Genomic DNA, 142,672 nt, shown 5'->3' with positions numbered 1-142,672 from the left:
TTAAGACAGAAGGCATTAACAGAGAGTGAGATTCTAATAAAAGGCTTAATCTGCCAGGAAGACACACACTAACATGTTTATATAGTTATTAACCTAGCCTCAAAATGCATTAAGCGACACCAACCAAACTACTAAGTGAATAACGAATTCATAAAAGATAGAGAGATTTAAAGACACCTCCCGGCCCTGGCTGGTTGGCTCAGTGGTAGAGCGTCGGCCTGGCATGCGGAAGTCCCGGGTTCAATTCCCGGCCAGGGCACACAGGAGAGGCGCCCCATCTGCCTCTCCACCCCTCCCCCTCTCCTTCCTCTCTGTCTCTCTCTTCCCCTCCCGCAGCCGAGGCTCCATTGGAGCAAAAGATGGCCCGGGCACTGGGGATGGCTCCTTGGCCTCTGCCCCAGGTGCTAGAATGGCTCTGGTTGCGGCAGAGCGACGCCCCGGATGGGCAGAGCATCACCCCCTGGTGGGCGTGCCGGGTGGATCCCGGTCGGGCGCATGCAGGAGTCTGTCTGACTGCCTCCCTGTTTCCAGCTTCAGAAAAATACAAAAAAAAAAAAAAAAAAAGAGAAAGACACCTCCCTCCGAAACAGAATGTACAACAATCAGTAAAGATATAGAAAGTTTGAGTGCACGTCGTTACAAACCTGACCGCGTTGACATATTTTCAGCACCTGGCACGGCATGCTCTACTTACAAAAAAGGAGAAAATATGAACACCTGTCTTAATCCTGATAACATCAGGCATTTCCCAAGTCTGAAGCGAGAAGAGCTCCTTCCCCCCAAGAAAGTCATTGCTGAGTCTTGTCCCAGGTATTGGCTTTTGTTTTATTGGAGTAGATAAAGCCTCAAGATGTTGATCAATGAATGTGAGGGAGGGGGGGCTTTTCCTCCGATGAATGGTGTAGATCTGGCTGGTGGCTGAGGAAAGGGCCCACCTCCCCGAGGACTGATTTCCTAGACGTTCACAAGGAAGCAGTCATACGACACCCGACGCCCAGTAAGAACCCCAGCTTGTGTTTCTCCCCGTGCCTGAGTTGGCCGGGAACCTGGGAGGACCCAGAACAAGCAGCCCAGATTCAGAGGTCAGGCTGGCCCTGTGGACTTCACTCTGGGAGAAGAGAGAGAGAGGGTAAAGCATTGACTGTCCACAAGATAATAAAAGCCCGGGGGGAAATGCAGATTGAGTCTCATGGGTCAGATCGGGACATCGTGCTGCCAGTGTCCCCTCTGGCAGGGATGCTCCCCAGTAGAGAAGGACAAGCCAGGGCTTCGGAGGTGGACGGATCCATTCAGCTCTGCTACTTTCTAGCTCTGTGATCTCAGGGAAGTTCCTTGACCTCTCTGAACTTCTTTATATAGAAGATCATTGGAGGAAATCAAATCAGACGGTGATGTAAAAATTGCCCATCCCGTGACCAGTACACAGTAGTTGCCCAATAAATGCTGGCTATCTTCTCCTTACGTCTCAGGAAAGTCAGGGCTGAGCCTCGCCGAGAAGCCACGGCCCCCGCTAGGCCGCCTTCCAGGCTCAGGTGAGTCTCCAGGTAGCTCGGAGGCTGCCTCTCCACCAGGCACCCCTCCCACCACCTTTCTCCTGCTCTGCACCTTGCTTTCTCCTCCTTTTTTCTTCCATTCCCCCCTCCTCCCCAACCCTGTCCTATGTCCTCGTAAGAAAGAAAAATTGTTGCCTGTTTAAACTATAGCATGGCATCGATTGGAAGACTTACCCCAATTTCAGAGACAATAACTATGAAAAATGGACGTCTGAAAATCCACGAGGTATAACACCCACACATTGATTGGGTGCAGATGACCTGACACCGCCCCCGCCCCCCCTTGCGGAGAGGACCCCGTGAGATTTTCCACATCCTCCCCAGTGGGAGATAGTGAATGGCTACCAAGGACTTATTGGTCATGGTCATGGTCAGGGTCATCTTAAGCTACCATTTCTCTTGGAGCAAAATGGGGGAAATCCTACCTACCTAACAAATACAAAGGATTTTATAATAATAGTAATACAAATGTTTTTATTCCCAGTCATAAGAAACAGATTTAGTTCTGACACCTGCTTCTCAAATTGAGGCTCAGAAGCCGCCCTTAGACCCAAGTCATCCTCGCAGGGTTCCTGAGGGTATTAAGCCCACAGACCCCCTGTGAGATCCTGCAGAGGACCCCCCCCTCAGTCCACAGGCCCCTGAGACCTGATGGAGGAGCTCCATTGTTCCAAGGGACATTCAGTTCATGTAGTCTTTGTTAAATCAGGACTGTGAGCCCAGCACCAGGGAACATGATGAGAAGTAAAAAGGACTTTGACCACCCGACCCCTACCCTACTCTTCGTGGACATCCGACATGGCTTTTAACATGCAGTGAGGTCAGGGCATTCCTTGGAAAAGCCATCAGGATCCCACAGTCAACACGGGGGAGAGGACACACCTTCGGTTTAGTGAGTTCACCCACAATCTGGGCTCTGGGACCTGGACTTGTCAGTACAGCAAGGGCAGGCCCATGTCTCGGGGTCAGACTCACAGCAAACAGAAATCAGAATACAAGTTCATTCACGTACAAGAAGAATTATCAGTGCTCCATGGACTTGAGCCCCCCAGTCCCAGTGATCTGCCAACAGGAGACGCGAGGAACCGAACAGCTGGAGTCATGTGTGAGGCCGATGGCAGGGTGAGAGGAGGGCGACGGGCTGAGGTCACCCCGGGGGCACCCACCTCCATGGCGAGGGCCTTACCCGTGAGCCTGGAAATGTTCTACGGGCACTGGCTGCAGCCCTGAGCCAGGTGGTGCTGGGATGTGGCCCTTAGGGTTGGTTCGACTGCCAGGAGAGGAGACAGAGGGAAGGGGACGTGTCTGATATCACACAGCTAAGAAAGAGAGGAGAGGACGGGGCAGGAGGTCCCAGACTCCGAACCCATGCTCCCTGTTTCTGTAAGCAAGCTCTGACCTTGCCCTCTGGCTTGGGTTTCTGGGTTTGGTACCTGAAGGATTTCAGCATCCCTTTTTAGTCATCTGTGAGAGACCCACCGGAAGACACCAGAAAACAAGGCCTCAGGGGATCACTTCCAAGATCGTGTCCAGGGAACAGCGTCCACCAAAGAAAGACCCCTGATGACCAACGTGAGGAAAGACGGAGCATGTCCTCTGCCTGGAGAGTCACAGTGGGCTCTGGACCCTCTGCAGCACAGAGAGCACCGTGGTTTCAATAGAATCGTGCAAACCTGTCTACTTCCGTCTCCCGCATCTGCTTGGCCATCGCATCCTTGGTCCTCTGAGTCCCGTTCACAGCCCAACTGAGTGTCCGGAGGAGCTAGTTTGGAAATCCTACACGTGAGTGAGTCAGCAAGCCCCCACCACCTCCGGATTGCTCCATGACTTTGAATGTTATGCTTAAGCTCCCCTACACTTCTGCAAGCCCTACAGCCTCCATCCACAAGGGTTCTAGGGTTGTGCAGGGGACCTATGGGGACCCTGTGGAGCCCAGCAGTCAATGGTGAAAATTTGGAGCTTGGCTCCTGGTCCTGGCCTCAGAAAGAGAGGCCACCTGTCACTACATAATCTCCAGAGCCTTCTCTTTTATAGGAGTCCACTTGGGGCTTTTCCCATAGCAGACAAGAAAAATGGTCGCGTTTCTACGACGACTTCAGAAGCTAGCTGAGAAGGAGCCCTGGGGGTGGGGCCTGGGCAGAATGAAAGTGCAGGACCCCTCATTCTAAAAGGTGGAAGGGTGGAGTGTAGAGAAAAGCACAGAAGTAGAAGCTGTTTTCTTCAGAAATCTTATATTCCGCATAAACCACACAGGCAGGAGTGACACATAAATGAGTAACAATGCACATTTTTAAAAATGTACTATTTTGGCATCGCAATTTTACCTAACGAAATCAATAACCGTGCTTCATTCAGGTGATACCTTGATCAACGCTGAGATTTCTCTGGCTGGCTGTTCTGGAAACTCATTCATGAGGTTATCAAAATGTACACTTTCAGCAACGTCACTGTCAGCTGGTGTAACTGAAAGCAACATCTGTCTCGGAGAGTCTAAGATCACAAATAACTTTTTATCTCTGGGAGGCTCTTGCCGCTGGTATGGCAGGGACCAGCACTGTTGAGAGTTATTTCATAGGTTGTGACAACACTGAGATAAATTTCTGATCAACTTCAATGTAGACATTCCAGGGCCTTGAGAGTGGGAGATTCCAGCAAAGCTATTTTTCTTATAAAAAAACAAACATTTAGCCTTTTGCACCACTCGGTTTTGTGCGAGTCTGGATTTGCTTTTAACCATGAACTCACACGACAGTGTTTTTGGGTTTCCCCTGACTCTGTCCGTAATGTGCAAAGGGCACAAACGACCCCAGAGTGGCACCAGTTTGGATATCTCTCAAAACATCCATCTATGCGTGACACGGTGGCATCTTCAATGACTGGGGAAAATTCGTTTTATTTATTTATTTATTTATTTATTTTCCCTTTTTTTTAGTGAGAGGAGGGGAGGCAGACACAGACTCCCTCATGTGCCCTGACCAGGAGCCACCCGGCAGGCCCACCAGGGGGCGATGCTCTGCCCATCTGGGCTTCACTCTGTTGCAACCAGAGCCATTTTTTAGCACCTGAGGCAGAGGCCACGGAGCCATCCTCAGTACCTGGGCCAACTTGCTTGAGCCAATTGAGCCATGGCTGTGGGAGGGAAGGAGAAGAGAGAGAGAGAAAGAGAGAAGCAAGAGAAGGAGGGGTGGAGAAGCATATGGTCACCTCTCCTGTGTGCCCTGACCAGGAATCAAACTCAGGACTTCCACATGCCGGGCTGATGCTCCACGGCTGAGCCAATCAGCCAGGGCCAAAAATTCATTTTTAAACTGTCTTCATTGATAACTGGCTTGTCCCAAGTGTCACGTGAAAATGCTGTTCTTTCCCAGGTACCAGGAGGGTCTTTACACAGATGTCTGTTTCTAAGCCTGCGGCTGTTTGCTCTGCAATGTGTGCGCAGCTCTCAAACCCACAGATCTGAGAGTCTGTGGGGAATCGCAACTACCCTCTCATTTGCTCTACTGCAACATCCACACCGTGCAGTTTTATTCTGTAGTCATCTGCCGACGAGGTTCACTGCCTGTGCCCACAGCTCCTGTCCTGGCCTTCGGGCCGGACAGTTAATATCTGTGCAGATGGCCCAGGCGCGGGCTCCAGGGATGGACCAGCCAGCTGGCCTCCCCCCCACCCCCCACAGACACAGCCCTGGCCACTGTGGAACTCCCTGTCTCCATGGCCACATCTCCATCACCAGTCTGGCCCTAGGGCTGTGCCTGCAGTGCCCCGGTCACTCCAGACCTGTGTGCAGGAGGACCAGGCCAGCTGCGCAGCATACGCATTGCCCGCTGCCCGCTGCATCTGCAGGCCTGTCTGATCCTTGTGCCTGTGCCCCTGGAGTACCCCCCCCCAGCCCCCAGGTATGCTCTGTTGGGCTCTCTTACAAATCACAAGTTCAAGGATAAGGCTATTAATAATTTCAACATGGTGACGGCCAAGCATGAACCAGGAGCCTGGCTCCTCCTCTGACCACACAGGCCTCACAACCACACATCCTGCCTGGCCCGAAAGGCAGCAGCATACACACCCATCTCCCATTGTCCCAGAGCCCCTGTGACAGCCTTCAGCCTGACTCAGCAGCCCCGCACCTGTGAGTCGCCTGGCAGAACCCCGTGGAGACAAACAGCGTAGCCGAGGTGTCTTCCATCGGACCCTCCCCCTGCCATTGTGTTCTCCCTGCTGTGTTCTCCGGGACTGAACCTCAGCCCATCGTCCCTGGACTTCTCATGTCACCCCCTGCCCAGTGAACCACCATCCTTTCCTGTGGAAATTGCCCCTTGGACTCATGCCGCTGAGATCCCTCCTACCTCCTTCAGGTCCTGCTCACGTGGCTTTGCTGGGCTCCAGCTTGGTCTTGCCAGTGGCAGTGAGATCGCCTTTAAAAATAAACAAAAGGAATCCTATTGGGATGAGAAGTAGCCCAGGAGCGATGACTAACAGAGGTGGCAGTGGATGAGTGACTAAGCTGTCAGTGGGCCCAGTAGCTATTATGAGACAAGTCTCAGCTCAGATAAACAGAAAAGCACCCCACTCCGCTGACCCCTTGCCCACACCAGCCTCCTGGCTCTCCATGTCTCCTGAAATGCTGAATTTTAAACAGAAGAGGTGTCGTTTTTCTCCTCCCCCGGTCAGCTCCCAGGAACAAACCACAGAAGGATGGAGCCAACACGCTATGTCCCACCGTGCTGGGACCTTTATAAAATCCCGTTTACCCTTCATGACAACCTGGCCCATCGCCTGACCTCCCTCCAAGATAGGCCAAGGCCGGCACACTCTCCATGCTCTGGTGGCCTGGCTCACACAGTCCGAGGAGCCTTGTTAGATTCTGGGCCTGATTCTTTGAGATTGTCTGTCCTGAACTGCAGTGACAGGCTGGGTGGGGTAAAGTCACCGAATCCCACTGTGCTAGCCAAGAAAGCGGAGTTACCCAGCCAACAGGGGGGACAGCCCAAGGGACCCTCAAAGTGAGAACACGTGAAGAGGATGCTGACAAGTCAGCATTGGGCAGGCTGCCTGAGCCAGAAGGTGTGGCTGGACTCCCGTGGGGGCCACAGCTGCTGATACATGGGTGGGCAGGGCACCCACAGAGGTAAGGTCTTCGTCACCACCTCCTAGCTAAGAACAGGAAGACTGATAAAGGCAAATAGGTTGCCCCAGTTCCTACCAATAGAACCCGAAATCCAAACTGGACCTGGTACTGACCCTTCCACCATTAACTGGGTATGAGGCTGGAGCTCCTCTCCCCGTCTTGCCCACCCCTGGCAGCTGGAGGCTAGGAGAACGTGACCCTCTCCCTTGGTCTCACCAGCATGCCACATTCAACCAGCCGCCCAGCCAAGGTAAGAAAGAAATTGAAGTCCAAGTCATCCTATTTGCAGATGGGACAGATAAAAACAGACCAGCTCTAGCCGGTTGGCTCAGCAGTAGAGTGTCAGCCCAGTGTGTAGAAGTCTCAGGTTCAATTCTGGACTTCTACACACTGGGCTGACACTCCTCCCCCAGTCCAGGCATACAGGAGAAGCGCCCATCTGCTTCTCCACCCTTCCCCCTCTCCTTCCTCTCTCTCTCTCTCTTCCCCTCCTGCAGCCAAGGCTCCATTGGAGCAAAGTTGACCTGGGTGCTGAGGATGGCTCCATGGCCTCAGCCTCAGGCACTAGAATGGCTCCGGTTCGCAATGAAGCAATGTCCCAGATGGGCAGAGCATCGCCCCCTGGTGGGCATGTCAGGTGGATCCCGGTTGGGTGCATGCAGGAGTCTCTGCCTCCCTGCTTCTCACTTCAGAAAAATTTAAAAAAATTAAAAAAAAAAACAGGCCAGCTTTGTTGCTCTAGCTGCCAATGCACCTTATTTCTGTTGCAGACTTGACTCCATCTTTGAAACAAAATGCAATTTTGAAAGAAAACTGAGCAGGGACTCCTCTGTTGTGGCCTCATCAATCTTTCCCTGGAAACAATGATAACCATTGATCTAATGCAGGGGTTGGGAACCATTTTTGGCTGAGAGAGCCATGAGCGCCACATATTTTAAAATGTAATTCCATGAGAGCCATACAACGACCTGTGTACCTTATACATTATCCAATAAAAAGTTGGTGATGTCCCGGAGGACAGCTGTGATTGGCTCCAGCCACCCGCAACCATGAACATGAGTGGTAGGAAATGAATGGATTGTGATACATGAAAATGTTTTATATTTTTAACGTTATTATTTTTTTTATTAAAGATTTTTCTGCAAGCTAGATGAAGTCATCAAAAGAGCCACATCTGGTTCACATAGGTTCCCAATCCCTGATCTAATGGGTAAGTAGGAGCTAGGAACAAACAGGACTAACCATGAATGAAAAATAAATCAGGCCCTGGCCGGTTGGCTCAGCGGTAGAGCGTCGGCCTGGCATGCGGGGACCTGGGTTCAATTCCTGGCCAAGGCACATAGGAGAAGCGCCCATTTGCTTCTCAACCCCCCCCCTTCCTCTCTGTCTCTCTCTTCCTCTCCCGCAGCCAAGGCTCCATTGGAGCAAAGATGGCCCGGGCGCTGGGGATGGCTCCTTGGCCTCTGCCCCAGGCGCTAGAGTGGCTCTGGTCATGGCAGAGCAACGCCCCGGATGGGCAGAGCATCGCCCCCTGGTGGGCAGAGCGTCACCCATGGTGGGCGTGCCGGGTGGATCCCGGTCGGGCGCATGCGGGAGTCTGACTGTCTCTCCCCGTTTCCAGCTTCAGAAAAATACCAATAAATAAATAAATAAATAAATAAATAAATAAATAAATAAATCAGTTACTATTGCATGGGGGGAAGATCTCGTTCTATATCTATGGAGGACCCTCTGTCCACTGGGAAGTGACGGAGGGAGGTTGCCGGTGACGAAGGCAGACAAGTAAGGGGAAGGAACGATGAGATTGGACCAGCAGGAAAGGACGACATCTACTGGGGGGACATCTTGGGGATACCTCTTCCTGCTCCTGTTCTTTCTCCCTGTGTGGACTAGTGATGCCCCTGCCATCTCCCACCTGACCTGTCATTTCATGCACATTGCCAGCTCCTATGTGCTGTTTTGTCACACTTCCCTATTCCTCCTTCCCCAGTATAGCTAGACCCTCCCGCTGTCAACTTCTAATGTCAGCACTGTGCTCCGCACAGCACACACCAATCTCTACCTGCTTCCCCTTGATTTCCAGCTGAAAGCCACCTCCCTCCGGTGAGCAACTCTCTCGCTAAACACATTCTTGTCCACCCCCAAGCGACCTCAGTCGCTGAGTTAGGTGGTAGGCAGTCAGGATGCTCAGGACACGCCCACAGGGTCAGGAGTCCTGGGGGGGGGGGGCAGCAAGCCTGGCAAAGGTCCCTTCTCCAAAGACATTGGTTTTGTCCATGTCTCTAACAGGTGTAGCTACCTGTTTCCTACCTCCTGTCAATTGTGACAATTCAATCAGGATATCCCTAGAGCCCTAGAGTGCTCTATACCAAAGCTCCCTCCCACAGGTCTGCCTATCTTTCTCTGTCAAGTGCCCTGAACTACAGTAGCCTGTTAGTCCCCCTTTCATTCAGAACCACACCCTTCCCTCCACCTACATTCCCTTCATGCCCATTCCGATATCAAGCTATCTGCTACTCATCCGTCAGGACCATGAAGTCTTCCCCTGGCTCCACTGGACACTGACCTGGTCTCTTCCCTGTCCCCACATCATGCTACACATGACACGGGTATGTTTCTCCTGCGTTGCTGTGACTGTAGTTTGTAAACCTGTCCCCGCCAGGCCAGATGGCACTGAAGACCCCTTGCAGAAGGTCTCTGTGGTCCTCACCTTTGTAAAACCCCAAGGCCATGCCCGTGGGGGTCAGCCTACTGTTGCCATTCAAAAAATGACCGTTGAAATTAAATTAAGAAGCAGAAGTTGCTACTAATCTGCTTGACTTCAGCAAACAGGAAACTGCTGAGTTCAAGATCTGACCCTCATAATGAAACAGCTGACGTCTGTGTTTTTTTTTTTTTTTTTCCTGCTGCAAACTTGCCAAGGATGAAATCGGATCCTGGATCCCAGCAGCTCCTCCTGGGAAATATCTGTTCCTCCCCTCAACGACGACCTCCCTCCTGGACCCCCAGCCTGTCTCACCCCTCCCAAACCATCCCCCTGACACTACCAGAATGACCGACAAAGACAGAACCCAACCGTGCCAATTCCTACCATCCCTTCAACGTCCCCACCTCCCCTCTGCCTCTGCACACCCAAGGGTGACCGCTGTACCCTGCTGTGGGCTGGTGTCACTCCACACACACACCCCCAGCCGCACAGAGGCATTTAAAAACATTTAAACAACGTCCCAGCCTAACGTCGGAATGCAGGGCTGAGAGAAGATGCTGAGGTCATCTTGCAGGCTCCAAAAGGAGGCATTTTAACCGTATATCGGTTTTCCTTGCTGACCAAGTCTTTTTTGGGCTAGAAGCAAACAAATCAATCGCATCATTTTCACTTAATTAGCCCTGAAGCTGGCGGGGCAGTCTCCCTGCAGAGCCAGCATGGCCTGCCTGCCTCACTGCCCTTCGCATCCGTCAGCAGAAGGAGCCACCCCTCTGCAGTTCACCCCTCGTCCTGCAGCCTTGTCCCCCGGGGCTCCTGTGGCCCCTCTGGCACGCACATCTCTATGGGGGAGCCTCTCTCATCCTGATTCCTGGAGTAGGTACCTATCTCCCCACCAAGCTCTGCCTTCCCCCCACGATGCACACTCATCGTTTCTCCCCAGGATCTGTCTTGGAGCCGGAACCCAATTCGTTTTCAAGAAATGATGTCATATCCTGGAGTGAGGTTCCCAAGGGCCAGGCTTTGGAATGAAACATCCACCGCTGGTCCCACTCCAATGCCTGGAGAGGGGGCTCATGGGTCAAAGTGCAGGGCACTCTCTCTAGCTCTCCTCTTTGGGGAAGTTCAGGGCCCTCTGCGTCCAGCTGTCCGAAGTGAAAGCCGTGCGACAGCCTCTCCGGAGGGCCACATGGATAAACTCTTCCCTAGGTTTTGAAAAAAAGAAGGAACCAGAGAAGTACTTGCTGGTCCTGAAGGCATTCAGAGTCGAACAAAACCATGCTGTGTGTGGTAGAGGATGTGAGAGAGCTGTTTATGGGTCAGTGGTCCTTGGATGGTCCTCAGAGGAACGCAGCCCATGGCCCCGCCTTGGCCGCAGCCCCCTCGTGAACCCCTGCTGCCAGCAATAACTCTAGTGTGCTGCTAATCAGAGTCTGACCCCTCCATTTAGGCAGCGGGCCCCCTTCCCTCTACATCACTCCAGCAATTTTCCCTGTTCCCTCCTATGTCATTATAGTTTTCTCTCTTCACTGGGTAATTGCCATCATTCTACAAAAGCATTGTGAAATCTCCAAATTAAAAAAGAAAGAAAAGTCCTCCCTTGACTCTGTGTTCTTCCAACTGAATTGTTACCACAGAGCAAACTTGAAAGTTTTCTGGCCTCACTGCCTCTCACTCTTTCCTGATTGGGCTAACCCATGACGTCCCACCAAAACTCTGCCAATCAAAGTCACTCAAGGAAAAAAAAAATAGATTATCAAGAGAACTTCTCTGGGGACACTGGATTGTTTCACATCTAGAAACTCTGATTACATAATTCTTGATGGTAGCCGGTTCTGTTGATATTTTAAATAGGAACGGAAAAATATAAGGTCTACCGGAAAGTTCTGTCCGTTTCTATCACAACAAGTTTCGACACGTAAGCACATGTTTATTTGGCACATGTGTGCCTCTCTATTTTTATCACTTAATGTATACATACTGATGTAGCAAATTAACTAAAACAAAGTTGATTCACGTTAGTCTTATGTGTAAAGCGATAGTGTACCCATGGCTACTAATAAACTTCATTTACGCCACTGTATTTTATACAAATTTCAATAAGGAGGAAATGCTACAGAAGCATGTAGAAATTCATTGAAAGTGTTTGGTGAAGGTACAGTTTCTGATAAGACATGCAGAAGATGGTTCGAAAAATTCGAAACAGGTGATTTTCGAAACAGGTGATTTCAACCTTTCTGACAAGCCATGTTCTGGGCGACCATCTTCGATTGATGACGATGTTGTTATGACCATGTTGGAGCAAGATCCTTTTCTGACAACATGGGAGATCGCAGAAAGGCTTAATTCAGCTCAGCAAACCATTTCAGACCATATTTGGAAGATAGGATTGGTGTGGAAATATATTATTTAATAAAATTTATTGACGGTAAGAAAAATTTGTATTATGTTTTATTCCAAAAACGGACAGAACTTTCCGGTAGACCTTATATTTGGTGGGATTCACACAATCTTTAATCTACAAAAATTCTCAGCAAACTAAAATGAGGAACAAAAGAGAACTGTGTTCTTCTTCTTCAAAAACAAAATAGAGAGTGTCTACCAAAACTTTATAGTGCACATTGCACTAAGTTGTGAAATAATTGAAGAACTCTAATTAAAGTCGGGAACAAGACAAAAGTCACTGTTTTTGCTGCAAATCTAAGTAGTCCAGGTCTTAGTACAATAGACAAGAAAAAGAGAGAGGATTCGGAAAGTAAGAAACAAAATTGTCATTATTTAGTCACGACAATTTTCTATGCACAAAACCCAGAGAAGAGAGACTAATAAGATATGTATAGATATTTTAAATGCTTTTCTTTCACACATCCCTATAGTAAAAATAATTATTACCAAAAACAAAACAGTTTAAAATGATACAATCCTTAAAAGTAAAGCATCACCAAGATATTTGGGATATAATTATAAGGCCTAATTTCATGGCATAAAAGAAGACTGGAATAAATTGGGTGATGGATATCCCACAGGTGGAGGGTAATTTTGGCTTTATTAATGTGTGGGAAAATTCAACACCTTAGAGATGACTAATTCTCCCAAAATCAATCCATATACTCAAACACAGTCCAAATCAAAATTTCAACAAAACTTTTTGGCAAAACTTGATAAGTTAATGCACATTTATATAGAGAAACAAAAGCTCAAAATAACCAGGGTACTTTTGTAGATGAAAAATAAAGGGGGAGCTCACGTTGTTAGTTTTTTGTTACATGATAAAAATTAAGATAGTGCAGAAAGCGTGGAGGTTGCCTTCCCAGTACTCACTCCTCCTTGTTCCTCTTTAACAACATCCCAATTTTGTTTAGGGTGGAAGTGTAAAAACAGTTAAAATGACTCTCCTTCTCAGACTCTCTTGCAGCTATATGTCCATGTGACTCAGGTCTAACCAAAGAGTACAAGTTTACTGAGTGGAAAAGTTGTTACTTCTCTGAAAAGTAAAGGGCAGGCTTGGGGATGCATGCCTTTTCCCTCTACCTGTTTTATTTTTTTCTTCCTCCATGGAGTGAGGATGCTGTCTCCATGAAGCCACCTTGCGATCATGAGGAAGAAAGGCAGACAATGAGAGCGTATAGTTTCCACTTCCCTTTCCACCCATCTCACATTTTCGTTTTTGTTTTGTTTTTTCTTGTTTGTTTCTCTTTCTTTCTTTCTTCCTTTTTTTTTCTTTAGATGAGATAAGGGGAAACAGTGAGGCAGACTCCCGCATGCACTCTGACCAGGATCCACCCAGCAACCCCCTCTGGGAGCGATGCCTGAAAACCAAGCTATTATTTAGTGCCTGAGGCTGATGTACTTCAACTGAGCTATCCTCAGTACCTGGGGCCATGCTAAACCAATGCAGCCACTAGCTACAGAAGGGGAAGAGGGAGAGGAAGTGGGAGGAAAAGCAGATGGTCACTTCTTCCCTGTGCCCTGACCGGGAATCAAACCTGGAATATCCACATGCCTGGCTGACACTCTATCCACTGAGTCACTGACCAGGGCTCTTTTTCTTCCTTTCTTTCTTTTTTTTATTTCCATATTTTATTCCCTTCCTCTGGTCTTTTCTTTTTAAATTTGCTCCCCTTTTGAAACTTTCCTTTTCCTACTTCACTTTTATTAATTCCTCTTTCTCATTTCCCTTTATTATGTTTTCTTGCTTCCATTTTTTTTTCTGGGTTTTTCTTTTTCATTTCCCTTTTCTGGTTTCCCCCTCTCACTTCCCTACTTTGCTTACCATTTCTTTTTTTATTTTTTTATTTATTTATTTTTTTTTTTCATTTTTCTGAAGCTGGAAACAGGGAGAGACAGTCAGACAGACTCCCGCATGCGCCCGACCGGGATCCACCCGGCACGCCCACCATGGGGCGATGCTCTGCCCACCAGGGGGCGATGCTCTGCCCCTCCGGGGCGTCGCCATGTTGGCGACCAGAGCCACTCTAGCGCCTGAGGCAGAGGCCACAGAGCCATCCCCAGCGCCCGGGCCATCTTTGCTCCAGTGGAGCCTTGGCTGCGGGAGGGGAAGAGAGAGACAGAGAGGAAAGCGCGGCGGAGGGGTGGAGAAGCAGATGGGCGCTTCTCCTGTGTGCCCTGGCCGGGAATCGAACCCGGGTCCTCCGCACGCTAGGCCGACGCTCTACCGCTGAGCCAACCGGCCAGGGCTTGCTTACCATTTCTTGATCCATTTTTATGCTTCCATATATATATATATATATATATATATATATATATATATATATATATATATATATATATATATATATTTTTTTTTTTTTTTTTTTTTTTTTTTTTTTTTGCATTTTTCTGAAGCTGGAAACAGGGAGAGACAGTCAGACAGACTCCCGCATGCGCCCGACCGGGATCCACCTGGCACGCCCACCATGGGGCGATGCTCTGCCCACCAGGGGGCGATGCTCTGCCCATCCTGGGCGTCGCCATGCTGCGACCAGAGCCACTCTAGCGCCTGAGGCAGAGGCCACAGAGCCATCCCCAGCGCCCGGGCCATCTTTGCTCCAATGGAGCCTTGGCTGCGGGAGGGGAAGAGAGAGACAGAGAGAAAAGCGCGGCGGAGGGGTGGAGAAGCAAATGGGCGCTTCTCCTGTGTGCCCTGGCCGGGAATCGAACCCGGGTCCTCCGCACGCTAGGCCGACGCTCTACCGCTGAGCCAACCAGCCAGGGCTCCATATATATTTTTTTAATTCAATGAGAGGAAGGGAGGCAGAGACAGACTCCTGTATGCACCCTGACGGGGATCCACCCAGCAAGTCCACTAGGGGGCGATGCTCTGCCCATCTAGGCCCTAGATTCTAGGGCAGGCATCCCCAAACTACGGCCCGCAGGCCGCATGTGGCCCCTGAGGCCATTTATCTGGCCCCTGTTGCACTTTCGAAAGGGGCACCTCTTTCATTAGTGGTCAGTGAGAGGAGCACTGTATGTGGCAGCCTTCCAACAGTCTGAGGGACAGTTAACTGGCCCCCTGTATAAAAAGTTTGGGGACCCCTGTCTAGGGCATTGCTCCATTGTTCAGCAACTAAGCTCTTAGCACCTGAGGTGGAGGCCATGGAGAAAATCCTCAGGCCCAGGGCCTACTTGCTCCAATTGAGCCATGGCTGCAGGAGGGGAGGAGATGGGGGGGTGGAGAAACAGAAGGGCACTTCTCCTGTGTGCCCTGACCGGGAATCGAACCCGGGACATCCACACTCCAGGCCTACACTCTACCACTGAGCCAGCCAGCCAGGGCCACGCTTCTACTTTTTAATTCCCAAATTTCCATCCCTCTTCTGGCATCCAGTTGTTTTTATTTTCAACATCTCTGACATATAATTGATAAAACATGTGAGGTGAAGGTGTACAACATGGTGTTTGGCACACTTACAGATTGGAAACTGATGGCCCCCACAGCGTTACTGAACACTGCCATCACGTCACATAAGTACCACCTATTTATTTATTTACTTATTTTGTGGCGGAAACATTTCAGGTGTACTTCCTCAGCAACTTCTAAGTACAGAATACCATATAGCCAACGACAGTCACCTGTTAGGTCCCCAGCTCCTGGGCTCCGGCGTGGGGAGAGACACGGAGTCCAGCCCGGAGCCTCGAAGTGATGACTTAGAAGCTCTAAGGAGGAGACACCCACTGGGCTGTGATGACGAGACAGAGGCCGTTCAGGAGACTGGCCTGTTCCAGCGTTGGCAGGAGCCGGACCATAGCAGGACTCGCCACTCAACACCCATGACAACGGTCAGTCCTTGGAGATGTTCAAGCAAGAGGGTGATGGGCTCTGATTTATGCTTTGTGGCGGTTCTGACTTAAGCCACAAGAGTGAAGGCAGACAAGGTGTGGGGGCGGGGGAGGGGTGGGCACGTTAAAATATGATGAATGAGATTTGGTCCATTAAAAACTTATCTCCAGCCTGACCAGGCAGTGGCGCAGTGGATAGAGTGTTGGACTGGGATGCTGAGGACCCAGGTTTGAGACCCCGAGGTCGCCAGCTTGAGCACAGGCTCAGGTGGTTTGAGCAAAAGCTCACCAGCTTGGACCCAAGGTCGCTGGCTCCAACAAGGGGTTACTTGGTCTCCTGAAGGCCTGCGGTCTAGGCACATATGAGAAAGCAATCAATGAACAACTAAGGTGTCGCAATGTGTACAATGAAAAACTAATGATTGATGCTTCTCATCTCTCCGTTCCTGTCTGTCTGTCCCTATCCATCCCTCTCTCTGACTCTCTCTCTGTCTCTGTAATAAATAAATTTTTTTAAAAAACTTAAAAAAAAAAAAACCTCATCTCCAGGGACAAGGCAGAGCTTATCCCATCAGTATAAGGGCAGTTTGACACAAAGAAACCTATAAATATATACCATTATGAGTAATAAATGATAACAGCACATGATTATTTCAATAGGTATGAAAAGGGCGTGTCATGAAATTGGAACGTATTCCAAATAGACGACCTTGGAAGACGTGAGGCAAGACGGTTTGTTTCACAACACAATGAAGGGGTCCTATTTTCCACCGGCCTTGTTTTTGTGTGTAAAAACAAAAGTAGAGGCCCAACGTCGAGAGGCCTAGCACCGCCGTTCTGGTTTAGTACCATGGCTTATTAAGCTCAGGACAATTCAATAAGACATGGCACATAAATAGGAATCATTCATTTGAAAAGAAGGACACTATCCTGACTGATAAAGACTAGGATTTCTTTTCCTGCTGAGAATCTAACTCTTTGCTTGAGCCCACAGGGCGCCAGGTGCCTCTCATAGTCCATGTCCCCAAATCCCATGCCACGCCACACCACGCCGGGGGTGACGCCTCTCTCCTCATCTTAGAGATGAAGGGAAGGAACCATCCCAGCTACAGCTACAAAACAAGGAAGCTGAGATCTGAGCATAAATTTGTGATTGCAAGAGCTGTGTTCTTTTTTTTTTTTTTTTTTTTTTTGTATTTTTCTGAAGCTGGAAATGGGGAGAGACAGTCAGACAGACTCCCACATGCGCCCGACCGGGATCCACCCGGCACGCCCACCAGGGGGCGACACTCTGCCCACCAAGGGGCGATGCTCTGCCCCTCCGGGGCGTCGCTCTGTCGTGACCAGAGCCACTCTAGTGCCTGGGGCAGAGGCCAAGGAGCCATCCCCAGCGCCCGGCCATCTTTGCTCCAATGGAGCCTCACTGTGGGAGGGGAAGAGAGAGACAGAGAGGAAGGAGAGGGGGAGGGGTGGAGAAGCAGATGGGCGCTTCTCCTGTGTGCCCTGGCCAGGAATCAAACCCGGGACCTCTGCATGCCAGGCCAATGCTCTACCACTGAGCCAACCGGCCAGGGCTAAGAGCTGTGTTCTTATATCTTGTTGCCAAAGCAGGAAACACAAAACAAAATAAAACAAAGTCAGAAGCTGCCAGCCCATCCTCTTTCCAGAGGTCCCGGAGTTGGGGACACATCAACTGCCTCTGGACCTGGGTAGAGCTCCCGGGCACCTCCGAAGCCAGAGTGCCGAGGGAAGCCGTGCAGCTGGCTGCGGTCCCCTTCCCTGCATCCCGGGGGGCCATTCCACTGGAAGAGGGCTCAGAACCTTAGCTGCTCGGCACCAATGATGCTGAGGGAGTCTGCATGGGAGAGTGAGGCTTAGCCCTTCCAGGGAACATTTAAATGTTCAACGACGAACCTTTTGTACCCAGGTGAATGTGCAACGGGTTGAATTGTGCAAACACCGTATTAATGGTGGCAAGAGCGAGTGGGTCTTGTATTTCTCTCACCCCCTCCACACAGCTGCCATAGTTGCATCCCCCTCTGCTTAGAAGAGGGCTCTAACCTCGGCCTAAGAGCACTGACTCTGCCCAGAAGTCACACGTTGCTCCACAAAGTGACTTGAAGAAAGAGCTGGGGGGGAGCGGGACTGAGGTATGGCCGAACAACCTGACTGGTCTATTCAGATGCCGGGGAGGCCCAACCGCACCTCCATAGACGCCAAGACTTGCCCTGAAACAATAACTCTGCAACCGGAAGCTCCAAGTCCCCCCGGGACCATGGGACTTTCTGTTTCAAATGACATCAAAATAAAAGTCTCTCTCTTCCCATTTTCAAATGACATCTTCAGTTCAAGCAACTGAGACCTTCCCATTTCTCCAAGACAGTGGGGCTGAAAGTTCTCCATTTTCCTCAGACTCTTGAAACCCCAGAGATGTGGGCAATGGGCTCGTCACCAGCTGCCTCCCGCCCGCCTGAGCCCGGAGTTGGCAAGCCCAACCTGGCCTCTTCCCAGTTGCCAGTCCCCGTGAAGCTTTTCCCTCTCCTTTGGACGCTTGTTTCCTCCCGGTCTGAACCACACAGAACCCACCTGCAAGCAGCCACTGCACCCTGGCCCCTGGCCCCTCCTCAGCCCTCCAGCCAGAAGCAGGTGTGACATGTGCTTATTGGGAGGGGGACCTGAAGAAGGCAGAGAGGATGCCAACAGAAGACTGAATCCACGGGGTGGTGACATGTGGCACCAGCTCTGAGTCTCAGAAGCGCAGGTGCTGGGGGAACTTTCTCTGTCGTAGCCTGAAGCATCTGTCCCCTGCACCATGAGGGACAAGCTGTCCCCAGTTCTCAACTCATATCCTAGCCAAACAGCTGAGCATGGGGAGGCATGTGGCATCTCACCGCCCTGAAAGCTTAGACTGTCCACCCTCAGGGAGGCCTCCCACAACCTCCTGACCCAAGCTTGCCAAGTGAGCTCCCGGGAAGGGGGCCGGCACCAGCACCCTGGACAGCTCCTGCGGCCCCTCCATCCCGGCAGAAATGTCCCGCTGAACCAGGCAGTGGCCTCTCCCGGAATCCAGTAACATAACAATAAAGACAGACAAGACTTTAAAATTAAACTGGGGGTGGGGGCACCCAATGCACAGGCAGGGTTGGGCTTTCTACAGACACCAAGTCTCTCTCCACTCGGCTCCCACGTCCCCAGAGCTGCTCCGTTTATCACTTATGACAAGATGTTTATCAGCAGCAGAGCAGTACATGATGAGTGAATGTCTGAAAACGGGGCTATAAAACCCTGTGAATCACAGGGCATCTGTACCGCAGCCAGCAGCATGGGCCACCGCGACTTCCTGGCTCTGGAAGCCGCCCCGCACCTGCCCTGCTCGGGGGCTGCCTGGCCTCCCTGGGGAGGGCTTCCTCCTGGGGGACTCACTCGTCCCCTCTTCACTTGGCTTACAAGGTCCCTATATGTATCAGATGCTGCGCTCCATGCCAGGACCTGAAAATGTGCCCAGCCTTGCGGGAGCTCACAGCCCAAGGTGAGAGGCGGGGGAGAGGGGGCAATGCCACCAGGCATCCTTTCTTCTCTGTTTCCCTCCCCTTCACTATGCCTCCTAAGCTCAGATTTCTGATACGGGACCACATCACAGGGTGTTTCATCCATGTGGCCGCTGCTTCCTGACTCCCAGGTTGCTCCAGGCCATTCAGCCACAATGCTCCTCAGGTGCCCTGTGCCTTGTTCTGCTCAGCCCACCCTGCAGGCCCGCTGAGCCCTCCCAGCCCACCCTGCAGGCCCGCTGAGCCCCCTCAGCCCATGCACACACATCCCGGCTGGCCCACAGGGTCTGCTGCCAGCAAGGAGCAAGGGAGGGCATATGTGGGCTGGGCTCACGTCACCATCACCTACAGCATGGGAACTGGCTTCCCCAGCTGCTGCCCACAGGGGCCAGGTCACACCACCAGGAATACAAGGCAAGTAAGACCCCACTGGAGGGGAAAAGTCTGATAGACCAGAGCAGGAAGATAAGAGAGAGACAGCGGGCCAATTCTCCCTTCCTCTGCCCAGCAATGACCAGGCTGTTTCTGGCCTGTGGCTCCAGAGAACTCCCATGTGACTGGTCACTGCTATGCTTCTCTGGTCAACTGTAGCCAATGCGGTACCACGCTGCCTCCTCAGTGCAGCGGCTTTCCCTTTCCTGCCCCATTCCCCCCCCCTCCCCACTGCCCTGCAGTCCTTAGAGCTCGCAAGTTTTGCCTCAGGCTCCGTTTTCTAGGAAACTCAGGCCAAGACACCTCTCAACCATAAATGACCAGAAATAACTTCCTCACGGCCTTCTACTGGCCCTGTGCAGCTGGTCCCCCGAGGCCTGCTTCAGACCTGGCTGGAGAGCTAGCTCCCGCTTGTCGCGCTAGTGAAGGGGCAGGTTTTTTACTTTGAGTTTATGACACGGCGACGTCGCTTCTGTTGATTCTGTATGTGTTTACATTTTTCTATCTTCAAAAGCATTCGTAAAAGCTCCCGGTCACTCGGATCGATGATAATCGCTTCCCCCCTCTGAGCTTTCCAGAATCAGCAGCAGTCATGAATCCTGTCTGACTTTTTCTCTCCTGGTTTGAGAGGCTTTCACTCACTGCCCCCCTGTGGTTGTGGAGGTTAACGATCATCAGTGTCCCCCAGTCTCTAGGTGCCTCCTGTGCCTTGGTGTCAGCCAGCTCTGCTGGTTGGCCTGCAGCCCCCGGGAGCCCGGAGTTGAGGAGACATTGCCCAGAGCACAGGGACCATGACTTACTTAGTGGGTGTTGGGTCCCACCTTCCCATCCTCAGCATCCCTCCTGAGCATCCCTTCTGCATCTCTCCTGACCATCCATCCTGAATCCTTTCTGAGCATCCCTCCTGAGCATCCGTCCTGGGCATCTGTCCTGAGCATCCCTCCTGAGCATCCCTCCTGAGCATCCGTCCTGGGCATCTGTCCTGAGCATCCCTCCTGCATCCCTCCTGAGCATCCCTCCTGAGCATCCGTCCTGGGCATCTGTCCTGAGCATCCCTCCTGAGCATCCGTCCTGGGCATCCATCCTGAGCATCCCTCCTGCATCCCCTGCCTTTGTACCATCATCTCTCATGACAAGCAGCACAGAGACACGAGGAAATCACACTCAGACAAGCACGTGGACAAACAGGGTTTGCTACTGCTGCTGTTCTGTTTTATGTTTAATCAGTGTGGATGGAAATCACTCCCACTTCCCAGAGTTCCCCCCAGACCCAGGCAGGTGGGCTTCTCTCCTCATGAACACAAGGGCCACGTCCACGGCTAAGCAGCTGAATGCTTCCTCTGCATATCTCTCTCTCTCTCTCTCTCTCTCTCTCTTTCACTCTCTCTCCCTCCCTCTCTCTCTCTCTCTCTCTCTTAGGGGCCATCTCTGGTCACCTAGGGGAGACTCTGAGTAACATGCAGACCCTGGTGTAATTATTTTTCCCTAAAGCAGGTGGAGGTTGCACCTGGCGGCTGAGTGATGGGGGGAACCAGCCCCTCGTCACACCGCTCTGCACTCCTCCAGCCCAGGGTGTCCTTGGGGTTGTCAGAAATGGTGGCACGATGGCATCACAGTTGTACTTTTCACAGAATCACGGGGAATGTGAAGCTGCAACCGTTCATTTCCTTCTGTGCGGCTTCTTGGCCTCATCTCAGAACAGGGAGGTGGGCTGCGCTCCTTCTCCACAGTTCGCATTTTGTCTCCTAACTCTCCATATTACTCTACACGCTACTCTGTGTCCAAAAGAAACCCGTGTCTCCTCGCTGCCAGCAAATTAGATCCAACAGCTTTACAAGTCCAGAAGGGGTCCCTGATGCTCCTGGGCCGCCTCCCTGACTGTGCAGCCTCTGCCCGGAACCAGCCCTTGGACTTCTGCCTCGGGTCCAGCACCTGTGATTGCTCCACCCCTGCCGGCTCCAGAGCAGACCCGCTAATCACAGCATCCTCCCCCGCCCCCCCCCCAGACATAGGATGCTCATGTCATATCAGCCACGCCCTCTGTCACATGGTAAAATGGCCCTCAGGTTCAGATCCGGGTGATTCAGTGTGACTCACAGCTCATTGTTTTTTGCTTTTTGTTTTTGTGACAGAGACAGAGAGAGGGACAGATAGGGACAGACAGACAGGAAGGGAGAGAGATGAGAAGCATCAATTCTTCATTGCAGCTCCTTAGTTGTTCATTGATTGCTTTCTCATATGTGCCTTGACCCAGAGGCTACAGCAAAGCGAGTGACCCCTTGCTCAAGCCAGCGACCTTGGGCTCAGGCTGGTGACCCTTGCTCAAACCAGATGAGTCCACGTTCAAGCTGGTGACCTCCGGGTCGCGAACCTGGGTCCTCCATGTCCCAGTCTGACGCTCTCTCCACTGTGCCACTGTCTGGTCAGGCCCAGCTCTCTCATTGTTCACCATGTGGCCTCCCTTGGGACATGTCATCTCTAAACTTCAGGTGGCTCACCTGAGAAGGGGGGCAGGGAGCTCATCCCTGCCTGTCTCACAGAGCTGTTGTGAAGGTCACGTGAGATGATCCCCTTAGGAGACCGGTGAATAGCACTCCGGTCGTCCCCTGAGCTCAGAGCTCACCGAGGAAACGGGCAGGAATGAAACTGTGTGTCTGAGTCAGGTAACCGGGAAAGCCAAGCTAGAGAATGTGAGTTGGATTGTGGCCAGTGGGGGCTTCCAAGTTCGTCCCTCATGTGTCCATCCTGAACACGGGTGAGGGGTGAAAGGGACTCACCAGCAGCTCTCTGGGCAAGGGGTAGAGCATTCTCATCTCCAAGAATCACTCATGAGACCTGAGCCAGGTTGTGACTGTCACTTGTTATAAAAAGAGAAGACTGAGGCCCAGAGAGATCAGGCAACCTCTCTAAGCTCACACAGCAAGGAAGCTAGGACCCGAGACCATCAGTCGACTCCAAAGCCCAGGCTCTCCCCACTAGCCTGGGGCGAACCCAGGCCCAGCTCACAGGTGGGTCTCCAGCTGGGAGGATACTATCCCTTCCCAGGGTGGTTTCCTGTGCGTGACCTCGCTTCATTCATTCACCACTGCAGGACTCAGGGGAGGGGGGTTTACACAGAGGACAGCACCACGTCCCTGTGCACAGAAGCTTACATTCTACGAAGACACGGACCCGGAAGAATGACCCACAGAAGGAAAGATGGGTGGGTGGCAATGGACCTAGACAGACAAGCTCAATGGGCTGAGGGACAGGCAGAGTGGTCAGGGATATCCGCTCTGAGCGTCCCGTCCGGCACAGGCCCGAGTGATGAGAGTGTGACTAGCAGATCAGAAACGTTCTGGGCAGAGCGAACAGAGTTGCTTGCGGGAAGCTCCCAAGAGCAGAGTGGCAGGGGATGGTATACGAGCCTGCAGGGCAGGACATGTGGTGGCTGAAACCAGCAGAGAGGACACGGGTGGCAGCGAGGGCTCAGAGCTGGGTGGGCAGAGGGCGGGTGGAAGAGAGAGCCTTGTTCATCACAGCAGAGACTGGAGGTCCAGCCCTACGTGTGTCAGGACCTGGAGGGTTACTGAACAAGTGAGTGGCTCAGCATGGTTCACATTTTTAAATACGGTTATTGCTCTTGCGGGGAAATGGGAGGTAAAGGGCACAGTGGAGGCAGGGAGCCGTCCTGGTCTCAAGCCATGACAGCCTTTCACGTGACAGGAGGTGGTAGCATGCGCTGTGGCAAGCAGTGCAGATGTGAGCAGTGGTTGGACATGGGTCTATCTGAAGGTAAAATCAAGCTTCTTAAAGCGTCAACCTGGCACACTGAGGTCACCGGTTTGAAACCCTGGGCTTGCCTGGTCAAGGCACATATGGGAGTTGATGCTTCCTGCTCTGCCCCCTTCTCTCTCTCTCTCTCTCTCTCTTTCTCTCTCTCTCTTTCTCCCCCCCTCCTGCAAAGCCATGGCTTGATTGTTTCTAGCACATTGGTCCAGGGTGCTGAGGATGGTTTCATGGAGCCTTCGCCTCAGGCACTAAAAATAGCTGGGTTGCAAGCACGGCCCAGATGGGCAGAGCATTTCCCCCTGGTGGGCATGCCAGGTAGATTCTGGTCGGGGCACATGCAGGAGTCTGTCTCTCTATCTCCCCTCCTCTCACTTGGAAAAAGAACAAAAAAATATATACATGAACCTCAGCACCTGCTTGCCAGAGTGCTGCTAGGGTGCCAAGTCGTACCCCAGAGGGCACTGTGCTCTTAGCCCTTGGTGCGGACATGCTGCGGGGACACAGAGAGGGGCAAAGCATGAACCCAGGAGTGAGGAAAGGGGACAGGACAAGGTCTTCAAAGCATACCCTGATCAGGAACTTGGTGACAACAGGTGCGGAGGGGACAATCGAATAGGACAGTGTGTGGGTAGACACAGGAGTGTGAGAGGCATGGACGCAGAGCCGTCCGTGCACAGAGAGTCTAATGTGGCTTCAGCAAGAGGACCCACAGCGGAAACCACGAATGTTGGCTGAGCAGCGAGCCCAGCTGGCCCTACCCTCCGAGACAGAGACACTTGTCCACTTGGTCCCCACAGCTCTGTGGGGCAGCTTCACCACGGCCCCGTCATACAGGAGGACGATGGGACTGAGGCTCAGGGAACACAGGCGGCTCGACCACGTTCATACAATCAGTAGGAGCTGACATTTGGCTCTTTCTAAATAAACTTTTTAGTGGACTAGAACACACGGACAGAAACTATTACAAATCCTAAGCATACAGCTGGATAAATTCTCCCAAAGAGAACACATCCGATCACCACCACCCAGGTCATGAAATAGAATCTGACCTTCCTCTCCTGCTGCACGCCTGACCCCTCCCCACCCCCCTCCCCAAACATAAGCACTGCCTGACTTTGGAGTTGAGAGGCACACCCAGGGCTGTGGGCATCCTGAGACCAGGATTTGCAGTGGGGGTGGTAACAGGTGCATGGGCTGCTTCCCAACCACACCTCCTGGCCGTCTCCTTGGTGGCTTACCAGGAGACAGGGGACACCTCTCTGCGAGGGAGCTGCCCACATCCAGTCCAAGAGAGTCCCTCCGGAGGCACAGATACGCACTGGGCTGTAGGTCAGTGACCTTCCCCAACCCCATCCTCAGCAAAATGTGATTAAATGACACGGATGTCCGGAGAGAGAAAAATCAATAACCCCGAGCGGCGTCCTTGAATAGATGTAACCATATTCTCAAAACGAAGACACGCTGTCCCTTGCGAATTGTAGAGAAAGCTCTGTAGTCATTGCAGAGCAAAATCTAAAACTTCCAGTTTGTCAACTGGATAGTTAAGACTCACTGTCCACTGTCCCCTGTCTGTATCCTGTCTGGTCCAAACACAAACAAGAAGCGTAAACTGGGCTGAGCAAAGAAGGGACCAGCTTGAGTCCCTCTGTAGCCACGAGTCACACAAGCCCTAAGTCACCAGCTCCCTTCACCCTCGATCCTGTTTTAGCCTCAACGCAGAATTCAACAATCCAGCTCTCTTCTTGCGGCAAATCTTATTTTTCCCGCTTCCATTCACGCAGGACAAGACAAGACCCCTGAGTTTCTCGGGCAGCGTCCATCAGGCCCAGATGTCCCTCTCTGGAGGTCCGGGACGAGGGTTGGCTGGAAAGCAGCCTAAGGCAGTGATGTTCCCCTACAAGCAGCCGAGCATTCAGGGAGGGGCCCCCTGAAGGGAGAAATGGCCCCCACCAGGGCTGGTGGAAAGAATGTGGGCGCTTCCACAGAGTTGGAGAAGCCAGCGACGAAAGCTTTCAAGATACAGGTGTAAGTGACCCAGCCCCACATGGGGACATTACATGGGAATGTGAGGCCCCCGGTCAGGAGACGGGAGGCAGGGGTGATGGAGGTAGCCATCACCGGGTGAGCAGATGAGTGGAGAGCAGGGCCCGTGGAAGGAGGGTCAGGTGGGGGAGCCGCGAGGGGAACTCCATCTCCAGGAGTCACACCCTGGGGCCAGCTGGGAGTGAGGGGCGTGGGTTCAGCTTCACAGTCAGAAAAGCATGGGCTCAAACCCCAACTCCTCTGTGCACTCTAACTTGACACCCTTGACTTACCCTCTCCTGAGACTCAACTCCCTCTACAGCAAGGGAGATAATATAATGCACCTGCTAGGAGTCAAATGAGGTTTAAAGCAAAATACTGCCCCCACCCTGAACGCACAGCTGCTTGTAGGGGAACATCACTGCCGAGGCTGCCAGAGAAATGGCGGGTGAACTACGTGGGCAGGTGAATTAAGTTAGCAGGAGAGACTAGAGTCATGCCCCATACTGGGGGGCTTGAAGCCCAGCACATGGAAGAGCGAAGGGAACAACAGTCCCCTCGTATCCGCGAGGCATACCAGCCAAGACCCCCCTGGGTGCCTGAAACCGTGGGTAGTAAAGAACCCTGTACATAACTCTGTTTTTCTTACACACAAATGCCTGTGATTGTTTTTTGTTTTTTGTTTTTTGTTTTTTTACAGAGGCAGAGATAGACAGGGACAGACAGACAGGAACGGGGAGAGATGAGAAGCATCAATCATCAGTTTCTCGTTGCGCGTTGCGACTTCTTAGTTGTTCATTGATTGCTTTCTCACATGTGCCTTGACCGTGGGCCTTCAGCAGACCGAGTAACCCCCTGCTGGAGCCAGCGACCTTGGGTCCAAGCTGGTGAGCTCTTTGCTCAAGCCAGATGAGCCCACGCTCAAGCTGGCGACCTCGGGATCTCGAACCTGGGTCCTTCCGCATCCCAGTCCGACGATCTATCCACTGCGCCACCACCTGGTCAGGCGTGTGATTGTTTTTTAATTAATCAGACGCCATAAGAGATCAACAATAATAAAACAGAATAACGGTAGCAATAAACCATGACGTGGTCCCTTGCTGTGCCGCACTCACCTCCTTCTGGTGATGCTCTGAGCTGACAAGAGGCTCAGGTGGCGAGATGAAGGCAGGTAGGTGAGTGACGTGGTCCTGGGGACAGCGTTAGGTTGCCGCTGACCTTCTGACAACGAGGAACAAGCACTTTCCAGCTTCTCCTGGGCGCATCGGAACCGCCAGCATCCCTGCTTTGGCGTGAAGTTGGGGTGACGTGAGCAGGAGCCCTGTGACGCTGCCCGTGCAGTGCTCACAGGAGGCTAAGTCACCAGGGCTGGAGTGTCTGGAGCAGGAGACGCCACCAGAGGAGCCACGTCCCAAGTGGGACCCAGTGGGACTCGTGAGATTTCACCCCGGCGCTCAGCACCTGGCCAGTTAACACGTGTCAGGTGCTTACCTCTGCGGTTCTCCGTTCAATATTTCCAAACTACGGTTGACTGGGGTAACTGAGACCACAGGAAGTGGGACAGCAGAGAAGGGGGGACTAGGATTCAGGATGTGCCATGGCCAATACACACACACACACACACACACACACACACACACACACTGTACATAGAAATCTCACTTCAACTGAAGTTTTAAAAACACTGTTTGGGCCTGACCTGTAGTTGCACAGTGGGTAAAGCGTTGACCTGGAACACTGAGGTCACCAGTTCAGAACCCTGGGCCTGCCTGGTCAAGGCACATAGGGGAGTTGATGCTTCCTGCTCCTCCCCCCTTCTCTCTCTTCCTTTTTAAAATGAATTTTAAAAAAACCAAACACTGTTTGAGATCAAATTGATAAGAAGGGAGGTAGGTGAGGCTGAGAAGGTAGATGGCACAGGTGCTGTAGGCTTCCTTCCAGGAGGCCGGCCAACCTGAGTTCTCCAGCTAGGATGTCAACAGTTCCCCCTTCGTGAGATCCCCCCACCCCCATCTGAGAACTGAAATCACCCTTCCTTGTGCATGCTCCATTCTGCCCTGTACACAGTAGTGTCCCCTGGTCATTTATGAGGCTACCAAGGGCAGGGAGGGCTTCACACAGTACCTGGGACACAGTAAGGGCTCAGTGTTTTTGAATTGAGTGCCCCCAGCTGTTCTGAAGGTTCAGGTGGGACTTGCCTGTGCTATGTGTGTGGGTGTGTGGGTCCCTCCCGCCACCTAGTGGCCGATTCTAAGAACAACAGCCCACAGGTGGAGCTCAGTTTCCCAGCCTCCTGTGGGCTGCCACGTCTAGGCTGCAGTTCACGCTCCTGGTCAGGAGCAACTCAGACACAGATCCCATATTATAAGGTCTACCGGAAAGTTCTGTCTGTTTCTATCACAAGTTTTGACATGTAAGCACATGTTTATTTGGCACATGTGTGCTTCTCTATTTTTATCACTTAATGTATACATACTGACGTAGCAAATTAACTAAAACAAAGTTGATTCACATTAGTCTTATGTGTGAAGCCATAGTGTACCCATGGCTACTGATAAAGTTCATTTACGCCACTGTAATTTTTACGAATTTCAACAAGGAAGAAATGCTACAGAAGCACGTCTGTCGCATCCACCATATTCCCCGGACTTAGCACCCTCCAACTATCACTTGTTTTTGTCCTCACAAAATTTTTTGAAGGGCAAAAAATACAAAAATGAAGAAGATATCAAACAAGCACTGGTTCAATTTTTTGCATCAAAAGATAAAACATTTTTCAAAAATGGGATATACAAATTGCCCTCACGCTGGCAAGGAATCATTAATAATAATGGCAATTATATTATTTAATAAAGTTTATTGACTGTAAGACAAATTTGTATTTTGTTTTATTCCAAAAACAGACAGAACTTTCCGGTAGAACTTATATTTCAACATCTGTGCATCTTACACTAACACAGTGCCCGTCTCCAAAACCAAAGTCAAATAAGGACACGAGCTATTAAGCATTGAACTATGAAGCATCGATTATATGGACAAGGACTAGGCTGCAGCACCTTAAGATATCGGAGCAGCACCTTTCACGGTTCCTGAACTTAAGAGGCTACAGGTGACTCTGGAGTGAAAACACTCACAGCCCAGACGTCCCAGCACATGTCACATCCTTTGAGCAGTGGAAGTTTGAGAATTCAAAGGAACATTTGACCTTGTAGACAAAGCAAGGTTTTTTTCTAGAGAAACAAAAAAAAACGTTTGAGAAAACCCATGGGGTATATATATTTTTTTACTACCATGGCTCAGATAACCTGAAAACCCTCTTGCTGCAAAAATACCTAGAGGCCCTGGCTGGTTGGCTTAGTGGTAGAGTGTCGGCCTGGCGTGCAGGAGTCCCAGGTTCGATTCCCGGCCAGGGCACACAGGAGAAGTGCCCATCTGCTTCTCCACCCTCCCCTCTCCTTCCTCTCTGTCTCTCTCTTCCCCTCCCGCAGCCAAGGCTCCATTGGAGCAAAGTTGGCCTGGGCGCTGAGGATGGCTCTGTGGCCTCTGCCTCAGGCGCTAGAATGGCTCTGGATGCAACAGAGCAACGCCCCGGATGGGCAGAGCATCGCCCCCTGGTGGGCGTGCCAGGTGGATCCTGGTCGGGAGCATGCGGAAGTCTGTCTGACTGCCTTCCCATTTCCAACTTCAGAAAAATACAAAAAAAAACCAAAAAACCTAGAAATGCTAGATAAAATACCAACAACAACAAAAAAAAAAAAAAAGAGAGAGAGAGAGAGAAAGAGAGAAAAGAAAGCCCTGTTTAATGCATAGTTGAAAAAAATAAAGACATTTTACAGAATCAAGAATCCCGGTCGGGCGCATGCGGGAGTCTGTCTGACTTGCCTCCCCGTTTCCAGCTTCAGAAAAATACAAAAAACAAACAAACAAAAAAAGAATAGGAAATGAAAATAAAAGTGAGACGCCTAGGAAACCAATGAGGAGAGTTGTAACGGGATGAAATAGGGTTTCTTAAAGCTGAAAATATGGTCAATGAAATTTAAAAGGTGATGCATAAGCTTTCTTTGGACAGCAGACTAAACATGGCTGAAAAGACAGTAAGTGAAACTTTGCATAAATGTTGCCTTGAGGAGTCAAAATACAGAAAATGAAATGTGAAGGAAAAGCTTGGGGGAGAGGAGAGAACAGGGTGCTACATAGACGTACCCGCACCTCGAGAGGGAGAGAACAGGGTGCTACATAGACGTACCCGCACCTCGAGAGGGAGAGAACAGGGTGCTACATAGACATATTCACACCTCGAGAGGGAGAGAACAGGGTGCTACATAGACGTATCCACACCTCGAGAGGGAGAACAGGGTGCTACATAGACGTACCCGCACCTCGAGAGGGAGAGAACGGGGTGCTACATAGACGTACCCGCACCTCGAGAGGGAGAGAACGGGGTGCTACATAGACGTACCCGCACCTCGAGAGGGAGAGAACAGGGTGCTACATAGACGTACCCGCACCTCGAGAGGGAGAGAACAGGGTGCTACATAGACATATTCACACCTCGAGAGGGAGAGAACAGGGTGCTACATAGACGTATCCACACCTCGAGAGGGAGAACAGGGTGCTACATAGACGTACCCACACCTCGAGAGGGAGAGAACGGGGTGCTACATAGACGTACCCACACCTCGAGAGGGAGAGAACGGGGTGCTACATAGACGTACCCACACCTCGAGACGGAGAGAACGGGGTGCTACATAGACGTACCCGCCCCTCGAGAGGGAGAGAACGGGGTGCTACATAGACGTACCCGCCCCTCGAGAGGGAGAGAACGGGGTGCTACATAGACGTACCCACACCTCGAGAGGGAGAGAACGGGGTGCTACATAGACGTACCCGCACCTCGAGAGGGAGAGAACGGGGTGCTACATAGACGTACCCGCACCTCGAGAGGGAGAGAACGGGGTGCTACATAGACGTACCCGCACCTCGAGAGGGAGAACAGAGAGCAAGGTCGGGAGGCAACGTCAGAAAGGGGCATAGCTATGAATTTTCTAGACTTAGATGAAACACACAGACCCAGCCAGTCAGGAAGCACCTGTAAGATAATTAAAAATAAAGCCACGGCCTGACCTGTGGTGGCGCAGTGAATAATGCGTCAACCTGGAATGCTGAGGTTGCTGGTTCAAAACCCTGCACTTGTCTGGTCAAGGCACATATGGGAGTTGATGCTTCCTGCTCCTCCCCCTTTCTCTTTCTCTCTCTCTCTCTCTCCTCTCTAAAATGAATAAATTAAAAAAGAAATAAGAATGAAAATAATGCCACATCACAACATTCCATGGCAAACTGAAAAACACCAAAGACAAAGATAAGTATTTAAAAAAGAAAAAAGTAGGAGAAAGCAGAAAAAAATGTTAAAAATGTTGAAAGAATACACAACTAAATTATCATTCAAAAGCGAGGGTAAAATAAAGACTATTTAAAAAACAACAACAAAGACTGTACCACTAACGTCTACGGTGAGCCCCCCAGGGACTATGATGGCCGGCTTAGGGAGCTACTGCAATAGATTGCAGCAATAGAGGGTCAACTCCTACCCGTCCAAGTGAAGGCTTTAATAAAGATTTCCCAGGAAAACAACAAAAAAAGGAGATCGCAGCAGTAGTTAGATCTCCAAGGGCACTGACAGCTCTCCTAGAAACCCTGGTAACTAAGCCCAAAGACATCAGTCCCCCTACACACACACCCCGCAACTCTCCTGCTGAGACCCAAGCCCACCACTAGGGGGCAGACACACACCTTAGCCTCACTTCAGAAGCCTGCCCACATCCTAGTTTGGGGGGAGTCAATTCACTCCCTCCCCTGGTAATGCTGGAGTAACCGCATTCCTTGCATACTTCGCAGGGCTGCTTTAACGACCGACCGGAAGAGGCAACGGTGAACGTTGACTGACAGCTGGAAAAGTCTGACGCGAACATGGCAGAGAAAGTGGGAAATTTCAGGAACTGAAAACAGGAATCTTGAAACATCTGGGATTGTAATTGCCTTGCATGAGAATTCCAGGCTTTTCAGGAGGAAACCTCGCCATAAGGTTTATATATTATTGACTTCATTGGGGGTCATGACATCGGTCAATAAAATGCCACAGGTCTCAGGCGCAGTTCTACAACACGCCATCTGTAGGGTGCATTGTGTGTGTTCGCCACCCCAAGTCGAGTCTCCCTGTCACCACCAGCTCACCGTGAGCTTTGATGGCGAGGCCTCTGGCCCGGCACAGCCGGCACTGGGCAAACACTGCCCTGGACTCCAGGCCTTTTCATCCTGGCCCGCCTAGGACCACTGACCTGGCCCAAACAGGTCCCCACCTAAACGGGGAGGGTGTGCAAAGTGTGTTTGGGTGGAATCTTAGGCTATCTGGTGTTATTTTAGTTCAGTTTCGTGGGAAAAATAAAGAACATATAAGTGTATGTATAGTAGGTATAATAGCCCAAGAGTTAGCAAGCAGGTGGGTGATTTTCTTTTGTCATTGTGTATTTTTAAAAAAATCTTAATTACCGTTTACATTCAATATTATTTTGTGTTAGCTTCAGGTGCACAGCAGAATGGTTATTAAACAGTCAAGTCCGTTACAGTGTTTCCCAGACAACACCAGTACCCGGCAAGTGGGTTCTCTTCCTTCTGGGTTTTAGAAAATGACCTGTTTCAACGCTGCTTTAAATGGAAATTAAACACCTCCTCAGTGCCAGGTGATTGAAACCCGTCTCCCCGCCCCTTCCTTACAGGGTGGCTTTCCCACATCCCAGGCCCCTGCGTCTCCTCCTCCTCTGCAAATCCTGGGCGGGTCCCAGTGGGTCCCCTCGCTTCCAGCAGATGCAGCAGCAGCAGCAGGCAGGCCCCTCCCAGCTGGGGAGCAGACACTGGCTCTGCGCATGGGCCGGTAGGACGGGGAAGACCAAGGGCCTCACGGGCCTGCACTTTGTCCCCCAATTACAAGGGAGCAGAATGGAGTTCTGAGCAATGAGCAGAGTTCCCGGCAAAGCCTCCAACTCCAGAGGTGGTCAGAGGACAGGGGTGGCCCAGGAGAGAAGAAAGCAGAGCAGAGGGGAGCCTGGATCAGCTCAACCAGCCGGCACAACTACCACCTCTGTGACACCACGCAAGCCACTTCCTCCCTGACTCATCACCCGCCTGAAGGTGACAGGCCGACTGGAACCAGCTCGGCAGTGGCCTCTCAGCAGCCCAGGGGGCCCTCTCCTAGCTGGGTCCGCAGGTCAGGCACACATGGTGTGAAGAACTGCATCCCTGCAGTGAGGGTCATCAGGTGCCTGAGAGGCAGGGCAGAGTGGGTGGTGACTCACAGACAGGGACATGGGGATGTCGCGGGACTGCTCCACGGGCAGCAGTGACACAGATGCACCCCCCTTTGGATAATGACACGTGCATGCCTTCACCTGGAGTGGCTCACAGGTACAATAAAGGTCAACTGTAATTGAGGTTCCATTTTGGTGGTAGCTGTGGACACTGAGGAAGGGGTAATGACAGGCCCAGGGAAGGTGGTGACGCCTGAGGATACGGCCTCAACGGAGTGACCTCCAGGGGAGGTTGGGGCCAGATGTCCAGGGAACAGGAGCCCCCGGAGACCTCAGCCCGGTTTTCAGGGGTGAAGGAGAAATGCCCACGTGCCCTCACCCCACAGGGTCCAGGCGGGGACTGCAAGGCCGAGCTAGGACGTGTGGAGCCACATCCACCTGGCCTCAGCCAGGCGCTGCCCTGCCCTGGTCCCTGCCACCCGCGCCCTCCCGTCACCTCGGCCCCCCACACGCCCAAGCACCACAGGAAGGCAGGGGTGGCTTTGTTCGCTCTTTATTTACAGTGAAGTACAGAGCACGTGGTCATTTCTGTAACTGTGGACAATCAAGACCAGGCAGGTGGTAGAAGGCAGGGGGGAGGGGCAAGCGACTCCAAAAAAAAGAAAAAGAAAAAAAGGCCCAGAGTCCTGATCCAGCAGCCCAACCCCGCCCCCCAGGCTGGACGGGCTATGCTCCCGCCACCTGTAAAAGCAGCAAGGAGGCGGAGGCCCCCAGACAAGAGATCAGAGGGGCTCCGAACTCCCAACCCCCTCCTGCCTATTCTCTCCCTGGCTCTATCCCTACTCTGCCCAGAGTACAAAGACGAGGGGAAGGATACAGCCTGCCCTTGCTGCCCAGCCCGCACGCAGGTGACAGCCCCCACCCGCTGACCCAGTGGCCTAGCGAGACCCGGCACCCAGCCTGGCCCCCAGACGAGAGCCCAGAAGAGGCGGGAAGCCAGGGTGCCTGGACCGCTGCCGAACAGCCAGGACCAGAGCAGAGCAATAGGGGGACGATTGTTTCTGAAGGGTGCACGGCAGTCCCTGCCCTGTCACCCCTCCCTTGGCCTGCCCCTCAGAGATCCTGCTGTCCAACCACCACCTGAGGGCCCACCCCATCCGCTCCAAATCCAAGGATGTCCGAGGTCACACCACTTGCGTCGTCCCTGTACCCACGACTCCCATCTCGCTCCTACTGGTCTCAGGCAGCCCCAGAATGAGATGCCCCGTTAGCCTGGTGGGGTGCAGGGCCTGGCCTTCCCACGACACAAAGCGTCCGTGCCTGTGGCCTGCACAGCTGACCTGTGGCCTGCACACCCGGGAGGGGAGGTAGGGAGGGAGAAGCCAGCCCCGTGGGCAGCTCTGCAGGAGACCCCGTGAGCATGACCACTGCAGGCTCAGCTCCGGCCGCCGGCCCCCGATGGCACGACACCCAGGTGACTCGGGTCAACACCCAGATGACTCGGTCGTGGTTTACGGCCTGATGACTCTCCAGGGGAACCAGAGATCCTGGTGGCTCTTAAATACCAAGCCCAGGGCTTGTCATACAGAAAGCTCCAGCTTGGCCCCTTGGTTAGCTAAACGCTGGGCTCGCCAAGGAGGATCAGAGTTTCCCCACCCCTTCCTGGCCCCGGACACGGGGTGTCCCATGACCAGGGGCATCATCATCAGCACTGCCCAGGAAGGGCGGCCCCAGACAAGCCACCAACAGTCGGTGATGGTTTTACCAGGAGGCAAGGCAACCTGAGCGCCGCTTCCCAGCTGGACCGGGCCGCTGGGAGACGCTGCGGCTTGGTCCCAACACCACAGGTGGATGAGGCGGGGCCGGGTTAAGTCAAGGCTCAGAGATGAAAAGAACGCACCTTCCAAGGCAGTGGGGCAGACAGCCAAGGCACTAAATGGTTTGGCACCTGGGAGCTTCAAGTAAAGTGGTGTGCTGTCCACTGATGGACAGGGACGGGCTGCCCCTGAGCACACGGGCCCACCAGAGCGTGAGGACCCTGCCTCAGGCCTGCCATCCACCCTCCGTCTCAGAGCCGCCCGTGGAGGACAGGAAAACCAGTGACTATGGATTCTGAAACACACACTCAGAGCCTCCGTCCAGAGAGCACCGGCTTTCAGAGCAGGCCCCGCCGAGCCCCTGTGCTCCAACCAGGCGGCCGCGGCCGTCGGGGGCTCCCTCCGGGGCCCGGGGCCTGGTCTCCCTGATGTCTCAGGGGTGGCAAAGCTCTGTCAGGAATTAGGTTTGACTTTCTGAAAGAGCTAAACAGCGTTACAAGTCAAATCGAGTCCAGAAAAAGGGTGGTGCTGAGTCACAGGGGACGGAGGGGGGGCTGGACAGCTGACAGGGACAGATGGCCTGCACAGCCCGAGCGGGCAGGGACAGCATCAACAGGGGAAGGGCCCCACCAACCTCTGAAAGGCATCAGGCGGGCAGCTGCAGTGGACATGCTGAGGGCGAGCCACTGGCCATCGGGCAGTTAGTTACAAGCTGGGGCATGGGACTCCGTCATCAGACCACAGCTTTGCCTCGCCCCCTGCCCCAAAGTCCTGCACCCACCCCTCCTCTAGCAAGACTCTTCAGGAGTCTGTGCTTCTTCCAAAGAAGCAAGCTTTTGCCAACAGGGAGACCCCCTGGGAAAGCTGAAATTCTCCACCCCAAGTGTTTTCAACCCAAGACTCCAGTTCATGATCTAAATTCTCCTATTTCCTGGTCTCCCCTCCACGCAAAGCGCTGCCACACCCGGAAGACAGCCTTCCCATGACCTTGCTGCCGAAGGGGCTTGCCACCCCCTCCCTCATCTAACAGCACACCCCCCACGTCTTAGAAACCAGAGCTGCCGTCCCCTGCGCGGGCAGAGCTCCGCTGTCACCCCGTGAGGGGCTGCCAGCTGTCCTGCCAGCGGAAGTCCTCCCCCAACACCGGACTGCAAGGGACCACTGTGCACTCCTCGGGGAGCCCAGCCCACGACTTCCCGGGAGTCACACGTCCCGGCCAGGGACCAGGGACAGGCAGCTCTGGCTTTGGAGAGAGCGAGACCAGGTGAGTAAGGAAGGAGTTGTCGAGCGCCCACCCGGAACACAGCCAGGGGCAGGCGGGCGTAGGGGGGCCACCATGGCGAGAATGCTGAAGATGCGCTCTCCTGAGGGCGGCAGGAGAAGGTGGCCCTTCCCTGAGTTTGGTTTTTCAGTTGAGGTCTTGCCTAATTTCAACTTAATAAAAAATTAAACATAAAAAGGTCAAGGAGAAAAAACGAGAGTCTTCTCATCGACATATCATGAAGCTCCATCTCCAAAGGCCCATCCCGCAGGCACTCAGAGCATGAGACAGGAGCACCCTGCGTTCCAGCCTCCCAGGAGGTGCCAGCCGCCCCCCCCCCCGAACACGGAGGGCCACTCCCCCCCCCCCCCCCGGGAAAAACTCCAGCTCCAGCCCTCAAACATCAATGGCAGGCCTTCCTGCACAATGCTAACAGCTTTACAGTATTTGTACATTTCACAAAAATAGATCCTTTTATATATATATAATATATATATATATATGCATGTATTTATAACTGGTTACACGTTGGCTTCATAATTAGGCATCACCAGTAGTAGTAATAGAAGTAGTAGTTGGCACAGTTCGTCACGTAAGCTCGGGTCTCAAGGTCAAAGGCATCTCATCATCTCCGTTGCTGTGTTCTTAAATAAGCAGAGTGTCACGGGAAACCGTATGTACAGACGGCCAGAGTCCCCTGCCGCCGCCGCCTCCCGTCCCCTGGAACGGGGCCCGGGGTCCGAGGGAGACGCGGGGTCAATGCGGCCGGCTGCTGGACTCCGAGGCCTGCCTCTTGCGCGCAGGGGTGTAGCCGTTGAGATAGCCGTTGGTCTGCCGCTTTGACGGCCCCCCGTTCAGGATGTCCTGGATGTGCTGAACGATGAGGTTGATGGCCACTGCGGGGCAGAGACAGGCAGGGTGTCAGGGGGGCGGCCATGGGGCAGGCTCGCTGTGTGTCTGCACGAGTGGGGGCTAACTCCACCTCACATGGCCTCCCTCACTGCAACGCTCCCAGAGTAACCAACGACAGGCAAATGCCTGGGACACACAAAGCCCTCCATAGACGGGCTTCTTACCAGGCAACCCCAATCACAGAGGCGTGAAAGCAACCAGCTGAAACCCTGCAGGTGTGAGCGCCGGCCCGTCAGTGAGCTGTGACCCCGTACAACTGGGAAACCTCCCAGCTCCCCAGCCCAACCGGAGCCACCCCATGGAAGATGCTCTCCTCCAAAGATAATCTAACACGGGACTCTCCTTCCTTACCATTAGCAACAAATTATGCAAATGATTAATTAACATCACCCAGAATGGACAGAGACATCCACTGCTTTCTGGGGCGATGCACCAAAATAAACAACAACAACAAAACGTGTCTTCTGGGTGTTGTCCAGACTGTACAAACTCAACCCAATTGCGGGGACACAAAGAGAAACCCAACCGGAGGGCCATTCTACAAAACACCCACCGTCATGAAAAAGGAGATCGTATTGATACTGTTTCTAGAAGGTGATGCTGACATTGGGCTGTGAATAAAAATGTCCTTGTCTTTATGAAATAAGACAATAAAGTAGTCACCGTGGTGACTAACTCCCAAATGGTTCGGCAGAAATAGAAATGTTTTAAAAAGGGAGAAAGGTTAAAAGAAATTACAGTATAATTATAAAAAAGAATGAGAGAGTCTTTCCAACACCTGATTTCAGGCAGAGAGGAACAGCCCACGTGTGTGCCCAGTACACACACACACACACACACACATACGCACAGGGGCCTGTGCAGGTTGGAAATTCCCATCTGTCACGACAGCAGCCTACTGGGGGGGGTCAGTCACCGTATGGAGCCATGTTTGGTCACCACCACAATCTGCCCCCAGGTAGAACGCCCATGGGGACTTACCCAGATTGTCTACACCTCTAGGAATGATCACGTCCGCGTATTTCTTTGTCTGCAGAGAAAAGATATTTACAACGCGTTAAAGAGGAGGTTGAGAGAGAGAGAGAGAGACCAGCCCGAACCCCTCTCCCAGAACAGGGGAAGGGCCAGCAGCTTTGGACTTCAAACATAGTAATTTTTTTTTGCCCCCTTTATCTAAAATATTATAAATCGGCTTTTCCTTGAGTTCTTGTTATCACCGCTCAGTTCAGAGCCTGCCCAGAGAACATGGTCTTCGAGACCAGACCAGCTTCTCCACCATAAGGAAAAGTATGAGTTAGTAAAACCCACACTGAATGGGGGACGTGGTCCACCTTGGGGTCCTCCCCAAAGGTCTGGCCAGCACAAGGGTTAACCCAGAAGAGGTCATCCCCATGAGAGACCACAGCCCTGGCTCTGTGATGACACTATTTTTCTTAAAGGGTATACAGCTAACACAATCCTTTTTTTTTTTAAATTTACTGAGATGTTGTGGACCTTTTTCCAAAGGACTTGTGTCAAGGTAGGTGTATAGCCTAGGTTTACGGTAAGATCACATAAGCAATGTGCTGAAAAAGGCACACCTTTAACTCTGCGCAGTGTCCCGACTAGAACGGCTGAAATACAACTGTGTCAGGGTCCCCATCGCAACCCGACCTGGGCAGACAATAGACAATGAGGTCCGAGCTCCTGGCTTACACGGGAGGAACCCGATCTTCCCCGAGTACACTTGTGGGAACAAGCAGATAACACCCCTAGAAAATGTGCAGAACCCTGAGCTCCATCACAACCAAGGGAAACGGCGGAAAACGGGCAGTTCACTCTAACTGACGTCCGAGAACAAATCTACTTTGTGTTTTGATGGTGACGTCGGCGAGCGCAGAAGCGTTCCTCGGGTCGGCGGACGGACAGACGGATAGAATTTCATGGCCCCGCACGGCTGCACTGCCCTCTTCCCAGAAACCTAAGCCTGTAACCCAATCCCGAAGGTTACTTACTCATGCTGACTCAGAGGCCACCTAACCCTGATCGGAAACAAAAGTCAAGTCTGTTCTGACGCAAGACCCGCTCACAGGCTTCAAGAAACAAAGACAGCTTGGGAGCGTGTTTTTCCAGGAAAGGAGACAGGAAGAAGCAGAGAAATAAACGCGGACCTTGGCCCCACTCTACACCTCATCTCCACGTTCTCAGGGACCCCAGCCCCCCGATGGACATCACCCCGAGCGGGCAGAGTCCTGCACTCTCCCCTTCTCGAAGCTCAATGATAAGCCTTTAGGGGGTCAGACCAGAGTTTGGTCAACCTGGGAAAGACACAAGAGATGGGTGTGGGAGCCCCATCCCTCCACTGCAGGCTGACCCCCGACACCTCGTCCCTGGTGGTCTCCCCTCAATATTCACTGCCTTTAAACCCCAGGAAGCTGAGGGTGCTTCCTGGGCTCAGAGCTGTTCTGAAGAAGCTGAGAACTGCTCCCATCCCCCGACCTCCCTTCTCTGAAAGCCCCATCACTCGCGTCTCAGCTGCCAGATCGGAGAGGTCCGTGCCAGGGCGGAAGCACAGAAGCTTATCCCAGGCATGGCTCCCTTCCCGACGGGCATGCGTCCAGGCCAACACAAGCTCCTGGCGAGCAGGGCCTGGCCACAGTGACAGGGGAGGGTCAGAGGGAAGACCCCAGCAGCTGAGGCCCGGGGACCCACCCGTCCACCCAACCACGGGCCTTTCCCAGATCCAGACGGCCAAGATACCTAAGACGAGATGAGATACCCCTTCAACAAAGGGCTCACCCCCAGAAGACCAGCAACGAGAAGCAGAGCTTGCTGGGACTGATTAGAACAAACCCAAGTCCCCTCTCCCCCAGAAATGAGAGGCAGGACAGAGCCGGAAGACACCAGGGGAGGAGGGACAGCAACAGAGCCCCCCGTGCCCTCCCCCCCCCCCCCCCCCCGTCCTCAGGATGGAGGGTTGACACTTAAGAGACCCGTGAGCAGCCCTGGCCGGTTGGCTCAGTGGTACAGCATTGGCCTGGCGTGCGGGAGTCCCCGGTTCGATTCCCGGCCAGGGCACACAGGAGAAGTGCCCATCTGCTTCTCCACCCCTCCCCCTCTCCTTCCTCTCTGTCTCTCTCTTCCCCTCCTGCAGCCAAGGCTCCATTGGAGCAAAGATAGCCCGGGTGCTGGGGATGGCTCTGTGGCCTCTGCCTCAGGCGCTAGAATGGCTCTGGATGCAACAGAGCGACACCCCAAGATGGGCAGAGCATCGCCCCCTGGTGGGCGTGCCGGGTGGATCCCGGTCGGGCGCATGCAGGAGTCTGTCTGACTGTCTCCCCGTTTCCAGCTTCAGAAAAATACAAAACAGAAAAAAAAAAAGAGACCTGTGAGCTTCGAACCACGTACAGATCTTTGTGTGTGTGACGAAATTTTAAATTCCACATTCAACAACAACAAACCAAGAACGCAGCTCACCGGCAAGCAGAACTCCTCAAAGGCGGGCTTAACAAACGTGATGTACTGAGAAAGGATCTGCTCCAGGTCCCTGCCTCTCTCGCTGATGTCCCTTAGCACTGGAAGAGAAGGAAAAACCGGAGTCAGAGATCATGCTGGAGCCAACACATGTTCGCCTTCACACGAGGCCAGAGGGGCCCCACGCTGGGTCCTGAGACGTGACCAAGAGCAGCTCCCGGTAGCAGCTTTTAGGGAAAAATCAGTCCCGTTTCTATGACATGCAGCAGTATAGTCTGGCCACGACATGATGCTCTCTGAGGCAGAGACTGTCCATTGGGCTTCCTGGGTCAAGCAGCGTTTGACCCCACCCAGTAAGCTGCAGTGTGAACCATTATGGGGCCAGCTAGTGCGAGAGAGCTCACAGCAGTCGGCAGGCTGGCCCACAAGGTGGCGGGGCTTCCTGGAGAAGCAGGCATGTTGCCGGGACTGTCCCCTGTACCTGTGCACAGTCCCAGGACCCTCTGCTGAAGTGCCTGCCCACCTGTTCTCACCCTGCTCCACCCCCCACTCCAGGCCCTGCAGAGGAGAAGCAGGTGGGCCATGCCCGCTTGGCTCATATGCGGAGGAGGTTTGCAAACAGAAAACCATGGTGTCGGGAATGACGGGCTGGCCCCGGGGAGCAGCCCAGATGGAGCCAGAGTCCCCGCGTTGCACTTCCTCCTGGGCCGTGTTATTCAGGAACATTCCAACACCTTTTTAAACAGCGTCTTTTATCCAAAATGGAAAAGGGTCTGGCCACCTAAGGGACCAGAATCCTGGGTCCACCACGGTTCCCTGGTCTCCCCAAGCCACTGCATCCCCAAACTCAGCAGTGGGCATGGAGGGTGAGTCTATCAAAGCAGCCCCTCCCTGCAGACGTCACTGTAAACCTTAGTAGCACAAGCTGTGAAATCTTTCACCTCATCCCACCCATACCCCAAACTGGCATCCCATCCATCCCCCTTTCGGCGGCCCCTGGAGCCTCCCAACCGTTCTCAGGTTACAGACTCAAGTGTGGGGTGAGACCCACACAGACTCAAGTGTGGGGGTGAGACCCACATCAACAAACACAGGGGGCCCTGGCCAGTTGGCTCAGCGGTAGAGTGTCGGCCTGGCATGTGGGGGACCCGGGTTTGATTCCCAGCCAGGGCACACAGGAGAAGCGCCCATCTGCTTCTCCACCCCTCCCCCTCTCCTTCCTCTCTGTCTCTCTCTTCCCCTCCCGCAGCCGAGGCTCCATTGGAGCAAAGATGGCCCAGGCGCTGGGGATGGCTCCTTGGCCTCTGCCCCAGGCACTAGAGTGGCTCTGGTCCCGGCAGAGCGACGCCCCAGAGGGGCAGAGCATCGCCCCCTGGTGGGCGTGCCAGGTGGATCCCGGTCGGGCGCATGCGGGAGTCTGTCTGACTGTCTCTCTCCGTTTCCAGCTTCAGAAAAATACAAAAAAAAAACCCCAAACAAACACAGAGAATACTTGTGAGTGGATTTCTGGAAAGCCATGACAGGACAATCCTGTTCACGCACACACATGCGAGCGTGAGCAGGGGCAGGAGAGCAGGTGTGTATCGTAGCAGTGACCCAGGCTGGCCCAGGGCCAGTGATACCAGGTGGCTCAAGTGTGGTCAGGACCACAGTCCAGGCAGGAACCGCCACTGCCATCCCCGACTTTCCCCAGCTCCTCAGTTTACCAAGAGCCCTTCCCACATGAGCTCCGCAGATCCACAGTTAGTTGGTCCCTAATGGCCAGGACTTGCCTCACAACCCCTCGGACTGCCCACCCAGCCCAGCACGGGCTGTCCCCAGCCAGGAAATGACCTGTGCCTTGAGGCATTATAAAAAGTTTTTTTAAAAGATTTTATTTATTCATTTTAGAGATAAGAGAGAGAGAGGGAAGGGGGAGAAGCAGGTCGCATCAACTCCCATATGTGCCTTCACCAGGCAGGCCCAGGGTTTTGAACCGGTGACCTCCACGTTCCAGGTCGACACTTTATCCACTGCGCCACCACAGGTCAGGCATTTTGACCCCGGCTCTGCCCTGGCCACCCCAGCTGTCCCACAGGGCTCCATGCCACCGGTTCTCAGAGCTCTGGCACGAGCGGTCACCAATCCTTCACACGTCTCCAGATAAAGGCCACACAGGAGAGGAAGCCGGAGCAAAAGGCTATCTGAGCAGGGACAAAACAAACACACCTGCTCCCGGCAGCTCCGCTGACAGCCCTGCGGGAGCCGACACCCAGGCGTTTCACAAGACCTGCTCTCACCACCACGGACGCGCTGGCCCTCAGGGACCTCCGTCCTCGCCCAGCGTGCGCTCACACTGCCATCTGCCCACGCCTGCAGCCCCCGGGGACTTGCACACTTGACAGCTCTTCCTGTCACACGCTGGAGGGCGGAGCAGGCAGGGACAAGGCAGGGAGGTCACCCTGACTCTGCGCAGAACCCCAGACGCAGCTTTTCTTGCTCTACCATCCAGAGCAACGGGGGCAAAACCGCTCCGGAGTTAAGTCCTGACCCCCCCCACCCCCAACAATGGGCTCTGCGGCCTCAGACAAGCGTACCCCACCTCTGTGACGCTCACATCTCCTCACCGCAGGACAGATGGACAGTGGTGGCCCCTTCCGCACACAGCTGTTGCTGAGGGATGCAAGGTGATGGGCACAAAGCTCTCTGGCACAGTGGCTGGCACAGAGCTCGTGCACAACAAGCCTGCGCTCCTGTGATGACAATGGCGACAGCAGAGGCGGGGAGCTTCAGGACTGGGGGGCCCAGCTGAGAGCCAGGAGCTGCACAGCAGCTAGAAAGGTGGGGGTTGGGTGCAGTGCAGGAGGGGTCAGCAGAAGACACACACACACACACACACACACACACACACACACACACACGGAGGACGGGAAGACTCATCCTACCATTTCTACCCTGGAACAGGAAACAGGAAAGGGTCAGAATGTCACCCAGACACTGGGAACACAGAACATCTAAAGGCACATCCACGTCCTCTGCCCAGCGTCCTTCCATGGGGCTGTCACCATGACCAGGCTGGGAGCCTCCCCCATCCAGGATGGCAGCACAGGCCAGCAGGTCACAGCTTCCTCCTCGGCCGTCAGGACACAGGGCCAAACCAAGGACAGAGTCTGAACAAGCCCTTGGCACGTAGCACAAACTCCAGGGACTCCACGCTGGCAGCTGTCACCATGACCCAGCATGACTGTGCCAGGACAGGCCCAGGCAGAGGCGGGTCAAGGGCAGGACACCGCACGCCCACCTACCTTCCCAGCGTGGCGTCCACCTCGGCCCTTCCAATGCCACCGCGCTACTTCTGCTCAGCCAAAGCCACGGGCACGACGCGAAAGGACCCAGAATAAACACAGAATGTTGAGTCAACTAACTCACTTTAAGACTCAGTGGAGGCCCTGGCCGGTTGGCTCAGCGGTAGAGTGTCGGCCTGGCGTGCGGGGGACCCGGGTTCAATTCCCGGCCAGGGCACATAGGAGAAGCGCCCATCTGCTTCTCCACCCCTCCCCTTCTCCTTCCTCTCTGTCTCTCTCTTCCCCTCCCGCAGCCAAGGCTCCATTGGAGCAAAGATGGCCAGGGCGCTGGGGATGGCTCCTTGGCCTCTGCCCCAGGCGCTAGAGTGGCTCTGGTCGTGGCAGAGCGACGCCCCGGAGGGGCAGAGTGTCGCCCCTGGTGGGCCTGCTGGGTGGATCCCGGTTGGGCGCATGTGGGAGTCTGACTGTCTCTCCCCATTTCCGGCTTCAGAAAAAAAAAAAAAAAAAGACTCAATGAAGGAAATGGGTTACTCAAGCCAAAGACCAGAGCATCAAGGCCGCTGCGCCCTGACTCTATGGGAACTGGGCACAGAGTAACAGCAGGAGAGACAACAAGGTGGTGTCGCAGGTCCCTATCTGGGTTCTTTCTGGTCCTCAGATCCACAGCGGGTGAGACTGAGTAACAGGAGGACCCCATGGGCGGACAGGAGGCCGCGCGACTCAAAAGCAGGCTCCCCTCCCACACGAGACTGTGGCACACAGACAGATAAAACTAGGGAGCTAAGTCTGCAGGAATGTCCTCGTGCCCAACAGCTGCTCCTGACTAACCCCCCACCCCCACCTCGTTACCATGCACACTCCCAACCAGAGCACATGCCAGGCATGCCCAGATTCCTACGTGGACGGAGAATGAATGTGCAGAAACAGCGGGTGGAAAAGTCCCGTAAGACCGCCAGGGAAGGGACTTGCCGGTGGGTGACACAAGCCAGCATCGGGAAGGCGGGGCTGGGGAGCCCATGGAACCCCCAGGGGGCCACCATCCCCACCTTTCACCCACTTCACAAAAGGGAGGATTTTGTCTTCATCCTCCACCACAACTATCTGCTCGGATGCAAAGCAGAGATTTACCTGATTCCCAAGGACAAAACCACGACAGCCCTTGTCCCCCTCCTCCGGCACTTCCATGCCACCTGCGGGACTCACGGTGGCACCAACCCTGAGAACCCATCCCCACAGAACAACATCTACCACCTCGGGCCAAGTGATTTCCAGTCAGCACCACCAACAGTCCTCGACCAACGGCTGCGCCGGGCATTTTACCCGCATTACGCCTCCCGTGTCACGTCTGTCCCGGGAGGACCAACCGCCACCATATGACCAACAGGAAAACAAAGTGCAGAGAAGTTAAAGTGGAGTCTGCCCGAGGTCACCCAGCTACTGAACGGTGGAACCAGGACTTGAGTGAGTCCTCTCCTCTCGTGCCTCATGCTGTGCTGTGTCCTTAACGTGCACGCTAACACAGCCCCGAGACAGAGCCAACACAGGCAGGACCCAGGTTTGGGATCTAAGGTGGTAAGCCGGGCACTAGGGCAGATGCATGAGGGACTGTCGGGCTGGGCCTCAATCAAAAAAGGCCACCAAACTCCTCCTAGACAGAGTCGCGACCCTAACAACCTGTCTTCTAGCAAGCATCCAGAAAGGAACCGCACCTGGGAGGTCACGAGAGCCGCCCGTGTCGCAAAGCCTGCTGGATGTCTGCGGAGACAGAATGCAGACCCCCAGCCTTCTCCATCAGAGAGCTCTGTCCTCCCAGACCCCTACATCCCAGTCCCAGCCCACCCACCCCCCGCCGGAGCAGAAGTCAAACGCCAACCAACAGCAGGGCTCCCGGGAGTACTTGGGAGGCAAAGCCCAGGGCTCGCTTCTCCCCACTCTGCCAGTTCCACAAGGAGTTTTCGCAATCAGACTATGGAACTGAACTGGCTGCGGGTTTGCTTCATGAACCAGGCACGTTTCCCAGACGCTGAGGTCAGGAGGCTCTGAGCTGGAAAACTCACCAAATCTGATCTGCCAGGGGCTGCTCCGTGATAGGGGAGCCGACCTTGTCATTTCCTGCATCTCCACGCAAAGCCCGAGTCAGCTGTTCACGCCTCACCCACTGTGAGGACAATGACAGGCCCGCCTGTAGTCCAGATAGTGAAACAAACTTCACACAACCCCCTCCTGTGTGTGTGTGTGTGTGTGTGTGTGTGTGCGCGCGTGCAAGTTTGCACTGCGCACCTCTGTGGGTTGCCTCTTTTATCACAGCCACTACATCCGAGTTCCAGCCACCTCCTCCATGCAGCCTCCCATGCTCTCTGCTAAGTGCCCTATAGAGCTAAATTCAGGCTCAGCTCCCAATCCATGGGTAGCTGTGTCTATAGGACGCCGGACTACACTCAGGGAGGCCCACCTTGAGGGAACTACCAGCTTTGCTCTGGAGTCAGCAGGACAGTGACAAAACCTAAAGCTTTCTGGAAACAAAGGGACCAGAGAAAGCTGGGGGGTGCTGCCGCCTCAAGTGTCCTACCCACAGTTCCCGTCTTGACTATGATGCCTGTGACACCCTCACACAAGGATCTGAGCATCGACCAACCAGACATTTTCCCGGCAAACCCAGAACATTCATGTCTTATTTCATCTCCGTGAGTTCACAGGCTCTTTTGTTGACACATTAAGTGATTGATACTTTCTCAAATGTCACCAAATATTTGGGCATCAGGACATCCTGGGACCGAACTGATGCAGCTGGATCACATGGCCGGCCACAGGGCCATCTCAAGAAGGGCAATGGCTTCAGACCCAGGGAGGAGTGGGGGGCCGGGTCCTGTCACAAGCCACGACAGGGCCACCGGAGGCTTCACACACACACCTCTGCGGGAGAGCCGGGTGTCCGCGTCGGTGTCCACGAACAGCTTCATCTGGAACAGGTCTCGCACCTCCTGGGAGTAGAAGGCCAGGATGCCCTCAAAGAGCACCACGTCCGCGGGGTAGACAGTGACCGTCTCCTCCTTCCTGCAAGCACAGAGCAGGGGATGGGCTGAGCAGACGGGCGCAGCGAGGAACAGGAGTCAGCAGCAACGGCAGAGCGCCTGGGGGATCCCCCTTCTCAGACTTAACACAGGGCTGACGCAACCCGACACAGCCCTCAGACCCCAGTGAGGACCCAGCAAAGGGGGGGCAGGGTGACAGCCAGGGTGAGGGTCTCCTCTGCCTGGTCTGAGCCATCACCATGAAGCAGAAACAGAGGACAGACGTCCTTATCCTTGGAACAAAAACACCTGCTGCTACATGGAGAATGGGACAGACAAAAACAGGCCCTCGTCGGGAAGACGCCTGCAGGGATTGTTCCCAGGCCTGGCATCCTGGGAACTCTCCAACACGGGCTCACGGTTTCCTCTCAACCACCTCGTTCCTCCCCCAGCCCTGTGGCCATGGAAGGGAAGGAGGAAGGGCCGGAGGGAGGGAGGGCCGGAGGGAAGTTCCAGCTACCCCTTCATGAACCACCCCTTTCAGGTAACTTGTCTAAACTATTCCAAGAAGTGCCCAGGTGATGCCCCGAGCCGTGTACACCCAGAGGCACCCTGGCTGCTGTCACCGTCCTTCCCGGAGGGCTGGCTGTGGGCAGGGGCGAAGGGAGGACAGTGACTGGGAACCCGCGGAGCAGGGATGCCACGAAAAACTCACTCACCGAGAATGAGAGACAAAGTCATACACGGGAATCTGCACGGTTTTCCCTTCGGTGATTTCTTTGAGAGTTTTGAAGATGAGTTCGTTGTCAAAGGCATCTGAAGGAAACCAAACCACTGAAATGTTTCTTCCCTTTGAAATGATTCCCGCCCCCCCTACCCACGCACAGGGCATACCTACAAACCTGTATCTCACACCCTGGAGAAGCAGACCTCCCTTTACACACACCCCCCAACAAGTAAACAAATTTCCACCCAAAGCAGAATGCAAACCAATGTCTCAGAACGTATGAAGGAGGCTCTGACAAGTGGATTTCTTTCCTCCTTGCATGACCGTCCTTCCCTGGCCCAGAGCACCCCCTCCACCCTCTCAGCCCAGCGGCTGTCCTGGACACGGGTCCGTGTCAACCCAGAAAGCTGCTCATAACCTGGGGGCGGAGGGAGCAGGCACCATGCCCACAAGATCCGGTTCCAACAGTTAAAGAACCCGCAGTCGAAGGGGCAAGGGTCGTTCAGGCGGCCACCCCGGGCCCATCTCCCTTCTGCTTATCCGTGAGCTTAACACCCACCCACGTGTGTCCGCACAATGTGGGGTGGCGGGGACCACGAGACAGGCTACTTTAGGGCCAAGAAGACAGGACAGCCAGGGTCGGTCGGTGTGGCCGGTCTCAAGTAATGGGCTCCCAAAGTCACCCTCGTTCAGGACATATCTCCCCCCAGAATTTAGTTGTGATGTTGCAAAAACACTCCTTCCACAGGAGCCCCTCCCTCAGAGCCCTGCAAGGCACCCAATCCAGCCCCAGATGGGAGACTAGGCAGCTCCTCCGTCAGCCCACGTCACGCCTTTGACTCCCCAAGTCACCTGGGTGATCGAAATTGAACTGGCCCTTCAGGGCCTTGGCCTTCTGCTCCGAGGTGAGGACGCGGTAGAAGCTGTCCTGACTCAGGATGACCACCTGCTTCTGGCGGTAGTCCACCTCGTTCTGCCCCAGGAGCTGCACGATCTTCGCACAAACGGAGGACTGTGAGGGGAGGAGAGAACCGAGGAGTGGAGGGATGCCCAGCCCCACTGCGCAGAGGCACGTCCTCTGCAGCCAAAGCTTCTGGAGGAAGAGCCAGAGCTGGCCACTGTGTACGATGGACGAGAGGGCGCACCTGCCGAGAGGGAGTCGGGGGTCCCCATACACAACACAACCTGCTACTCTAGGGTCATGACGTGAGTAGGCATCCACGGGACATCACGCACCTCCCTCCCCGCCCTCCACCCCAATCTCTCTTATAGCAACAAAACCAGCAAGCACAGCACCAAGCTCAGCTGATTCTCAAGCGATTCACAGGAAAGCCAAGTCTTGGCTGCTATCCCACCCCTGTGGCCCCCTCAGGCTCCAGCCCACAAACCCTGGACCCCCTCTACCCTCACGGTGAACTGGGCAGCCTGCTCACACACGTGGAGCCGGAGGGACCTGGGACATGAACGTCACCAATGCCTACAGCAACTTCAGGGTGTCCCAACTGAGAGTAGGGAAGCTATTCCCAATTGAACTCGATCCTCGGGGGTTTTGTTTAAAATGGGCCAGAAAAGTCTAGGTCACCACCAAATCGGGAAATCAGGCACCCAGAGCCACTGGTGTGTGCACGTTTGAATGTTCACCCAATCCGAGGAAGGGGGGGGCACTGAGCCCCCACACTCTGCCACAGATGAGTGGTCATTTCCTGACTTAATGCCCTCCGTCGCCAGCTATGTCTCTTTCACTTCCCCCTAGGTGTCTTCTTCAAACGGAGGAAAAGGTGCTTCGAGGTGCCCTGCTTCCGTAAGAAAGGAAATGAGCCCTGGCCGGCTGGCTCAGTGGTAGAGCATTGGCCCGGCCTGTAGAAGTCCCGGGTTCAATTCCCGGCCAGGGTACACAGGAGAAGCGCCATCTGCTTCTCCACCCTTCCCCCTCTCCTTTCTCTCTATCTCTCTCTTCCCCTCCCGCAGCCAAGGCTCCATTGGAGCAAAGTTGGCCCGGGCACTGGGGATGGCTCTATGGCCTCTGCCTCAGGTGCTAGAGTGGCTCTGGTTGCAACAGAGCGACGCCCCAGATGGGCAGAGCATCGCCCCCTGGTGGGCATGCCGGGTGGATCCCAGTCGGGCACATGCGGGAGTCTGTCTCTCTGCCTCCCCATTTCTCACTTCAGAAAAATACAAAAATTAAATAAAAACAAGAAAAAAAAAGGAAACGATTCATGAATGACTAGGGTTTAAGTAGGCAGTCGTGAGCGTCCAGGATGCTACAGCAGAGAGAGGGAAGACTGAACCTAATTATAGTCACAACAAGAAAAATACCAGAGGATCCCCCTTATATGTATGGCGTCTTGATCCGTCAAAGTCACAGAAACAAAATGTGGAGTTAGAGGGTTCCGGGGGGGCCTCGGGGACGGGGGTGATGAAGAGATGTGCAATGGACATGGTTTCACTTTTACATGGTCTCATGCTAGGGCTCGGAACCCAAAGCTACTGAAAGGTACACCCGAATATATGGTTCAGGCGGTAAATTTTGTTACGTACATCTGGCCACAATTAAAAATTAGGATAATCATTGTATCACGAGAGTCCACGTGCCACAAGCAGTTTCTTAGGCCAGGTATTGGGCCCCTCAACATTTTTAAAAGGTCTCGTTTACTTATAACCACCTCATATGATAGAAATTATTATGATGCCCATTCTACAGATGGCGGAGACCAAGGTGAAGGAGAGGTTAAATAAATCACTCATCTGAGACAAGGGTCAGTGGAGCCAGGGTTCAGACCCAAATGGTCAGATACACACATAACTCACCTCCCGGGCAAACTGACCAGAGCTTAGTTTTGCGTAGTAGTCTCCATATGCAGTGCAATGTGTATCCCAAATATAGCCTGTTCGTGCCCCTCGAACACATTATCTCTTTTTGTTTTGTTTTGCTTTTTTGTACTTTTCTGAAGTTAGAAGCGGGGAGGCAAACTCCCACATGCGCCAGACCAGGATCCACCCAGCATGCCCACCAGGGTGCGATGCTCTGCCCATCTGGGGTGTTGCTCCGTTGCAGCCGGAGCCATTGTAGTGCCTAAGGCAAAGGCCATGGAGCCATCCTCAGCGCCCGGGGCTAACTTTGCTCCTATGGAGCCTTGGCTGTAGAAGGAGAAGAGTGAAATAGAGAGGAAGGAGAGGGGGAGGGGTGGAGAAGCAGATGGGCACTTCTCCTATGTGCCCTGGCCGGTAAGTGAACCCGAGACTTCCACACACTGGGCTGATGCTCTACCGCTGAGCCAACTGGCCAAGGCCCGAACACATTACCTTACGGGGGGCAGCTGGGAAGAAGTGTTGATAAGGCAGCTAGCACTGTGGGCTGCTGTCTGAATATGCAGTGAAGACCAGGTCAATATCAGGTTATCTTCAGAAAAGGAAAAATCACATGAAAACTTCCATAAAGGGAATACATAATTTCTTCATCTGTGATACGGTGTTTTGAAGACCCGACCTCATTTAATGCCACTACAACAAGATGTTATTAAGCTATATTTTTTTAGTGAGGAAACAAACTTAGAGAATCAATCAAGTTCAATGACTGGCTCAAGATCCCACAAACGAAATCTCAAACCAGAGGTCTAACTTCCAAATGCACCATTCCCGTCACTATTCCAGAACTGAAGCCCCAATATTTTCCATCAATTTATTCCACACCTAGAGAACATGGACGGGGTGAGGAAGACAGAACAGGGAAGGAATTAGACATAGGGTGCTATGCTGTCCTATTCCATCATTAAAGTCAACGTGTATGTGAAATTTCATAGAATTTCACATAACCGAAGCCGGGCAAATAATTTCTATATTAAAAGGCTAAAAGAGAACCCTCGCCATGTAACTGGGTTAAGAGCATTGTCCCTATACTCAACGGTTGAGGATTCAATTCCTGGTCAGGGCACACCCAAGTCGACCAATAAACAAACGCATAAGTAAGTAGAATAACAAATCGACGCTTCTCTCTCTCTCTCTCTCTTCCTCCCTTCTTCTCTCTCTTAAATATAAAAATAAATTCTCAAAAAAAAAAAAGCCCACACTACCTGTTCCAGGTATTTGAAACCTAATTTTGAATTATATTCAAAAGAACCCAGCTGTTAAAAGCCCAGTAACTATGGGCCCAAAGAACTCTTTGCCATTCAGAGAACAGGCCAACAGTCTGCTTTGTAATCAGCCCGGTCCCCAGAAGGGCTGAGGAATGTCCTGGACCCCTCCTCTTCCTCAGACGCTTCCCATTTGGAAACCCCGGGAGCAGTCAACAGGCCGTCCTGCAGGTCATTCCCAGCAGGACAGCTGTTGAGCCCGCACAGGTTCCCACACCGCCCCGGGAAGTATGTTTCTCTGAGAACGATTCTCATGTAGGCAGCAGCTCCGACCGCCCGACACCAGCCACTGTGCCTCTCCAGCGTGTGCATTCCAGGATCTCAATCCTTAAGACCCTTGCATCCCTTCCGACATGACTGAATGAACGGAACAGACCGCAAACAGGGCGGTGAGCCCCAGCAAGCCTCTTGGGAAGAGCCTTCCACTCCAGATCTCACCACAGACACCTGGCCGAACCCAGCTGGACAGCTGGGAGCAGCGCAGCGCAGCCCGCCTGTGTCCCCAGGGAGAGGCAACCTTACGTATGTGGCCCGTGTCAGAACCCCACACCAAGCTGTCAGTCCTGCTGCGAGGGCTGCTTCAGAATCAGAGGGAGAAAAAAACCACACAGCCCAGGGTTTAAAAATAGCCAGCGGCCCCAGGTGAGGCATGCTGACTCAACCCTCCCCCCCTTCCTCCAACCCCTCCGGAACGGATGGTGAATGTCAGCGGACACCTGCCCTGAACTCACTGCCCTGCGGCGAACAGGGTAAGGAGGCCAGACACCTTGCGCAGAAAGACCCCACCCAGTTCCCACACTCTGGGACTACATACAAGTCGTCACTTCAATGACCCCTATTTCTCTTTCCCTGTCACCATCATTAAGAAACACACTCCTAACCTCTACAGTGTCCAGCATGGCCCCTGGGGCATGACATCACTCATTTGAGGACAGGAGTGGCCCCTCTATACAGCTCAAAAAGCTCTAATTTATATGCACCAAGGCCAGTCATTTGCCCTGGGGTTGGTGGAACAAAGCTCGAACCTGCAGGGTTCGATTCCCCAATCAACCCGGCTGACTGTGGCATCAATGGCAGAGGTTGTCAGCCAATGCTCCCCTGGGAAGATTCCAGCATCCAGTCTCAGGTCCCAAATAGCCCCAGAAACCACGCATTGCTAAGTGGGTGTCCTAACTACTGCCAACACATGGGGCACTTTCTTCGACATCCGTGCGTGCACACCATGTTTTCTTCTTCCCGAGGCGACACGTCACAAAATGCATCACTCCATTTTTATCATCGTTTCCGGAAGAATTCCCCCTGGTGCTGTTTCTCTGTTCACTCCCATCGCACACTATCGCCGGCTGGCACGCAGGCGTGTCCCCTTTATCAAATATCCTGGTTAATAATTGGCATGCAGGACACACAGACTCCACTGATTTTTAGAGACTTCTACTGGACCCAGAGACCTGGGCTTCACCTACTGTTTTCCAGGTGGAGAAGTTTCTAGAGCCCACAGTGTGCTCCAGGGTCTTCAAAGTGAGTAGCAAGTGTGCAAAGGTGCCATCCAAGAAAGGTTCTGCATTTTGACAGACATGCCCCATGAACTTCTGGGCAAGATAGATTTTTAAAAAAAGGAAAGAAAGACAGAGCCTGACCGGGCTGTGGTGCAGTGGATAAAGTGCTGACCTGGGACACTGAAGACCCAAGTTTGAAACCCCCCGAGGTCAAGGGCTTGAGTGTAGGCTCATCCGGCTTGAGCATGAGCTCACCAGCTTGAGCAAGGAGTCAGTCACCCGCTGGCTTGAGCCGTGACTTGAACCCAAGGTCGCTGACTTGAGCAACGGGTCATTGACTCAGCTGGAGTCCCCAGGTCAAGGCACATGAGAAAGCAATCAATGAACAACTGAAAGTGACACAACTGTGAGCTGACTTCTCATCTCCCTTCCTCTCTGTCCCTGCCTGTAGGTAGGTAGGTAGGTAGGAAGGAAGGAAGGAAGGAAGGAAGGAAGGAAGGAAGGAAGGAAGGGAAGAAAGGAAAAAAGGGACAAAAGCAAGATGAACAAAAACTACCCAACTGCCACAACGTTTTAAAAGACAAAGCGGGTTCTTCAGAATCAGGCTGCCACATAGGACCTGCCTTGGCTCCCAACGCTACCACGGCCACACCAGCCCCATCTCAGGCCACTCAACCCCTCGGGTAGTTACTGTCCTTTTCAACTGTGCGTAATGACAGATCTTCATTCCACAGATGGGCTAATTAATATACATAAGACCGTGCCTAGGCCCTGGCAGGTTGGCTCAGTGGTAGAGCATCAGCCCAGCGTGTCGAAGTCCCGGGTTTGATTCCCGGTTAGAACACACAGGAGAAGCACCCATCTGCTTCTCCACCCTTCCCCCTCTCCTTACTCTCTCTCTCTTCTCCTCCCACAGCCAAGGCTCCACTGGAGCAAAGTTGGCCCAGGAGCTGAGGATGGCTCCGTGGCCTCCGCCTCAGGCGCTAGAATCGCTCTGGTTGCAGCAGAGCAACGCTCCAGATGGCAGAGTATTGCCCCCTGGTGGGAATGCCGGGTGGATCCCCGGTCAAGCACAAGCGGGAGTCTGTCTGACTCCCTGCTTCTCAATTCGGGGGGAAAAAACCCCCACAAAAACCAACAACAACAAAAAGATTGTGCCTAACACAAGATCCATGTTCAAAACAAATAATGCTGTTCTCTAAGATGACTTACATCTCCATTCATAGAAATAGTTCCCGGATCCAGTCCCACTGGGGAGCTGTTTACCCTGCAACTCTGCCGAGGACTTCTTTGTGATCTGCACCCTTCCTTTTTATTTTTCCTTGCGCCTAGAAAACCGCGCAGAACGGCACACCCTCTCTCCAGCTCAGAATCCCGTGCTTTGGTTTCACTGTGACATTCTGGTGATCTGGACCCCAAGCTGAAATTCAGGTTTCTTAATTTTCATAGTTCCGACCTTCGTCTTTCAACTGACTTATTTCTATTACCCTTTTCAGGGCTGTTAGCTTTTCAAGAGGCACTATTGCCAACAGGGCATAAAACTGAAAAGGCACAGAGGACCAAGCCCATCTCTTTGTCACCCCGCATCCTATCTTTCTGGCTCCCTGGAGGACTCCGTGTCCAGCTCAGGCACACCCTCCTCTCAGAGGTGGTCGCCACATATAAAACACAAGAAGGCATACACATCTCTCACACAGACTCTAACACAATGCTGTCTGTGCCTCGGTTCACGCTAGTGCCCAAAGGTTACTCACTCCATCAGCACAGGTTAAGAGCCCTGTTTCCAGAACTGTTCAGTATTCCTCCTTCAAAGGAAACAGACTATCCTCCTCTGATGGGCTTTTAAACTGTGCCCAACATTTTTTAATACAAGATTTAGGCAAGGGTGTGTGTACAGATCTGGCAGATACACTTCTGGTAGTGGGTCTGTGAGAACAAAGCATCTACATTAAGATGTCCACACACACGGTCAGGGAGCTCCCATCATCAGTGGTTTCCATCCACCCAACTCATCGTACCCTTAATAATATCGGACTTAAGGCTGCCATCTGTTTGATTTGCCTATTTTAAGGAAGGATAAACATTTTCATATTCTACAAAGCTTTCTCCTTTTCTTCCTCTGCAACAAGTCTGTAGATACCCAATCCTCAGCTTTCTGTTATTGGTCTTTCTTATTGATTTATTTACACACACACACACACACACACACACACACACACACGTCAAGAAAACTGGCTGTTTCTCATTTGCATCACAATTTCCCCCCAGTTAACTGTCTTTTGTACTTTTTTTTTTTTTTTTTTTAGAGAGGAGAGAGAGACAGAGAGAGAAGGGGGGAGGAGCTGGAAGCATCAACTCCCATATGTGCCTTGACCAGGCAAGCCCAGGGTTTCGAACCGGCGACCTCAGCATTTCCAGGTCGACACTTTATCCACTGCGCCACCACAGGTCAGAACTGTCTTTTGTACTTTAATGTTTCCTGAAGAAAACTTTTATTGTTGTAGTTAAACGGATTAGTAGCCTTGTAATGCTTTTGTTACATTTAGAAAAAGACTTACGCAAGCAGAAATTTATAATACACTCCCCCTTTCGTCTCTGTCCCCCAGGGACCCCTCTCATCCTCTCTGCTGTGTCGCTGCCCAAGACCCCGGCCAGATCAAAGGAGGGCCAGCAGAGGGCACCCATCCAGCAGCTGCTGCCCCTACCCACGGGGCCTGACACCCGGGAGCTCAGAGAGCAGCAACGGAACGGAAATGAGATCTAACGAAGTGGGCTGGACTGAGCTTCCTGTGCACACACACAAAGGATCACAGACAGACCCGCAGCTGCTCCCTCTGGAGTTCATCCGGAAGGAGGCAGGATGCACTTGCAACCCTCTCAGTCCCAGAGCAGCACCGTGCAAGGAATTGGGCTCGTGGCACCGGTGTGAGAACAGGAACCTGTGGGCCCCTGAGGAGCACGCCGCCAGTGATGGCCATGTGCAAAGTCACATTTCTTTGAAACAGCCCAGGCAGGGTGTTCTGTGAGTGGTGTGAAAAGGAAATCTTGGTCACTCTCTCAACCGTGACCAATAGCTAAAATAAGCGCACACATATACCAAAAGCACCACAAACTGAAGACTCATGGGAAATGTCAGCCCAAGCAAGCCTTCCCTCGACCTCAACCTGAAACAGCTCCTGCATAGATTTCTAGGAAACAGGGCATATAAGGTTCTGCTCGGGAAGGTTCCTGTGGGGCTGTCTGTCTGTCTATCCACAGTGCAGAAGAGGATAGGGGCCTCTTCCTCCTGCACCAGCCAGACAGCACCATCGTGCCAGGGACTGCAGCTCAGGAACTCCTGTGGGTAGCCGCTAAACATTGCCTTTGGTATAGTAAAATTACCTTTAACAACTCCGTTCTGGGAAAACTGGATAGCCACAAGTTTCCCTCCCCCCTCAAAAAAAATTAAAAAGTGAAGCTGGAACTGTAAATCTGACCCAGTGTATAAAAATTAACTCAAAATGGATCAGAGGCCTAAACCTAAGAGCTGAAACTATGAGACTTAGACGAAAACAGAGGAGGAAAGCATCGTGTCATTGGACTTGGCAGTGATTTCTTGGACAGGATACCCAAACCACAGGGAACAAAAGAAAAATAAATAAGATGGGACTTCAAAATTAAAAACTCGTGTGCATCAAAGGACACCAGCAACACAGTAAAGAAACAACCTAAGTGGTGGGAGAAAAAATGTTTGCAAACCACATTATCACAGTGGTTTTCAACCTTTTACACTTGGAGACCAGTGATATAGAAGAATTATTTCAGGGATCGCTAAGGCAAACATCACCCTAAGCATAAGGCAAGTTAGACTAAGGTCACTGGGCCTATGATCTTCATATAATGTCAGGGTGGTTAACTCTTTCGTGGACCAGTATGAAATTTCTGATGGACCAGTAGCAGTCCATGGACTGGTGGTTGAAAAATCACTGAATCATACTGGATAAAGATGATCCATAAAGAACTCCTACACCTCAACAAAAATAAAGCCCGATTAAAAAATAGGCAAGACTTGAGCTGATATTTCTCCCAAGAATATATGTAAATGGTCCATAAGCACATGAAAAGATGCTCAGCATCTGCTTATCACTAGGAATGCAAATCAAAACCCCACTGTGCTACCTCTTAGCACCCAGTAGGATGGCTGTTGTAAGAAGAAAATCACAAAGGTTACACCCTAGCCAGAGTAGCTCAGTTAGTTAGAGCGGTGTCCCAATATGCCAAGGTTGTGGGTTGGATCCCTGGTCAGGACACATAAAAGAATCATCCAGCCTGACCAGGCAGTGATGCAGTGGATAGAGGATTGGACTGGATGCGGAGGACCCAGGTTTTGAGACCCTGAGGTCACCAGCTTGAGCGCGGGCTCATCTGGTTTGAGCAAAGCTACCAGCTTGGACCCAAGGTCGCTGGCACGAGCAAGGGGTTACTCGGTCTGCTGAAGGCCCGCAGTCAAGGTACATATGAGAAAGCAATCAATGAACAACTAAGGTGTCGCAATGAAAAACTAATGATTGATGCTTCTCATCTCTCTCTGTCCCTGTCTGTCTGTCCCTGTCTATCCCTCTCTCTGACTCTCTGTCTCTGTAATAAAAAAAAAAGAATCATCCAATGAGTGCGTAAATAAGTGGAACAACAAATTAGTTTTTCTCTCTCTCCCTCCTCTCTCTAAAAATCAATCAATCAATAATTTTTTACAGAAGAAAATAAAATCACAAGGGTCAGTGAGGATGTGGAGAAATCAAAACCCTGTGAGCTGCTGGTGAAAATGTAAAATGGTGTGGCCACTGTGGAAAAACAGTACAGTGAATGATTCCTCAAAAATTTAAACACAGGCCCACCATATGATCTAGGGCAGGGGTAGTCAACCTTTTTATACCTACCGCCCACTTTTGTATCTCTGTTAGTAGTAAAATTTTCTAACCGCCCACCGGTTCCACAGTAATGGTGATTTATAAAGTAGGGAAGTAACTTTACTTTATAAAATTTATAAAGCAAAGTTATAGCAAGTTAAAGCATATAATAATAATTACTTACCATGTACTTTATGTTGGATTTTCGCTAAGTTTGGCAGAATAAATCTTTATAAAACAACTTACTATAGTTAAATCTACCTTTTTATTTATAATTTGGTTGCTCCGCTACTGCCTACCATGAAAGCTGGTTGACTACCAGGTTGACTACCACTGATCTAGGGATTCCAGTTACAGAGATAACCCAAAAGAACGGAATGCAGGGAACAGATTATCTGTCCACCATGGTTCACAGGACCATTATTCACAAAAGCCAAAACATGGAAGCAACCTAAGTGTCTACTGACGAAGATGAATGGGTAGACCAAAAGCGGTCTACCTCATACAGTCGGTATCTAGTCACCCTGAACAGGGAGGAAATTTTGACACAGGCTATAATGTGGATGAACCTTGAGATAATTCTTCAAGGAATTAAGCCAAATAAAATAAGGCAGTCACAAAAGGACCAATACCGTGAGACTCCACTTTATTTAAGGGCCCCTAGAGGCAGTGAAATCCACAGAGACCAAAAGCAGAAGGGTGGTGGTCTGAAGGGTCCATGTGAGGGGAGAATGAGAAGTTATTGTTCAGTAAACCCAGAGTTTAAGTTGGAGAAGACAAAAAAGTTCTGGAGAAGGACGGTGGTGACACTTGTATACAATAATGTGAGGGTACGTAAGGCCTCAGAACTGGGCACTTAAAAATGGTTCGTTCCGTTGGTGTATGCGAAGGATATTTTTACCACAATAAAACAATTCTGTTTACATTACGACTCTCCTCTCCTCCACTAAACTACACACGTCAAGGACAAGGATGTTATCACGTTAATCTTTGTCCAGCTTATCCCAGGGCCAAGCCCTCAATAAAAGTCTATTGAGCCTACGTCCTATTTCTATAGGCAGAGACGTCTCCCAGTTCCGGTTCCGAGTGCCAACAAGTCACACCTGAAACCATGAGGAGGAAGTAGGGGGAAAAGAGAATGAAGAGAGAGATCCTATCATAAAAACCCTTTTCTCAGCTATAAAAATCAAATCCCTGGTTAACAAAGACCTAATAAAAAAATTTTTTTTAAAAAGGAGCTTGCATTATTAGTTACCAAGTTCAAGCCAAGCTCTTAGGAGGTGGGACTCCCTAGCACACAGTAAAAGCACAGCATATCCCAGAGTAAATGTCCTCTTCCCGGAAGACTCATCCAGAAAGACTTGAAAGACTGCTCCTCCAATGCACTCTTGCTCCTACCCATGCCCCCTGCCTCCCTGTGTCCTGTACTGGCCAGCCACTCAGTTTTGGGCCCTTCTTAGTCCACAGCCGTACACCAAGTCCCTGTTACAAAGCCAGGCCAGTGAAGGAGGGCTGGGTCATTGTCCAGACTGGGCAGGAAACATTATGCTTGGCCTCACGCCTTCATGGAATCAAGAACCACGGTGAGCCTGGCCTGTGGCGGCGCAGCGGATAAAGCATTGACCTGGAACACTGAGGTCGCCGGTTCAACACCCCAGGCTTGCCTGGTTAAGGCACATACAAGAAGCAAGTACTACTATGTACTATCATGAGCTGATGCTTCCCACTCCTCCCCACTGCCTTTCTTTCTTTCTTTCTCTCTCTCTCTCTCTCAAAAGAAGAAATTAAAAAATAAAATCTTTAAGAAAAAATGTGGCCCTGGCCGGTTGGCTCAGTGGTAGAGCATCGGCCTGGCGTGCGGGGGACCTGGGTTCGATTCCCGGCCAGGGCACATAGGAGAAGCGCCCATTTGCTTCTCCACCCCCCCCCCTTCCTTTCTGTCTCTCTCTTCCCCTCCCGCAGCCAAGGCTCCATTGGAGCAAAGATGGCCCGGGCGCTGGGGATGGCTCCTTGGCCTCTGCCCCAGGCGCTAGAGTAGCTCTAGTCGCGGCAGAGCGATGCCCCGGAGGGGCAGAGCATCGCCCCCTGGTGGGCAGAGCGTTGCCCCTGGTGGGCGTGCCGGGTGGATCCCGGTCGGGCGCATACGGGAGTCTGTCTGACTGTCTCTCCCCGTTTCCAGCTTCTGAAAAATAAAAAAATAAAAAAATAAAAAAAATAAATGTGCCACTACTGATAGAAGCGAAGCAGTCTGATTGTATGAGCGTGACCAATGGAAGCAGCCTGACTGGAGGAGCTGATAGAAGCAGCCTGATTGGATGAGGGTGACTGATGGAAGTGACCTGATTGAATGGATGAGTGTACCTAATGAAAGTGATCTGATTGGATGAGTGTACCTAATGAAAGCAGTCTGATTGGATGAGCGTGACTGATGGAACCAGGCTGATTGGATAAGTGTGCCTGATGAAAGTCTGATTGGATGAGTGCACCTGATGGAAGCAGTCTAATTGGATGAATGCGCTGTGCTTAGTCATTACAAAGCAGTCACCCTAGTTACCCACCATCTTCCTCCCCCAGGCTTTCTCAGAGGGTCCCTGCAGATCACCTAGGTGTTCTGTTTTCTTGGGGTGGACCTTTTGTTGGAAGCATTTCCTAATGAAAAAAAACGGAGAGTTGAGGTTCACCTTTCTGAGTGGGAGAGAGGTGAAAAAGACTCTATAACACAGGTCGATCTTTTTACATGAGAAATGTAAGGAATACATAGGAAGGATGGAGTGAGAACGAACACCAATGCCGCCCCCCCAAACCAAGCAAGGGCAAATCCCGTGAGGAGCAACTAGCTGTGTACGGCACCTCATGGCATCTGGGACCCAGCTGTCCCCGCGGCAAGTGCCAAGGATTCCGCCCACAATTAGGCAAGTGTAAAAAATGCTCATCCTTTCCCCCAACAACTCAACTACTAGTGATTTATTCTAAGGAAATCATGAAAAAGGAATCATTAAAAACCTATGAAGATGGCCATCATTGCAAAAAAAAAAAAAAAATGTTGATGACAACCTACATCATCAACAAAGAAGGCAATGGGATTTATTATACAAATCTTGGTACTCTGTATATAAAATGTTACATTGCTATCAAGTCATGTCTGCAAATGTATTTGGTAAGATGGGAATATGCTCAGAATTGAGTCTCAAAACCTAGAACACAAAACTAGTTTTTTTCCCCCAATTCTGTCCAAAAACAAAGTAAATCCTATGAATGTATCCATATGAAAGTTCCGAAAGAACTACCCCGTCTGACCACACAGTGATGCAGTGGACAGAGCGTTGGCCTGGGATGCTGAGGACCCAGGTTCAAAACTCCAAGGTTGCCAGCTTGAGTGGGGGCTCACTATCTTGAGTGTGGGATCATACATATGACCCTATGGTCTCTGGGTTGAGCCCACAGTCACTGGCTCAGCTGGAGCCCCTGTAGTCAAGTCACATGCAAGAAAACAATCAATGAGCAACTAAGGTGCCGCAACAAAGAATTGATGCTTCTCATCTCTCTCCCTTCCTGTCCATCCCTCTCTCTCTAAAACAAAACAGAACAAAACAAAAAAAAGAAGTATCCTAGTTTTAACAATGGTTAGATCTGGGTAAAGAAAACATACATCCTTTTTCTTCTTCGTTATACCATTCTAGTCATGACTTATACACCAAATGACAAGGCTCAAGCAGAAAAAGGCTCAACCCCATATGCAAGTTACCGATACCTATACAAATAAGGTGACATTCATTTCTGAAATGTTATTATTACCTTTTTTTTAAATCAGTCTATTTACATTCTTTAAGAATGACCACTAAGAGGGAAAGCAGTGCATGTTGGGAGGCTTCCACTCCATCCTCATTAGGGCAGGGTGTGCTCAGGTGGAGATGGAAAAAATTCTGTGGTTTCCTATTTTCATTTGGCACCGTGCATCCGGCCCCAACAAAAGCCAAAGAAGGCAACAAAAACAGGTGGCAGATCCAGGACCCCAATGTGTGGGGTCACTTTACCTGGTTGTTGGAAAAACAAGGCAGAGCATATTAAAAAATAAACAACATGACATTTTTATAACCCACGTAGGTGAGGTGACTGTCCCATTTAACAAATACACACATAACCAATACACACCTTACACGCTTTCTACAGACCTCTCCAAAACTAAGCCTTACCACAGAGCAGGCCAGACGGCACACCAGAACTTACTGAGAGCCCCGGATTTCCAGAGCACCCTGTTGGAGGTTATTCAGGCTCCACCACCCTAAGGGTTAAGTCCAAGACGAATTGTGAGCACGCTTTTCAGCATCTGGTTCCCGTAATGACCTCCTTTAACCCCACAGAAGGCCCTGTCTTGAAAACAGTGTTTCCTTCTTTACAAAAAGCCCCAACTTATTGACCCTGTGGGCCACCTGAAGGCTGATGGACTGTGTGAACACGAGAACACAGTTCTCCACAGGAATGAGTGAGGATTAGATTCCCAGCACAGCTTCTTACATCGAAGTAACCCATGCTGCCGATGATGTGGGAACAGAGAAAAACATCAGCGCTCCACTCTCAAGCCCGAAGGAACCAGTACATGTGAGTTAACACTGGCATTTGAGGAAATAGACCTCTGTTTCTGCAGGGTTTGCCTTCCTGCCCCTCAGGGGAAACGGCCCATGTGGCTGGTCTGCAACACATCACCTCCCCACCTCCCACCCACCCCCCTTCAGGACTTCACTCCAAACCCCTCGGCCTCTCTGGTTTCCTGTGCATCCCCAGACAGGTGCCCTGAAGCGCACACTCCTCTCTCTGCTCTCAGGGCCCACCTGCAAAGTGGGTCGCCGGGACACCCAGGCGACAGGCAGGACAGAGCAGCCCTCTGAGCGAACACCTCAGTAGCAAGCAGCCCACTTCTCCCCTCGGGCCCACAGGGGGTGCGTGCACGATTACAGGTTTCCCATGTTCCCGATCCGGCTGGGCAGCTGAGAACCAGGCGGAACCAGGTCTGTAGCCAATGACCCGTCAAGGTCCCTGGTTGAAACCAAGCTTTGCTCTTTCTACATAGAGAGTGCCTCGATTATACGTCATCTTCTCTTCATTTTTACGCCCAAATCTGGGAAGTTTTTCTTCCAGACTTTAAGTGAAATAGAGGGCAGGGCACCATGAGTTTTATCCTCATATAAAGTTGTGTGTGTCTTGTCACAGCCACTCAACAACAATCTGGGACCTGTGAGCAAAAACTGCGCCCCAACTGGCCAGCTCTCAAGTGGGTGGCCAGCAGCCATCTGGTGAGTACTATGCAGGCAGTTAAAGTGACCCGAGTCTCTGTTCCATCCATTCACCACCCCATACGGAAACAAAGGGCTGCACGGAAGACATTTCAATCTAGTTTCCCTAAAAGGAAGTTTTCCCAAGTGCTAGTATCAAAAGCAGGCTATCAGTCTGAAGCATGCTAATCGCGAGGGTCCAGGGGAACCTCGGCCTCCAGGCATCTGCATTTGCCCCTGGCTGATGCTTGCCCCGGCTAAGCAGTGGGGACATGGCCAGACAACAGCCCCACAGAGGTCTCTGGCCCTCGCTGTCCTGGCAAAGGCAACGCCACTCTTGGGGGGAGTATTTGTGCCAAGGCAGGAAGAGACGCTAGAAGCCCAGGTGACGGCCTCACTTCCGAGAATTGTCTCGTCTGAGACCTCCTCCAGAGGAAGGCAAAACGGAGAAGGGATGACACACATGAACAGAGGGCTGATGGGTGCACAAAAGAGGCAACTCCTGCATGTTCTCGGTCAAGTCTTTCATGAGGATTCCTACTGAGGCTGTGAGGAGGGCTTTCTTTTCAATAAGCGAGGACCTTCCAGGGGGGAGTCGTTAAGGATAAAAATAGATGAGGCCTCTGGTAGCCACCCTCCCTTCCTATCTCCCAGGGGCCACCTGACAATTCTTAGTCAGCACACTGAAAACGAGCACGTCATTTACTGAAAGTATCCAAGTGGCACGGATGTATTTCCCGGGAGGCAGGACAGCACAGTGAAGAAAAAACAGGCTTGAGGTACACAGATCTGGGTTGGAATCCAAATGTGGCCGGGTGTCCCCCCCTCTCCAACCTCGGTATCCCCATGTCAAGTGGCCAGATTAGGGGATGCCACCTTCCAGACATGTACTACCCATTCAGCAAACTCAGCTAACTCATTTCACTGCTGTAAAATCCACATCATATTTGACAAGTTGCTTTTTTTTCCCCTTGACTGATTTATTTTTTTATTAAACACAAAGCAGTTTCAGGTACCTGCTCACACCAGGTAAGGTATAAGAACATTAAGGAGGATCCTACAGACTCAGTCCAGACTCTCCTGGGGTTTGTCATCATGATCCCAAGGATCCTAACCAACCCGGAAGACAGGAAGGTGAACAGGCATTAGATAAGAACTGACTCTCTACGTAAACATTACGCAAGACGGCAGAGAGGCAGCCAGAGTCTGAGAGCACTGTCCCTTTTCACCCACAGCAGTAGAAAGACTTCAGCAGAGAAAACGGCAGCTCAAGGGTGGTGAGGAGCCTTCAGGATAGCCTGGGGCAGCCAGGGACAACAGTGGGGGAAAAGGAGAACTAAGACGCTGATCCGGAAACGCAGGTGGTCCACAGAGCCCCCAGACAGACGAGAACAACAGAGAATGTCACCGGCCCGCCCCGCAGGGGGACAGGCCTGATGCAGTTAAGGAATGGCTGCGGTGCCTGTGAAAACCCAGGAGCGGAGGTCTGTCCCACAGCAACATGGGCCAGGGCTGGTGCCAGTGCCAGGAAGGCAGAAGCCCTCAGTCCACCTAGCGACTCGCAGAGGAGCCAGGGGCTACAGAGAGGCCTGCTGCCCTGGACGAGGCACAGTGGACAGGAAGGAGGCAGATCCAAGTTGGGGAAGATGCTCTTACTTCCAATCCTGTTAATAGGATGCTGTGAGGTCTGCGATGCAGGGGCAGGTTCAAATGCAGGGGCAGGTTCAGAGGCCCGGGCCCAGAGGGCAGAAGACACTCGTAGCACAGACCTGGGACCCTTTGTGGTTAACCAGTTCAGACAGCAGCTAAGGATGGAGGCCAAGAGCTTCCAACATGGGAAGGAGATGCCGGCTCTGGACCCCAGGCAGGGGCTCCTTCTCCAGACATTTCAAGGGCACCAGCTGGTGTCGGCTACCACTCCCGGGCTGAGCAGCCAAGGGCGAGGACGGGAGGATGGCACCCGCCTGGAGCACCCCTCCCGGAAAGTTCAAAGTACACGTGGAGAACATGGTCCTATGTGTCACAGCTCAGTGAACTGTTTTTATCTTTTTCATTTTTCAAAACAGACAGTCAACATGTTGTCAGCCACAGAAAGCAGCCCAGTTGGTGGGGACTGACCCAGAGGGGCCCACCTAGATAACCTGAGTCACCTGGGTCATGCTGGACCCACGATTCCGGCTTCCGATGCTCGCTTGGCTAACAAAGCCCCTCCAGGCCTCAGGAAGGCGGTATGACAACAGCCCTGGCTCCCACAGTCGCTCCCACAGTCGCTTTCGCAGCTTAGAACATGCAGGAATGCCTGGTACTCCGGGTGTGACCATTGCCCCATCGGAAATTCATCTGTGGGGCGGGCGGCTGGCCTGGCCAACTGGGAACATCTGGGAGACACGGAAGGAGAGGAACATCCCTGGGAGCACAGGCACTGTGGTCCTGGAGTCTCCTGCAGCCGAGCGTCAGCCCTCACCTGGAACCCTACACAATGGGAATTCGGAGCAGGTGCTGCTGACTGGGCAGATTCCGTGACAGGCCCAGACACTTCTGCGGCAAGGCCTGGCATAACCTTCCCAGACTTGGCCACACTCTCCGGGGAACAAGTTCCCAGGCCTATCCGAGCAGCAGAGCTGAGCTCACGCAGGCAAGGTTGCCAGGGTGCAGGCGGTGAACTGCGGCCGCGCTCTGCCTGGTACGCAGGGGGCTACCAGTGGACCCACAGAGCCCTGCAGGAGGTGCAGCAGGCAGGGAGAGCTGGACAGGCCACGGCTGAACCCTTGGCTCCTCCCCTTATCGGCTGAGCAACCTCAGAGCAGGTTCCTTAACTTCTCTGAGCCTCCCAAGAACTCACGCCTCAGGAGGGAACTCAACTGGCCAGTTTATGCTGATGCACACCTGGCAGAGGCTGGGACACTCCGTGCAGATCAGTGGTGCTTCACACACCCACCTCACGGCGCAGACCTGACAGATCCCAACTCGTGGCTCCTGTGATGGCCTGGAGGGACCAACCTGTCTCCCACCCCCTACCAAGCTCACCGTGACTCAGAGGGCTAATTTCCTGAGGCCGAGGCTCTCCAAAATCATCCAGCACCACCCTCCAATCCCTCCAGCAGACACGGACCTAGGGAAACCTCGTCTGGGGACAGGGGGCATCTGGCCAGTTCATGTGGGAGAAAGACACGGACAGCCTGAGGCAAAACCGGGGGTGGGAGAGACGGGGAGGGACAGGACAAGGGACCAGCAGGACAGCCAGCGACAGCGGGAGCTGCAGGTGAGGGACAGGTGGCGCACGGCGGCCCTGGGCTGCCATTCAAACGCCTCTCTTGGCACATGGGGCTGTCAAGCTGGCTGTGACCGGCTGCTCCTGCCTCTCAGCCTGCCACGTACCCGGGTGAGCACACACATGCTGTTCCCAGGCCTCCGGGAACGTCTGCAACGCCATCCAGCACGCCCCCACCCCCTTTCCAATCTGGCCAACTCCCTCCCACTCACCCTCCCTGTCTGGTTCCATCAGCGCCTGCCATTGCCTGCTTCCCCCGACCCCTCCACCCACCCACCTGCCCACCCAGCAATGACGGCTCCTCTGAGTCTTTGCTCCAACCACGTTCTGCGTCCCACATCACGTCCCTCACTCACTGCACTGTTATCACTCACATCAGTCACCTGCCCTCTGCCATGGCCTGACTCATCTTTGTGTGCCAGCTACACGGGACACAACCAGCACTTCGCACCACAGCTTGCCTACAATGCTGACAGAGCCCAGTGGCTTGGCTGAAACCAGGATGCAGAGAGAGAACAGGGTTCGGCACCGCTGTGCGGGAGGGAAGAGGCCCGCCACCCGCGGCAATGGGTGATCTCCAGGACACCTGAGACAGCAGGTGTGAGAGAGTGTGCGTCCCCTGCCCCCAAACACATTCCCTGTGCGGAGCGGAAAGCCACGGAGCGTGAGGGGGGGATCACCTTCCCAGTCTCGTCTGTCAGCACATCCCCAACGTTACAAAGTCGACCCCCACGCTGGCGAGGGCGGCACTGCGCGCAGATCCCCGATTCTCAGGCTCTAAATCCCAGTCCCAGTTGACATCTGCGGCAGCCAAAGGAGCGACACTGGACCCGGGACGTGTTCTCTGATTAACTGATCCGTCAACACTTTCCAGCTCCCACGAGCTGCGGCGTTAGAATGTTAGCCATTGAATCGCCACCTGGCCAACGAAACACAGCTGCCACATGTCACAACTTGTTCCCGTTACTGAAGTCATTTCAAGTCTGTTTTCCTCTGGCCAGTTGCAAGATCAATATACACAGGCATGGCAACTAAGAAGTTAAGACAAAGAATTTAGGGTGGGCATTAAAATATATACATATTTTTTATTTTATTTTTTTTTTATTTTTATTTTTTTACAGAGGCAGAGATAGACAGGGACAGACAGACAGGAACAGAGAGAGATGAGAAGCATCAATCATCAGTTTCTCGTTGCGCGTTGCGACTTCTTAGTTGTTCATTGATTGCTTTCTCACACGTGCCTTGACCGCGGGCCTTCAGCAGACCGAGTAACCCCCTGCTGGAGCCAGCGACCTTGGGTCCAAGCTGGCGAGCTCTTTGCTCAAGCCAGATGAGCCCGCGCGCGACCTCTGGGGTCTCGAACCTGGGTACTTCCGCATCCCAGTCCGACGCTCTATCCACTGCGCCACCGCCTGGTCAGGCCATATTTTTTAAAAAGAGCTCAATGCCTTGAAAGCTCATGACAAGTTACTTAGGGGAAAAAATATTAAAGATAACAGCTAAAACTCACCCAACATCTAAAATGCCAAATTATAGGCACGCAACAGACATTTAACATAGTCAACGGTATCCCCAGTGGAGACCAGGTTTCAAAGAGAACCTTCTAGTCCCGGCGAGGCCGTCTGCGAGCTGTGAGCTTGGGGAAGGGGTTGCTCTCTGAGCCTCAGCGTCACCCTCTGTTGGAATCTGATACATAATCCTTCCACACTGGAAGACACTATCACTTTGCCATAGGTAGTTCTTTAAGGCTTCAGAACATTTTCAGCCCTGGCAGGGTAGGTCAGTTGGTTGAAGTGTTGCCCGATACACCAAGGTGGCAGGTTCAATTCCCGGTCAGGGGCACATGCAAGATTTGACCAATAAATACATAGATGGGTAGAACAACAAACCGTATTTCTCTTCCTCTCTCTCTCTCCATTCCCCTCTAATAAAAACAATCAATAAAAAAATTTTTTTTTAACATTTTCATACCTGGAGTATTTCCACATTTTATTCTCTTAGTCGCTGGGTGCCACAGACAGCCCCTCCTCACTTTACAGAGATGATGGGAAAAGGGCGAGATTGCACACCTTGCAGCAGGCGAGCGAGGGCAGACTCAGTGTCTCCCCTCTCTACTCCACGCCTCTGCCCAGCACAAGGAGGGGAGTTCCCAGTCTCCCTGTCCCTCCACCCACCAGGTGTCCTGGAACCTCCAGTCTCCACACCAGTGGCCCTGCTCCCACCTGCCACCATCTCAGACACGGCGACTTCCAGCGTATCACCCAACGCAGGTCCCAAGGGCATCTCTGTGGAAACCCTGGGATGTGCAATTGTGCGGACAGAGGTTCTGTGGGTCTCAGTTAGGGCAGGAGCTGGAAGAAAATGCAAAAACTGGGAAGTGGCTGAATACATATGTGAGAACAGTTTTACTTCCCACCAGGGCGCGGGGTAGTTAGTGCTGTGCCTCTTGAAATGTGGCACAGCGTGAACTGTCTGGAAACAAGATGCAACCAAGTGGCGTCTGTTGCTACAACGCCTTATTTGGGGCCATCGTTGTTGCAAAATACACCGAAGACTCGGGGATTAGGAATAGGCGTGCATGGAATGAATTCAGAAAGCTTGACTCACTGCAACTAACCTCCCCTACAAAAGCCTGCTGCTTGACCCTGGCTGGTTGGCTCAGTGCTAGAGTATCAACCCGGCGTGTGGATGTCCTGGGTTTGATTCCCGGTCGGGGCACACATGAGAAGCACTCATCTGCTTCTCCACCTCTCCTCTTCTTGTCATTCTCTCTCTCTCTCTCTCTCTCTCTCTCTCTCTCATTCTCTCCCCACCCCCCTCTTCCTGCAGCCATTGCTTGATTAGACAGTTGCCCCGGGCACTGAGGATGGCTCCCTGGCCTCCCCCCCTCAGGTGCTAAGAAGAGTCACCACAAAGGCCACGCCCAGCTGCCCAGCTGCCACATGTGGCTGGCCATGGGAACTGAGCTACCTGTCAGTTCCCAGCCTTAACCTAGAGGACACCAGATAAACCAACGGTTCCTTTCTCGTGGGATGCCTGGGGACCAGCTGAGTGAAGTCAAGTAACACCCCCGGACCGGATGCCACCTGTTGCCACCCCTCTCTGGGCAGGGGGTGGCTTCAAGGCTGAGCCCGGTCCTTCTCTGTGGTCTCAGGCCTGCGGGTGGTGGGAGGGTCACTCCAAGGGGCATTCTGCCTCACGGCTGGCACCTCGACAGGAAGGGGGACAGGAATGGGCCCTCCACCACCCAGTTCCCAGTTAGCAGGGAACACTGACCGTGTAGCTCCCATCAGCACCATGAGTGAACACAGGGAAGGAAGCACCGCTGGAAGAGGGGACCGCGACGGCCAAGTCCCTGAGTACAGGACATCCCAATGCCCTGCGTGTGTGCACCCTGTGCCTCGTGCTTGTGCAGATGAAGAGCTTCTGAGAAGAACTATGACATTCTTGAGAAGGGACACACAATGAGGGCGTGCAGACGGGAGCAAAGATGTTCCATGAAGCCACCAGTACCTAAACCTGGCAACACACGGAGCCGTAAATCGAGACCTTTTATCATAAGCACCAAGGGGACCAGAGAGAAAGAAGTAAGGAAAATCTGTCTATCAGATGCATTCTGGCTCAGGGACGACATTCAGGGAGGGAGATTCTCAGGCTCAGGATCAGGTGACTAAAATCCCTTTCCTTTTTTTTCTGCAGTCCCCTGGCTGAAGACGGGAATGAGCAGAGAGAACCCACTGAATTTAACAGGCAGGCGTAACACTGTTAACAATATAAATATTTGGTACTTTGGCATGTTTTATATTTCATGAAAACAAACAAAACAAAAACATCTCATAAACGTGCCTGATGAGTGAAGGGCTTCAAGAGGGGAGTATCTTTCTCCTTTTACTGGGCAGACACAGGGGGCATGCAAACCTCCGAGGAAACCCGCGACACACGGAATTGCTCCCAGCACCCGCATTTCCCGTCCCCTGAGTCTCCGACAGGTCCAGTCAACATCACAAACACGCAGGGTCGGTTCTTCCGGGTTAACTCCCGGCACCAGCTCTGACGGCGGTCCATACGTTTATGGTCTGTTCTTGTGTTCTTTCTGCCGGACGATGGCCCCTCGGACCTCAGGGAACTGTGACCGTGACAGCCACACAACATGTAAAAGGGAGGGAGGGAGGTGAGGGAGGTGAGGGAGGGAAGGGGAGGGAGGGAGGGAGGGGAGGGGAGGGAGGGAGATGAGGAGGGGAGGGAGGGAGATGAGGGAGGGAGGGAGGGAAAGTGAGGAAGGGAAGGGGAGGGGAGGGAGGGGAGGGAGGGAAGGAGGGGGAGGGAGGGAGGGAGGGAAGGAGAAAGGGAGGGAGGGGGAGGTGAGGGAGGTGAGGAAGGGAGGGGGAGGTGAGGGAGGTGAGGGAGGTGAGGGAGGTGAGGGAGGTGAGGGAGGTGAGGGAGGTGAGGGAGGGAGGGAGGAAGGAAGGAAGGAAGGAAGGAAGGAAGGAAGGAAGGAAGGAAGGAAGGAAGGAAGGAAGGAAACAAGCAAGCCGGAGCCAGGGCCCTGGGACAGGAAGGGACCGCCTCGGGAACAGGAGCCTCTAGGAGGAAGACCTTGCTTTGGTATCTAAGAGACCTCTGACTCAAGGGGACAGACACCTTTACCAGGCTGACTCTGAATGTCACCACTCTATGAGGACTTCCCAGAACGTCCAAGTTCAGCCAGACCAGAGAGCCAGCCCTGGAAGAATGCCATCGCACCCAAAGTCATTCCACTGCGACGCTGCAGGACGCTGTAGGCACCGGTCCTTGCTTACATCCGTCAGCCTGCGGTAAGATTGGTTTCGCAGAACCTGTCGATGACGTGAGAGGGAGGACTCACTGTGCCAGGTAGCCAGGCTGGGCTTGGAGGTGACTCCCAAGAACGGCAGGCACCCAGGCCCGGGAAAAAGAAGAACAGGGCGCAAGATGAGAGCTCCCCAAGGTTCAGAAAGAAACTAAGTCCGTGGAAAGAGCCCGAGGATCTGCAAGGCTTGGGGCGAAGCCAGGAGACAAGGGACAAACCAGAGAAGAGCTGAGGCACCTCCACACTCTCCTGCTTCCCCTGGGATGAGGGGACGGCAGGCTCTCTGAGTCCCAGATGCGCTGGGCCAGCTCCAAAGATGAGACAGAGACGAGAGGGGACAGGAGCACATGTTAGCCTTCCCCAAGGTCATTCTTCATGGCACGGAAGGGACTTGAAGGGCTGTTCAGTCCAGTTCCCCTCAATTTGTACCTAAGGAAGGAGAGTATTCTGGGACATAGAGTGACCTCCTCAGTCCTTTTCCTTATTCCATACCATTTCTGGGTCACCCCCGCCAAGTCCCGTCCCCCTTCCCCCCCCTCACCCCCCGTCAAACCAGTCCCCTCTGTTCTAGGAAATGACCAAGTTACAGAAGCTTGGACGTGCTGGTAGCTAGTCAGCAAAACTAGGAAAAGGCTGGACAAAAATACCAAGGCAGACAGCACGCCAGAAGCAGTAAGGGAAAAGAAATGACCTTGGAGAGCCCTGGGCGACTCATCCCGAGAGTCAGGTTTTCCCATATAAAACCAGCTCCCCCAGGTACAACGGGTTTTCGGACTCCTGCATGGCCATCCGCCCCACAGAGCTGGTCACGAATGCCCAAAGCACATAGTTTAGGGCTGATGCCATGGGGAGGAACGGTGTCTTCAGCAGAAATTCATTTCATTTTTCTACCCACGCCGGGTCTTATCATGCGTGTACAAGTGTGGAGAAAAATGCGTCCCCATCCCACCCCTGCACTGCCCTGCCCCGCCCCTCCCCTCTGGTCTCAGGAGGCCAGAATGTCCCAGCCCAGGATCACCACCTTCACAAACTGTAGCTTCCGGGAGCAAGTCCGCTTCGATTCTGGGTCTCCCCGCCCCCCTCCCGGACCCAGACCCCACCATGCGGCCCTGGGCTCCATCCGTGAGGACAGTGCTCATCCTGCAGTTGGGAGTCGGAGGGCTTAGGAACCACCTGCCTTCCGCCATCTGGTCTGCCCGTAACCATGTGAGATCCACAAACCCACAAACCCCCCTCCATCACTCCACTAGCTCCCACCCGCAAACTGTACTGACAGTAAATCAACAGATGTCCTATCTCCGGGGACCTGCCTGGCCCTTCTGCCAAAAGCACTGCCCAAGGCTCTGCTCTTTCCTACTTTCATTCTCCTTCTCCGCACGTGAGCACACTCGTTCATGAGCACACTCGCTTCGCTCACTTGCTGTGTGCCTGCTCTGGGCTCACGGTGTCCACACCCACTTCGGCCATCCATGCCATGTGCTTTCCCGAGACCTTTCTGAAGGCCATCCATGGGCCTGCCCCTACAGGGAAACCCTCTGCTCCTACTGGAGAGGGCAGAAGGAAAGCAGACTGAACCACCTCCCAATGTTATTAAAATATATATATTTTTTCCAGACTGTCTTTTTTTTCTCATCAGTTCAATTGTAAGAACTAGGAAAAGATCACAGCTGAAAACTAGATGCTCAAAACCCACAAATCAGTATACCCTGAAAATCCAGTGACATTAACTTTCTTTACAGGGATAACATCTCCCAGCAAGAACAACGGAAAGTGGGTGGCTGCAGCCCTCGGCAGGAGCGTCCCCCTCCCCCGGGATATTGCTGATGAAGCTGAAATATCTCCCAGATCTTAAGGAGGCCACGGAGGCCGACATTTATTTTGCTCACATAAAACCACCTCAGATCCTGTTCACTGTTGCACAGCTAAGAGAATGTCATATCTTAAGGGACACGGACCCCCAAGGAGTCATGGAGAAGGAAAACAATATGTTTCCCAGGAGAGGTAACATTTGATGTAAAAAAAAAAAGGGACAATACCTGGGCATAAATGTGAGTTTGTAATTGAAAAGAAAGAATTTTACCAGGAAAAAAGCCGAATGGTAACTGAGGAAGAACCCTGAAATAGGCTTTCCAGCCTGACCTGTGGTGGCGCAGTGGATAAAGTGTCAACCTGGAATGCTGAGCCGGTTCGAAACTCTGGGCCTGCCTGGTCAAGACACATATGGGAGTTGATGCTTCCTTCTCCTTACCCCTTCTCTCTCTCTCTCTCAAATGAATAAAATCTTAAAAAAGAAAAAGAAAAAACAAGTTTCCATTTTCAGGGTTTACTAGTGTGTTTCACATTCATTCCACACAGCAGGTGCCCACCAGGAGCAGAGGGCAGGGCGCCCCATGCGAGGTGCGGGGGAGGCAGGTGCACCTGCTGGTGAGCTTCAGCTGAGACTGGGGCGTGCAGTGTGGGTTTCTGGACTCTGGAGCCTGGCTGCGTACGTGGGTTTCGGTTCGGGCCCCAGCACTTAGCGCTCAGAACTCTTAAGACGGTCATTTAACTTTTTTTTTTTTTTTTTTTTTTAATTTTTTTGAAGCTGGAAACAGGGAGAGACAGTCAGACAGACTCCCGCATGCGCCCGACCGGGATCCACCCGGCACGCCCACCAGGGGGCGACGCTCTGCCCACCAGGGGGCGATGCTCTGCCCATCCTGGGCGTCGCCATGTTGCGACCCTCCTGGGTGTCACCATATTGCGACCAGAGCCACTCTAGCGACTGGGGCAGAGGCCACAGAGCCATCCCCAGCGCCCGGGCCATCTTTTGCTCCAATGGAGCCTTGGCTGCGGGAGGGGAAGAGAGAGACAGAGAGGAAGGCGCGGCGGAGGGGTGGAGAAGCAAATGGGCGCTTCTCCTATGTGCCCTGGCCGGGAATCGAACCCGGGTCCTCCGCACGCTAGGCTGACGCTCTACCGCTGAGCCAACCGGCCAGGGCCTCATTTAACTTTTCTGTGCTACCATCTCATCTGGGAACTGAAGATAATGACAGTCACCTCTCGGGGCTGTTAGTCAGATTCAAGGAGTTAATTCCTATAAAAACACTTGGAATAGCACAGTCACTGGTCGGAAGACATTAGCTATTATTACCGTTGGTGCGAGTATTTTGAAAATAAACAGGTAATACACACACTGACCGATAATTCCAGACAGCGTGAAGTGTTGATGTGAGGGGTCGAAGATGCAGCGGTGGGACAGTGACCGCAGCCCTCTGATGGCATCCTACGATGTCTTACCAGAGCACGTGTTACCAGTGATGGAGAAAAAAAAAAGTATTGCAAAACACGACAAAAGGTCTTTTTTTTTTTTTTTTTTTTTTTTTTTTTTTTTTTTTTTGTATTTTTCTGAAGCTGGAAACGGGGAGGCAGTCAGACAGACTCTTGCATGTGCCCAACCGGGATCCACCCGGCATGCCCACCAGGGGGCGATGCTCTGCCCATCTGGGGCTTCGCTCTGTTGCAACCAGAGCCATTCTAGCACCTGAGGCTGAGGCCATAGAGCCATCCTCAGCGCCTGGGCCAACTTTGCTCCAGTGGAGCCTTGGCTGCAGGAGGGGAAGAGAGAGACAGAAAGGAAGGAGAGGGGGAGGGGTGGAGTAGCAGATGGGCGCTTCTCCTGTGTGCCCTGGCCGGGAATCGAACCTGGGACTTCCGCACGCCAGGCCAACGCTCTACCACTGAGCCAACCAGCCAAGGCCAAAGGTCTTTCTAATAAATTAAAAACTTGTGACCCAACACCTTCTCGACCCTCAAACATACCTAAGAGCTCAACAGAAGAGCATGGGTTTGGCTGTAGGTATAAGGTTCGTGCAAAGCTGACTTTTCCCAGATCTTTCTACAGGAACTTTTGACACAAATTTTGTTTAAATCCATGAAGTCCAAGTTTTCTGTTCTCCTCCCATGTCCCAGAACAGGAGGCACAGTCCCCTGACTGTCCCTCTGCCAACGCACCCCCCACCCCCACCCCGTCCTGTCACAGTCCACATGCCCACAGTCCCCCAGCAGGCAGGACAGGTTGTGTGCCTCCTCCTACTGCACTGCCTACCCCCTCTGCCAGTCCAGTGGTCACTGGGTAGACAGCAACAACCATGAAGATCACCAGCACCACCCACCCACAATGATATGTCAGAGGAACATTCCAGAGCTCAAATTCTGAAGGCAGAACGAAAAAGAAAAAAAAAAACAATGACCCAGACGAACCTCTATAACTCAGTCCCACGCTCATAGCAACAACAAAAAACCACCTCATTGTATTCACCTAGGTAGCTCAGTTGGATAGAGCCTTGTCCCAATACACCAAGAATGCAGGTTCAATCCCCAAGTCAGGACACACACGACAATCAGCCAATGAGGGTGCATAAATAAGTAGAACAACAAACTGATGTTTCTCTCTCTCTCTCTCTCCCCCACCCAAAACCGATTTTTAAAAACTGGGCCTACTGGAAAGACAAACAAGTCACCAGACAGCGGGCTCAGGTGCTAGAGGGAAGAACACAGGACAGGAACCTTGATCCAGAGGGCAGTGGACTGACAGACGCAAGTCCTTGGGCTTTTTTTTTTTTTTTCTGAAGTTGGAAACGGGGAGGCAGTCAGACAGACTCCCGCATGCGCCCAACCGGGATCCACCCGGCGTGCCCACCAGGAGGCGATGCTCTGCCCCTCTGGGGCGTCACTCTGTTGCAACCAGAGCCACTCTAGCACCTGAGGCAGAGGCCATAGAGCCATCCTCAGCGCCCGGGCCAACTTTGCTCCAATGGAGCCTTGGCTGCGGGAGGGGAAGAGAGAGACAGAGAGGAAGGAGAGGGGGAAGGGTGGAGAAGCAGATGGGCGCTTCTTCTGTGTGCCCTGGCCCGGAATCAAACCCAGGATTCCTGCACGCCAGGCCAACGCTCTACCACTGAGCCAACCAGCCAGGGCCTGTCCTTGGGCTTTGATGTAACCAGACGAGAGGGGAGGGGACGTGTCAAGCAGAAGCAGGGACAAGTCCGGAGGTGTGGAGGTGAGGTCCTTGAGAGGGGACAGGACAGGCGAGGCACCCGGGAGGGACAGGAAGTCAGGCTCAGGTGGGAGGTGACACGAACAGCCAGCCCGAACAACCACCAAGGAATTTCAGGGGAGTGGCAGGCGTGATCAGAAATGCCTTTTTTTTTTCTTTTTGTATTTTTCCAAAGCAAAAAGCGGAGCGGCAGTCAGACAGACTCCTGCGTGAGCCAGACGGGAATCCATCCGGCATTCCCACTAGGGGACAATGCTCTGCCCATCTGGGCCGTTTCTCCATTGCATCTAGAGCCATTCTAGCACCTAAGGCAGAGGTCATGGAGCCATCCTCAGCGCCCAGGCAAATTTGGCTCCAATGGAGCCTTGGCTGCAGGAAGGTAAAAGAGAGAGACAGAGAATGATAGGGGGAAGGGTTGAGAAGCAGATGGGCACTTCTCCTGTGTGCCCTGGCCTGGAATTGAATCCAGGACTTCCACATGCCATGCTGACGCTCTACTGCTGAGCCAATCAGCCAGGGCCCAGGGCTACCTTTTGCAAAGCTCACTGCAGCCGCATGTGGAGGACGCATGTGGAGAACACTGAGCAGGAGGTCAGGCGAACAGCTTGGAGATGGGCCACTGGAGAGCTCTGAACATAGGAAGGGAAGGCTGCAGGCCATGGAGGTGGGGCGGGGCGTGACTCCAAGAGAAATGCAGAGATAAGTGACATGGGTGTGGGAGGATGTAGGAAGGCTAGAGAGGCACAGAGATGGCTCAGGTGTCTGTCCTGTGATCTGTGTGGACAGAAAACTCAGCCCGCACAGCACGTCTGTCTGCAGTTGGGAACTGGGGAGGTCAGGTATTCAGGGGTCTAGTTCTGAATGAACTAAGTTCGAGAGCATCAGGGGGCAATGCCCAGGAACCCTGGAGGAGTCAGAGCAGGAAATAACCCGGAGACATCAACAAGCAGAGGGCCATGTGGAGGGAGAGAGCCAGTGAACCAAGGAGAGGGTTCCACAGCCTGGCAGTCACAGGCAGGATGCTTGTAACACAGATAATTACACACATGACATTGGTGTTGGGGAGAGGAATACTAACGACCCCCGTGTTTGGGGTGACGCATATAGTAATGCTTCAGAGTGTCTTTGTTGTGCTGAGTCACCAGTTCAATAAGGACGTGGCCTGTTCCCTACCATCCTCATCAAACGCAGAAGAACCGAAGAGGCTACATGTTTCCCAGGCCGTGCTCTGCTCTGAGCGTCCCCAGCTCCTATCCATCCCCAACTCCTATCTGTGCTCGGAACGGCCGACAGGCAGGCTAAGGCAGGTGCCCAAAGCACAGGTAGTTTTTCTCTAAAGATGATGGATCCACCTCCCCCTAAGACAGGGAAGATGGTCCTTGTGGTTTATAAGAGTGACTCTTTGCCTGACCTGTGGTGGCACAGTGGATAAAGCGTTGACCTGGAATGCTGAGGTCACCGGTTAGAAACTCTGGGTTTGCCTGGTCAAGGCACAAACGACAAGCAACTACTACAAGTTGATGATTCCAACTCCTTACACTTTTTTTTCTCCTTCTCTCTCTAAAATCAATAAAATCTTGCCTGACCTGTGGTGGCGCAGTGGATAAAGCGTCGACCTGGAAATGCTGAGGTCGCTGGTTCGAAACCCTGGGCTTGCCTGGTCAAGGCACATATGGGAGTTGATGCTTCCAGCTCCTCCCCGCCCCCCTTCTCTCTCTCTGTCTCTCCCTCTCCTCTCTAAAATGAATAAGTAAATAAAAAAAATGTTAAAAAGATAAAAATAAAAAATAAAATAAAATCAATAAAATCTTTAAAGTAAATAAAAATATATAAAAAAAGATCAACTCTTCTACAAAAAGAGATGGTATCCATAGTAAGAACTTCACAGCAAGATTTTAAAGTTATTCTCCAGTAGTTGTTTTTTCTATTATTATTTTTAGTAAATTTGGCCCTGGCCAGTTGGTTCATTGCTAGAGCATTGGCGAGGCGTGTGGATGTCTTGGGTTCAATTCTTGGTCAGGACACACAGGAGAAGCAACCATCTGCTTCTCCACCCCTTATCTTTATCTCTCTCTCTTCCCCTCCTCTCCTGCAGCCATGGCTCAACTGAAGCAAGCTGGCCGCAGGTGCTGAAGATGGCTCCTTGGCCTCACTTCAGGCGCTAAGAAGAGCTTAGCTGCTGAGCAATGGAGCAATACCACAGATGGGCAGAGCATCGCCCACTAGTGGGCTTGCCAGGTGGATCCTCATAGGGGCGCATGCAGGAAGGAGTCTGTCTCTGCCTCCCTTCCTTTCATTGAATAAAATAAAATAAAAATTTTAGTGAATTTACCGGGGTGACACTGGTTAATAAAATGCCAGTTTCATGTGCACAGTTCTACAACATCTGTATACTGCATTGTGTGTTCATCACCCCAAGTCTCTACAGTTGTTTTTTTTTTTTTCATTTCTCTGAACACACCATTAAACAGGCATCTACACCTACCAACCTCTATGGCTGACAATATGCCTGCAACCCTATATAGGTAGGTAATGAGACCCCAAGAGGAAGTCCCAGCAAGAGCCAAAGCAGCAAGTTTTTTGTTTTTCTTTTACTTTTTTTTTTAATGCACTGTAACAATTTTTTACTTTTTTTTTTTTTTTTTTTACAGAGACAGACATAGAGTCAGAGAAAGGGATAGAAAGGGACAGACAGGAATGGAGATATGAGAAGCATCAATCATTAGTTTTTCGTTGCGCACTGCAACACCTTAGTTCAGCGGTTCTCAACCTGCGGTCGCGACCCCAGCGGGGTCGCCTAAAGCCATCGGAAAATACATAATGCGTATCAGGTATTTACATTCTGAATCATAACTTAGCAAAATTATAGTTATGAAGTAGCCACCAAAGTTATTTTTTGGTTTTGGGTCACGGCATTAGAAAGGTTGAGAACTACTGCCTTAGTTGTTCATTGATTGCTTTCTCATATGTACCTTGACCATGGGCCTTCAGCAGACTGAGTAACCCCTTGCTCGAGCCAGCGACCTTGGGTCCAAGCTAGTGAGCTTTGCTCAAACCAGATGAGCCTGTGCTCAAGCTGGCGACCTTGGGGTCTCGAACCTGGGTCCTCGGCATTCCAGTCTGATGCTCTATCCACTGCGCCACCGCCAGGTCAGGCCAAAGCAGCGAGTTTAAATGCTGAAAACTACAAAATAAATAAATCTGAAAAAAGCTGAAAACCAGAAAAGATCCCTGAGCAAGGAAGCAATGCATTCTTCAAGAGATGCCAAAGAATTTGACAAAATGGTCCTTAATATTTGGCTAATCAAGAAACACTCACTGAGGACAACACACACTGTTTTCAGATCATATGTTAGCCTCCGCCAACAGCGAGGAAACCAATGTCCTCCCGACCCCTCCACCCCCACCACCTGATTCCAAGAGAGCTCAGTCTGGAGAGGAAGAGAGACTAAACAAGCCAGAACCACAGAGGGTGGGGGAAATTCTACCACGAGATCTGTTCCGAGATCCGTTCAAGATGCATTAGCAACGCTGCAGAGAGACACCCCCCAGGAAAGGCCATCTGTGAGTAAGCACCCAGGGTTCCACGACCTACGAGGAATCCAGCTGGCATCCAGGTGGGGTGCATGCAGGCAAGTGGCAGCGGATGCCAGTCTTTCAGAACCCCCACCAGGGAGTACAACTGCCAACCGCACTGTGTGAGCTCGCGACACCAAGGATGCAAGAAGTACTTGGTATGTGTGAGCGGCGGTGAGCAACAGTTCTCGGCTACTCAAGGCTCGTTAGGGAATTATGAAATGTAAGGGTCAAGAGGTCCCGCGTCTCTATGACTAAACAGATACTCAGCAAGTAACTGGCAAAGCCAGGCTGGGACCCAAGGTTCCTAAGTCAGTGGCCCTACAAAGGGGTGATTGAAATGCTAGTGCTGACACTACAAAGGGACTGATTCAGTGACTCACACATCCTTTTTAAAAGGTTTCCAGTTTTCTGCTTTCAACAAAATTAAAGGAACAAGAGAAGAGGCAAGCTGACCCATCTATAAAATACGTCAGGTTCTACCGCGTCACTTGAGAGGTAACAACTCAGTGATTCTGATACAACAAAAGGCCTTCCGCCCTGTCATCTACCCACACGTGGGAAGGGTTTCTCAACGTTTCTACCTACACAAAACAAACAAACAAAAAGAAACCAAATTCTACCACTTATGCTTAATGACTTATCAAAGCGAACGGCTCACTTTGATTGATTTATGCTAAGAACGGCAAAAACGCAGTTCAAAAAGAAGTTAACACTGAAGAGATTTCTGAGAATAGGAAACAAAAATCATCCCAATGTATATACACACATTGTATATACAGAGGATGATAGAACAATCAAGAAAAGATTTTCAGCCCTGATCTGTGGTGGCACAGTGGATGGAAGATGAAGTGTCGACTTGAAATGCTGAGGTCACAGGTTCGAAACTCTGGGCTGGCCCAGTCAAGGCACATACAACAAGCAATCCATGGGAACAACTAAAGCAAACTATGAATTGATACTTCTCACACCCCCTCCTCTCTCTGTAAAATAAATAAATAATTTTTTAAAAAGAAAGGAATTTTCAGACATAAAAGAAAGTGAAATTGGCAGTCCTCTGGAGAGGCCTGCCCGGTGAGGGGCTGAAGCTTCCCTCCAGTGAGGCCCCCAGGCTGCTGACAGCCTTGTGAACAAGCTTGGAGGTGGATCCTCTCCTCACCGATGGCAGCTCCAGCCAACAACGTTACTGCAATGTCCCCGGAGAGTCTCAGAACCACTGATATGCCACTCCTGGATTCTTGACTCTCAGAAACTGATCAGTACAATGCGGTGAGACGTGATTATGAGACGCATGCACTTCGCACAGGAGACCTTGAGAGAGCATGCGATATACTAAGCGCGCAATTGGCTTCGTGTACTTCTTACTGAAACACAACATGGCACATATGACATTGCAGACTCACGATTATTTCTCAGTGAATACTCAGTCATAGACAGTTCTTTGCCACATCTACTGCGAGGATGAAGACCATTCTCAGCAATCAGATGGTCAATGTCCCAGAAAATGTGGACGTCACTCTGAATGGACACAGTTATTGTGAAGAACCACAGAAGCACCGTGTGGAGAAACTTCAATCAACTGGTGTTGAACTCAGTCTCTTTGTAAAGAAAAAGAGGCTCCGGGTTGGTAAATGGCGGGGAAATAGAAAGAACTAGCCACCATGTGCACTGTCTGCGGTCATGTATAGAACACTGTCCAGGGGGTTCTATTTGGCTTCTGTTACAAGGTGAAGTCTGTGTATGCTCACTTCCCCATCAACGTTGTGATTCAGAAGAATCGTTCTCTTGTTGAAATCAGAAATTACTTGGGCAAAAAATACATCCACAAGGTTCGGATGAGGTCAGGAATGGCTTATTCAGTATCTTAAGCCCAGAAAGATGAATTGATTCTTGAAGGAAATGATATTGAACTTGTATTAAATTCAGCTGCTTTGATTCAGTAGGCCACTACAGTTGAAAACAAGGAAACCAGAACATTTTTGGATGGTGTCTATGTTTCTGAAAAAGGAACAGATCAGCAGGCTGACAAATAAGATCCAGTTGTCCAGCTACAGAAAGAGCAAGATGCTAAATGATTCCTCAGACTTATATGTGATATTTTAAAGATACAATAAAAGCCATATATTGATAGGGGAAAACAAACTGATTTTAAGGAGTTGTTTATATATTCTGCTTACAAGTCCTTTGCCAGATTTATATATTATAAATACCTTCTCCCATTCTGCTTAACTGTTTCACTCATCTTTCGATGAACAGAACTTCTTAATTTTAATGTAGTCCAATTAATAAAAATTTACTTAATAAAAAAAAGTGAAATTAACATTTGGGGGGCAAGTGACATGAAATACGATATCAAGGAGAAAAGAGAAAAAAATGAACATCTGACTGAAGAGCTTATTCACTTATTCTTAAATGAATGACAAATAGGTCAAGTTATGGCAATATTTAGGGCCTAGCAGATACATTTAAAAGAGTAAACCAGTTACTATTTTTAAATGTCAGTGTTTACAATATATCAAAAGTTACATCTTTTGGGACTGTTTACCCAGAATGAAGCAAAAAAAAAATATATATATATATATATATATATATATATATATATATAAATAAAACGGATGTCAAAAAAGATGTTAAGAACAGGAAAAATAAAAGAGAAAGAGAAGGACAAAAATATGGGCTAGGAAAAAAAAAAGCATTTTCCACACACGCTCTGCATCTCAGGGACGTCAACCCGTCTGAAGACCATAGACCAGAATCACACACAGGTCGGCAGTCTGGCACCCTGATCTACCACGAGCTCTCTATGTCTAGCTGGAGGAGGCCGCGCTCACCCCCCACTATCAGGAAGGAGGCAACGTACAGACATCTGCAGAACTCTGGACTTCCAGGCGCAAACAGAGAGTGTTTGCTGAGATATGACGCAACGGCTCTTCAGCCAAGGGGGAGAAAGAAGGCAGAACGCCGGACCAGGTAGCATACTTCTAGACTGCTTACAGCCTCAAAGACGCACAACCCTACACACGCTGACATTCTTATGCTTCCGTCACAGACACAGCAGGCAAAATTCTTCTAAAACCCGGACAGTAACAGGCCACAAGTCACAAGGAGGCCATGTGGCAGAACCTTCTGTCCCTAACACTGTGCTCTTCCAAAGGGAAGTGCGGGGGACATACAAGGCGCCAAGAAAAGGCCCTCCTGGGCACCTGCTGTGCAGGGAGGGGACTTCAGGTCACTCCGTGGAGGACTTAGGCAATCTAGGAAGAGTGGAAAGTTCACAGAGAGTCGTGGCACTTTCCCTGCGGTTTCCTAGGGACTAACCATGTGAAAAGAACTGCTTTAAAAAATAAAAATAAAATCTTATGGAAAAATCATTTTTAACAGGCAGGTGGCAAAGCAAATATATATATATTTTTAAAACTTAGCACCCTCTCCCAATCATGAGTCAGAATTCTCAAAGCATAGGCAATTAATTGTAGAGCCAACGCAGAATCAAATGACTGCCTACCAGAGGTCTGAAAGCCCAACGCTTCATACGATTTTTCACGCTGTCCAAGTAACTGTGTTCAATAGTCTGTTGATGGCCCTTTAGTGACTGAGAGTGGTTTTCTCTGCGTGAACGCTCGTGTTAGACTTTAATTCCTGCCTGCCCGTGGGCCGAATGCCAATTAGGACTTTATGTCAACACCTGATGACTGCTACACCTTTATTTTGTCTTGGAGAAAATCCTGTCTTTCCCTTTTTATCTTCATGTAAACGTTGCCATTACTTGTTCATTTAGAAATAGTTTACTTTAAAAAATTAAGCTCTACCATGGCTGGATGGTTCGGTTGGTAGAGCATCGCCCCAAAGCACAGGGGTTGCTATTTCAATCCCCATCAAGGCACATACAAGAACAGATCAATGTTTCTGTCTCTCTTTCCCCCCCTCTTTTCTCTCTAAAATCAATAAATAAGTTAATTTTAAAAAATAAAAGAAGCCCTGGCTGGATGGCTCGGTGGCAGAGCGTTGGTCCAGTGTGTGGATGTCCCTGACTCTACTCCCAGCCAGGGCACACAGGAGAAAAGCCCACCTGCTTCTCCACCCCACCCCCACTTCTCTTTCACTCTCTATCTCTCTCTTCCCCTCCCACAGCCATGGCTCAATTGGAGCAAGTTGGCCCAAGGCACTGAGGATGACTCCACAGCCTCTACCTCAGGTGCTAGGAAGAGCTCAGTTGCTGAGCAACCGAGCAGTGCCAAAGATGGGCAGAGCATTGCCCCCTAATGGGTTTGCCAGGTGGATCGCAGTCCAGAAACATGTGGGAGCCCTGGCCGGTTGGCTCAGCGGTAGAGCGTCGGCCTAGCGTGCGGAGGACCCGGGTTCGATTCCCGGCCAGGGCACACAGGAGAAGCGCCCATTTGCTTCTCCACCCCTCCGCCGCGCTTTCCTCTCTGTCTCTCTCGTCCCCTCCCGCAGCCAAGGCTCCATTGGAGCAAAGATGGCCCGGGCGCTGGGGATGGCTCTGTGGCCTCTGCCCCAGGCGCTAGAGTGGCTCTGGTCGCAACATGGCGACGCCCAGGATGGGCAGAGCATCGCCCCCTGGTGGGCAGAGCTTCGCCCCTGGTGGGCGTGCCGGGTGGATCCCGGTCGGGCGCATGCGGGAGTCTGTCTGTCTCTCCGTTTCCAGCTTCAGAAAAATAAAAATAAAAAAACATGTGGGAGTCTGTCTCCACCTCCTCTCCTCTCATTAAATTAAAAAATAATGTTTTGACTAGCTGTTTCATGTAGGACTGAAAGAAAATACATGTCAAAATTAAACGATCGCCCTGGCTGGAGAGCTCAGTTGATGATGCTCTAACCCAGGGGTCTCAAACTCACATGTAGCCCGCCAAACAATTTTGTGCGGCCCACAGACTAATCCACGAAGTTCAAAATATTTTGGATAAAATTAAGTAAGCCTAGGGGCCTACTTGTATTTTTCATTTCTCTAGCATCCTAGCTAGATATTAGCTTAGTTAACAGCAGTTGTGATGCGAACTACAGTTTCTGGTCGTTTTGTGACACTGAGTAAACTGCATGTACGATTGTGCTTGTTGTACTGATTTTTTTTTGTTTTCAACTGCAGTGAGAAAAGTGTTGCGTAACAGTTGCCTTTTGTAGACCTAGTGCGGCCCGCCGAACGGCTGTGATCTTGCTCTGCGGCCCACATGCTGAGTTGAGTTTGAGACCCCTGCTCTAACCGTTAGAGCATCATCCTGAGGCATAGATGTTGCCGGTTCAATCCCCAGTCACAGCACATACAGAATTGAATTAATCAATGTTCCTGTCTCCCTCTCTCTCCTCCTATATCTTTCTCTCTTAAAAAAATCGCTAAATTGGCCCTGGCCAGTTGGCTCAGCGGTAGAGCGTCGGCCTGGCGTGCGGGGGACCCGGGTTCAATTCCCAGCCAGGGCACATAGGAGAAGCACCCATTTGCTTCTCCACCCCCACCTCCTCCTTCCTCTCTGTCTCTCTCTTCCCCTCCCACAGCCAAGGCCATTGGAGCAAGGATGGCCCGGGCGCTGGGGATGGCTCCTTGGCTGCTGCCCCAGGCGCTAGAGTGGCTCTGGTCGCTCGCGGCAGAGCGACGCCCCAGAGGAGCAGAGCATCGCCCCCTGGTGGGCAGAGTGTCGCCCCTGGTGGGCCTGCCGGGTGGATCCCGGTCGGGCGCATGCGGGAGTCTGTCTGACTGTCTCTCCCCGTTTCCAGCTTCAGGAAAAAAAAAAAAAAAGAAAAAAAAAATCGCTAAATTGGCCCTGGCCGGTTGGCTCAGCGGTAGAGTGTTGGCCTGGCATGCGGGGGACCCGGGTTCGATTCCCGGCCAGGGCACATAGGAGAAGCGCCCATCTGCTTCTCCACCCCCCACCTTCCTCTCTGTCTCTCTCTTCCCCTCCCGCAGCCGAGGCTCCATTGGAGCAAAGATAGCCCAGGCGCTGGGGATGGCTCCTTGGCTCTGCCCCAGGCGCTAGAGTGGCTCTGGTCGCGGCAGAGCGACGCCCCGGAGGGGCAGAGCTTCGCCCCTGGTGGGTGTGCCGGGTGGATCCCGGTTGGTCGCATGCGGGAGTCTGTCTGACTGTCTCTCCCCGTTTCCAGCTTCAGAAAAAATACAAAAAAAAAAAAATCGCTAAATAAAAAAAAAAAACTTTAAAAAATATTAAATGAGCCTGACCAGGCAGTGGTGCAGTGGATAGAGCGTCAGACTGGGATGCAGAGGACCCAGGTTCGAGACCCCGAAGTCGCCAGCTTGAGCGTGGGCTCATCTGGTCTGAGCAAAAAGCCCACCAGCTTGAACTCAAGGTCGCTGGCTCCAGCAAGGAGTTACTCGGTCTGCTGAAGGCCCGCAGTCAAGGCACATATGAGAAAGCCATCAATGAACAACTAAGGTGTTGCAACACGCAATGAAAAACTAATGATTGAAGCTTCTCATCTCTCTCTGTTCCTGTCTGTCTGTCTCTGTCTAGCCCTCTCTCTGACTCACTCTGTCTCTGTAAAAAATAAAAATATTAAATGATCAACCCATCTGCTACAAAGATACTTGAAACTGTTTCCATTGTTAAGCAACTTTGTTGCCAAAATCTAGCCTGTACCTATAAAATCCATAAACAGAAACTTGTAAACACTTGCAAATGAGGGTTTTCAGTGGGTTTTGAATCCACTAGGTAAAAACACCCTTTAAATGGAGCACCTTAGTTTGCAAAAGCGAATAATAAACAACAGAAGTGAAAATTTTCTAGCTGGTTTTCTTTTTTTAACAAAGCCACTGCTAATTGGGGGATAGCACTATCGTGATTTGTAAACCCTGGAAATAACAGGTGTCTTGTACTTGGATCTTCTCAGGGGATTAACTTTTCCAAACATGATGGTCATTAAATCAAGACTCGGAAAACTAATGTAGAACCAAACCTAGAGTCCTGTATTATCGTCAAGACAAATATCACCAATATCAACCAAGACCCAGAACTCCTATGTATGAGACAAGATTTTTTTTTAAGAGAGAGAGAGAGAAGGAACAGAAATAGTGAGAAGCATCAACTCATTATTATGTCACTTTAGTCATTCACTGATTCTCATATGTGGGGGGGGGGGGGGGCAAGGCTCAAGCCAAGACAGTGTGACCTCTGAGCTTAAGCCGGCAACCTCAGGGCCTTGAACCTGGGACCTCAGTATCCCAGGTCAATGCTCTGTCCACTGCACCATCACCGGTCAGGCTAAAACAAGATTTTTGTTTTGTTTTGTTTTTTAAGAGAGAGAGAGTGTGTGTGTAGAGAGAGGTAAGAAGCACCAACTCATAGTTGCATCACTTTAGTTGTTGATTGATTGCTTCTCATTCGTGCTTTGATGGGGGGTTGGGGGGGGGGGAAATCCAGCTGAGCCAGTGCCCCTTGCTCGAGCCAGGAACCTTGGGCTCAAGTCAGTAACTTTGGGCTTTGAGTCAGCGACTTCTGGGTTTCAGCCAGTGACCCCACGCTCAAGGCGGATGAGCCTGTACTCAAGCTGGCGACCTCGGGGTTTCAAACCCAGGACCTCAGGATCCCAGGTCAACACTCTATCTACTGTGTCACCACTGGACAGGCTGAAACAAGATTTTTAAAACTAAAACATTTTTTTGCCTTAGCCAGATAGCTCAGTTGGCTAGAGCGTCCTCCCGATTATCCAGAGTTGTGGGTTCGATCCCCAATCAGGGCACATACGAGAAGCAATAAGTACACAACTAAATGGAACTAAGTGAAACAAGTTGATGCTTCTCTCTCTCTTTACCTTCCCCCATCTCTCCCTTCCTCTCTATGAAAAAATTAAAAAAAAACAATTAACCAATAAATGTATAAAATAAGCAGAACAACAAATCTATGCTTCTCTTTCTCCCTTCCTCTCTCTCTAAAATTGGTAAAAACAAAAAATATCTTTTAAATATAAAGCGTTTTCGTCATAAAAACATTTTTATAAAAATCAAAAGGCTCTCTCTGGCTGGTAGCTCACTTGGTAGAGCATCGTCCTGCTACACAAAGGTTGTGGGGCCCTGGCTGGTTGGCTCAGCGGTAGAGCGTCGGCCTGGTGTGCGGGGGACCCGGGTTCGATTCCCGGCCAGGGCACACAGGAGAAGCGCCCATTTGCTTCTCCACCCCCCACCCCCTCCTTCCTCTCTGTCTCTCTCTTCCCCTCCCGCAGCCAAGGCTCCGTTGGAGCAAAGATGGCCCGGGCGCTGGGGTGGCTCCTTGGCCTCTGCCCCAGGCACTAGAGTGGCTCTGGTCGCCGCAGAGCAACGCCTCGGAGGGGCAGAGCATCGCCCCCTGGTGGGCAGAGCGTCGCCCCTGGTGGGCGTGCCGGGTGGATCCCGGTCAGGCGGATGCGGGAGTCTGTCTGACTGTCTCTCCCCGTTTCCAGCTTCAGAAGAAGAAGAAGAAAAAAAAAAAGGTTGTGGGTTTGAACCCTGGTCAGGGCACATACAAGAACAGATTGATGTTTCTCTCTGTCTCTAAAACCAATAAAAAATGTTTTAAAGAATCAAAAAGGCGCCTGACCTGTGGTGGCGCAGTGGGATAAAGCGTCGACCTGGAACACTGAGGTTGCCGGTTCGAAACCCTGGGCTTGCCTGGTCAAGGCACATATGGGAGTTGATGCTTCCTGCTCCTCCCCCTTCTCTCTCTCTCCCCTCTCTCTAAAAATCAATTAAAAAATCAATAAAAAAAAAAAAAAAAAAAGAATCAAAAAGGCACCTGACCTGTGGTGGCGCAGTGAATAAAGTGTCAACCTGGAAACACTGAGGTCACCAGTTCGAAACCCTGGGACTGCCTGGTCAAGGCACATATGGGAGTTGATGCTTCCTGCTCCTCCTCCCCTTCCCCCCACCCATCCTCCTCTCTCTCCTCTCTAAAATGAATAAATAAAAATATTTTTAAAAAGAATCAAAAAGGCTTTATACCATTAAAGCAACCAGTGTTTAGTGTTCATTTCATTTCTTATCCTTTTATCGTTATTTTTGTGCTTTATAACTATATATCTTATACTTATATAATTCATATATATGATATATTATAATAGAGGTGACCAAATGCTATAGTGATTAAATCAGCTTGAAGATATAGTTTAGTAGACCAGAAAGCACGCACACACACACAGGAAGAATACACACACCCTCCAACCTCTTTTACTGATTTAAAAAACTGAGATCCACATCTGAAAGATCTTAAGAGATCTTAGGCAATCCCAACAGCACCATCTCAGAGCTCACTGTCAAAAAAAGACCAGGTCTTCTGCAGCGAAATTCCCAAATACAATCCGTCTCCAGCACAGAATCTCCTAAAAGCCATATCCCACAAAGCAGTAACAAGATGAGGCAGAAGGCCTAAGCAAACAGGACAGTCATGAGAAGGAGTTCGATGGCTACATAGAGGGAGCACAAAACCACACCACAGAGACCCTCAGCAGCTGAGCACAGCCCAGAGAGGCAGCGGGGGTGGGGTGGGGTGGGGGGGTGGGTTAGTCCTGGATCTGCTGGCCCGTCCTCAGTCCACAGGCTGTGTGCTACCTACGTGCTAACGCAGCGAATCACAGAATTTCGGGTAACAGCAACTGCGAAGATTTGGGGGCAGCATGGCCTGCTGGGCAGTAGGTGTGGCTGGTAGAGAGAGAGCCAGGGGAAGAGTGGTGGGACAACATCAAACCAGGACTCGATGGCCCTGGCAGCATGGGGTGGCAGAAAGCTCTGAGAAAACAGGAGGGCCACCCAGCCCCCTGGTTCTGGGAGCCCCCGATAGGAAGAGGGTGTGGGGTGACTGGTTTGGCCAGGGGAGGTGGCCGCAGAGGTCCCAGGAACAGGATGTGGGAGCTAAGGAGCCACAGGCCTGGGGCAGGAAACTCTCAACGCAGGTGTGGAGCTGAGCCAACAGCCCCCACCTTGGAGGGGGCAGAGGGGACTGCGCTGTCCCCTCATGGTTTATTTGTATCACACCCAGTCAGAGACCAACCTCCTGAAAACAACCTCTGAGGACTTAGTCCCTGTTGGTGAAGAAAGCTCAATAAAGGGAATGAATCCGGGTTCTAATCCAAGTTCCACTACGCCTTATTAGCAAAGTGAGCTCAAGTCAAACATTCTCCTAACGTCATTGTCCAGGGTCATCCATCACCAGGGAAGACACTGGCCGGACTTCAGAGGGCAGAGACAATGAAATGCCTCAATGATCCATGCGCTTTGCTCGTAAAAGTGGTTCAAGTAGCTTCCAACTAGAAAGCAAAGGCAAGGACTTCCCCTTGTATTTCCTTAGGCCCTGACTTCCCCTCAACCCCAAGCAGCCAGCATAGCCTTCCGCATGGCAACATTCATTCGGCAAATACCTCCTCAGAGCGTGCTAAATAAACACAAAAGCTGTGATTAAGCAGTACCGGTGGATTAGGGTTTGAGGGGCTTTTCATTTTTAAGTCATTGCAACATGAATCACAGTTAAGTATGGTTCCATCTGTGGCTTGACATCCTAATTCAAATAAGCCTATGAATTAAAAAAATAAATAAAAGAGTAATTATGAATAATGGTCTGCCTAACTCAGTGCCACAAATATTCTAGTGGGCATGAAGGCATGAACAGGACACTCGGAACCCTTATCGTAGTCGAAAAATCCCTGCAGTTCAAGGCAAAATGGGGTCAATCTGTGCAAGCATTTGAGACAAAAAGAAAAAATGATTCTGATTAGAGAAAGAGATATAACAAAATTCCCTGGAGGAAGTATTTACAGAACTGAGGCCTGAAAGGTTTCGAGGCCATTCCAAAGTGGGGACCTTGAACAAGGCAACCATGAGAGCGGCTCCCCAGATGGGTCCATGTGCGTTGGGGTGTCAGGAAGGGGCAAGAGTGGGGAAATCAAATCTGGGACCACATTTGGGGACCCAAGGCATCTCTACTGCGCGGAAATGTTTGACCTATAGTCTGAGAAATGGGGTGTGGGGTCATCCAAGGTTTCTAGCAATCACAGTGACACAATCAGATCTATAGCCAAGGAAGTCCACTCTAATGGGCATTGGCCAAGGACAATGTAAAAAGTCAAGACAACAGCAAAAATGAACAAGAGAGAAGATGCAGTTTTTTGTTGTTCCTTCCCCGCCCCCCTCCATCATTATTTCTTGCTTTCTCTAGACTTCTCTCCCTCCCTTAGAAACATAAGAATCTGGTTTTGCACATGGACCAAAGTAACTTTTGCAACCCACCACAACTTTAAGATCCGGTTTTCACAATGATCACTCAGCCAGGTCAGCCCAGCAAAGCTTACTCAGAAATTCTAATTTGATGGCAATGGAGGAAGATTTGATTTGGGCTGAGGTGGTGACCACGCAATGCAATAGAGATGATGTATTATATAGAATTGTGCTCCTAACACCTGTACAATTTTATTAACCAATATCACCCCTATAAATTCAATGAAAAAATTATTTTATGGCCCTGGCCAATTGGTTCAGCAGTAGATAGTCTGGCCTGTGGAAGTCCCAGGTTCAATTCCCAGTCAGGGCACACAGAAAAGGCCCCCATCTGCTTCTCCACCTCTTCCCCTGCACTCTCTCTCCCCCTCCTGCAGCCATGGCTCTAGTGAGCAGGTTGGTCCTGGGCACTGAGGATGGCTCCATGGCCTCACCTCAGGCACTGGAATAACTCAGTTGCCAAGAAACAGTACAGCAGCCCCAAATGGGCAGAACATCAGCCCCAGACAGGGGTTGCTGGTTAGATCCCGGTCTGTCTCTCCATCTCCCTGCCTCTCACTTGATTTAAAAAAAAAATTTATTTAAAAAAATCCTAGTTAACCTTCATTTATAAAGCAAGCCAGAAAATGTGACCTGTAGAACTATACTCAATCTTTTTATCTTTTTGCCTTCTCCAACCAAAGTAATTTTGTCTGAGATAAAATACTTGTGCTGAGAGAAGCGGGGGGGGGGGGGGGGGGGGGGGGGCAGCCACAACACTGAGACAAGTTAGAGCCCTCGAAAGATGAACAGAGAGTTGGGTTTTTCTCATGCAGGAACAGGTGGGGGAGAACAGTCAGAAACCGCTGCATTTCCACTTCCAGCCAAGCCCCTGGGAAACCAGTCTGCTGCCTTTCCAAGCAGCCCCTTTCCCAGTTGAAGCTGCAAACATGCGTCCTCTTTCCTGGCCTGACTATTCATAAACCACATGGGCAGGCAGCAGCAGGGATGGAGCCACACCCGGTGAGCACTGGCTGGGTCACCGCATACAGATCTGAACACATTCTTTCTCATCTCTAAGCGATGGGACTAAGTGTTGGGTTCCAGAGGCTCTGAGCTTCCTTCTACCTCCCAAGTTGTCATCTTGGATGGCATTCTTTAGGCCCTGGTGCCTTCTCCCAAATTCCTCTAACAGGCCCATTTGTAAGAAAATATCTGGCAGGCTGAGCATCAACCTTGCTGCTAGACCCTCCTGACCTCCGGTGCTCAGGCCTGAGATTTCTGAAAAGATCCAATTTCTTGATGCTGACCATCCTCAGACAAGAGAAACTTCGAATTCACTGGAGAACTGGCGGTAAGGAATGTGACCACTGAATCAAGATAAGCAGAACGATATTCCTCTCTCTGTCTCTCTTTCTCCCTTCCTCTTGGCAAAAATCAATGAACTTAAAAAAAGATAAGACAACATATTGACTACAATATGGAATTTTAGCAGTCTAATGCTCCTTCGGACTTCTTTAACTATAAAACAATCTTAAACAATGACAAAGTAGTTATCAATGCCAAAAACAGACAACAGACTTTGAAAAACTGCATGAAAACAGGTCCTTTCTTAGGAGTTTCTATACTCATTCTCCTTGATAAGAAACAGGGACAGCAGGGTTAGCCATCTCTCTCCTCCCCCCACGCCTCCCTCATAACAGCCAGCGGCCCCCAACCGCTTGTCAGTTTACCAACTCTTAGACCAGCAACTGAGAATGGGTGACGACTGAGGAACACACAAGGAGGACAGAGCTATTTCGCCTCCTAGGATCTGTTTCCACCTCTGGAGTGACTATAAATTATTTAGATGCTCACCAAGGTCATTTTGCTTCTAAAGGCTGCACTCATCTGCCAGCTTTAGACTCCTTCCCCCAAAAGAGGACCGGCCCTCAGGTTAGCATCTGGGCCCAATTACATGGCAGGCACCCTATCCGAGGTCTGGGAAGACAGCCATGAACAAAACGGAGACAAGGGGGGGGGGGGGGGAGCGGCAGGATCCCAGGAACAGGAATGAGCTACGAAAAGAACAATTCTAAAAGGCAGGTAAAGCTTCCTGGAAGAGCAGGCACCCTGGTTTTGCTTTGAATTACTAGTAATAGTACCAGCGCCCCCCCCCCCTAAAAAAAAAGGGAAAAGGTTTTTTGTTTGTTTAATGCATTTAACCAGGGGCCAAAGCAGCATCAACTTCTGGGACCTCAAGCAGGCAGGGTCCTAGCCTTGAGAACTGGGGACCAGGTCAACTTAATAAGAAAGTCCTCCAGCGCCGGCTGCCGGGTCTCGGGCCCCGTGCGCCAAAGCAGTCCAAATTCTGGAGGGAAAATGTGGAACCAAAATGGAGGGGCCACGGCGGAGTCGGCTCCGGGACGAAAACCTCGTGGTGGCCCCTCATGGCGCCAGCCGCCTCCCCAGGTCGGCTCTCCGGCCTGGAGGCAGAGCACCCACCTCTGGCCGGCTCCCCTGGAGGAGCCCTGCTCCGACCCAAGTCGGAGGTACGTGAACAGCAGAGGAAACGAGCCACCTCCTCTCCAAGGCAGTTAGGGTAGCAAAGAAAGAAACATCTGGGAGGACTCCACCCTTGTCCACCTGCAGAAAGAGCCAGGGGTACAGGCGGAAAGCATTTCCCTCGTCTCTCCTCGCGGATAACACAAAGGAAGCAGGCTCCGGGGGAGCCCGATATCCGCGGGAGGACCCCTCTCCCGAGGGTCCCAGCGCGCAAGCCCCAGGCATCCGAGAGAGCGGAACCAGCGTAACTTTCTCGTGGAAGCCGGCCACGCTTCCTCTAGAACCATCAAAAAGGGAAGCCCTGACTATTCTCATCTCATTGATGTCACCGCACCTCTGTGGCTCTCAGGATTTTACCCGGAAAGCCCTGCAATCCCCAGCCCAACCGGGGCTCCCCTTCTCCGGGACGCGCCCGGCGCGCTCTCGCAGCTTCGGGTCGTGGTCCCGGCTCGCTCCGCCCTCGTCACCGGGCTGAGCCGCTGGGCGAGCGTCCACGTGAGACCTAGAGAGGCATGCGTCAGAGGATCGTCGGGGACCCAGCTCGGAGCCCTCTTCCCAACGGCGAGCGGACTTACAAAACAATAAGCATCCGCCGCTCCCGCCCCTCCCCCACAGCTACAGGACCCCGGCTACGAGTTACCGGCGCCGGGAAAAAAAAACCCTGCTGTGGATGACCGGCACCTGGGACCGTGATAGCCCGCCGCCGCCGCCCCCCGCGCCCTGAGTCCGCGCTGGAAACAGCGCTGGAGCGCGGCCAGCAGCGTGGCGCGCGGGCCACGCGGTGGCTGCAGCAACTGACACGGCCCGCGGCCGCCGGCCACATGCGCCGCGCCGGCCCGCGCGCGGGGAGAGCGCGCGGCCTGCCGTACCTTGCCGCTGGCCGTGCCCCCGCTGACGCCGATCAGGAAGGGCTCGCCGCCGTTGGGCTGCTGGTGGTTCTGGAGGGTCTGCTCACTGTCCCCGGCCATGGCTCCCGCCGCCCCTCCTCCGCGGCCTGTGCGCGCGGACGCACGCGCCCTCGCTCCCCGCTCCCCGCCCGCCGCGCCGGCTCCGTCCGCCCCGCCGCCAACGCCTCCTCTAGCGCCGCCTGCGCCACCGCCGCCCGGGGAGGCCGCCCCGTCGCCGCCAGCCGCTCTCGGAGCCGGTGTAGACTGCGGTCCCGGAGGAGCGAGCGCCTGCCTGTGCGCGCCGCGGCGGCCCGCTTACATCCCCGGCGGCGGGCAGCGTGATGCTGCTGCTCCAATCCGGCGGGCGGCGCGCTGCTATTCGCCCAGGCGCCGGCGGCGGGCGTCTGGCCCAGCCCCCGCCCTCCGGACCGCCACCGCCACCGCCGCCACCGCCCGCGGGCTACGACCGGGTGCGAGCCCTCCCCTCCTCCTCTCCCTTCCCCTCCCCCTCCCAGGCGGTTAACCCTTCCCCCACGACCTTGGGCACGCCGCGTCTGAACTAGGTGTGTCACCACCTATTTCAAAAAGGGTTAAAAAAAAAAAAGACTAGAAGGGAGGATCTGAACGTGGAGGGAATGAACGACTCCAGGGTTGAGGAGCCGGATTAGAACAAACTTGGAAGATGAAGATGAAATGAAGAATTCATGTCGTACACCCGTTATCCAAGCTAGAAATTTTGTGTTTTGCTAAAACGTGAATTTGTTGTGTTGGGGTTTTTTTCCTCTGTCGTTGGCCAAAATAATGTCTGCTTCTGGCTTTAAACATTTCCTCTCTCGTAAACCCCCAGAGACCCTCCTGCCTAACAGGCGACTCCGTGGAGAAGGGTTCTTTGAGGGGCGCCCTTCCCCTCCTAACTTAAGCGCCCGTTCAAACCAGTTTGAAATCTGAAATCCTGAGGTTCCCGTGGAGTCAGGGCTTGTGAGAACATTCACGTCATCCTGAGGGCTGGAACTGGTTTTTCAGAGATGGGCCTACGGAGTCAGGGCAGGATCTGCCTTAGACTCAGAGCTGCCGCCACCTCTGGGGCCAGATTTCTGCATTTACGTGTAGTTCCGTGAACAAGTTACTGAACCTCCCGGACCCTCGGTGCCGTATCTATTAAACGGGAATAAGGACGGCGGTTGCATCCTAGGAATGTTGTGAGTGCATTTGAATTCCTGAGGCTAGTGCCTGGCACAGTGCCTGGACCATATGTAAACCGGATAGGGAACTTTTGTTGGGGCCCCGGGGAGAGACTAGACGAGTAATTCTCAGCCTCTGCCCCTGTGAATCTGGGAATGGGATCAAGGAGCTAGCTGAAGGGGTCCTAGAGTCTAAAAGAGGACCTAAGTCAATAGCATCTTCTTTTAAAACTTAGTAAACTAACTTAAATCCAGAAACACCGTTGGGGAGGGGATTTACTAAAGAAAATTAAGGGTATTAGAAAACACAAATGTTCTTTTCACTTCTGAAGTTAGGCTGGAGGAGGTGCCTCCCCAAATGTCTGAGCTGATGTATGAGTCGTCTTCCTCTCCCCACTCTGTCCACTAGAGTTCTGAGAGTCCTCAAGGACTTTTGCAGAGATCTTGATAGCCCAAGATCAGGCCTGGGGAATTTGTACCTAGAGAGATCCCATAGCTAAGTGGATATTAAGTAGCTGAGAGGCAGAAGAGCGAGATAAAAGAATGCCACATCTTCCATGAACTTTTCCAAATTGCCATGGTCCTGATAATTCCTATCACTTTTTCCATAATATTTCATCACCTCCGTTCTCAAACAGAGTTGGAAGATTATACCTACATTCCACCATTCACATTGTGCCAAACGTGGGTGCTTTTTCTCGCTAGTCTCCACCCCTCCCACTATTTTTGTTACAATACCTATTTAGACCCTTGGTTCCTTTTGAGTGGCTTACTCTGAACAGGTTGATACATTTCTTATTTTTTGTTTGTTTTTAGTGACTGTATCCCCAGCACCTCTTACAGTGTCTTCCATAAGGTAGAGCCTTAATACATATTTGTTGAGTGAATAAAGAGACACCCTGTATCATCTGTACACGCTTAAGGGACATTGAATGACTGCCGAATAGGAAGCAACAGACACACACTACAAGAAAGAAGGAAAGAACAAAGGAACACATGTGGAAGGGATGAGAAAATCCCCACAAGTAAATTTCCCTTCCACCACTTTGGAAGGTAAGGTGGTGCCCCATGTGGTTACTACTATTATTTCTGCATACTTTTGGTCCTGGCATTTCTAAGTAACTGTCTACATCTAGTCCTAGTGTGTGTCTACTAACTGGTTGAACCAACTCATCAGCTGAGCTAACGCGTTGTGTCTCTGCACAGTTTGTATAATAAAGACACTACGGGACCTTTGTGTGTGGGTTAATAAAAGAAGAACGAAAGCTGTCTGTATACAGGGAAGGCCTAATGGGCAGAGGGTTTTCAGCTGTTCCCTGCACTCCCTGTGTTCACTTGGCATTTTTAGCTCTTTCCTGTCCCTAGGGCTGGCATACCTACAGGAGTTACCCACGTCTATTTAAATGACCGAGGGTATTCCCAGCACTGGTGACCTCGCTAAGGACTTGGGTATCCTTGCTCTCTATGCAGCAAGGCAGGCATCTGCTATTCCCAGAGCTGTGTCATCCTCTCTGGGGAGCCTGGTCACTAAATCCCACCACTCAGGGTGTTCAAGTCACGTCTGAGCCTACCATAGCAATTATTGATACACTGCAGATTCTGAATGAAGTGATTTTTTTTCTTTCTGTCCTTCACCTCCAACTAAGGGGGGGAAAAGAAAGAAACGGCTTTCAATAAAACCCAGAGTGAGAACAGGTTCAAACAAATGCATTTTCTTTTTTTTTTTTCCTTTTTGTATTTTTCTGAAGCTGGAAATGTGGAGACAGACAGACTCCCGCATGCACCCGACTGGGATCCACCGGTGCCCACCAGGGAGCAATGCTCCGCCCATCCGGGGCATTGCTCTGCCTCAAACAGAGCCATTCTAGCGCCTGAGGCAGAGGCCACAGAGCCATTCTCAGCGCCCAGGCCAACCTTGCTCCAGTGGAGCCTTGGCTGGGGAAGGGGAAGAGAGAGACAGAGAGGAAGGAGCGGGGGAGGGGTGGAGAAGCAGATGGGCACTTCTCCTGTGTGCCCTGGCCGGGAATCGAACCCGGGACTCCCGCACGCCAGGCCAATGCTCTACCACTGAGCCAACCAGCCAGGGCCCAAATGCATTTTCTTTTTTCTTTTTTTTTTCTTTTCTTTTTTTTTTTTTTTTTTTGTATTTTTCTAAAGCTGGAAACGGGGAGAGACAGACAGACTCGCGCATGCACCCGAACGGGATCCACCCGGCACGCCCACCAGGGGGCGACGCTCTGCCCCTCCAGGGCATCGCTCTTTTGCGACCAGAGCCACTCTAGCGCCTGGGGCAGAGACCAAGGAGCCATCCCCAGCGCCCGGGCCATCTTTGCTCCATTGGAGCCTCGCTGTGGGAGGGGAAGAGAGAGACAGAGAGGAAGGAGAGGGGAGAGGTGGAGAAGCAAATGGGTGCTTCTCCTGTGTGCCCTAGCCGGGAATCGAACCCAGGACTTCTGCATGCCAGGCCGACGCTCTACCACTGAGCCAACCGGCCAGGGTCCCAAATGCATTTTCTTGATGTCTGTGTTCCTTCTTTTTAATATATGCAGGTTTCAGCCAGAGTGAGCTTTGGCCTCCTTCACATTGATAGATGAAGTCAGCATGAGTGTGCAACTAGGGAGGTCGCCAAAGGAGAGATGCTGTTCAGACAGTCCTCTGACTGTCTGCCTTCACTCCCTAAGCAGCTGTAGCTCCAGACTAGACCAGCAATATTACATTTTTCGCCTCCAACATGGAAGTTCTTCCTCTTAGGTGCTCCACACACCACAGCTAATTCTTTAATGACTCATCACATTTCCCAACAGAAACTGTTAGTACACTTCAGGATGTCTCTGAAGCAGTTTAGTTCTATTTTCTTTCCATTCACTTTTTGTCTTAAAAAAAACAAATTCCCTTCCAATTACAGTTGACATTCAGCACCATTTTGTATTATTCAGGTGTACAGCATAGTGGTTAGACTGTCAGGTCTTTACAAAGTAACTACTTTGTGCCTTTGATTAGTTGGCACCTGCTTTAGCCCTGACCAGATAGCTCAGTTGGTTAGAGCATCGTCCTGCTATACCAGTGTTTCCCAACCTTTTTGTGCCATGCCCCACCTTAACCTTTCTAAAATTTTTATGTCCCCCCCTATGTAACATACATAATTTTTAACATTAAAAACTTGATTTGTTCACTTAATAAACACAAATTATAGGTTCTAGGAAGAAATCATTATGAAATTGTTAACAAAACACAGTAAGTAAAATTTCAAAACATATAATGAAAAACAGAAATTTAAATTCCAAATAATTTTAATACAGATTTTTCTATATTAATTTATTATTTTAATTTAGTGTGATCCTTGCGCTTGATGCTTGCTGCACAGAGATTTTATATTAGGTTCCAATTTGGTTAGCTTTAGTCTCAAGTCTCCACATTGTGTTATATCCAGCCGATTTCTTTTTTTTTTACCAGTAAATCATTTACAGGAGTAAATCTACATTCAGCTAAAAATGAAGATGGAAACGGTAGCAATAGTTTTCTTGCACATTTGGTTGAATTTGGGTATTTGATTTCTGTTTCCTCACAAAGCCATGCCATCGCTCCTTTGATATTAAATAAAGCTTTAACTGACTCATCATTTTGCAATTCTGCGAGTTCTTCTTGATACTGCATATTTGATATATCAGACAAATCCACTAACATTGGCTGCATCATCCATGTTGGGAAATCAATTTGTTTTAAATCAGAAAATCTTTCTTTTAAATCAGCCGATAGAATATTCAAATGATTGACAATAACAAGTAAAGCAGTATCAGTTACTTCACATTTTTGGAGCCAATGAAACTGTTTAAAGTTTTTGTTGTTAATATGTTTCTGACATAACTCAATATTGGTAATGAAACCAAATATCTTTGCTTTTGCATCGACAAGAGTTTTATTTGTTCCTTTAGTTTTTCAAAGATATCGGCTAAATAACTCACAAATGCTTTACCATCTATTGTTAACACATACTTCATTTTAGGTTTGTCGCTTAAAAAATCACTAAGAGTATCAAACAGTTCCATAAATCTTTTCAAACAGTTTCCTTTAGATAGCCATCTTACTTCAGTATGAAGTAAAAGTCTCACATGATCTTCATTTTGTTCGCAAAATAGCTTGAAAAGACGCTCACATTTGGCACTAGCTTTAATAGCATTAACACACTTTATTACTGTATGTAATACTTCATTCAGAACAGGCGAGATGTTTTTAGCTACCAAGTTTTCCCTATGAATAACACAATGCACAAGAATCATTTCTGGATTCGCATCTTTCATCAATTTTAAGCAGTCATTTTTCCTGCCCATCATATTGGGAGCACCATCTGCAGCACAAGATGTTATATTTTTCATTGGTATATCACTGACATCTAAGTAGTTTTTTAGCTTATTATATATATCTTTGGAGGTAGTGGTGCTTTCTGATCTTTTACAGAACAACATTTCTTCAGCAAAATGTCCTTTATCAATATATCTTACGTAAGTTATCAATACTGCCTCACTGTCTCTCAAAGTTGATTCATCCATTTGCAAGGAGAATTTTCTTGTTTTCAGCTTTTCAATAAATTGTTTTTCAATATCCTCACTCATTTTGTCTATTCTCCTGCTAACAGTATTGTCACTGAGTGGCATAGCTTTTACATCTTTGTCATCTTTTTCAAGAACCGTTTTAAGAAATGCTGATATTGACGGTTTTATTAAATTCTCTCCTATAGTGTGATTTTCTCCAGTTTTAGTGATGAATAAAGAAATTTGATAACTAGCCTCAAGAACACGATTATTAGTTGAAGTATGAGCAGTAAATAGAGACTTTAATGTTGTTCTTTTTTCAAAATTTTTCTTTAAAGTTTTAAAGTAACTCAAATCTGAATTAATATGAGCACTATGTTTCGCCTTCAATTGCGCCTCAAGACGACCTCATTTAATTGATTCATTGGTCAAGCATTGCTGGCATAAAAGACAAAAAGGAATCCGCTCATCGTGAACAGCAGGTATGAATCCAAATTTTAAATATTCCTCCAAATAGTGACAAGTTTTTTTCTTGCTTGCACCACTCATTTTACTATGGGCTATAATAAAAATAAGATCAATTAAAAACTAATATTAAAATATGTGTTAAAATATATTCAATGTGACATAGAGTAAACATATACTAAAAATTCATATTTATTTAAATGTATATAACACATTTACTACACTACCACCGCAAATCAAAAGGTATCTATATTGTTTCCACTTGACAAAATTTTCTGGAAAGTTATGTTTCTAAAATTAAAATTGTCATGCATGCACTATTATAGCCCCAATAATATTTATAAAATATTATTGATTTCTAGCCCTGATACAAGAAGTACTTAATAAAGAGTTTAATATTGATAAAAATCAAATCAAATACTTACCAATTATATCTATGCAATATATATATGTATATTTATTAAATCAACGAGCTTTTACAACAGTTTTGACTGACACTTATTTCAAATTAACACCAACTGAATGATGTGAAACACTACAGAAGTTGCAATGGGCCAATTAGGTGAGAATAACTGCGTTGTTTAGCGAGTTTTTAAAACGTCCGGGGTTCCCCGCGGCAGACAGCACGCTCCGCGGTGAACCCAGGACGAAGTTTACTTGACGACGCCAATCACCCAGTTGATATTTTGGTCTCATCAAATGAAATTATACTTAATAATTATTTACAGCAATTATTTAAGAATTGCATTTTTTGTTAAATTTGGCACCGATATCTAGCATTGCATTTAAATGGCCCGGGGCGAAAGAGTTCAAGTCGAGTCCATTTTCAAATTGCCCCCCTTAACTATCGAATTGCCCCCCTGTGGGGCATGGGCCCCACGTTGGGAAACACTGTGCTACACAGAGGTTGTGGGTTTGATCCCTGTTCAGGGCACATACAGGAACAGACTTCTGTCTCTCTCTCTCTCTCCTCAACTCTCTTTAAAATCAATAATTTTTTTTTTCAATAAATTTTTTTAAAGTAACTTTAATCAGCCCCCACTCTGACAGACCATAAGTACTGCCTTGAAAAGATGGCCAGAGGATATTAATGCCACTTCTTGTCTAGCTCTGTGATCTTTTATTATTATTATTTTGTGTAACAAAGACAGAAAGAGGTACAGACATACAGGAAGGGAAAGAGATGAGAAGCATCATTCTTCATTGTGGCATTTTAGTTTCTCATTGATTACTTTCTCATATGTGCCTTGACTGGGGAGCTACAACAGACTGAGTGACCCCTTGCTCAAGCCAGCAACCTTGGGCTCAAGCTGGCGACCTCAGGGTTTCGAATCTGGGTCCTCTGCATCCCAGTCCAACACTCTATCCACTGCGCCTCCATCTGGTCAGGCTAGCTCTGTGATCTTGATCAATCACGTTCTCAGCTATGGTCACTCAGTCTCAGACAGTGGCACCAGCAGCATCAGGAACGCCAATCCTCGGGCCCTAATGCAGAACTGGTGAGTGGAAACTCTATGGGCAGGTTGGAGGGGGGTGGGAAACAAACTATGACAAGTCCTCTAACTCAGTGGTCCCCACCCTTTTTTGGGCCACAGACAGGTTTAATGTCAGAAAATGTTTTCACAGACCGGCCTTTAGGGTGGGAAAGATAAATGTATCACGTGACCGAGACAAGCGTCAAGAGTGAGTCTTAGACAGATGTAACAGAGGGAATCTGGTCATTTTTTAAAAATAAAACATTGTTCAGACTTAAATATAAATAAAACGGAAATAATGTAAGTTATTTATTCTTTCTCTGTAGAATGGTACCGGTCCGCAGCCCGGGGGTTGGGGACCATTGCGCTAGGTGACAGACTCTAGAGCCCGCAGAAGTCTGAGAACTCCGGACCTAATGGAGAGAAGACGTGAGCTGTATTCAGAAAAGCAAGGTTTACATTATTGCTTTGCTATAAACTTTGTAACCTTTGGCAAGTTACTTAATTCCTATACACTTCAGTTTCTTCAATTGTTAAAGGATACCTCACTTGTAGGATGGTCCTGAAAATAATGACTACATGTTATCACAGAGTATCTGTTTAAATAAATAGCATTTCCCTTCCCCTTCTATTTCTACCACAGCTGTCTGATTTACACATAAACTCCACCACATAGAGATTTGGAGTCCCAAAGTTAAGAATTTCTAATCCTCAGGTGCAAAATAAAGTTAAAATTAAAAAATAATGTCTAGAATAGGCGTATCTAAAGAGAAGAAAGTAGATTAGTAGTTGTATAGCTAGGGAGTTTGGGGGTGGCAGGTGGGGTGGAATTGAGGTGTGGCTACTAATGGGTCTAGGTTCCTTCCTTCCTTCCTTCCTTCCTTCCTTCCTTCCTTCCTTCTTCTTTCTTTCTTTTTAGAGAGAGGAGAGAGAGAGAGAGAGAGAGAAAGGGAATGGAGTAGGAAACATCAACTCATAGAGGTTGTTTCTCATACATTTCTCATATGTGCCTTGACCAAGCAAGTGCAGGGTTTCAAACTGGAGACCTCAGCACTTCGGTCCGACACTCTATCCACTGTGCCATCACAGGTCAGGCCAGATTTGTTTTTACGGTAAAGAAAGTGTTCTAAAATTGATTGTTATGGTTGCATCGCTTTGACTATCATAAGAACTATTTATTTATTTATTTATTTATTTATTTTTATTTTTTATTTTTTCTGAAGCTGGAAACGGGGAGAGGCAGTCAGACAGACTCCCACATGCGCCCGACCGGGATCCACCCGGCACGCCCACAAGGGGCGAGGCTCTGCCAACCAGGGGGCGATGCTCTGCCCCTCCAGGGCTTCGCTCTGTTGCGACCAGAGCCACTCTAGCACCTGGAGCAGAGGCCAAGGAGCCATCCCCAGCGCCCGGGCCATCTTTGCTCCAATGGAGCCTCACTGCGGAAGGGGAAGAGAGAGACAGAGAGGAAGGAGAGGGGGAGGGGTGGAGAAGCAGATGGGCGCTTCTCCTGTGTGCCCTGGCCGGGAATCAAACCCGGGACTTCTGCACGCCAGGCCGACTCTCTACCACTGAGCCAACCGGCCAGGGTCAAGAACTATTTATTGAATTGTACAATTACATTGGTGATTGTATGGTATGTGAATTGTATCTCGATAAAGCTGTTTTAACATAGGTCTCAACCAGCAGGCTGGAAGGGGAAAGAAATTTTTAGGACTTGGGAACAGAAATGGGCAGAGGCACAGAAAAAAGAAAGACTGAGAATTAAAAGGACAATGTTAGGGCCCTGGCCAGCTGGCTCAGTGGATTAGAGCAGTGGTCCCCAACCTCCGGGCTGCAGACCGGTACTGGTCCACAGAGAAAGAATAAATAATTACATTACATTATTTCCGTTTTATTTATATTTAAGTCTGAACGATGTTTTATTTTTGAAAAATGACCAGATTCCCTCTGTTACATCCATCTAAGACTCACTCTTGACGCTTGTCTCAGTCACGTGATACATTTATCCATCCCAACTTAAAGGCCGGTCCGTGAAAATATCTTCTGACATTAAACCGGTTCGTGGACCAAAAAAGGTTGGGGACCACTGGATTAGAGCATCAGCCCAGTGTATGGAGGTCCTGAATTTGATTCCCAGTCAGGGCACACAAGAGAAGTGACTATCTGCTTTTCTCTCACTCCCTCTCCCCCTTCACTCCCTCTTCTCCTCCCACAGCCAGTGACTCAATTGCTTCAAGCAATGGCCCTGGGAACTGAGGATAGCTCTTTGGGCTGAGTGTCAGCCTCTGGCACTATAAATAGCTTGATTGATTGGAGCATCAGCCCCAGACAGGGGTTGCCAGGTGGATCCCAGTCAGTGTGCTTGTGGTAACCTCACTGTCTCCCTTCCTCTCACTTAAAAAAAAAAAAAGAAGGCCCAGGCCAATTTGCTCAGTGGTAGAGCGTTGGCCTGGCGTGTAGGAGTCCTGGGTTCGATTCCCGGCCAAGGCAGACAGGAGAAGTGCCCATCTGTTTCTCTACCCCTCCCCCTCTCCTTCCTCTCTGTCTCTCTCTTCCCCTCCCGCAGGCAAGGCTCCATTGGAGCAAAGATGGCCTGGGCGCTGGGGATGGCTCTGTGGCCTCTGCATCAGGTGCTAGAATGGCTCTGGTCGCAGCAGAGCAACACCCCAGATGGGCAGAGCATTGCCCCCTGGTGGGCATGCCGGGTGGATCCTGGTCGGGCACATGCGGGAGTCTGTCTGACTGCCTCCCCGTTTCCAACTTTAGAAAAATACAAAAATAAAAATAAAAAAAAAGAAGAAAAAGAAAACATCAGAGGACTTTGTAACCTATAAAACATGACTAAAGTGCAAGTTGCTAGTTTTATTGAATTTGATATTCTGATGTTTGCATATATACATATATATGTATATATGCCCTTCCCCCCCCCCCCCCGAAAGCTATTACCCAATGACCTTTACATTTGTGTTGGCCCAACTTCAAAATTTCCGCCTGACCAGGCGGTGGCACACTGGATACAGCGTCGGACTGGGATGCAGAAGACCCAGGTTCAAGACCCCGAGGTCGCCAGCTTGAGCAAGGGCTCATCTGGTTTGAGCAAAAGCTCACCAGCTTGGACCCAAGGTCGCTGGCTCGAGCAAGGGGTTACTCGGTCTGCTGAAGGCCCACGGTCAAGGCACATAAAAAAAAAAGTTCCATGTGCCCCAAGAAGCTTTCCAAGATTTTTTTTTTTTTTTTTTTTGTAGAAAGAGCCAGAATTTTTTTTTTAATTTTTTTATTTTATTTTATTTATTCATTTTTAGAGAGGAGAGAGAGAGGGAGAGAGAGAGATAGAGAGGGAGAAAGAGAGGAGGGGGGACGAGCTGGAAGCTTCAACTCCCATATGTGCCTTGACCAGGCAAGCCCAGGTTTTCAAACCGGCGACCTCAGCATTTCCAGGTCGATGCTTTATCCACTGCGCCACCACAGGTCAGGCACTTTCCAAGATTTTGAAGAAAGTCCCCATACAGATAGATAGATGTTTCTTCCACAGAAATTTTCTGGATTTCTCTCTCCTCTCAGATCGGTATTTTTCCAATGCGATGCTAAGAAAATAAGACCGAGATAAAGGCAAGAGTTCCACTTCCTTGCCCAGTCAGCTCCCGGCACAATCCCCGCAGTGTGCACACCCCACGTTCTAAGCCACTTAGCCTCATCCAGTTTCTAGCTCTCATCTCAGATCCTTATCTGATGTTTGCTTCTTTCCCGATCACCAGACGACCACCCTTGCTATCCCACACTCTACAAGGACGCCCTTCACCTTCCTCAGTAACCTAGAAATAACCTAGGACTAGCCCTCCATCCCTTGGGCAACAAGGGATGCCGGTTGGTGTGTACGGTGCTGGGACCAGTGCTGGGATGAAGGTGAGATGGAACCTCTGACCCTGGGGTGCAAGTGTAGGGTGGGCCTTAAGAAGGAGCACCTCCCTTCCTGCTTGCCCAAGTATCTTACCCCAGCCCTGTGACCGTCCTCAACAAGAGGAGGAGCAGAGGATGGGACAGCTGATGGCATCAACCTCAGAGGAAGAGTTACATTTAGTCTGGTGGCGTGGACTTGGACTGGTGGCCATGGCATCTGCTTTGTAGATGACCCAGGAATGGTCCCAAGAGTGTTCCAAGAAAATGGGCGGTCAGATGGGGCTTTGGGACTGGCTCACCTACTGCCTAGCTAGCAGATGGAAAGGATGCTATGGGATGTGGCATAGGGTAGCAACGCTGTTGAGAAACATCTCACTACTGGTGACTAAAAAAATGTCCCCAGTGGGAGAGAAAGCTGTGGCAGGTACAATGTTTCAGGCCTTGAAGCAACATGGGGGAACCATGCCAATAAGGACAGCAGACCGTTCTGTTGCTGCCCAGTGTGGTGGTCACTCTGGAATCAAGCAGTCCGTAGTTAAATGTGAGCATGAGAGGACCTCCGTGGCAGCTTCCACAGAGAGCCTGACTGTGCACACAGTAGAAGGGCGCACACATTTGAGCGGCAGGCCGAAGACCTCATTGATAGTCTCAGAGCTCCTCAGGGCTTTACAGTGGTCAGCCAAGGCTGGATGGAGTGTTAGGAGATGTTCAGACCTTTGTGACAAAAACCTGGGATGCTGAAATGTGAGTGGGAACATCTGGGTGGAAGCCTCTGAGGACACTGCCTCTATGACCACCATGCCCTGGACCCTCTGTGTTTGCAGAGGTGGTCCATGTTCCCTCACAGGAGTGAACACTTCTGCTGTGCTGGGCCCTCCTTGGAAGCTACCCTCGCCTCTGCCTTACCTTCCTGGTTTCCAGGCTCTGGCTGTGTTGGGTGTAAGTCAGTTATACTCATGTGGGCTTGCGCGCGTGTGTATGTGTGCGCATGCACACACGGGCACATTTTCCTGGGGAAACTTGCTCTGGTTAGTGTTTGTAGTCTGACTAAAAATATTTCTGAAACATTAGGTTTCATCTACCGAAGCCTCCTGGTCACCAGACACAGCTGTAATTTCATCACGAAGTGGAATTGAACTCACTTTCTCTCCTGACAACTTGGAGAGAGTTTACTTCAAGAGACCCAAATAAACCCCTATGGGGGACAAGGTGGCAAACCTGGGCTGAAGGCTTCTTCCTCCAACCCAGCCATAAAGATGCTGCAGTAGCAAGAAGGATGCAGATGGATTCCAGGATTTAGCTATCACTGTTAGAAAGCCCTGAGGGAGAAGAAAGGACTGGGTCAGCTTCTGCAGGGGAAGAAACGCTGGCTGAATACGTAAGAGGGCCTACGCCATGAAAATGGATATTCTGAATGAACTGAACTGTCTTTTTCCTCTCCTTCACATTGTCTCTTCAAGGTGGTTTCCTGAAAAGTGATTTGCAGATGTAATTTCACTAGAGAATGCCGAATTCCCTTGCATGGGCTGTGCATTTTTGCATTGCCATCGGTAACATTTGAGAGTGTCCGATCACTCATCTGTGCTGAGTGTGTGCTCAAAGTTTTGGATTTCTGGCGATGTTCAAAACATTTCTTTATTGATTTGACAGAGAGAGAGAGAGAGAGAGAGAGAGAGAGAGAGAGAGAAACATCAATCTGTTCCTGTATGTGCCCTGACTGGGGATTGAACCAACGAAGTCATCTGGCCAGGGCTGGATTTCTGGCAATTTGATAGTCTAGATAAAATGAGGGTTGAGGCATGGTGTCTCAGAGCTGTTTTAAACTTTTTCATATTATGAGTAAGTACAGTTATTTTCTCACTGGTTTAAGATACTTGTTTTGGTGAACATCTGCTGGTGAATTTTGTCCACTGCCCTGTCATGTTTTTGGCCTCATCAGCTTTTTTTTTTTCCTTTTTTTAAATTTAAACAAGCCTTTTGGCTGTGGTATAGATTGCAGTTAATTTGTTTTTCATTTGTCTTCTGCTATGCTTATGGTGCTTTTGGCCATGCAAATTCTTTTTGATTGATTTTAGAAAGAGAGGAAGGGAAAGAGAGAGATCAATTTGTTGTTCCACTTATTTATGCATTCATTGCTTGATTCTTGTATGTGTCCTGACTGGGGATCAAACCTACAATCTTGGGTATTGGGATGATGCTCTAACCAACTGAGCTAACCACACAAATATTTTTTTAAACCCATAAAGATTCCCATTTCTGAAGAAATTAACTCCTGTTTCTTGTGGGACTATTATGGTTTCATGTTTTTACATTTAGGTCTCATCTGTGTTTCACTAACCTGTGTATTCCAGGTCTTAGAGCCTTACTGATTTTCTGTCTCCTTGTATCAAACGATAATGGTGGATTTATCTGTTTTTCCTTTCAGGTCTGCAGGTTTTTATGGCATGTATTTTGAAGCTCTGAATTAGGAGAAGCTCTGAGAGAGGAGAAAGAGGGAAGTGGGAGTGGGGGGGAGGAGCGACAAGCATCAACTCCTGTCTCCTGTAGGTTCCTTGACCAGGAGAGCCCAGGGTTTTGAAGCGGCAGCCTCAGTGTTCCGGGTCATTGCCTTATCTACTGCGCCACCGCAGGTCAGGCTACATGCACATGTATTCAAGACTGTTACGTCTTTTTGTTGAACTGACCCTTTTATAATTATGAAATGTCCTCTTTGTCCCTGGTAACACACTGGTCCTGAAGTTGACTGTCTCATATTAATTGAGTCCTCCAGCTTCCTTATGAGCAAGGTCTCTGTAGCCTCTCTCCTCGTCCAGAACCTGTGGAAGAAGCCCCTGGCCGGGTACCTCAGTTGGTTAGAGCGCTCTCCCAATACACCAAGGCTGTGGGTTTGGTCCCCAGTTGGGGCACATACAAGAATCAACCAATGAATGCATAAATAAGTGGAATAACAAATCAATGTGTTTTTTTCTCTCTCTCTCTCCCTTCTTCTCACTCTAAAAATCAATCAATAAAAAATAATTTTAAAAATAATTTAAAATTATATTATAATAATTTATAATTATATTATAGTAAGGAGCACGTTGAAGTGAATGAGAGGTCAGCGCCCTGTGGAGAGCTATTTCCCTGTGCCTGGGAACGGCCAGGTGATCCCGAACCCCATTCAGGGAGAGTTAAAAATTTCCCATAGTTTGGTGAAGTGCTTTTGTATAAGGAACATGCACGTGATCCCTTTTACAAATATTTCTGAGTATCTGCTCACAGGCCCTGTGATAGATGTAGAGGTCAGTTGGAGATCGAGCTCCTGCAGAAGGCTGGAGTCAGGGAAATCAGGATATGGACATTCGAGGGTGTTGCTTAGGGTATTGGTATTTCTCCATGAATAAAATCAATGTCTTTGCAGCAACAAATGGAATCACTAAGATAAAGGGAAAGAGTCTATTTAGTGAGTGAAAGTGGATCTTTAGCCAACAGGAACACTTAAGTAAGCATGACAACGTGGGAGATGTCACCTCAGAGTTTAGGCTTCTGTTAAGACGGCCCAGACTTACTCATGAGAAAAAAAATAACATGAATTTGTTCAGGTAGTTAAATCCTTTCCAAGGCCCCTTCTCATTCTAATATTACAGAAGTTTAACGTTAAAAGTGAAGTTTTTATATTTTTGTCTCTTAAAAGGCTTTGTCTCTTTCCGGCCACCCTGCCAGGGTCATTACCATTCTGGTTAAAATCCAGAATGATTAACCATGAAATTAATGAAACTTAAACTTGAGATCCTTACTTGCACTGGTCCCTTTCAATTAGGTACTCACTTTTGTATCTAATCTTTTTTATATTTATTAATTTTATTTATTTATTTATATTTATTCATTTTTATTAGAGAGAGAGGAGAGATAGAGAGAACAGGGAGGAGCAGGAAGCATCAACTCCCATATGTGCCTTGACCAGGCAAGCCCGGGGTCCCGAACCAGCAATCTCAGCATTCCAGGTCAATGCTTTACCCAGTGCGCCACCACAGGTCAGGCTGTACCTAATTTTGACTCATAAGTTCATTTTCCTTTTATCTATCTATCTATCTATCTATCTATCTATCTACTAAGTGAGAGATAGAGACAGAGAGACAGGAAGGGAGAGAGATGAGAAGCATCAACTCATAGTTGTAATCTCTTTAGTTGTTCAATGATTGCTTCTCATATGTGCCTTGACCAGGGGGCTCCAGCCGAACCAATGACCCTTGGCTCAAGTCAGCAACCCTGTGCTCAAGCTGGTGACCGTGAGGCTTGAACCTGGGACCCACGTTGACACTTTATCCACTGTGCCACTACCTGTTGGGCCATTTTCTTTTTGCTAAAGAGAGTCCTGCCTAACTAAACGGTGGCACAGTGGATACAGCATCAGATTGGGATGCAGAGAACCCAGGTTTGAAATCCTGAGGTCATCGGCTTGAGCGTAGGCTCATCTGGCTTGAGTGTGGGCTCACCAGCTTGAGTGCAGGTTCGCTGGCTTCACAGACATGACCCCATGGTCACTGGCTTGAGCCCAAAGGTCACTGACTTGAAGCCCATGGTTGCTGGCTTGAGCAAGGGGTCACTCACTCACTCTGCTGTAGCCCCCCCCCATCAAGGCACATATGAGAAAGCAATCAATGAACTAAGGAGCTGCAACTAAGAATTCATGCTTCTCATCTCTCTCCTTTTTTTGTCTGTCTGTCCCTATCTGTCCCTCTCTCTGTCTCTCTCTCTCTCAAAAGAAAAAAAAAAGAGAGAGAGAGAGAGAGTCTCAAGAATTGCATAAGCTTCAGGTCACATGAGACTCAGAAATGCTTTTGGTAGAACCTTAGAATGATTAAAGCATTCTTCTTATTCACCTCATCTTAATTCAGTTCTAAGAATTACTGTTTCATTCTTCACAATTCTCATGGCTCGCGCCCTGTCCTCCCAGTTTCTGCTGATACTGCGTATTTAGTTCAGGTCATCCTGACTTGAAAACTGCAACATGGTAATAGCTCGAGAGCTGGTTCTCCTGATGAGGATCTCTCTCCAAATCCATCCACCCTATTTAGAGCTGCCAGACTAATTAAAACAAAACAAAACAGAACACTGCTTATTTTGCACACTTAACATCCAAGAATAAGATATTCTGGTGGCACCTGACCAGGCAGTGGTGCAGTGGATAGAACATCGGACTGGGATGCAGAGGACCCAGGTTTGAGACCCCGAGGTCACCAGCTTGAGTGCGGGCTCATCTGGTTTGAGCAAACAACAACAACAAACAAACAAACAAACCCCAAAACAACAAAAACAAAACAAAACAAAAAAACTCACCAGCTTGGATCCAAGGTCACTGGCTTGAGCAAGGGGTTACTTGGTCTGCTGTAGCCCCCTGGTCAAGGCACATATGAAAAAGCAATCAATGAACAACTAAAGTGCCACAACAAAAAACTGATGATGCTTCTCAGCTCTCCGTTCCTGTCTGTCTGTCCTTATCTCTCTCTCTCTGACTCTCTCTCTGTCTCTGTAAAAAAAAAAAAAAAAGAAAAGATATCCTGATGTCTTTCCACTATCACTGATCTTCTGAAATTGTAATGCTTAAATGCCTGGGCAACAGTGGCAATCAATCAGAAGGTATCTGAAGTCACAAGAGAAATGTGACTTTTTTTTTTTTTTTGTATTTTTCTGAAGCTGGAAACAGGGAGAGACAGTCAGACAGACTCCTGCATGCGCCTGACCAGGATCCACCCGGCATGCCCACCAGGGGCGACACTCTGCCCACCAGGGGGCGATGCTCTGCCCCTCCGGGGCGTCGCTCTGCCGTGACCAGAGCCACTCTAGCGCCTGGGGCAACGGCCAAGGAGCCATCCCCAGCGCCAGGGCCATCTTTGCTTCAATGGAGCCTTGGCTGTGGGAGGGGAAGAGAGAGACAGAGAGGAAGGAGGGGGGGGGTGGAGAAGCAAATGGGCGCTTCTCCTATGTGCCCTGGCCAGTTATCAAACCCGGGTCCCCCGCTCGCCAGGCCGATGCTCTACCACTGAGCCAACCGGCCAGGGCCAACATTTTTTTTTTTCTTTTTTTCATTTTTCTGAAGCTAGAAACGGGGAGAGACAGTCAGACAGACTCCCGCATGCGCCCGACCGGGATTCACCCTGCACGCCCACCAGGGGCGACGCTCTGCCCACCAGGGGGCGATGCTCTGCCCATCCTGGGCATTGCCATATTGCGACCAGAGCTACTCTAGCGCCTGAGGCAGAGGCCACAGAGCCATCCCCAGCGCCCGGGCCATCTTTGCTCCAATGGAGCCTTGGCTGCAGGAGGGGAAGAGAGAGACAGAGAGGAAAGCGCGGCGGAGAGGTGGAGAAGCAAATGGGCGCTTCTCCTATGTGCCCTGGCCGGGAATCGAACCCGGGTCCTCCGCACGCTAGGCCGACGCTCTACCGCTGAGCCAACCGGCCAGGGCTAACATTTTTTTTTTTAAGGGAGAGGAGGGGAGCTAGAGAGACAGACTACCGCATGCGCCCCACCAGGCAACCCATGTGGGGCTGATGCTTGAAACAATCTAGCTACCCTCAGGGCCTGAGGCTGATGCTAGGACCAACCGAGCCAATGGCTGCGAGAGGAGAAGAGGGAGAGAGAAGGACGGGGAGAGAAGGAGATGGTTGCTATTCCCCTGTGCCCTGATCGGGGATTGAACCTGGAACATCCACATCCCAGGCTGAAGCTCTACTGAGCAAACTGGCCAGGGCCGTGACACTTTTTAAAAATAAAAAAATATTGATTTGAGAGACAAGGAAGGGGGAGAAAGAGTGAGAAACATTGATTTGTTGTTCCATTTATGTATGTATTCATTGGTTGATTCTTGTATGTGCCTTGATCAGGAATCAAATCTGCAACATTGGTGCAACATTGGTATATTGGAATGACGCTCTAACTGACTGAACTACCCGGCCAGAGCTACCCAGATAGAGAGTGGCATTTTTTTTTGAGACAGAAATAGGAAGGGAGAGAGATGAGAAGCATTGACTCATAGTTGTATCACTTTAGTTGTTTATTGATTGCTTCTCATATGTGCCTTGACCGGGGTGGGAGGAAGGAATCCAGTGGAGCCAATGACCCCTTGCTCAAGCCAGTAACCTTAGGCTCAATCCTGTAGCTTTGGGCTTCAAGCCAGTGACCTCTGGGCTCAAGCCAGCGACCTTGGGCTTCAAACCAGCGACCTCTGGGCTCAAGCCAGTGACTCTGCACTTAAGATGGTGAGCCTGTGCTTAAGGCAGAGAAGCTGCCCACGCTCAAGCTGGCAAAGTCAGGGTTTTGAACCTGGGACCTTGGCATCCCAGGTCGATGCTCTATCCACTGCACCACCACCAGGCAGGACAAAATACTTTAAGAGCATCATTTTTCCTTGATGGCACATGGTTTAAAAGATGACTTTTCTCCCTTTATTCTCTTTACTTATATCAAACATATAAAGTTGAATGCAAAAGGAAAAAAATGTTACAGAGCTCAGATGCAGAGAATTTGACTCATCAGTATTCTTGGCTCATGACTCCCTCTTTTCTTCAGTGCATTCAAGGACCTCAACATTCATTCATTTTTTCATTTACAATAATACATCAAATGCCCATGACATCACCACCAACATAAAATCTAGGGCATAAATTCACATTTACATTCCCCTCTGATCCTCCATTACATTATCCAGCTTCTTCCCACTCAAAGTAAGACCAGCAAAAACATCATTGCCTTGCTTGTCCTTTTAACACCCTAAACAGCATTGGCAGTGGGGGATTTTTATAAGGTTGTTAACTTTATAAGGGTCAACCACATGCTATATATAATTATTAATTACTGACCTTTTCACTCTATATCATACAGCGTGGGGCAAAAGTAGGTTTCTGGTTGTTCGTATGGAAAGCAATACAAATATATAAATACAAGAATGAACCTTGTTTTGCATCCTCGCAGCTGTAAACACGCTTTTGCTCCACCACGTATTGTTAGGATTAATCCATGTTGCATATAACTGTAGTAAATTCACTGGGAGTGCTGTATAAATAACATCCTAATTCATTTATACTGCTCTATCTGTAGACGGGCATCTGGGATGTTTCTAGATTTGGGTATTAAAGAGTGTGCTCACATGAACAACCTTGCACATGTGCCCTGGTGTGCGTTCAAAAGTTCCTTTTAGGTGCATACTCAGGAGCAGAATGGTAAGTCAAGGAGAATACAAATGCTTATCTTTACAGGGTAACAAACTTTCCAAAGGGCCTATAGCAACTCATTCTTACACCAGGAATGATGACGAGATTCTGCTGATCCCATCCTCTTAGGTACTGTTCCACTTAAAGCAGTGGTCCCCAACCTTTTATGGGCCACGGACCAGTTTAATGTCAGCAAATATTTTCGCAGACTGGCCTTTAGGGTGGGATGGATAAATGTATCATGTGACCAAGACAAGTGTCAAGAGTGAGTCTTAGACGAATGTAATAGGGAATCTGGTCTTTTTTTTTTTTTTTTTGTATTTTTCTGAAGCTGGAAACGGGAAGGCAGTCAGACAACTCCTGCATGCGCCCGATCAGGATCTGCCCGACTGGGATCCACCCAGCACGCCCACCAGGGGGCGATGCTCTGCCCATCTGGGGCGTCGCTCTGTTGCGACCAGAACCACTCCAGCGCCTGGGCAGAGGCCATGGAGCCATACCCAGCACCCGGGCCATCTTTTGCTCCAATGGAGCCTCAGCTGTGGGAGGGGAAGAGAGAGACAGAGAGGAAGGAGAGGGGGAGGGGTGGAAAAGCAGATGGGCGCCTCTCCTGTGTGCCCTGGCTGGGAATCGAACCTGGGGCTTCCGCACGCCAGGCCGATGCTCCACCACTCAGCCAACCGGCCAGGGCCGGAATCTGGTCATTTTTAAAAAATAAAACATCGTTCAGACTTAAATGAAAGTAAAACGGAAATAATGTAAGTTATTTATTCTTTCTCTGCGGACCGGTACCAAATGGCCCACAGACCGGTACCGGTCCGCGGCCCGGGGGTTGGGGACCACTGACTTAAAGAGTTGTTTTTTTTTTGTTTTTTTTTTTTTTTACAGAGACAGAGAGAGAGTCAGAGAGGGGGATAGACAGGGACAGACAGACAGGAACACAGAGATGAGAAGCATCAATCATCAGGTTTTTTTTGCAACACCTTAGTTGTTCATTGATTGCTTTCTCATATATGCCTTGACTGCAGGCCTTTAGCAGACCGAGTAACCCCTTGCTAGAGCCAGTGACCTTGGGTCCAAGCTGGTGAACTTTGCTCAAACCAGATGAGCCCGAGCTCAAGCTGGCAACCTTGGGGTCTCAAACCTGGGTCCTCTGCATCCCAGTCTGACGCTCTATCCACTGCGCCACTGCCTGTTCAGGCTTAAAGAGCTTTTTAAAAATTATGGTAGCATGTGTATACAACATCAAGTTTACCATTTTGACCATGTCTATGGCTACATTTCAGCGAGTATTCGCACTTTTTTTTTTTGTATTTTTCTGAAGTTAGAAACGGGGAGGCAGAGACAGACTCCTGCATGCACCTGACTGGGATCCACCTGGCAAGCCCACCAGGGGGCGGTGATCTGCCCATCTGGGGCGTTGCTCCGTTGCAGCCAGAGCCATTCTAGCACCTGAGGTGGAGGCCATGGAGCCATCCTCAGCGCTCGGGCCAACTTTGCTCCAATCGAACCTTGGCTGCTGAAGGGGAACAGAGAGACAAAGGAGAGGCAAAAGGGTGGAGAAGCAGATGGGTGCTTCTCCTGTGTGCCCTGGCCAGGAATCAAACCCAGGACTTCTACATGCCGAGCTGATGCTCTACCACAGAGCCAACCGATTCTGGTGCAAAAGTCACCATCACCATCCATCACCAGAACTTATCTATCTTCCCAAAACGGACCTCCCCACCCATTCAGGGGTAACTCTCAATTCTCCCCTCCCCCAGCCCTGGCACTCACCACTCTGCTTTTTGGCTGTATGATGTGACCACCCTAGGGGCTGCATAAGAGTGGAATCATGGGCCCTGGCCGGTTGGCTCAGCGGTAGAGCGTCGGCCTAGCGTGCGGAGGACCCGGGTTCGATTCCCGGCCAGGGCACATAGGAGAAGCGCCCATTTGCTTCTCCACCCCTCCGCCGCGCTTTCCTCTCTGTCTCTCTCTTCCCCTCCCGCAGCCGAGGCTCCATTGGAGCAGAGATGGCCCGGGCGCTGGGGATGGCTCTGTGGCCTCTGCCTCGGGCGCTAGAGTGGCTCTGGTCGCAATATGGCGACGCCCAGGATGGGCAGAGCATCGCCCCCTGGTGGGCAGAGCGTCGCCCCTGGTGGGCGTGCCGGGTGGATCCCGGTCGGGCGCATGCGGGAGTCTGTCTGACTGTCTCTCCCTGTTTCCAGCTTCAGAAAAATGAAAAAAAAAAAAAAAAAAAAAAAAAAAAAAAGAGTGGAATCATACAGTATTTGTCCTTTTGTGGCTGGCTTATTTCACTTAGCATAATGTCTTTGGCTCATCCATGTTGCAGCATGTGTCAAAATTTACTTTTTTTAAAAGACTGAATAATGTTCCATTATATATGTGTGTGTTTGCACACACACACTATATACAGTGTGTCCGTAAAGTCATGGTGCACTTTTTTTTTTTTTTTTTTTGCATTTTTCTGAAGCTGGAAACAGGGAGAGACAGTCAGACAGACTCCCGCATGCGCCCGACCGGGATCCACCCGGCACACCCACCATGGGGCCACGCTCTGCCCACCAGGGGGCGATGCTCTGCCAATCCTGGGCATCGCCATGTTGCGACCAGAGCCACTCTAGCGCCTGGGGCAGAGGCCACAGAGCCATCCCCAGCGCCTGGGCCATCCTTGCTCCAATGGAGCCTTGGCTGCGGGAGGGGAAGGGAGAGACAGAGAGGAAGGCACGGCGGAGGGGTGGAGAAGCAAATGGGTGTTTCTCCTATGTGCCCTGGCCGGGAATCGAACCCGGGTCCTCCGCACGCTAGGCCGACGCTCTACCGCTGAGCCAACCGGCCAGGGCCATGGTGCACTTTTGACCAGTAACAGGAAAGTAAAAAAAGACAATAGAAATGTGAAATCTGCATCAAATAAAAGGAAAACACTGCCAGTTTCAGTAGGATGATGTGGCAGCATGTGCACATGCGCAGATGATGTAACACCGTGTATACAGTGGAGCAGCCCACAGCCATGCCAGTCGAGATATGGACAGTACAGAGGTAAGTTCAGTGTGTTCTGTGGCTCGCTAAATTCGAATGTGACCAAAGTGCAATGTGCATATCGGCGCGTTTATTTTTTTATTTTTTTGTATTTTTCTAAAGTTGGAAACGGGGAGGCAATCAGACAGACTCCCGCACGCGCCTGACCGGGATCCACCCGGCATGCCCACCAGGGGGCGATGCTCTGCCCATCTGGGGCATTGCTCTGTTGCAACCAGAGCCATTCTAGCTCCTGAGGCAGAGGCCATGGAGCCATCCTCAGTGCCTGGGCCAACTTTGCTCCAATGAAGCCTTGGCTGCGGAAGGGGGAGAGAGACAGAGAGGAAGGAGAGGGGGAGGGGTGGAGAAGCAGATGGGCACCTCTCCTGTGTGCCCTGGCCGGGAATCAAACCCGGGACTCCTGCACGCCAGGCTGACGCTCTACCACTGAGCCAAGTGGCCAGGGCAAATATCAGCACGTTTATAACAAAGTGCCACCATATAGGAATAACATTACTTGGTGGAATAAGCAGTTGAAGGAAACCAGCAGTTTGGTGGAGAACCCCGTTCTGGTAGGCCATCAGTCAGTGACGAGTCTGTAGAGGCTATATGGGATAGCTAACTAAGGAGCCCTAAAAAAACCTGTGCGTGAGCCCACATCGAACCTCACTGAATCAGTATGAAACTGGGAGAGTTTTCCTTTTATTTGGTGCAGATTTCACATTTCTATCCTCTTTTGTTGCTTTCCTGTGACCGGTCAAAAGTACACCATGACTTTACTGATACACTGTATTTATACAACTGTATACAGTTGTAGATAACTATATATATATAGCTCAATAACTCTCTCTATATACACACTATACATATATAGACTATATATATATACAATATATATATATATAGTTTGTTTATACAGTGTCCATCTGTCAAAGGACACTTGGGCTCCTTCCCCCTTTTGGCTGTTGTGAATGATAGGGGATCAGTATCTGTTCAAGTCCCTGCTTTCAGTTCTTCTGGATAAATCCCCGAGGTGGAACTGCTGGATCACGTGACAATTCTGTTTTGTTTTCTGAGAAACCACCAGACTGTTCCCACAGTGTTTGCACCATTTTCCATCCACCACCCTCCCAGCAATGCACAAGGCTTCTGCTTTCCACATCTTCACCAATATATTTTCTGATTTTGTTTTTACAATTGCTACCTACTGGGTGTGAAGTGCTATCTCATAGTTTTGGTGTGCAAGGCACATATAAGAAGCAATCAATGAACAACTAAAGTGAAGGAACTACTAGTTGCTGCTTTTCATCCCTCTATTTAATAAAATTTTGTTTATTGATTTGAGGAAGGGTGAAACATTGATTTGTTGTTCCACTTATTTATGCATTCATTGGTCGATTCTTGTATGTGCCTTGACTGGGAACTGAACCTGCAACTTTGGCATATTGGGTTAATACTCTGAGGAACTCAGCTATCAGGCCAGAGCAGTAATTTTTTTTTTTTTTTTTTTTTTTTTGCTACAGAGACAGAGGCACAGAGAGGTACAGATAGGGACAGACAGGAAGGGAGATGAGAAGCATGAAGTCTTTGTTGCAGCACCCCAGTTGTTCATGGATTTCTTTCTAGTATGTGTCTTGACGGGGTTAGGGGGCTGCAGCTGAGCCAGTGACATGTCTATGAACCCATGCTCAAGCCAGCAACCCTGCGCTCAAGCCGGATGAGCCTGCACTCAAGCCTGTTACCTTGGGGTTTTGAACCTGGGTCCTCTGTGTACCAGCCTGATGCTCTATCCATTGCGCCACTGCCTGGTCAGGCCAGAGCAGTAATTCTTAACATTTATTTGTTTCTAAACTACTTTGAGAATTTGATGTAATCTATGAATACTCGATCCAGAAAAAAACCGAACATTATGGATTCTGAAAGTTCAACCACGGACCTCTTGCAGATAAAAAAGTCCCAATCCACCTCACCTGGTCAATGGTGCTCCCATCTCTAATGCTTTACTTCTGTCTCATCCCCAGTCAATGCTTTAGATCACTGCTTCTCCCACATCCCAAATACATTTGACTTGTTCTTTTATTTATTTATTTATTTATTTTAAATTTTTTATTTATTTACTTTTTTAGATTTTATTTATTCATTTTTATTAGAGAGAGGGGGAGATAGAGAGAGAACAGGGGCAGGAGCAGGAAGCATCAACTCCCATATGTGCCTTGACCAGGCAAGCCCAGGGTTTTGAACTGGTGACCTCAGCATTCCAGGTCGACGCTTTATCCACTGCGCCACCACAGGTCAGGCCTTGACCTGTTCTTTAAGGTTGAGCTAAAATTCCCAATTTTTCTAAGATTTTTTATTTTTATTTTTTACAGAGTCAGAGAGAGGGATAGACAGGGACAGACAGGAATGGAGAGATGAGAAGCATCAATCATTAGTTTTTTATTCTGCATTGCGGCACCTTAGTTGTTCATTGATTGCTTTCTCATATGTGCCTTGACTGCAGGTCTTCAGTAGACCGAGTAACCCCTTGCTTGAGCTAGTGACCCTGGTGAGCTCTTTGCTCAAACCAGATGAGCCTGTGCTCAAGCTGGCAACCTTGGGGTCTCGATCCTGGGTCCTCAGCATCCCAGTCCAATGCTCTATCCACTGCACCACCGCCTGGTCAGGCTTTTCTAAGATATTTTGTCCAACCTATGGTCTTCTGTCATATATTGAGCAGCATGTCCATGCCAGGTGATATTTCAAAAGCTGGGGATGCAAGAATGAGCAAGACAGTCTTTGTCCTCAAACTGCTCAGGTACCCGAAAAACTGCTCAGGTACCAGAAAGGCTGGGTAAACATGCACAGAGAGCAGCATACAGACACACAGACTCAGAGAAAAAAGTACTCGAAAAAATAAAATACTTCAAAAAATATATATAATACACTCAAACTTCACAATCGTTTTAATTTTAATTAAATCTGGGCAGGGGGACTCATAATTTTTCCAGTTCTTCAGATTACTGGTGGTCATCATGTGGTCCTGTGGCTCAAGGACTAAACTATATGCTCAGGACTGCTGTCAACTAAGCGGCAATCAGAACTGAAAACGAGGTGTGACTTCAAAGGTCACACTCTCTTTGCATCTGCATATTTACCGTGGGCGATACAAAGCTGAATAAACCTACCCTGCCTCTACTGCTCAAAAACCGTGCCCTCATCTGTGCTCCCATGTTTTATGAATGCCTCGATTCTACCTTCTACTCACATGTAATTTAACAGTATCTCTCTGACCCCACAGCGCCCACCAATGTTCCTGCTGCATGTAGGTGCTCAACGTCTGCTTCAAGGGACATGTCTCAAGAGAAGACACAAATGTATAAATAATTAAATAAGGCCAAAAGCAGGGTGCTCTGAGCACCATAAATAAAGTGCGTTGGAGTTTAAAACAGCCCAATGATAGCGACTGCATGGCCAGCTAGATTCACACACACACACACACACCAGGCTGAAACCAAGCTGCGGAGACATTTTCTTTAGCTTATACAGTATATCGGGACTTCTGGGTTTTCCTGGAAAATGGGGAGATGTTGGAAACGGGGTGCTCATTCTCGCAGGGAAACTGACTGGGTGATAACAGCTGGTCCTTTCAGAAGCGTCCGGGATCCCTCATTCATCCTCGCTCTGCCCACCAGTCTCCCGCGGAGCCAGCGGAAGAGCACTTGCACGTGGCCTCCGCCTACACCCGGGTTCAGGACGACCGAGTCGTTGGACACCCCACGCCCAGTCCCATGGGTCTCCCAGCCTCCCCCAGAAGCGCTCCTCCTCGCGCGAGACCCCCGGCTTCACCCGCTCTGGCTCGCCGTCTCGGGCCCCGGAGCATTCCGCCCGGAAGTCTACGGGTCCCATTCACACGTGCACAGGCGTCCTTCCTTTGCCACGGCAACACTTCCGAGACGCCGGCGCGCACGACTTCCGTGTCCTCCGCCGACGTGCAGTGCGTGTCGTGCGCGCTGGCAGAAGTCAGTCAACCTAGGCTCAACTATCTAATCGGCCTTAAAGCTGGGGCCGCGGTACAACGCCCACGAGTCCGGACACGTGGCTCCAAGCCTCGAAAAAGGCGCGTCGGGAACCCGCGACCAAACCCATCGGGGCGAAATCCCGCGCCCCCACGCCGTCTCAGCCACTCAATTCCCTCCTCTCGCGAGACCTTCCTGAACGCCGCTTGGTTCCCGCTGGGGCCCGCATGACCATGCCCCTTTCCGGTTGGCGCTTTTCCGGCTCTGTGCCCCGGAAGCGGAAGTGGGGATGTCCAATCTTGTTAGTGTCGCGGTGTTATCTGGTGGTCCTGCAAGTCTAGGGGAGTCGTTTCTTGCTGTGTTTTTCGTGGCTGTGGAGCTCTGCCCCCACCCCGGCGGGTGGGAACGCAGAACTAGGAGTCCGAGATGAGCACCATGTTCGCGGACACGCTACTAATCGTTTTTATCTCTGTGTGCACGGCTCTCCTGGCCGAGGGTGAGGGCGGCCGCTTCCCTGACGTTGGGGCTGTCCCCGCGGGTCGGGTCCCGGGCCGGGGGTCCCAGTGCGCCACCCCGGGACAGTCCGCCAGCCTTACTTGCTTGGGGGCTCGCCTACTCCACCCCCCGGGAACCCCCGGGGCGGCTCGTGCGCAGGCAGGGCGGGCGGGGCCGGGTGTGCACGCCATTGCCCAGCGTCCTCGGTCCACTGCGTGTTGGCTGACACCCTTCCTAGCACGCGGCCGGTGCTTTGGTTGAAGACCCCCCCCACTGGCGCATCTAAAGCGAAACAGCCAGGTCCCCTCTTTGCCCAACAGGGACCACTTAGGACAGTCGTTCAGGACCCTTGCAAACATTCCCCCCTGAGCGCTTTGCCTTCCTGTTTGCAGGGATCACCTGGGTCCTGGTCTACAGGACGGACAAGTACAAGAGACTAAAGGCGGAAGTGGAGAAGCAGAGCAAGAAATGTGAGTAGGGCAGTTTCCTGTAGAAGTAGCTTAAGCGGGTCAAGCGCAGGCAGCCCCCCCCCCCCACCTTACACAGGATATTTGAGGAGCTCCAGCTGATGCACAAAGCTCATAGGGTTGCAAGGACGAACCCAGCTGGAAGTCTAGTCAGGAATGTAAGACTTTTATGTAATGCGGCAGCAATGTAAGAGATAGGTGTCATGTGCCCAGGGAAGCCTTTGGGACCCAGGTGGCCTTGCAGTCCTTCGTGGGTGGTTAGAATTTGGGTGCAGGATGAGATGGGAGAAAGATCTTCAGATCCCCCCCCCCTTGAAAGAGTAGCATATATGCAAATATAGGGGTATTTTAAGGACTAGGGTGTGTTTGTGGAGCAACAGGTCATTGTGATTGGTGTCAAGCTAAGTGGAGTCGTTGGAGGTAAGGCACGTTTCAGTTGGTTGAAGGCATGTTTGAGTAAAAGGTTAAGAACCAGTAGAGTTTGTTGTGTTTGATATAAAGCAGGGATTTTATACAGGACACAGCCTAGGGGGCTGCTGGAAGTGGAACGAGAATGCATCCCTAGGGGATCAATTGGGCCTTTCAGTGTCCCTTTTTAGTCTTGATTAACAAGCCTGATAAGGTGGTGGCACAGTGGATAAAATGCTGACCTGGGATGCTGAGGACCCAGATACAAAACCCCGAGGTCGCTGGATTGAGCATGGGCTCACTAGCTTGAGTCCTGAGTCGCCAGCTTGAGTGTGGGATCATAGACATGACCCCATCATTGCTGGCTTAAGCCCAAGGTTGCTGGCTTGAGCAAGGGTTCACTGGCTCAGCCGGAGCCCTCCCACCCCAAGGCACATATGAGAAAGCAATCAATGGACAACTTAAAAAGGGAAAAAAGATTAGCAAGTGTTTCTCTCTGTCTATAGTCTGTTCCCAAGGTAGCAGCCAGAATAATCTGGGGGTTTTTTGTTTGTTTTTTTGTTTTTAAAGTGAGAGGAGGGGAGACAGACTCCCGCAAGTGCCTGGACCGGGATCCATCCGGCAAACCCCTGTCTGGGACCGATGCTCGAATCAGCTGAGCTATCCTCAGCACCTGGGCGATGCTTGCACCAGTTGAGCCCCTGGCTGCAGGAAGGGAAGAGAGAGAGAAGGGGAGAGGAAGGGGAAGAGAAGCAGAGGTTGCTTCTCATGTATTCCCTGACTGGGGATCGAACCTGGGACATCTGCCTGCTGGGCTGACGCTCTATCCATTGAGCCAACCGACAAGGGTCCCATAGACCCCCATGCATTTTTTATAGTCTCAGGTCCTCTAATTTAGGGTATCTATTAAAACTCAGGAAGTGTGTCTTATTGCTATATTCATGGTCAGTTAATATTTGATGACTTGCTGTATGTAGTTTGCTGTACATGCAGTGTACAGAATAAGTGGGCATAGATCCTGTCTTCTAGATATTTATATTAATAGTTGAATGGACAACTATTATGTTTAGCATGGGGCATGTTTCACAGGAAGATATAAGGTAAATTCCCTCTTTGCATGAATGTACTAGTTGCACATGTATAATGTCTTCTGACAGTCGGTATTCAGAAAGTGGTGTGGATCTAGGCAAGAAGTTTGGAAGGCTTTTGAGAAATATAAAAACATAAATAGATGTGAGTCAGGATTAGATTCTTATACTCATCTGATCCTTGGCATTATTTGCAGAATACTGCTGTTATCCAAAAAGTTGTCTTACTCTGACGGTTCCTTAGGTACCAAGTGGGTTCATTCTGGTGGTCTCTAAATGTCAGTGCATACTAGTGTGCTCTAAAGATCAGACAGTCTCCTGTCATGTGTTACTTTTGCAGAGACTAGTAAAAGGGCTCTTAGTAAACTAGAATGGTTAAAGCATATGTGATTCACTGTCGTACCAGAATTGGGTGCGAGCATTTTCTAAGTACAGAGTACTGTGAAGTGTGGAATGTTTCTGCAGGAGGACAGAATGAAGATTTCTAAATAGTTTATGAATGGGGAGCTCTCTGGAATTCAGGATGCGCAATACCAGGTCATGGGGATATGTTTTATTTTTGTCAGTGCCACTGTCGCCACTGCTTGTTGTGGAGTGAGGTTCTGGTGAATCAGTATCAACACAAAAGAGTTTCTTTGCAACCCCCTGAGGTTAGAAAAACGTTAGAGTACCGTTTTATCTCTGGGAGATTTATCTGGTCTAATTCTAGTGTGCCGGAGGACCGGCTTAATATTCACGGCATCATCCTATTTTCTGTCCTCTAGCCTTCTGTCTTTCTCCCCTTGTTTTTTTTTTTTTTTTTAAACTAGTGTTCTTTTTATTAAGACTATTCATTTTAGAAAGGAGAGAGAGAGAGAGAGAAAAGGGAGGAGCAGGAAGTATCAACTCCCATATGTGCCTTGACCAGGCAAGCCCAGGGTTTTGAACCGGCGACCTCAGCGTTCCAGGTCAATGCTTTAATCCACTGCGCCACCAGAGGTCAGGCCTCTCCCCTTGTTTTTTATGCAGTCGTGGTTAAATGCCAAGTAGTTGTGTTATAGCCCTTCTAGGGGGAAAGAAATATTTTTGCTTTTTTGGTTAATAATAATGATAAAGAGTAAATCATTCAATGTTTTCTGTCCATTTTTTTTTTTAATGTTATTTCAGGAACATCTTGTAGAAGTTGACTTAATTCCCTTTTATGAGCTGGTACTAGTAGGTGTATTCTAAACCTCTCTTTCTCCCCCTTATATGATTTATCTTTTTATCCGCCTAGAACAGCGACTGTTACTTAGATGTGCAACACATATTTGTGCGTGCGCATGCACACATACACGCACATTTTATTTTAGTCAGCACTTGACCATTGCATTTGCAATATTGTAGTCCAGCTGAGTTTTATGTCGCCTTCATAAAGCAGCAATACCAATTTTTCTTTTAGAATAGCCAGCATACTTAATGTACTAAGGTAATACATGTCCTGTATTGTTTGCTAGTGAAGGGAGTATACTAAACTAAGATAATGTACGGAACACGTTGTGTAAATCCGCCAAGCATTGGTAGTTTTTGACATGTCTGTTCTTGGTCAACCGAGATTAAAGGTAATACGTATTAAGTGTAAAATACATCACACTATTGCTCTTCAAAAGCTTATGGTTACTTACTTTATTGTTATGTGAATTGAAACGCATCAAAAAAGTTAGTCTTGGCTTCTTTGGCCCTCCTGCTCTTCCTGCCCTGTGCAACTGTCTGTGGTGCCTGTTTTCTGTGCTGTAATTGTTGTTTGGTTATCTGCCCTCAGTGGATTGACCCTAGAGGGCATGGATATACTGAATTTTCTTTTTTTTTTTTTTTAATTAAAAAAAAATTTTTTTTTACAGGGACAGAGAGAGAGTCAGAGGGATAGATAGGGACAGACAGACAGGAATGGAGAGAGATGAGAAGCATCAATCATCAGTTTTTCGTTGCAACACCATAGTTGTTCATTGATTGCTTTCTCATATGTGCCATGACTGTGGGCCTTCAGCAGGCCGAGTAACCCCCCGCTTGAGCCAGTGACCTTGGGTCCATGCTAGTGAGCTTTTTTTTTTTTTTTTGTATTTTTTTTAAATTTTTTTTATTTATTTATTCATTTTTAGAAAGGACAGAGAGAGGGAGAGAGAGAGACAGAGAGAGAGAGAAGGGGGGAGGAGCTGGAAGCATCAACTCCCATATGTGCCTTGACCAGGCAAGCCCAGGGTTTCGAACCGGCGACCTCAGCATTTCCAGGTCAACGTTTTATCCACTGCGCCACCACAGGTCAGGCCTTTTTCTTTTTTTTTTAAAGATTTTATTTATTCATTTTTATTAGAGAGGGAGGGGGGAGAGAGAGAGAGAACAGGGGGAGGAGCAGGAAGCATCAACTACCATATGTGCCTTGACCAGGCAAGCCCAGGGTTTTGAACCGGCGACCTCAGCATTCCAGGTCGATGCTTTATCCACTGCGCCACCACAGGTAAGGCGCTAGTGAGCTTTTTGCTCAAGCCAGATGAGCCTGTGCTCAAGCCGGCAACCCCAGGGTCTCGAACCTGGGTCCTTCCGCATCCCAGTCCAACGCTCTATCCACTGCGCCACTGCCTGGTCAGGCTATACTGTATTTTCTTATCAGCCTAGCTCAGTGCCTGTTAGGGAGGCAGCCGCTGAATGAATCCATCTTCTGTGGTGACTATGCAACTGTAACCACAGTTAGCCGTAGTTACTGAAAGCAGATCTTGAAAACTGTGTGGGGATCCTGCCTAAGGCAGCCACCCTCAGCTGATGGTCTGAAACTCATCTGATTGCATGATGCTTGCGTTCCTTGACAGCCTTCCTGGGTATCTGACTACTGATGCTTACTCATTGCTGTGGGAGCCTGGGAATGTTGTATTCGCCTTTGACTGTCAGCAAACCAGTTGATTTAATCATGATTGTAATCAGAGTCCACCTGTAACTTCCTTGTAAGCTTCTTTGATTGGTTTAGCGGCCTTTGTGTCTTGAGCAGAAAGTACAATTAATTTGACGTCACTGTGTTTACAGTGGAGAAGAAGAAGGAAACGATAACAGAGTCAGCTGGTCGACAACAAAAGAAGAAAATAGGTAAGCTGAGTGACTGGTCTACACCAAGTTTAGGGTTCCTGGGAAGAAGTGAATTCTCAAGATGATGCCGCTGTTGTGAAGATGCTGACCATGGTCACTCGTGTATGGTTCTGTGGTCACCAAGCGCTCTCTCATGTTATCTCCTTCGTTCTCTCAACCGTCTTGTGGGACGAGTTCAAGCAGTTGCTCCTTTTTGCTTCTAGCTTTGCAATTCCAGTTTTAGTGAAATGATGTTGGCCATTGTGGGTTCTTGGCTTCATCTGTAAAACCATATTGTTTTTCATCTCGGAAGAGATGATTTTTCCAGGTGAGTCTGAGTTGCTTGTTTATTATTGCCATAGCTCCCTTACCTAGGGTTGACTGGTGACAAATCCACCAAGGGGTAGGACATGTTCTGCTGAGTAATTTTTATCTCATCTGAAAAATAATGACACAATTTTGGTTTTGTGGTGTATTTTAGAATTTAATTACCAAATGTAATTCTGTTCTAAAAAGACACTTTATAAATTATTAGATAGGATTTTGTATTTATGAGGCTTCCTGACTCTGAAACGAGGGAAATGGTGTGTTTGGCACAGAACCAGGGCCACTGCCGTGGCATTCCAGGAGGGAGGGCGGCCAGGCTGGGCTTGGCCAGTGTTCTCTCCTGGTGACTTCTTTTCAGTTTGGGGTGGGCACGTCAGCTGTGTTCTAAGTGGCCTGCTTATTTAGTTACGTGGCAGGGTGCTGCTGTTCCCTTCCATGTGTGGGTCAGCCTCTGGCAGGTGCTGGGAGATAAAGGAGAAAAGTTCTGTAGTTTAGGAGGTCTGTGCAGGGAGGGAAAACGGACCAGTGCAGTGTGCAGTGAGAGCTTGTGTAGAGGCGTGTTCTGAGTGTCGGGAAAGTCAAGAGAGAGTCTACCCAAACCAGCCTAAGGGGTCAGGCTCTCTTGAAGAGAGAATGCTTTAGCTGAATCTTGGAGCGTTAGTGTTAGCTAGCTAAATAGAAATATAAATAATGAAGTAGCAGTCAGTGTCGACTGAGCACGTGCCTTCTGCAGCATACCGAGGTGAGATCTCAGGTTACTTTTAAGTTCTCTGAACACCATGTGTGGTTGTGAACAGTTTCCTCATTTTGTATACAGGGATATTGAGGCTTGAGTTCAGTAACTCCTTCTTAGTCATTGAGGGGTGTGATGGGATGAAGTCAGTGTTGGGCAGGGCTTTCAAGCTGGTCCTTTGTCACTGCAGACTCCACATTTGTCAGCCCTGTGCACCCTGGGTGGGAGGATGGACACCCTCGAAAGCACTGAGAGCTCGGGTAGCAAGCACATGCATGGGAGGGAGTGGCAGGGTCTTAGAGGGAACGAGGATGCTGTGGCTGGGACGGGCAGGGGGGTAGGAGGAGCAGGGTGGGGAGGCCTTCCTCAGTTAACTTGGGCTCAGAGTTGAATTTGTGTCCAGTGGCTGCCTGTCACCGTCAGGGCATTCAAGCAGAGGTTTGACATCAGATTTTATGGAAGACAATTCTGGCGACAGTTTGGAGCGTACATGGGGGAGGGGCTCATTATAGAAGTAGCGAAGTCAGGCTTTCCAGGTGTCCGAGGCGTAAAAATGGCCAGAACCCGAGCTTGCCCATGGAATTGGAGATGTGAGATTCAGCCTGTGTCGAGTAGGCAGAGGTGATAGGACTTGGTGACTGCTGAGATGCAGGTGCTGCAAGAGGGCGGAGCCTCAGAAGAAGTCCGCCCTCTGGCTTGAGGAAGGACGGGAGGAAGAGCAGAGTGGGGGGGCGGTAAGAAAAGGAAAGATGATTTCGGGTTTGCCATGTGGGACTGGGCGTGCCTGAGTGACAGTGGGTTGGAATAGTTGGTGCAGGGTCGGCCGGGGGATGGTTTTGGGGCTGGCAGGGGGGTAAAGGCTACCTGGTTTTAGTACTGCGTGTGTGTAAGTTGTACAAGAGCCCACACGGCGTGACCGTGCAGAGTGGAGGGCTGAGGCCGGAGGGTCACAGGAAGCAGGGAGTGTCTCCGGGCGAGCGAGCGGAGGAGGTGGGCTCCGGAGCAGCAAGGCCTGGAGGCCGGGAGGAGCTGTGCGCTATGTGGGGGTCTCGGGCAGGAAGGGTCTGAAGGCGAATGCTAAATGTCAGCGAGGCAGAGTGTCGACTGTGAGTGACAGCAGGAGTGCAGTCAGTGGCATGAGGGAGGGCGGGAGCAGGCTGTGAGGATTAGGGAGGTGAAGCTCAGGAAGGTCAGTCTGCCCCACAGCTTTACCTGTTGGGAAAGGAACGATGCAGAAATGGAAGGCAGATTACCTGCTGCCCTGACATCAATGACACAGTATCTGAGCGCAGGTTATCTTAACTGGAATGCAGCCTTGAGTTGTTTGCTCACCAAAAAATGTCATTAGGCCTGACCTGTGGTGGCGCAGTGGATAAAGCGTCGACCTGGAAATGCTGAGGTCACCGGTTCGAAACCCTGGGCTTGCCTGGTCAAGGCACATATGGGAGTTGATGCTTCCTGCTCCTCCCCCGTCTCTCTCTTCTCTCTTCTCTCTCTCTGTCTCCCCCTCTCTCTCCTATCTAAAAAAAATGAATAACTAAATTAAAAAAAAAATGTCATTAGAAGTGAAGAGAAATATTTATGAAGAGTTGAGGATCAAAAATTTTTTTTAAATTTTATTTATTCATTATAGAGAGGAGAGAGAGAGAGAGAGAGAAGGGGGGAGGAACAGGAAGCATCTACTCTCATATGTGCTTTGACCAGGCAAGCCCAGGGTTTTGAACCGGCAACCTCAGCATTTCCAGGTTGACGCTTTATCCACTGTGCCACCACAGGTCAGGCGAGGATCAAAATCTTTAATTTTTTAATTTTTTTACAGAGACAGAGAGTGAGTCAGAGAGGGGGATAGACAGGGACAGACAGACAGGAACGAAGAGAGATGAGAAGCATCAATCATTAGTTTTTCATCGCGTGTTACAACACCTTAGTTGTTCATTGATTGCTTTCTCATATATGCCTTGACCACGGACCTTCAGCAGACCGAGTAATCCCTTGCTGGAGCCAGCAACCTTGGGTTCTAGCTGGTGGGCTTTTGCTCAAACCAGATGAGCCCGCACTCAAGCTGGTGACCTCTGGGTCTCGAACCTGGGTCCTCTGCATCCCAGTCCGACGTTCTATCCACTGCGCCACCGCCTGGTCAGGCGAGGATCAAAATCTTAATAGGAGTTACAAGACATAATATTTACTAGAAGCTGCTGAAAAGACAAACAGCCTCTCCATTTTCTAGACATGTAAGTGTTCCTTTTTTTTTTCTTCCAAGGTCAGAGAGAGGGATAGACAGGAACGGAGAGAGATGAGAAGCATTAATCATCAGTTTTTTGTTGCAACACCTTAGTTTAGTTGTTCATTAATTGCTTTTCTTATATGTGCCTTGACCGCGGGCCTTCAGCAGACCAAGTAACCCTTGCTCGAGCCAGTGACCTTGGGTCCAAGCTGGTGAGCTTTTGCTCAAACCAGATAAGCCCGTGCTCAAGCTGGTGACCTCGGGGTCTCGAACTTGGGTCCTCTGCATCCCAATCCGACGCTCTATCTACTGCGCCACCGCCTGGTCAGGCTTAAGTGTTCCTTTTAGATTAAGCCCAGTTGTCAGAAATCTGTAAGCCCAGAGTGCGTTATTTAGGATTTAGGAGAGTCGCGCCTGCTCTGTGTCCTGTTGACATTTACGCTGTTGGGCATGCCCTGAGCACCTCCCCAGATACAATGTATTATTAGTCCCACTACAGCTTATTTTTGAGAACATTATCTAGAATCCTTCACCCCCATGCCCTTTTATAAGAAGTGATGGAAATTTCATTAGTTTTCAACGTTAAGAGCAGCAGAGCTTCTCCTAAGTAAATGATTGATTTTTATGCTGTGGGAGCTCTGTGCTCCCCATGTGAACACGAGTTGTGCACTGACTGTACCCACAGCCTTGTCATTGTGTGGCCTTTACTGTTCCTCTGCTTGCATTCCCCACTTGAGCTTCTTCTGTAAAATGTGCATAGCACAGGTGTGTGTCTGTGTAAAGAATGAAAGAAGCCAGTTTTCAGTAGCGGGACCTGGCTGGCAGCGTCCAGTGTCCGGAGAAGTGAATGTCCCTGATTTCACCAGGGGAGGCTCTATGACAGACTGGGTGGAGCCATGAACTTGAAGCCAGATGTCTTGTGCGTTTAATTGGAAAGTGTTGTGTTTCTTGTCTTCATTTCCCATGCAGGTGTTCTGGCTATTTGTATGTTTCCCTCCTGTGGAAGATAAGCTAATTCACTCTCCATGTGTGGGCTTGATTTAGCTCTCCGGACTACTGTCAAGTCACCTCATGTAGTAAGGGGTTTGTTTTAGGGACATGTGTGGTAAAAGTCAGGGGAAGCTGTTGTCTGGAATCAGGAGGGCAGGGACGGTGTTGACCAGCCTGCGGGCGAGTGAGCCTGAGGGGTGGCAGACGGTGGTTCCCTTGGCTTCAGGCCTTGCTCTTTTGCTTCTCTGCTGCTCAGCTGCCTTGCTTCCAGTGGAGTGTTTAGCGTGAAACCGTGGCCCTTCCCTATGCTCTGCTGTGTCCTGGGCTTCTTTCTGTGTCGGAGTTCCTTCTGTGTGCTCTGCTGGCCACCTGCGTTGGCATTGCCTGAGACCTTGTTAAAAACGTAGGGTTCTGAGGCTCACTCCCAGGTTTTACGGAAGCAGAACCCCTAGACCTGCGGCTCAGCAATCTGCTTTCTTAACAGGCTGGCCAGAGAATTCTTAGATAAACTAAAGTTTGAGAGCCAACACTGTGTTGTAGTATTTCTATTTCTGCTCCTACAGTTAACTGGTTTAATTTCCTAAGATTTTCTGTTGGAATTCTTGAGAGAAGGAATCTGATTGGCCCAGCTCGTACTTTTTCTCCCCAGGGTGTGGGCCAGCCCGGGACTGGCTGCCCCAGGTCAGCAGTGGCCGGGCAGAGCACTTCAGCAAACACTGCTGAGAGGAGGTGTCCCTAGAAGGTGGCAGGGACGGGACAGCAGGCATTCTGAAGCTTTCCCGAGGGTGGGGGATCTCCTTTCTTGGAGACTTGAAAATATGGGAGAGCTCTTGAAATTTAATTTATTTTGTGCCCTGAATTTACATACTCATTCTAGGCCTTTGTGCTCTTTAGACTTTTCATGAAAGAAGGCCGTGTCAGGTAGATAATTTAACTATTACTTCCCCATTTCCCCTGAAGTTCAGGGGGTAGTGCTGACTAGCCTTGCGTTGAAGAAGGTGGTGTATTGGGGTACACCGACTCCTTTCACCCAGAGAGCAGGGGTTCCCCTCGCTGGGATGGAAGAGCAGGTCTTTCTGTACAGAGTTAAGGCAGTACCAGAGGAAATCTTTAAAAATTAAACCCAAAAGATATTTATTTTTAAATTGAAATATTTTGAGGCTCTGCTGCATTTGAGTTTCCTGTTGGTGCGGAGTACACAACGGGCAGGCGGTTGGCTAGTCCTGTTAGAACAAGCGGTGTTGGAGCAGAGGTGCGCCTCGGCTTGGGTCAGCGCGGTCCGGGACCCCCGGTGCTCAGCGCCCCGTGTTAACTATCTTGTTAATTCTTTGCAGAGAGGCAAGAGGAGAAACTGAAGAATAACAACCGCGATCTGTCAATGGTAAGAGTCCTAAATATAATGCCTGGGAAACCACACTGCCCTGTTCAGCGTAAGAGCTGATTTGCATCCGGGGCCTCAGCTGCCTTTGCAGAGATGTCTGGTCTCCGTGGCTGTGAGTGACGTCAGGGCTGCTCCCAGGCTGCAGCTGCCCCAGTGATGTGTCCAGCTCTCCCAGGCCCTGGAGGTCATTCTCTGTCCATGTCACAGTTCCTGATGAGCCCTCTTGTGTCTGTTTCTGCCTGCTCCCTGTGTTGGTGCGCACCTCTGGTTTTATGGTGGCCTGGTTACCCCAGCAGGAGCTGGAGCGTGGCAGAGGGCCTGACTGTCGCCCTTGTTCTGCTCCGAGTGGCAGGCACACCATAAAGCATAAGGAAAGAGACATCATTGTCCATTTACTAGTTACTTATAAGGAGCAGCTTGTTCATGTGTGTCTAAGCACAGGAACCCTAGTGATGTGGCTGGTATATTTCACAGGACAGCTGAACTTTACAAGTTGTCTTGCTTACTGAGAGACTGCTGATATATAGCTTTATCTTGGAATTCCTTTTTATTTATTTATTTTTTTTTGTGGCAGAGACAGAAAGGGAGAGAGGGACAGATAGGGACAGACAGACAGGAAGGGAGAGAGATGAGAAACATCAATTCTTTGTTGGCGGCTCCTTAGTTGTTCATTGATTGCTTTCTCATTTGTGCTTTGACCGCGGGCCTTCAGCAGACAGAGTAACCCCTTGCTCAAGCCAGTGACCTTGAGTCCAAGCCAGTGAGCTTTTGCTCAAACCAGATGAGCCCATGCTCAAGCTGGTGACCTCGGGGTCTCGAACCTGGGTCCTCCGCATCCCATTCCGACGCTCTATGTACTGCGCCACCGTGTGGTCAGGCGGAATTCCTTTTTTTAACATTTAAATTTTTTTAAACCATCAAAAATTTATGGCCCTGGCCGGTTGGCTCAGCGGTAGAGCGTCGGCCTGGCGTGCGGAGGACCCGGGTTCGATTTCCGGCCAGGGCACATAGGAGAGGCGCCCATTTGCTTCTCCACCCCCACCCCCTCCTTCCTCTCTGTCTCTCTCTTCCCCTCCCACAGCCAAGGCTCCATTGGAGCAAAGATGGCCCGGGCGCTAGAGTGGCTCTCTGGTCTCTGCAGAGCGACGCCCCAGAGGGGTAGAGCATCGCCCCCTGGTGGGCAGAGCGTCCCCCCCCCCCCCCCCGGTGGGCAGAGTGTCCCCCCCTGGTGGGCAGAGCGTAGCCCCTCAGGGGCGTGCCGGGTGGATCCCGGTCGGGCGCATGCGGGAGTCTGTCTGACTGTCTCTCCCCGTTTCCAGCTTCAGAAAAAAAAAAAAAAAAAAAAATTATTATTGATTGATTGATTTTAGACAGAAGGAAGGAGGGTATTTGTTGTTCCACTTATTTATGCATTCATTGGTTGATTCTTGTATGAGCCCTGATGAGGGATCAAACCTGTGACCTTGATGTATCAAGACGATGCTTCAACCAACTGAGCTACTTGGCCAGGGATATCTTGAAATTCTGATTAAGAAAGATTATAATTTAGAGGTGCATTGTTTTAAAAAATAGCTTTCCTTGCCCTGGCTGGATAGTTCAGTTGATTAGAGCATTGTCCCCAAGCACGGAGGTTGCTGGTTCAATCCTGGTCATGGCGCATACAAGAACGGATTGATGTTCTTATCTCTCTATCTCTCTCTTGCTAAGTCAAATAAAAATTAAAATAAAAAAATTTTAGGCCCTGGCCGGTTGGCTCAGCGGTAGAGCGTCGGCCTAGTGTGCGGAGGACCCGGGTTCGATTCCCGGCCAGGGCACATAGGAGAAGCGCCCATTTGCTTCTCCACCCCTCCGCCGCGCCTTCCTCTCTGTCTCTCTCTTCCCCTCCCGCAGCCAAGGCTCCATTGGAGCAAAGATGGCCCGGGCGCTGGGGATGGCTCTGTGGCCTCTGCCCCAGGCGCTAGAGTGGCTCTGGTCGCAACATGGCGACACCCAGGAGGGTCGCAACATGGCGACGCCCAGGATGGGCAGAGTGTCGCCCCCTGGTGGGCGTGCCGGGTGGATCCCGGTCGGGCGCATGCGGGAGTCTGTCTGACTGTCTCTCCCTGTTTCCAGCTTCAGAAAAATGCAAAAAAAAAAAAAAAAAAAAAAATGCAAAAAAAAAAAAAAAAAATTTTAATTAGTTTTTTATCTGTTGACACAATTATTCCATGATGACTATAGCAAATGTGGATAAAGATCCAGACATAACAACTGTTAATCTCGCATCTTTATAATTGTTTTTCAATACTTTTATGACACTGTGATTGAGAAAGACATTGGCTTCAAGTAACAATCCTTTAACAGCAGTGGCTGAAACAGATAGAGGTTTGTGTACTTGCTTAGGAACCAGAGGGCGGCAGCCGGGTTGCCATGGCTGCCCCCTGATGTCACCCAGGGTGCAGGGGGGCGTCTGACGCGCTTCCCCTGCAGGCACTGGGTGCGTTACTCCAGGCTGGGAGAATGCGCAGGAGGCTGCGGGGTGGACGCTGGCCATGCTTCTCCTTTTCCATGTCCCTTTATCACTTGTGCCTGTAACTCAGTTCAGAACTGAGCCTCATGACCACCCCAGGACTGTCCACTCGTGGGTGCATGGAGAAGAGGGTTTGGAGGTAGAGGGTGGTTAGCCAGTGGATAGCTTTTGGCCTTAGGATCTCCTTTAAAAAAATGGCATGAAATCAAAACTTTTGGGGTGTGCCTAAGTGGTGGTTTCTCTCGAGTGTGCAGTGACAGTTTGTGGTCTCCTCACAGGTTCGAATGAAATCCATGTTTGCGATTGGCTTCTGTTTCACAGCCCTAATGGGGATGTTCAATTCCATGTGAGTACCCTGTAGGGCAGGCGTCCCCAAACTGCGGGCCGCATGCAGCCCCCTAAGGCCATTTAATATCCAGGCCCCCGCTGCACTTCCAGAAGGGGCATCTCTTTCATTGGTGGTCAGTGAGAGGAGCACTGTATGTGGTGGCCCTCCAGCGGTCTGAGGGACAGTGAACTGGCCCCCTGTGTAAAAAGTTTGGGGACCTCTGCTGTAGGGGGTGTTGTTACCTGTTGCTCTATGCTAATGTTTTATTTTGATGTTTCAGATTTACACAGAAGTCACAAAAATAGCATACCCATTACTTAGATTCACAGATGTAAACCTTTTGTACCAGTTTACCTTCTTTTCCCTCTATTTCACCATATCGTATATGTGTTCTCATATGTACATGACTTACGTATTTTTCTGAGTCATGTGAGAACATGCCCCAGTCTTCACGCTCCTTTTTGCATAACTATGACAGGGGTAGTCCCCAAGAACATGGGTGTTCTCTCACATAACCGCAACCTTTGGCTTTATTGTGTGACTTCCACAACGGGTTTGAGTCTTGTTTTGCTTGAATTTCAGCATTTGATTTATTCCTTAGTCTTACTACACGTGGGCTTTAATGAAATACACTGACAAAGAAACACTGGCTGTTCCTACCAGTAGTCATGCTGTCTTATGTTCATATGATTCCCTTCCTTAGTATTGCTTGTGAACATAATGCACAAAACAGTCTGGTACGCTTGCCCAATGAGCGTGCGCATGTGTGCGCGCGCACACACTCTCTCTCTAAGTCTGAAAGGCTGTTCTATGGGAAGGGCTTTAGATATATTTCTGCCAGGATGCCCATAGTGACAAAGCTAAGAATTGCTGGTTTAGAGAAAAATCAATGGGAACAGTCTGCATTCGTCCTTACATCCTTGTACTTCAGGTCTCTGTTTAGAATATCACCTTTTCTTTGAACTTGAAGTTCTATTTCTGTCCTAGCTTCCTCCCTGGAGCTGAGACACTGGTCAGTCTCCTAAGAGTAACAGAGCTCTGTTTCCCCTTCAGATTCGACGGCAGGGTGGTAGCCAAACTGCCCTTCACCCCACTGTCCTATATCCAGGGACTGTCCCACCGCAACCTGCTGGGCGACGACACCACGGACTGCTCCTTCATCTTCCTCTACATCCTGTGCACCATGTCCATCCGCCAGGTGAGTGGCTGTGTTGCCAGTGTGGACAGCGATGCCCCGGGCACGATGGTGGCACCTCACACAGCCTCTGTGTGCCATGGGCAGTGCCGTCCAGGGTGTGAGTGCAGCTGTGATGTCCAGATGATGGTGTACCCGCCCAAGGATGCACTTCTCAGAGTGCATTCCCATCGCTAAGTGGCGCCAGACTGTGGGCCCGTCCTTGCTCTTGTACCCTAGCATAGCTGTTACTTCTGTGATGCTGAGACCATCCACCTCTTGCCGTGGAGATCTTTCAGATGCTTGTTCTGGAGCTCCATGGAACTCTGAGGCTGCTCCTGTGTGTGCGGGGCCGGACGACCGACCCTTAGGGACAGTGATGGCGTGGAGCTGGCATGGCTGCCTCACTGCTCTCCACGCTTGGGCTCCTTCCCGTGGGAACTGTCAGAGATGCAGGGTGTACGGCAAGATTGTCCTTCCCTCTGACTCCGTCTTTGTCACACACCAGCACCTCTTGTCACTTAGGACACAGTAAGCGGAGTAACGGGGTAGCTTTAAGTTGCTCACAGTTGAGATAAAGCCTGGGTCATCGAGTGCGTGTCTGGCCCATGTGGATCAGACATGCTCAGGGGAAGTGCGTGAGAGCCCAGAGACCTCACGTCTGCCAGCGGGAGATGCAGGCAGGAGGCTGGAGAGGGACATGCGTGTGAGGTGGGACTTGACAAAGTGAGAGGTTCCTGACATCTTGGGGTCAGGAGCTCTGAACACCCTGTCTTCCCGCCACACTGCGGTGAGTGCGGACACGCTCTTTCCATGTGTGTGGCAGAGGTGACTCCTTCAGAGCTGTTCTGTGATTCTCATCTCACACTTCTCTCCCCTCCAGCTCCTGTAAGGTGACTTCCTCGTTGTCTTTGTATACCTTAGCAGACCTGTGTAACTCAGGGCTACTGCTCTGTCTTTTTGAAAAAGAGACAGGATGTCAAGTTTACTCTGGTAGCCACTTGTACCATATGCTTTTATGACATGAAGTACATTCCACATTATTGAACAATAATTAATAATGCCAGAATAAACTTTTGTGTAAACCTACTTTTACCCCACCCTATGTAACAGAATTTAAGACCCATTCTACTTTAAACTGCTGGGGAGAGGGCAGGAGTGCATTGTAAGGTTGAGGAAATACAGCACCTGGAGGTACGAATCTGCTGCCACTTACTCCGAGCCGCAGTTTGTCTGCGCTGCAGTGGGGTCTAGTGGGCAGCCTGGCAGTAGGTGACCGTCAGGTGACAGTGGTCTAGAATGGAAGCAGTTGTTCTTAAGGCCACACTCTCCCTCTTATCCCCACATCCATGGGGTGTTTATAAAATTAATACTTGCCCTGGTGGGATAGCTTGGTTGGAGTGTTGTCCTGATAAACCAAGTTTGCAGGTTCAGTCCCTGGTCAGGGCACATACAGGGACAGATTGATGTTTTGGTCTCTCTTTCGCTCTCCTTCTCCCTTCTCTCTCTCCAAAATCAATAACTTTAAAAAAATTAATAATAAAGTAACATAAAACAAAATTAGTATTTGTTCCCAGCTCAAGATAGGACAGAGTTCTTTTCACAGATTAAAACATGATATGTCATATTAACTGAAAATAAATCTAATCACCTTTTCTTATGTTATCTCTCTCCTTTGTTTACTTCCATATGCTTGGTAATTAATGGTCAGCAGCCTTGACCTTCACATCACAACTGCCCCCTCTGTGTGCCTTTGTAGCAGGGGAAGCCGTGGGCCACCAGCTTCCATGGGAGTGTCAGGTGGTCCAGGGCAGGGACGGGCGTTTCCTTAGCCCCTTCATTAAGGTCCTTGCTTTCCCCTTATTAGGAGGCAGTGGTCTGAGTAAATGGTTATCTCCTCCACTGAAGGCCCCACATCTCAGCAGACATCCAAGCACACTCACCTGCTGAACAGCCGGGGGAAAACGGGCCTGCTTTTGTAAATTCAGAGCTCTGTGAAAGCTCCGAACAGAACTCTCTTTTCTTTGGAAGCAGAAGGGGTTAGTGGTTCTTAGGAAATGTAAAATAAAGCGTTTCTTCATTCTCTTTTCTTTTGTTGCCCACATCTTAAACTGTACGCGTGTAAGGCTGTAACTTGAAAAGGCATCAGTGAGAGTTGGACACGGTCTCCTAAAACAGTTCATGTGGTCAGGACGGGGATAAAAATAGGTACAATTTACTCTCTTCTTGCACTCCAGCTTTCCTAGGGAAGCTTGAGGGTTTCCACGTGACTTGTTCTATATGAGGACAGGTTCCAGTTATGTCAGGTCAGTGTTTCTAAAGTCATCAGATGCTAGGAGGAGCTGCTGCCACTGCTGTGCCTCATTGTTAATTTATGTCACTTAATTTAAGGCTTGGGATGTAATTCATTAACGTTGGTGCAGCTCATCTACAAGCAGGGTGTTTCTTTTTTTTTTATTTTATGATTTATTTTTTTTAGAGAGAGAGAGAAGGGGAGGGAGGAGCAGGAAGCATCATCTTCCATATGTGCCCTGACCCAGCAAGCCCAGGGTTTCAAACCAGCGACCTCAGTGTCCCAGGTTGACACTATTCAGTGTGCCAGCACAGGCCAGCCCCTCCCCCCCTTTGTAAGTGTGCGGAAATCATGGTTTGGGGATGGGGAACTATGTCGCCTATTGTGTCTTTGCCCTGCATACCAGCTCTGGGACTCAAGTCTCCCATTGGCTAACCTGGTGACATTTCTGCTGCCAGCTCTGTGTTCCCAGGTTTCTCAGCAAGTGTTAGTCTGTATGTCATTTTCTCCATCCAACAGCCTATTCAGATAGATAAACAAGCCAACCCTAGGAATGTTGGCTGGGGCCGTTTGCGGGCTGGATTTTACATGTACTTCTGTGGGTAGAGTCAGGCTCTGTTATGGAACTTGGTGAGGGCTTGTCGGCTGTGAGTGGAGTCTGACTGCCACATGCCACAGGGACAAGGACCGGACCCATGCTTCCCAGGCTGAGTGATCTTAGCTGAGTGACTGCAGAATAAAATGTTGTGGAATGTACTTGTTTCCAAAGGCTGGGTTCTTTCCACAATGTGCAGCAGCAGCCAGCAGTCTTTCTTGGTCATGGGTTCCTATCCTCTGCGAGGAGGAAGGAACGCAGATCCTGCAGCTGTGTTTTTCTGGGCCTGCTGCCAATAGAATGCGTGATCACGGGAAGATGTTTTTCCAGTGTTTCTCGCTCCGACACGAGAGTCCTGGGAGAGAAGTACAGCGCTGCCTGGGCCCCGTGAACCCGCAGCAGGCATGGCTGCGGGCGCCCCTTGGCTGTAATGTGTCTGTGGCGGCTGAGGTGGTTGTCCCAGTGCCCCTCCCCCGCAGTCCGGAGATGTGGTCCTGTTCCATAGCTGTGCATGTTGTTACTTTGTAAATGAGACTCTCAACAATCTGCCCTTCAAAATATTTTGTTACTTTCCCTTCAGTTGTCTTCTTAAATCACAGTGAATTTGTAACTTAACAGGCATCAGAGGTTTTCCACTGCCTTTATCTCTAAAATGATAAAGCCTCGCTTAATTGACCGTGTCACTGCAGAAGAACCGAGCAGGAGCACCGGTGCCTGGTCTATTTTGTCTAGACTATATCATTGTATTTGTTGACCAGACAAGTGTGAGTATCCACAGCTAATTTGGTAATACTGTCTTATCAGTTCACATTTTATCTTTAATTTTTCATAATGCCACACTTAACCCTGGATGCGTAGTAGGTAGTGAGTAAACACTTACTGATGGAGTAAAAGCAGTTGGGAACTCCTGACATCCCATCATTCCGATTTCTCATTTCTCATTGTTTTGTCATGGATTTTTAGCAGCGGGCACATGGAGCTCTTTGTTATGAAAACAATGCAGACTTTCTCTGGCTTTGCTCAAGAGAGGTAGCCTGGTCTGGTAATGGTTTCCAGATTTCTTTTTAAAGTAAAGTGTGAGCTGCCATCTTGTGGGTAGGTAAATAAATAATTTTACAGTAAATATAATTTAATGAATTCTTCATATTCTGTCACATGCTGTTGTAATCCAACAGGGCATTATGCCAGAAAGGCAGACATAATCTGTGCTAGTCAGCATCCTCAGTGATGACGGTCAAGGGAGGGCGCACGTGGGGAGGGGGCGGCTCTGGCATCCTTTAGTGCCTTGCATCCGCTCAGCACTCGGTGACTGCTGGACAGTGAACGCAGACATGCTGACCTCCGACTGTGGGGTGCAGCTTGTTCTGAAGGCCAGGCCTTTAACACAGGAGGTGCTGGGTGAGAGACCACATTGGATTAAAAATTAAAATACCTGGGTTTTAGTGCTAACTCTGCTCTTCATTTAACTTTGTAATCGTGGATAAGCTATCAGACTTTTCCAGGTTTTAATTAGAATTCCGCAACTATAAAATAACAGAACTGAGCAAGAATAATCAGATAATCTTTAAGGATTTTTCCTCTTTAAATTCTATACAGAATTGTGGCAATAAACCCTTACATAATCTCTGCATGTCATAAGCCCTCTCCCTTCCCTCTTTCAAGTGTCCCGATGAGCCCTCATCACACTGTCCATGAATGGTCACCATTAGTCTGGCTGCCTCTACCTGTCTGCTCCCACCATTGAGTCCCTGTCCTTGATGACTGTGTTTATCCCCAGACTGTTTGTGCTGGTTTTACTTGTTGGATTTATATGATTTAATTTAATGTTACAGTAACTGATGAAATCTGACTATAAAAATAGTTTTTTATTGTTTTTTTAGTAAGAAAGAGAGACAAAAGGGAGAGAGATAAGAAGCATCAGCTCATAGTTGTGTGACCTTAGTTGTTCACTGGTTGCTTTTAATATGTCCCTTAATTGGGGGGAGGGGCTCCAGCCAAGCCAGTGACCCCTTGCTCAAGCTAGTGACCTTGGGCTTCAAGTCAGCAACCACAGGGTTATGTCAATGATCCCACGCTCAAGCTAGGCGCCATGCGCTCAAGTCAGTAAGCCTGCGCTTAAGCCAGTGACCTTGGGGTTTTGAATCTGGGACCTCAGTGTCCCAGGTTGATGCTCTATCCATTGCACCACCACCAGTTAAGCTAAAATAGTAGTTTTTATTATGAGAACTAGTTTAACAAAGATGAGTTTCTTAAAACTACTGAATCAGATATAAGTGAGACAGTTGAACAAATTGTGGGGCAGTGCTCCAAGCTAGGAGGATTCTGGACTCGGATTATTCTGCAAGAGTCCACGTTCTCTCATTTAAAGAAATTGAAACTGAATAGTTCAGCTTCAGCTTAGATGATGCAGTAATGACTAAATCCATGCAGAAGAACCATCCATGAGAAAAAGGCCTTGCTTCAAGACATAGCTCATGAGTATAATCTAAATGCTTTGTGTTAAAATAACAGATGACATCTCTTTAGCCCTCTCCACTAGGAGAAATCAGCTTCCACCCGGTAAGAGGGCCTCTGTTTGTGGTCTCCGTAGTGTTGCAGGCCTCTGTGAACTAACATGGTGGTGATCATCCTGTTCCAAGCCGTAAGGGTGCTTCTAATTTGTATGGTTTCTCATCATATGGGATCTGGGTAAAATGCTCTTCTATAGCTCCTATTAAAACCCAGTTTTTATTCCATTTCCTCACAGAACATCCAGAAGATTCTTGGCCTTGCCCCTTCACGAGCTGCCACCAAGCAGGCGGGTGGATTTCTTGGCCCTCCACCTCCTTCTGGGAAGTTCTCTTGAAATCAAGAACTCTGTAATTTCTGTCATTTTTAAAGATACTCAAATTAGACTAGTAGCTGCTTTGTAGCAAGAGCCATAGGGCGGTCTTAGCACTGAGGCCACTTCCTGGCTTTGCGTGTAGACGTTAGGGATGCGGTTTGAATTAACGATACCGGCAGATGGACCTGGCAGGACTCGTGGTCACAGAGCGGTGCTGTTAACTGTGTGTGTTGTTTGGGTGAGTTATGGTGACGTTTGTGGAATGAGAAACGGTGTTTTCCTTGTTATGTTCATGCTAACATCTTCGTGGGACCAACCCTCAAGCCTGTGCCTGCCTTGGAAGTTGGCTCTCCATGAGCCCTTAGCATTTATTCTGAGAGAAGATTTCAGATTTCCTTTTGTTAGCAACTCTTCATTGGAATTATGTGTGATTTTTAAAAGCCAACTGTATGACCTGTGATCAATAAAGAGGCCAAATTTTAGCCTTTCCATCTACAAGGAGAGAGCTTCTTTATTTTGTCATTTGTCTAGATGCATATTTTTTTATAATCTGACCATAAAGGTAAACACTGGCCAGGATGAGCTAAAATAAAAGTTTTTAATGTCATTTTTTATTATATGTGCCTCAGAGGCTCCTGATACGCAGGTGTCCTGCTGTAGGAAGTGGGAAACATGAGAGAAAAGGGAAGTGGTGACTCACG

General features: G+C 50.2%; 2 protein-coding genes, 1 long non-coding RNA gene, 1 other non-coding gene and 1 pseudogene across 4 annotated transcripts; 4 read left to right on the top strand and 1 right to left on the bottom strand.

Annotated features, from left to right (window-relative positions):
• Window positions 1–183: 183 nt before the first annotated feature.
• On the top strand, window positions 184–259 carry TRNAA-GGC (transfer RNA alanine (anticodon GGC)). The gene has a single exon. It is a non-coding gene; the product is annotated as a tRNA-Ala (tRNA).
• A 31,000-nt stretch (window positions 260–31,259) lies between these two features.
• Window positions 31,260–33,159, top strand: LOC136323268 (uncharacterized). The gene is made up of 3 exons (XR_010728952.1): window positions 31,260–31,516; window positions 32,010–32,171; window positions 32,420–33,159. It is a non-coding gene; the product is annotated as an uncharacterized lncRNA (long non-coding RNA).
• A 3,012-nt stretch (window positions 33,160–36,171) lies between these two features.
• Window positions 36,172–94,753, bottom strand: UCK2 (uridine-cytidine kinase 2). The gene is made up of 7 exons (XM_066261036.1): window positions 94,291–94,753; window positions 48,053–48,212; window positions 47,193–47,289; window positions 46,374–46,516; window positions 40,182–40,279; window positions 37,707–37,755; window positions 36,172–36,709 (listed from the first exon to the last, which is right to left on the bottom strand). Exons 1-7 carry the CDS (start codon window positions 94,387–94,389, stop codon window positions 36,570–36,572), a joined length of 786 nt encoding a protein of 261 aa, XP_066117133.1. The 5' UTR covers window positions 94,390–94,753; the 3' UTR covers window positions 36,172–36,569.
• LOC136323267 (large ribosomal subunit protein uL6 pseudogene) lies at window positions 81,044–81,728 on the top strand (annotated as a pseudogene).
• A 26,570-nt stretch (window positions 94,754–121,323) lies between the features above and the next one.
• Window positions 121,324–142,469, top strand: TMCO1 (transmembrane and coiled-coil domains 1). Its single transcript, XM_066261035.1, has 7 exons — window positions 121,324–121,559; window positions 121,951–122,028; window positions 126,555–126,614; window positions 132,202–132,248; window positions 135,036–135,103; window positions 136,139–136,283; window positions 141,894–142,469. Exons 1-7 carry the CDS (start codon window positions 121,490–121,492, stop codon window positions 141,990–141,992), a joined length of 567 nt encoding a protein of 188 aa, XP_066117132.1. The 5' UTR covers window positions 121,324–121,489; the 3' UTR covers window positions 141,993–142,469.
• Window positions 142,470–142,672: the final 203 nt, after the last annotated feature.

Source organism: Saccopteryx bilineata, chromosome 2 (genome assembly GCF_036850765.1).
Source record: "Saccopteryx bilineata isolate mSacBil1 chromosome 2, mSacBil1_pri_phased_curated, whole genome shotgun sequence".
Taxonomy (NCBI): Eukaryota; Metazoa; Chordata; class Mammalia; order Chiroptera; family Emballonuridae; genus Saccopteryx; species Saccopteryx bilineata.
The sequence above is the reverse complement of the archived record's forward strand: the minus strand, read 5'-3'. Positions and strand labels throughout refer to the sequence as shown.

Bases quoted from the DNA above. Each gene is read 5' to 3' on its own strand.
- UCK2 (XM_066261036.1), bottom strand. From the start codon at position 94,389: ATGGCCGGGGACAGTGAGCAGACCCTCCAGAACCACCAGCAGCCCAAC. The intron at 47,290-48,052 runs GTGACTTGGGGA...GGTTTCCTTCAG, and splicing joins GTTCAATTTCGATCACCCAG to ATGCCTTTGACAACGAACTC. The intron at 36,710-37,706 runs GTAAGTCCCCAT...TCTGCCCCGCAG, and splicing joins TAGAGGTGTAGACAATCTGG to TGGCCATCAACCTCATCGTT.
- TMCO1 (XM_066261035.1), top strand. From the start codon at position 121,490: ATGAGCACCATGTTCGCGGACACGCTACTAATCGTTTTTATCTCTGTG. The intron at 126,615-132,201 runs GTAAGCTGAGTG...AATTCTTTGCAG, and splicing joins ACAACAAAAGAAGAAAATAG to AGAGGCAAGAGGAGAAACTG. The intron at 135,104-136,138 runs GTGAGTACCCTG...TTTCCCCTTCAG, and splicing joins ATGGGGATGTTCAATTCCAT to ATTCGACGGCAGGGTGGTAG.